At 46.1% G+C, this 116,519-nt stretch overlaps 1 protein-coding gene across 1 annotated transcript; it reads left to right on the forward strand.

The window, feature by feature from the left end:
• The first annotated feature begins 30,978 nt into the window (after window positions 1-30,978).
• Window positions 30,979-82,603, forward strand: CACUL1 (CDK2 associated cullin domain 1). The gene is given in 10 exon segments (XM_037497616.2): window positions 30,979-31,167; window positions 31,170-31,349; window positions 47,890-48,016; window positions 48,635-48,737; window positions 65,522-65,617; window positions 69,004-69,106; window positions 73,167-73,256; window positions 74,440-74,578; window positions 78,789-78,832; window positions 79,283-82,603. Coding segments are annotated over 10 exon segments (1,077 nt in total). The 5' UTR covers window positions 30,979-31,013; the 3' UTR covers window positions 79,324-82,603.
• The last annotated feature ends 33,916 nt before the right edge of the window (window positions 82,604-116,519 follow it).

The following is a 116,519-nucleotide window of genomic DNA, read 5'->3' on the forward strand; positions in this document are numbered from 1 at the left end:
TAAGGGCGGTGTCATGGGGAAGCCAGCAGAAGAATGAACGGAATTGCAAAGAAGCAGGACAATGAGAGAAGCAGAGAGAATGCGATAGAACACTGCAGCGCCCAGACAGAGTGAAGACTTGCTGGGTTTTGGAGGCCTGCCAGCCTCCTGGGCCCCCAGAACCCCTGCCTGCTGTATGCCTGGTAAATCCCAATAAAAGCCTGCAAGAGCCACTGAGGGCTCCAGAACCCTCTCCTCCTTTACCCCGTCTGCTCGGGTCATAGAGAACCTGCTCTGTGTCCTCCTGCCGCTGCACCCACGTAGCCCAAAATCCCAGTATGCCAACTACAGGCGCCCTTGGGTAGCTGTGGCAGACACTTTTCAGGACCCCCAGCTCCTCTCTTGGATTCCCTTCTACTGGGCCTCCATAGCCCAGGGCTCTGCATCCTGTTATTAAACCAACCGTGGATGCAGGTTGACTGCCTGGACCTATGCCTTGGAGAGAAAAAAATCCGGTACGAGTGGACCCACCCAGCCCAAACCCACGTTGTTCAGGGACCAACTGCAGTTTGCAAAGTCCTTTCGCTCCCTTTTCCCACTTGGAGCCCACTCGGCTCTGTGAGGAGGACCAGGCAGGGGGTCTCTGTGTCACAGAGAAGGCGGGGGAGTGGGCGGAGTTGAGGTCAAGGCTGGGATCTGCGCATTCTGGGGGAAGCCTGCTTTGCCTTTTGATCCACTTCTCCGCCCGCCAGCCCGCACTATCAGTCAGTAGGGAGGAGGGTAACTTGGCCAAGACGCAGGCTGGAGAGGTAGGGTGCGGTTGGGGCCCCAGCCACGGGGGGCCAGGGCTCGCACGCTTCTAGCAGTGGCTCCAGGTTTCCCAGGATGTGACCTACCCGCAGGCTGCTTGCTCAGCTGGCCTAGGCTGGGGCCCACGGAAGGGGTAGAAAGCCCAGTGCCTCAAGGCCTCAGGGATGCAGTGCGTGAGTGGGGGAGGGTGGCAGCCACAGGCAGGAAGCGAGGAATCCCACGCAGTCCCTCCGACAGGCAGATCCACGGATGAAAATGGGGCTGCTTTCTCTTTGGCCCCTCGGGGCTTCCCTGCCTTATACAAAACCCACTCAGCTCATTCGACTCCTCTCCTGGGTCTCTGGAGAAGGAGGGCTCCCGCAGGGGGGCTGTAGTTGGAGACAGCTCCAAGCCTCAGAGATGGAGGGGAGGGCAGCTTTCTGGCATCTTTCCAGGGTGCGCCCCTCCCCAACCCCAGGAGCATTTGCTCTGTGGGGTAAGAGGTAGGCACTTCAGGGGTTGCAGAGACCCCCTGGGACACAGCAGCACCCAGATACCCTCCCTCCCATTGCCCCCAGCGTGCAAGGTGGGGAGAAGCAGAACAGCAGCTGTTCTGCAAGGCTGTGATCTTTAATTCATACCCAGCTCCTTCCAGAAAGGACTGACGGCTGCCTGCTAGGAGTTTGGCTTTGATGAAGCTAAAGGGATTTCAGGTGGTCCCTGGGGCCAGGCGTGACTGCATAAAGACCATGTATGAGGCAGATTCCCACGTGCTGTCTTCATAGGGCTGCTGCAGTCAGAATAGCCATCTCCATGCGACGGATGGGGAAACCGAGGCTGAGAGGGTGAGGCTACTAGCCCAAGGTCCCACACCTGGGGAAGGCAGGATTTCAGTCCATTTGGGTAGCACCCAAAAGGGTTCCCTGGGAGGCAGAGGCTGATACCATCTGAACTCTGCCCGAAATCTCTTAGGCACCGCCCAGCTCTGCATATGACCCAGAGGGTTCCAGCCACCCACCAAACTCTGGCCCATAGTTGTCTGGGCACGTTTCCCCCAAACTTGGCTGTTCTTTCATGGACTTTTCGTTATGCAGAGGAAGGAGATGCGGAATGGAACTGGCCCTCTGTGTGCTTATACACACAGACCTGGCCACAGGCACCGCTCCCCACCTCCCCAGCCAAAGCAGGTGAAGAGGCCGGCAAGCACACGGCTCTGAAGTCCCATGACCAGCTTCCAGTGTCGGCATTGCCGCTAGGGATGTATCAGTCAGCTCGGGCTGCCGTAACAAAATATCACAGACTGGATGACTTAAACCTTGGAAATTTATTCTCACAGTTCTGAGGCGGGAAGTGCAAGGTCTCGATTGGTTTTCCCTGAGGTTTCTCTCCTCAGCTTGCAGGTGGCACCTCCTTGCTGTGCCCTTACATGGCCTTCCCCTCTGTGATGGATTCCTCTGTCTCTTCTGCTTATAAGGACACCCGTCCTATTGGATTAGGCTTCTACCCTTGGGACCTTCTCTAATTTTACTCTTTAGAAGTTCCATCTTCACACACACTCACATTGGAGGTTAGGAGTTCAACATAAGAATATGGGGGACACAGTTCAGTCTGAACAGGTGAACGTGGGCAGGAGTCCCCTCAAGCCTTGGTTTCCTTCTCTGCACAGGCTTTGAGGGAATTAAATGAGATAGTACATGTAGACCAAGGCCTGGAATGTGCACTCACCCCTCTGTCAGGCTAGAGGGTGACCAGAACAGTGTCCTGCTTATCAGGTGCCGCTCAAGCTCACAGTTCCAGAGATCAGAACTGTAAGGATTTTGACCTTTGACACCAAATGCTGCTTTTGCAAATGACGAAACAGACTGACCTAGTAACTCCTCAAGGGTTTGAACGTGGCAACCTGTTTCCATGGTCTTCAAGCCATTTCTGTGACAGGGAGGGGCCAGGAGCAGGCTCCCCTGCCTGAGGGGGCTGCCCATAAGGCATTGGGACAATTCAGTTCATCTTTCCCTATGGTTTTATGGATGGTTTCCCTCTTTTTTACCAGAGTGCCTGTTACAGGGAACAAATAAAAGCCATTCACTACCAAAGCCTACACCTGAGTCCTGGCCGCTCCTCCGTGAACAGGCGACCCAGCTTGTGGTGTGATGATCTCAAGCCCTCCCAAGGGCAGTCGAACGTTCCCTTGCCTTATCCCGCCTGGCATCTGTGTCTCCCTGGGCATTTGGGGGGAAGTGTGAGAACCACTAGGCTTCAGTCAGAAGGGCTGGTGACTCACTTGTTTTGACAGTGTAATATCCCCAGTTAAAAATAACACTGAAGCTGCACAACAAAATTCCCAACAAGGCTTGGCAGCTCAATGGCACAGCCACACTCCCAGCTTCCTTCCAACTGAACCCCAATTGTGCTCAGATATGGGGTGCTATGCAGTCGGGGACAGTCTGGACCCCAGCTCTCAGCCTTTTGCCAACAATGGCTTTAGGGCTGGGCAGGTGACCTTGTTCGACCAATGGGACTTGAGGGAAGTCTCCTGGGGACTTGATTTAGATATGAGAGGCCCCCTCCCCCACGGGCAAGTCTTGGGGACAGTGGTCTGGAGAGGAGATGTCTTACAGCAGGAAGTCAGGTGAAGCCAGTGAGTTCTCAGAGGCGGTGGCCGGAGTCCTGGTGTTGCGGTGCCATGAAACCACCAGGCCCTGCTACCTTCAGACTCCTTGCAAACCTCTACTGTTTAAGTCAAGTGTGCTCAGGTGCTACTTGTGCCAGGCCGTTCAGCTGGACGCCAGAGGGGCGACGAGGCCCTTGGCCAGGTGCAGCTAAGAGAAGATCTGCTTCCACGCGTGGAAGGACTTGCTGCTGAGGACACCTGGGGCGGCTCTCCGTCTTGCTGTTTCACCTCATGGCAGGCGATCAGATGCTGCTCCATCTTCCCTTAGCCTGACCCAGTGCTGGTCCCTCTCCCACTGCGTGCCGGGCTGGGCACGGCCCTGAGAACGAGATGGTGTCGATGGCTCCCAGCCTGACGGATGCTCGCTCTCACAGTTCCAGGTCAGCCCTGCTCCGCTGCCCACCCCCCACCCACCTCCACAGCTCGCCTGATTTCTGGACTGTAATTTTGCATGTGGCTCCAATAAGCAGCGACTGAAGACAGCACATGGGCCAGGTGGCAGGTGCCCTGTGCCGCCCCCTCCCCACGCCATCTTTGCATTTGGCTGATGGAAAGGTTGAGGGACTGGCTCCGGGGTCTGAGTCAGGCTGCCTGGCGTCACCCTCTGTGCTCTCTCTGCTGGTCCTTCCTTGTCAGATGGGGTGGGGTTGGTAGTGGAATGGTCAGGGAGGGTCCCGGCATGAGGCTAAGAGGATCAGGTGAGCCTGGGCTCGCGGCGCAGCCCTTCGAAGTGCATTTGACTGAGGGACTGAGGAGTTTGCCTGGAGGGGGCCCCTAAGGCAGAGTTGGGAAGAGAGTCCAGCCCAGTGTCCCCCTTGGCATGGGGGAAGGCGGAGCGAGACCAGCGTGGCTTGGGGCGTCAGCCATCTTGTGTGGGGGGAGCATTTCCAAGAAGATCTGTGAGTGCCGGCACATTGCCTATTGAGCTGTTATTGACCTGTAGCATGAGGTGGAGTCCTAAGTGGGGGGAGGTCCTGGCATGTTGCCAAGTGGTGCTGGGTAGTGTGACTCCCACATGGACAGGTCTAAGGACCCCGGGAAATGTCCTGGCAGAGCCAGGTATGCAGAGGGGCTGTGTGAGCTCTCCTAACTCAGGAGGGCTCCCTTGAGGGCTCTGCCCTGGAGGAGAGCTGTGGGTGAGCTGTCTGCTGCTCTGGCGAAGGTGGTAGTTGAGGGTGGTACGCCTGGCCCACGCCGGCACTTATGTGTTGGGCCACAGCTTTATGTTTCTAAATGGTCACCTTATGTGCAAGGTAGTCAGCATGCGTACAAGGGCCTGGCAATACCCTCTAGCTGCCTCTTGGACTGCAAAGCTCTCTGGGCTCATACAAAGTCTGCAGATCTGGTGTGGCCTGTTTCCTGAGTCCAGTCTTGGGGGCCGCTGGCTGCCAATGGAGAGACCTGGTTTGGGTGGGCGGTGTGTCAGGTTTCCTAGGCCTGAGCACAGAGTGCCCACATGCCCTCCAGATTTTCCCTGAGAAAACACAGAGAGGTCTGGGAGAGGGTGCCCTGCTGCAAGAGTAAGCCCTTCCCTCCAGTGTCCCCACCGAAGACTTCCAGGGCCGAGGGTGCTTCTGGCGGCCACTCCTGTTAGAGGCAGGTGTGTGCCTGCCAACCGAGCAGCATCTTGCTGATAAAACCTAATGAGCTGTGCTTTACAATAACACGGTCCTGCCATGTGGCTTCCTCCTGGGGCTGCCCATCTGTCGTCCCTGGGAGGCCGCTCTTGGTGCAGCTGGAACCCTCCCCCATCACTGAATCAGGAGAGAGCCGAGGTCCCCGGAGCCAGGCCCGCATGCAGGCCAGCAAATCTCCATGCTTACCCCGTGCCAGCTCCTGGCCACCCTCCAGGCTCTCAACGACACCGCCAGATGGTAGCTAACGGAGGGTGAAAGGCTCCTGGAAGGCCTGGCCATGGACTGGTGGGTATCTGGCCGGCCAGAAGGCACCCTGACCATGGCTGTGGGGAGGCCTTCAGGTGTGGCCTGCCTTTGCTTGGCCCACACAGCTCTTGTTCCTGACCCCTTGCCAGCCATCCTTCCTTTCCTCTGCTGTCACTGTCCCCAGGGACCTGCCAGCTGGACACTTTTCCATTGTAAAGGACAAGCAAAGACAGGGTGTTGTGGATGTGGACAGTCCACAGGCCTGGGCCAGGGCATTCTAGGGGGCAGGGGTGCTGCTGCATGGCCTCTTCCCTGTGGACATGCCAGGAGCCCCAGCCTTGCTCTTCCCGGGAGTCAAGGCTGGAGACATCCCACATGTGGCCCTGTGGTTTGTCCTGCCCCAGAGCCACGGGCGGGGCTGTTCAGGTAAAGCTGTCTGACCTCCCTTGTCAGGGCTGTGACTGATGGTCACTTTGTCCCCTGCTGGTTTGAAGCATCATCCTGGAGAGGCCAGTTCACCAGTCCAGTCCCCCCCAGTATCTTCTCCTCCCTCCAGACACCCCCCTCCTGCCCTATTTGGCTAGAGAAGAGGAGGTAGGCGAGGTCAGATGACGGAACAGGCCGGGTCAGGGCAGATCCAGTTCCCCATCATGCAAAAAAATATCGTGATAAAAAATGTGGCCAACTCTGGGACATCTGCCTTCCTCGGGGAGCACGTGATGAACTGTCCTCCTCAGGAGGAAGTGCACGTGTCTGGCTGCATGCAAGGAGCCCGTCAAGCCGTCGTGGGACCAGGCTGTGCTGGACTCACGGAGGGCGTCTGGGCTGCTTGGTGGTCGGTGCCGGGGAAGGCGGAGGTGCTCTGCACAACAAAGCTCGGGGGCCTTTTTGGAATTGTAGGGGTCTGGGAACAAAACAGCAGCGCTGCAGATGCTGGCACCCAGGCTGGTGCGGTGGCCGAGGCTCTTTTTGAGAGCTGTTCCAAGATTTCATTTTACATTTGTTTTATGGATCTATCTGCCTTCTCAAGGCCCATGGGTGGGAGGGACCCAGCTCCATGGTTGGGTGGAGGCCATGTGCACACAAAGAAGTAGCTACCCATCACAGAGCAGGAAGCGGGAACCAGCGGAGGCAGGATGAGTGTGTGGTAACCAAGGAATGTCTGTGGCTGGGACGTGGGATGGGTTTGGGGGCAATGAGGTCTAGCTTTTAAGGGGCAGACAGACCTCAGGTGACACCTGGATCATATCCCCTCTGGAAAGGCCCTTAAGCTCACAGTGTGGGTGATGACTTTGCTCTGCTGGATACAGACCTGTTACCTGGCGATATTTCTGGCCAGCCCTGCTGTCTCCACCTCCCTGGCTTGAAAGCAGAGATGAGTCTGAAGTCCAGGTCTGGGGATGCAGAGCTTAAAATGGGCACCAGCATCCCCGTGGACATAAGGATGCGGGGCATTTGAATGATTTTTTTTAAAAATTCTGCTTATTCTTATCTCAACCAATGGGGAGTATATGGCAGAAATGCAAATCAAATCCACAATGAGCGATCACCTCATGCCCGTGAGAATGGGCTATATCAAAAGGATAACAAACAAGGCTGGCAAGGGTGTGGAGGAAAGGAACACTTTGGCACTCTTGGTGGGAATAAAAATGGGTGCAGCCACTATGGAAAATAGTATGAAGGCACTTAAGAAAATTAAGAGTAGAACTACCACAGATCCAGCCATTACACTTCTAGGCATCTATCTGAAGAATGTGAAAACACTAATTGGATATATCTGCACCCCTATGTTCATTGCCAGCTATTCACAAGAGCCAAGATTTGGAAACAACCTAGGCGCCCATCAGCTGGTGAATAGATGAAAATGTGGCATATATACTCAATGGAATACTACTCAGCCATTAAAAATATGAAGTCTTGTCATTTGTGACAACACAGAGGGACCTTGAGGGGATTATGCTAAGTGAAACTAGTCAAAGGGAGAAAGACAAATACCTTATGCTTTCTTTCATGTGGGATATAAGGAAACAAAGCAAACCTTTAGATTCTGACATCAGAATGATGGTTATGAGATGGGGAGCAGCTGGGGGGAGAGGGGTAGGTGGAAAAGACTTGGTGGTGGAGGTGTGGCCCATACATTTGGAGGTGTGAAACAGCTTCCTGAAAACTGACCAAACTTATACAATGTTACAAACCTATGTTACCTAAAACAAAACAAAATAGTGAACCAACACACAAGAAAACAAGCCCCAATTTCAACTGTAGCTTAAAGACAATGGGGATGTAAGTCTGCCTCATGTGGGCTCCAGGCTATCCTAAGCTTGGGATCCCAGCTGAGGTGAAAGTGGGTCAGTCTAAGCCCTGCTCGGGTGGGGATGAGGTGGGGGTGGAGAAGGCTGGCCCAGGTTCTCAGCAACGATAGGCTTGGTGCTCTCTGCTGGGAGGTGGCTCTGCTCCACCAGGGATCAAGAACTAACAAGGTGGAACACTAAACCCAGCTGTGTCCTTTTCGTGTTGACCTGTGGGGAGCCCAGTCTGCAGCAGCTTTTGTTACCACCTCTGTCTGGGCCCCCAGGGAGGCCCGCTTAGCACAGAACCATGCTGCAGGGGCATGGAGCTGATGCTGTTTTCCAAATGCCATTTTAATTGTCACAACAGTTATTACAATTTTAATGGTTATAGCAGCCCTGTGAGGCAGACATAAAGCTGGATCTCTGTGGCACAAGTGCCTGGAAGCTGAGGGGCAGCCGTGCTTCCCACCATGCTGCCCAGCGTGTGCAGGTGGAGGCTGGTGCACGCTGCTCTGGAAAGTGGAGGCATGGCGGGACCTTTTCCCACCTGCTGCCTGTGGTCATCCCCTCCCTGGCGCCAGCCAGATTTGGCACGGGGGCATTGTCCCCCCCACCCCCAGCAGTCGGTGCAAGGGGCAGTGGCAACAGGTGGCAGCCCATCACCGCCAGTTTCAGCAGCCCAGCTGGGCTCAGGCTGCTGGCAATGGCCAGTGGCCCCAGGTCAGGGCTGCAGGGATGGGCATTGGGCCCCACCTGGCCAGCACCAGCACTGGCTTCTGCAGCTGCAGGTAGTAGAGGCCTATGGCACTGCAGACCAACATGGCAGGCTCCCAGCAGAGCCCATCCTGCAGCAGCTGGGACCCGTGTCCGAGGGCTGCTGCAGGGTCACCCCTCTCCCCATTGGTTGCATTATTACATACAGCCCCCTGAAGGAGCACTGTCTGCAGTATGCTGCTAGCCTCCGGCCTGAGGCCAATTCCAGCCCGCAAGCCTGCCCTGGCCTCAGGGCTGGGTCAGGTTTGTGCGGGCACCAAGTTTTCCCATATATAGTTGGCACCTGGATGGTAAAATGGACCAGTCAGGTATAAGTTCACAGCACAGTGTCAATGGACTTTGAGGATGAAGATGCTGGGCCTTTAACCCCAGTTCCAAGATGGGAGCGCCCGCCCTGGAGAAGGAGTGTGGAATTCTCAGTAGATACACCCTCTTCCCAGGGCTCCTCTCCCTGGGGTGTTCTTTGGGGCCATGCACCGGGTGCTGCTTCCTGGGCCTTCAGAGCTCCTGGGTGTGGGGAGGTATATTTTCTTTTTCTTTTCTTTCTTTTTTTTTTTTTTTAAAGATCTATTTATTTATGCACACAAGAGCTGGGGTATAGGCCAGAGGTGCGGGGAGGGGGGGGATGAGGGGGTGGGGGTGGGGTGGGGGTGGGTGGGTGAGAGGATTCACCAGAGACAGAGGGCTGGATGCCTGAGTGAGGAATTCTGCAAGTCCTGGGCAGAAGCATGCTGGCCTCAGTGAGGGCTGAGGGGAGGGGTAGCATTTTCTGGCTTCCTGACTTCTGCCAGGGGGCATGACAGGGAAACACCCTTTGTGGCAGCTGAGTTCCCGGGGAGGCTGGTCTGACTGGATTCTATGCTGTGTTTTCTTTCCTCTTTGCATCCGTGTCCCTTTACCAGGATCTCCTGGAGAAAGAAAATAGGGATTTTTATAAGAGCTGCCACTGATAAAGGGAATGGGGAACTTTGGGTTTCCCTCTCACCCCAGGATGGTTCTGTGAGTGCCTGCTCCCCAGAAATGAGGGGGAAAAGGACTGAAATGGCCCCAGGGAGCAGCTTCCCATCTGAGCAGGCTCAGACTCTGAAGTGCCTGTTGCCATGGCAAACAGTCATTTAGGAAGAGCCAAGTAGGTCCTTCTAGAACCCCGCCCCACAAGTCACGCTGTGACCCAGCACAGTGTAAATGGGCTTTGAAGATGAAGATGCTGGGCCTTTAACTCAAATCTAAGCATAATATTTGACCCCATCTTTGATGTGCACATGTGTAGAGGTTTTTGGAGGAAGAGTGTCCAGTGCTCACAAGCCCTGGGCCTTAGAACAGCAATTCTTCTCCACACTGATGAATCTGAATCTTTGCATTGAGCCAGAACTGAATGCCACTCCCAAGCTAGTTGGCTGGGGGTTTTCCTCCTGGACCTTGCCTGTCCCCACATCAAATACTCAGGAGCAATTCACTGGCCAGCGACTGAGGTTGGGTATTGTTTTGAGAGGTCAGCTAGTTATCTCCCTTTTTTCAGGCTGCTGGGTGGATAGAATAGCTCTAGCATAGAACCTGGCCCCAAGGAGGGGCAAAATGCATGTTTATTCCTATCCCTCAGCTTTATTAGCCCTGGGACACTCTGCCCTGCCATCCTCACCTTCCCCTAAATCTAGAAATTTGAGAGAAAGCCTAGAGGGCTTCCTGGAGGTGGTGCTTCTACACCCAAAGCAGAATGTACCTGTTTAAAATCATGATGATGCCATGCATAGTCTACATGCTGTCTCTGTTGCTGTAGATTTCCCTGTTCTGCACATTTCATATAAATGGAAGCACATGATAGTTGGGCCTTCAAGACTGGCTTCTTTGATCCTGCATAATGTTCTCAGGGCTCATCCTTGTTGTAGCATGTATTTGTACTTTGTTCCTTTTATTGTGGAATAATCTGTTGTATGGATAGACAACATTTTATTTTATTTATTCACCAGTTGATGGACATTTGGGCTGTATCTACTTGGGGCTGTTATGAACATTCATGTACAAGTTTTCTGTAGATATATGTTCTCAGAAAGTTATATATATCATTCAGTCCTCAACACCCTGCAAGGTGGGTCATAGTATCCCTAAGGTGCAGAGAGGTTGGTTCACTTGCCAAGGTTACACAGCTTGTACAGTGGTGGAGATGAGAGCTGAACCCAGGCAGTCTTGCCTTAGAGCCCTTGTGCACCAACACTCTGCTGGGTTACCTGGAAGAAACTCACACATTCTATAGTGTTTATGAAATGAGCGGCTGAATTAGACAAATTAGACCGTGGCCTGGCTCTCACGAGACCCATAATATGGTTGCTTTCTTGCAGACAGCTTCTCTCTAATTAAGCTCTGCAATACTCTCGGGGTTGGAAACTCGGAGAGAAGCTTGGCTGGAACCAGCTATTCTGAAGTTGTGGCCGACGCTGACAGCATAAAGGGACACACTCAGGCGGGGATAAGGCTGTGGGTTCCTAAGGGAGAGAAGAGCCAGCCATGGGGTCTGAAAGAATTGAGAAGTCACAGAAAAGTTCCTCTTCAGAGAGGCAAACAGGAAATCTGTTGTTTTTCTTGAAGTGGGAGACATTGACGCTCACGTGGGTGCCTGGAACATCTCTACAGTGGTTCCCAGCTGCTGTCCCCCGTCACCTCTCACAGGGTAGCCAGGAGGGTTAATTGGGTTGGGGGGAACTGTCCTGGGGTTAGCTGAGCTGAGTCATCTTGAACAGCTACAGGTAAGCAGTGCAGAAGTTCAAGATCAGGGATAGCCTCATCCAGGCGACAGGGAGCTTAGAGACACGGCGGGCTCCGAGCCCAGCAGTGCTGACCGCTGCATCTGCAAAATCGGCCACAGCCTGCGCTCCGTGATCTTCTTTGTCCTTTTTAGCAGCAACTACTCCATAAGCACCTCAATTTTGGGGGATGTGACTTTGACCTTTATAAACTAGTCATCAATGTGAGGCTCAAATATAGTTTTGACCCCACTGAAAAACTTGCAGTATTCACAGAATCCAGTGCAAACTCCTCCCCGGCTCTCAGCATCTCAGGCTCAGCTCCTGTCTCCACCCTCAGCACTAACCTCTTGGCTCTCCTGGCCTCCTCGTCCTCCCTCTCTCCCCCACAACTATCATTCTGGGTCCTGTACCCTCCTTTCTCCCTGCCCAAGCCTACTTGTTTTGGCTCTCCAGTTTTTGCTCAATCTCCTTCCAGTCTGGAATGGCTCTTCTGGACAGCCCCAGTCAATGTCTCCTCCTCGGGAAGCTTCTTCAGTCCTTCTGGCCATCGTCTCTCTCTCTTCCTCCACCTTCCTCCTGCCTTTCTCAGCATGGCCCCTTGCCTGCAGTTGGGAGAGGTATTTAAGTCTATTTAAGGCTTGTCCTGGGAGGCAGGACAACATTGCCTTTGTACCTGCTCTTCCCCTAGCCTGGCACAGGGTCTCCACATAGCAGTTCAGTCCATGGGCTGCCAGCAAGCCCTGAGCAGAGGGCTATAGTGAAAAGAATTTTCCAGAGTCCACAGAGATCCAGGTGTCCTGATGCCCTTTGAGCTGAATTCTGGTACAAAGACATACTCCCTGATGGAAAACCTCAGTCCAGTGACTGCCTCAGCAAATGAGCCACGAGCCGACTGCAAGGCGGGATCCCCAAGAGGGATTCCCTCTCCCATGGCGACATTTGGCTACTGGCAGCCAGACTTAGGGAAAATGCACCGGCTTTCTGTAATATAGAGGTGGGTGTCTTGTCTTTACTTCCTTTCCTTTTAAAATAAAGGCAAGACCTGGGAATGAGTAAATAAATGAAGACAGTACAGAAAGATCTAGAGGAAATATTGTCTCCTTCCTCTTGATCTCTAGTCCTTTCCATTTCCTATGCACTCCAATGAGAAAACTGTGTGCACATATGTGTGTAGAAGTGTGTGTGTGTACATACACATGAACTTTAAAACAATCACAGAAGGGGAGTGTACTATACACACACGATCCACATCTTACTTTTTCCACTGAACAATAAAGCACAACAAGTTAAATGGGAGGGGAGCAAGGATGACCTGGACAGGGACAAGGAATTTATGGTCACAAGGCTGGTCACTGACTTGGATTAACCAAGATTTGCATCCTTCCCTACATAAACACTTTCCCTGAGCATTTCTCTGAGCTGCAGGGAGGGAGAATTCCTGAAAAATCTAAGGCTCTATCAGCAGGAAAGAAAGGGTAATGCATTTGGGTAGGCAACCGATATGACTTTATTAATGATTATTTATTTATTCATGATGATGAAAAATAAGTTGAAATTCTGAAATCTCTTTTTTTTAATTAATTAATTTATTTATACAAGCACTGGGTACAGTCAGAAGAGCGGGAGGGTGAGAGAATTCACCAGAGCCAGAGCAGAGAGCAGAACAGGCAGACTGACGAAGTGCACTGCTCAGGGGAGCAGCGGGTGGCAGGAGAGGTCTACGTGCCATGTGGGACCCTTGCCAGTGGCCGGGGATTGAACCGGCTCTGCAGAGGCTGCAGGCAGCTTCACAGCCCAGCGTTCAACTGCTGGGCCACCAGGGGACGCCCCTGAAATCTCTTTTTTAAAGATTTGTTCTTATTTATTTATGCATACAAGAACTGGGGTGTAGGCCAGTGGTACAGGAAGTAAGAGGATTCACCAGAGACAGAGTGGGGAACGGAACAGGCTGATCTAGTGAAATACACTGCTGAGGGGAGCAGTGGGCGAGATAGGCGGAATCTGCTGCGCCATGCAGGTCAGCTCCCTGGCTGGGGGATCAAACTGATGCTGCAGTGCCTGGTGATAGCTCTATTATTATTATTATTATTATTATTATTTATTTTTTACATCATTGTTCATTTTTAAACAATATTTGCTTTGGTGATAGCTTGATAGTGCTGAGACTTAACCCCTTGCGCCACCAGGGAGGCCTGATTGTCAATTATTGATACAAAAGTTTTCAGAACAATTAGGCACCAAATTCCAGAGCATAGAAAAATCACCATTTATTTAATCCATGGGTCTGTGGGTCAGCTGCGGGTCAGGTGCGGGTCAGGTGCGGGTCAGCCTAAGTCTGGCTGGGGGTGGCTCAACTATCTTCATCCTCCTGTGACCAGTGACCAGCTAGAGTATGTTCTTCTCACAGAGATGGCGAGGGTGCAAGAGCCCAAGCCCTAGTGAGGAAGCCTGTTTCAATCTTCTACTTGTATCATGTCTGCTAATTTGCTAAAGCAGGTCAGGTGTGCACATTTACCATCATGGGGCTCGACCCGTCTAGTGGGGGAGGGGGGCGGGCTGCAGAGTCAAATGGCTGAGGGTGTGGGTACAGGAAAAGGCAACAAATTGGGGTCAGTGACACAATCTACCACAAGGGAAACAAAAAAGCAAGTTCAGGGTAGCTTGAACAAATACTCTTATTTTTAAACTGTGCTTTCAAATCAAAGCCCAAATTTGTTTAGACTATAGGAGAATTTAGGGATGTTCAGGTGAATTATAAGCATTAAAAATAAGTGGGTGGTTTGCCAAGGCTCTCAAAAAGCAGATTTTCCTGGTTCTGAATGTTACTAGTACCTGTGATAATATTAGCAACATGTATCGGGGATCAGTTTCCACAGAGCTAACTCTCCCTACTGCGCCTTCTCCTGCTCTTCCAAAAATGATGCGGAGTGTGTACTGAGGAAATAGATGAAGACTGAGGAAATAGATGAAGACCCATAGACCGGAACATACCAGCTATTCAGGGCAGAGACTCAGAGGCAGGATGGGGAGTGGGGAAGCTTTACAGTGACTAATGGGGCTGACTTTGGGTGTGTCCTGATTGAAGTCATTGGTGTGGGGACCCTGGAAGCCAGGAACTAGAAATGGGGCATTTTAACATGATTGGTGCTGATTTGGAAACCGGCAGGAATAGGGAAGCTGGCAGACACTGGTGGTGTCCTCGCTTTTCTGGCCACACTGTTGCAGAGGCTGCGGCTTTGAGGATGGGTTGCCCCAGAGGCGTGGTCAGAATTCTTCCCTTACCTCTGGCCTGGCCACTGTCTGTTTGAATATTCAGTCTCTCGAGACCCCCTGGAGAAAGCCCCAACACTCAGCGTAGCAGAAAGGGGCTTGCACTTTCCTCCCAACAGCCTTCCTGGCACAGACGCACAGCTGCCCACTCAGCAAGCGTGTGGCCTCCCCACAGCACGCCTTCCTGGGCGCTCTCCTGCGGTCGAATCCTTTCCATTGCTTCCCACTTGTCCATCGAGGTCAGGCTCAAGGTCCCCCCTTCTCTGCACATTTTCCCAAGCTCTTCCTCCACCTCCCCTGGCTCTACCCCACACAGAATTAATTGTTCCTTCCTCTGCGTTCCCCAAACAACCTGTGTGAACATTACTAGGAAAGGGCTGGATCACACTGCACAAAAGCCCTTTGTCAGCTGCGTGTGTCTTTCTTTGTGTTGTGGATACCTTGAAGGAAAGCATATGCTTTGTGTCTCATATAGAACCTTGCAGAAAGTGGGTTCATAACAAATGATTTTGGAGACAGAGGAGGAAGAGAGGAAGGAAGAGAGGAGGGGCTGTCATAGGTAGGGCTGACAGATCAGACGCAGGACACTCACTTAGGTTTGAATTCCAGATAAACAATGAATCTTTGCTAGTACATGCTCCAAAGATTGCATTACAGTCTTAAAAATATTGCTCAGGATATACTTACACTAATAATTGTCTATCTGAAACAAATTCAGCAGGGCATCCTGCATTCTTCGGAGCTCAGGTCAGCAACCCTAGCACAGAGCAAACACCGAGTTAAACTTCAAACCGCTTCGAATCTGAGGCCAAGAGGAAATCTCCCCCGACCACGCTTCTCTTCCCCACCAGGCCAGAACTCTGCCCCTGACCCTGGTGCTGTGCAGGGTGGCTGCCATTGTGCCAGCTGATAACACCCCCAAGTGGCTGGCTTCTTCCCTGGAGGTCAGAAACCAGGCTGCAGAGTCCAAAGGAGAGACATGGATGTGGGAGGGAAAAGACAGGAGCAGGGAGCCTCGTGGTCCTAAAAGAGTGGAAGTTGCTTTTCTAGTTTCCTTCACATCACAAAACAGGGAAACACAACCAAGCTCTTCTTTGCATGGGGAAGCAAAATTTCGAGAAGTCCTGTGCGGTCACGGGAGAGGAAAAGACAATCTGGGCTACCCTGGATCCTGCTTCCCATTGGGACCCCACTTCACCCCTTAAAATCCTGGGGAAGAGGGCCTCCCCGGTGGCGCAGCGGTTGAGCGCTGGGTTGCGAAGCTGCCCGCGGCCTCTGTGGCTCCGGTTCGATCCCTGGCTGCTCCCAGGCCACCGGAGGAGGGTCCCACATGGCGCGCAGACCTCTCCTGCCGCCCGCTGCTCCCCTCAGCAGTGTACTTCGGTCCTTCTGCCTGCTCTGCTCCCCGCTCTGGCTCTGGTGAATTCTCTCACCCTCCCGCGCTTCTGACTGTACCCAGTGCATGTATAAACAAAACAAACGAACAAACAAACAAATAAATAAATAAAAACATGCCTCTAAAAAAAAAAAAATAAAAATAAAAAAAAAAAGAAGTATAAAAAAAAAAAAAAGTCCTGGGGAAGAGGTATGCAGTGGGTTGAAGGTGACCCTCAAAACCAGCAGATGTGAACTTCCAGATGAGCTGACTTTCCCCAGTCCTTCCAGCTTAGTGGTCTTCCCGGGCCGGCAGCAGGCTCTGCTCCATCAGGCTCATGGGAACCGACTGCGTGGCTGGAGGTGGGTCGCGGCAAACACACACAGACCGGTTCCTGAATGTGTCTGCGCGGCTTGTTTTACTTCTGCCCCCCAAGTATGAGGTCGGCACAGTGGTTGCCGTGTCCATGTTAAGATGAGGCAACCAAGGTTTAGGGAGTTTAAGTGACTCAGGGAAACCACGGAGGAGGGATTCGTACCCACCACTTCTGGCCTTCTTGTGGCTGCCTCGCGCCCCACCCACGCCTCACTGTCTGTCCTCTTGACGCGGTGAAAGGATGAAGACTAAAAGGGAATTTTTAGAGTCCTTCAGGGCCCCAGCTGGTCCCTCCAGGCTCCCACTGTGGGTCAGGAGAAACTGGTTTCCCAGGACGGTGGCTGCTGCAGCCGGAGGGCCTGGCCAGACCAGGAAGAGGGCACCCATGGAGGACATTAGGAGGAGAAAGACACAGGGCCCAGGAGCGGGCTGCTTCCGTCACCACCGCCTGGGAGGGGAGCCAGGGGCGGCTCCAGCCGGAGGCGAGACCCAGTGGCTGCCAAGTGCTGTCCCTGGACCCAGGTGGTGCTCATTCTGCACAGGGACAAAGCTAGCGCCATGGCAGGTCTGTGCCAGGCAGGGTATGCAGCCAATAGTTTTTCCCCTGCTGGCGGTCAGTGGGAGCCCTTCTGTCTGTCCATCCTCCCTCAGACAGACAAAAAGCACAGATTGGATTACCCTGGAGCTGTGCACCAACTGCTGGGCCCACTTGCAGCTTCCAGCGCTAGTTGCTGGGGAGTGAGGAACCTTCAGTCCTCAGAGGGGCTCGTGTCCCAGTTCGCTAGGACCTGCAAGCTGTCGCTTTCCATTATAGTAGACTGTTTTCTGTGATTATTTTGTTTGCATATTTATATGCTTTCCTTCCCATCTCTCTCCATCACTGAACCTTAAGCCCCTACCAAGGCTGAGGCCTCGTCTATTTCTCCTCAGTAGCTCCAGCGCGACACCATGTTGCACAATACAAATTTGTTAGGGAAATTCTCTGAGACATTATTCTAATTTAACACAGCAGGAAAGCGGCGTTCAGAAATCTTGGGTGACTTGCTCAACTTATACAACTGGTGAATTTAGAAACCAAATTCTAGTGCAGGTCTGACTGACTTTGAAAGCTGTGAGGATTCTCTAAAGCATGAGGCAGACAGCACCACCTTGGAAGGAGAGATAGTTTGAGTGCACAAACACATTTAATACTATGGAGGCGTAATATAAGTCAATCCTGATGATTTCAAGAAGATAATGTTTCCAACAAAAGGGAAGATCTCAAGCTTAGAGCCAGACCATCAGCATGAGGTTTGGCTGTGAGACGCAGAAAGTTTGAAAAGATAGGTTGGATGAGAAAAGGTGTGTTTCCCTCTCCTGTCAATGAACCAGAACTAACCCTGGCAGATAACCCAGGGTTAGAAATGGGTGATTGTTTGGAATCTGTGATTGTCAGGAATCCAGATTCCTTCTACTCTGTTGCTCTGACTTTTACCGTGTAGAATCTACTTTACAGCCAAATATAGTTGCTACAGCTCCAACCATCACATCCACCTTCTAGTCATCAGGAAAAAGGGTAGATCAGCCCTTTTCTTTTAAAGGCACTTTCTGAAAGTCATACGCAGCAATTCAGTTCATGTTCCTTCAGCTGCTGGAGAATTAATTGAAGGAGGGGAGTGAGGAGCCAATAATTTTATCCCTGTTGCTGTAATTGGAGCCCAACATTTATAAGGTTTATGGGTTCATTGCACTTGGCAGAGCCTCTGAGCCTGGAAGTTTTGATTGAAAGATCAAGAAGTGCTTTGTTGTTGCACAAGCTATGAAGTGGGACTTGCCTTCTGCCTCAGGGCATAGGACCGATGAGGACCAGGAGTCACTCTGCACTGGGCTGCGTGAGGGACACCGGCGAGGGATGACTTCTTCCATCCCCAGTAAAGTCGTGCTGCTCCCCCCATTGTGCCACCAAGCCTAATGAAGGGGAAAGGTTGCAAAAACTGTCCCTGGAGGAACTGGGGTACATGTAGGGGCAGGAGCATGGCACACATCCCCATCAGATTACGCTCAGCTCCTAGATGTTCTGATCTCCATTTGCACCTCATGAGCAGGGAGAAGAGGCAGGGCTAGGCCAGCACTGTCTGCCCAAAGGGGGCCCTGGACATCTACTCGTGTGAGTTTCTTGGGCATTCCGGGGACACAGTGGGAGAAACCCACAGGTGTGTGTCAGTGGGTGCAGCTTAGGTGTATGTTGGACCCCAATTGCTCACTCAGTGTATTTCAGAACTTGAAACGGGGTGGTTATCTAATATTGTGAAAGTACTAAATGCCACTGAATGGCACACCTTAAAACAGTTTATTTTATGTTATGTAGATTTTACCAAAAATTTAAAATGTGCAAGGGGGCTGGGAAAATGTCATCCCTGGCAGGTCAACCACTGCTCCCTGGTGACAACCCAGCAGTCCAGAAGGGGGTCACGTATTGGTGAACAGCGAAATATCTGCGTGTATTTTTTTCTCCTTCCCCTCAGAAGATACTCATCTCCTCCCCAAGGGAGGCAATACACAGACCTCTCAGGTCAATGGATTCGTCCAACTTAGAGATGACAGTGTGCACGGATGTGGCTTCTCTTGCTTTGGTGACAGAGGTACATGATGGTCAGGCTTTTCTGCCCTCCCGTCATTGGGGTTGTTGATGGTCCTGTGGTCCTGAATGCATTCCTGATGGCGGACACCTGGAGTAGGGTGTGGGCATACCTGGGCTGAGACTGGGCTTATAAGGGCGGCATCACAGAGCGAACAGAGGGAAGGAAAACAAGAGAGAGACCGGAAGAGAACGAGCAGAGAAGCAGAGGCCACGAGAGAAGGCCGGAGAGCCCAGACAGTGAAGATTCGCTGGGGGCTTGGGAGGCCTGCCAGCCTCCCAGCCCCCCAGCACCCCTGCCTGCCATGTACCTGGTAAACTCAATAAAAGCCTGAAAAAGCCACTGAGGACTTCAGGACTCCTCCTTTACCCGTCTGCTCAGATCACAGAGATCCTGCTCTGTCCCATCCTGCCATTGCAGGGACTTACACACTGAAAAGGCAGGTTGCCTGCATCCTCCCGCCTGCTCGCCCGGTACACAGACCACACATCAAAAGTGTGTTCAGAAGGGAAGAAAGGCAGAGAGAGTGACCCCCCCCCGCCAGCCTCTGGCAATTGTGAGCCCCTGCTGGTCAGGCACCCAGGAGGTGGGACCATGGGTGACCTGCCTTCAATAGCCCCTATTCTGATTTCTGGGAGGGGGTCCCCAGTCCATTTTCTTTATGGCCCTGACTCAACCCTCTGAGAGATTTTTCCTAGATAATTATCTCCTGGGCCACATCTAAAGTGAATGTTGGGGAGTTTGCCCTACTTAGAGCCTGAACAGCTTGCACAAGCCAGCTTCCTGCCTGTGCAATCTTGGGGCCCCACGGGTTGGTCAATGCTTGAGCAGTCAAAATCTTTGCTAGTTTGGGCTCGTCATTTCTTTGGCAATAAAACATCTTAAAATTGTAGACTTTTCACTAGACACACAGACATGTTGTGTGTGATTTTACTTATGTGATGTTCAAGAAAAGGCAAAAATGAATCAGGACCCTTGGGGTCTATTGGAGACCTACAGACAAGGTTCAGAGGGGCTAAATGATCAGCCTAAAGTCACACAGCCAGTTTGCGCAGAGGCAGGATTAGGATCCAGGTCTTCACATTTACAGCCCAGGGAGCAGTCTCTCACACTTGGTTCTCAGAGAGTGAACAGACAAGGCTTCTCCTACTGCGTGTTTTTCTTTTTGTGCTTTTAATTAGCATATATGAAATACACTGCCAATCTAATTTAATTATAATTAGGTAACCAGAAGGCTGATTATGTTGTAAATTTAGATTAAAGAGCTGTTGTTTTCAATTAGGTTTGATTGTAAAGTGCTTTGACACTTTTTCCAGCCTCAAGGAAAGTTCATGATGTAACTTCCCATTTCATCGCTGGCATTTTGCTCCGAGGTCTGTTGAACTGGACTAAAGTTCCCAGGACACCTTGTGTCTGGTGCAGATATGGACGTCGTCTATATCCCATAAGTGGCGATGGCCACTGGATGCCCCTGGGCTGTTGCATCTGGGTGCCTTCAGCCGTATGCAATAGAGGGTCAACTTTAAAGGACTCAGCTCTCAAGGAGACTTAATGTCTCACGCTGTCAGCGCAAAGGTGAGTTCCGGTGTAGGGTAAGGTAAAAGTATCAGGCTTTTCTGCCCTCCCGCCATCAGGATAGATGACGGAACCCTGCGGTCCTGAATGCATGCCTCATGGCGGGCACCTGGAGTAGGGTGTGGGCATAGGTAGATGGGATTCACCTGGGCTGAGACTGGGCTTTTAAGGGCGGCGTCAAGGGGACACCAGCAGGAACAGAGAAGCTGAGAGAGAAGCAGAGCCCTGAGAAGAGCAGAGAGAACATGAGAGAAGGCCAGAGAGCCCAGAGTAAAGACTTGCTGGGTGCTGGGAGGCCTGCCAGCCTCCTGACCCCCAGCGCCCCTGCCTGTCATGTACCTGGTACACGGTACCAGGTAATTGCAATAAAAGCCTGCAAAATCCACTGAGGACTCTCCAGGACTCCTCCTTACCCAGTCTGCTTGGATCTTAGAAGAACCTGCTCCATGCCCATTCCTGTCCCTACATCTGGGTTGGTTAATTTGCTTTCTCAACATCCTGGAGTGCCCAGCCCAATTTCTTGCACTACCAACTTCAGCATGCTGGTTTCCATTCTCAGGCTTGTCTATAAGTAGTTGTGGGGTGCTTGCTGCAGTCCCAAGCTTTTCTGCAGTCCCAGAAGAGGACATTCCTTCTTTGCATTCCTCGAGCCTCTAGCAGATGTCGCATCTCCTGGCCAGGATTGTAGCCCAGACCCATTCTCAAGTCAGCCCCTGTGCCTACAGAATCACTGTGGTTGGCTTGGGCAAATCACGATTCATTCTTTAGCATCTTTCCTGGAGCCGGGAGTGGCCTGATACCCGTCAACACAATGGAGGCTACAGGAATGGGGAGTGGCTGTTGGCTAGGATACTGATGGTCTGTGCTTGGAACCAGTGTGGCCTCAACCTCGGCAGATCCGGTTGAAGCCAGGTCTGCAATGTTCAGAATCTGGTATTCTGGGCCAAGTGGAAAGCTGGATAATGCACTGGCTGTCCTGGCTCCCAGAGTCCTTTGGTTTTAGAGTAGTTCAGAGTCCAGAGGAAAGGTGGCCCCCACTGGATGGAAAAAAACCCTGGTATGCGTTTGGCACACAGTAGGAGTTGCCTTTCCTGCCTTAGAATGACAACCCCAGCTCAATGGCCTTCCTTTTGCTCTCTGTCGAGCCACCAGAGTTGGGATTACTGTGCTCCGGGAGAGACACTCACCTGGGGAGAGATACTGCACCCCGGGACAGACACTGCACCCCGGGAGAGACACTGCCTCCTGGGAGAGAGGTTTCCATCTTGCCTCTCTGGGGACACACAGGCAGCCCCGTATTCTTATGAAACGAGTTCCTTAGAATGTTGCTGGGACAACTGAGTGCCTGAAAGTTGAACAACGGATCCACACACTTTATGAGGGGCTGCTCCATTCTCAGAGAGCTAAAGATAGGATCTCCCCCCATCACAACTATCTTTTTTCAACAATCCTTGACAGTATTTTGTTACTTTGGACTTAATTTTGTTTTTTGATTTTGGAACTAGACCCACGAACACCTGGCAGCGCAGTGGCTAGAGATCAGTCTCTGTCGCCTTCTGGAATGGTTTCCACCTGGGTCTAAATGGGATTAATTTGACAACTTTTGAAAAAGCACTGGTGTCAGATTATCCAGTTTTCTATTTGCTACTCATTTTTACAAAATAAGAAGACAAAACAACAATAACAAAAACAACCAATGAGCCACGCCCTATTCACAAATGTGTGCTGCAGACCGATAATGGGAGCTGCCGAGGTGGCCCCGATGGCTGGCGGGGGGCCTCTCCATGCCCAGGCTGGAAATGTCTGGGTTCCGGATATGAGGGCAGTTTGGGGTGTAATGTAGAAAAGTGCTGACTGTGTGAAGCAAATGGCCCCATTTGTATCTGCCCCTTTTAAATGTGACAAGATACATACCAACTCCTACCACCTGGTCAGGGTGGCCTTTAAAAGGCCCTGGCCGCTACCCAGGCTAGTCCCTGGGAAGCTGGCCTCGAGATGGTGAAGCATCCCGCTCCTGTCGCCGGAAATGCCAACGAGAATTGCCTGGATTGACTGGCCGTGAAGAGCCAGGTGTTCTGTGTTCACTATTGCCAGCCGCTGTGCTGCCCTTGGCACCTGTCCGTGCTGGCTGATGGCAGAAGGCCAGTCCTGAATTTCACCCCCAGGAAGGTTCCCCCACCCCTTCCAGGCAGAGCTAAACTGTGTTAGGCCCAGGTGTTCCCTTCCCCAAATGTTCCACTGGAACTGGGTCCATTGGACCTCTCCATGTGGTGCCGTCACTTAATGTGCAAGAAATAACTTTAATTCTCATCGCCAAATTTCTCGGCAACCTCTCTCCTGCTGCATCCCTCACCCTCTCCTCCTGCACAGTCCCTGTCGCCACGCCTTTAGAACACTTCTTTCATGTATTTTTTCCTTCAAGTGTCCCCTCCAGGTCTTTGCCTTAAGCTCATGCTTAGCTATCCCCTGAGCACGGCTTCCATGGTGATCCCTCTTGGGGGACTCATTTCTCACATGCTATATTCCTCCAATAAGGAGGTGGGGGTATCTTCCTTTCTCCCCCAACGAGAGCTCCACTGAGCCTGTCGTTTTCCACCCTTCTGCCCCGTAGTGAGAATCTCCGGATCTTGTTCCTTTCATTTCCGGGCTTCCTTCTTCTTCACATCAGCTCCTGCTGTCATTCTCGTGAGGGAATGAGGGCTGGATGGGCCTTCCAATCCCATGGAGTCTTAATTCCCTGGCTTTCTCGCCAGACACAGTTCTAATATTTGCAGCAAGAGTATAAAGGGAGCTGGTCTGTATGTCCAAATATTTAAATGTTATCCATCCAGCCTTCATACTGTTAAATCACTCGTCCTGCCCCTTGCGTGTGATGACAAAATAAAAAGTATCTGTACAGTTGTAAGGTAGCAAAGATGATTGAATTTAACTATTTTGATGTATGTCTGAGTGCTCTTTCCATGAGCCTATTGTTTAGATACATAATAAAATATATACACATAATTCATAAATTATGTTTATTCCATAAACATTAATTTTCTTGCCTTCATTTAAGTAAATTACTAATTATGTTGTTATAATCAAGACTGTCTCATAATCTGTGTTCTATTGAGAGTAATAACTAATTCGACAACCTTCTGGGGACAGTATGGCTGTTAGGGTCTTTGGTTCTTTTTCATTAATTTCAAAATGGAAAAACTGTTCAGCTGAGGTTGGAGAAAGTGGGATTGTCAATTAGCAACACTTAGGTTGGAAATGAACCATGAGCTCAATGTATATATGCATATGTCCTTGATATATCATGAGTTTAATCGGTAACGTTTTGATGGGGTTAGGTTGTATGTGATCAGTTATTGTTGCAGGAAATAGTTCAAATACTTTAATTTCATTACATAAATTGCTGTCACCTATATCATGAGTTGAACTATATCTTAAAAGCAATATCAAGATTCGTACAGTAATTTAAAGTCTTTCCCTTTCAAACTTTTCAGCGTTGAGATATAATAAGAAAACTGACAACAGCAGCATTTTACTTGTTAAAATCTTTCTCCAGATTACATTTTGATCTTCAAGGGCCAAAAATAGTCTCTGCAGACATTAGCTTGGAGAAATTTTATACAAGTCTTCTTCATAATGATGCAAACATTTTGCTTCCTTTAAAATTTTCTTTAAAAATTGAGGTTTTACAAAGTGAAATATACTTCAATCTATACAGTTTTTTTAAAAAAAGATTTATTTATGCATACAGGAACTGAGGTACAGTCCAGAGGTGTGGGGTGTGAGAGGATTTACCAGAGACAGAGTGAGGAATAGAACAGGCAGATTGACTGAATTAACTGCTAAGGGGAGCAGAGGGCGAGACAGGAGAGGTCTGCTGCACCATGTAGGTTGCTCCCTGGCCGGAGGGGGGATCGAACTCCTGCTGCAGTGGCTGCGGACAGTTTCATAGGTTGCATCTTAACCCTTTGCACCACAGGGAGGCCCCCTACACAGTTTTCTTTTGTAAACAATAGTCCACACCAAATAACTGCGGGCAGTGCAAATACAAAAGTGATTTTATTTTCCAGTTAATAGTTTAATACTTTATTTAAATAAATTGACTCATATTTGAGGATCTTCTATTGTTTTACTTAATTTTTCAAGAGCATCTCTTCTGTCTTGTCTCAGTTAAATCATGATGCTTCAACACAGCCAGAAGTTCCAAGATTGGGAGTTAGAACACAAAAATGGCACTTAGTGTAACAGGGAAATGATACTTTGTTATGTAAGTAGAAGGGATTTCAGAAGTTAATTAATATGTCTTTTCTTTCAGTGAAGTGCTGCTGTTGCTCTGATCCTCCCTGCCCTCTGATATGTCACTGTCTCATATGTCAGTGGTAGACACCACCCAGAAAACTTCATTGCATCTTGAAGCAGCTGCTTCTGGTTTTGAGGGTGTAGGGTGTAGAGCTGCAACACTGAATTTCTAATTCAAGCATTCAACTTGTTGGTTATGACCTATCCTGCTTGTTTCTTGATTAAGAACAGACATTCTTGCAATAGCACTTCAACCTCATGGAGCCCTCCCATTCATAAACAACTCCACCTTCTTTCCAGCCAGCTGCTCCATCTGTCTTTATTTTCATAGTCAGCTTTGAGCCCATGACTGGTTCAGGATTTCCATTGCTCACCCAACTCTTCTTCCATTGTGTGCATCTGATAACAACCTTGCTTTGGATGAGGATGGCCAGCTACCCAGGTTTACAATAGCAGCTGCGTCCTCTTTCCCTCACCTTCAATATTTAATCCAATTCCTCTCCATTCTAACACCACTGTAAGTCTGCAGCCCCTTCTTTCTAAGCTCTCGAACTTCCTCCTAGTCCAAGCTACCGTCATCTTTTGCTTGAAGTATTGCCATGATTCTCTCCCAGAGTATGGAAATTGACAGCAGCAGCATGCTAATTGTTAAAATATTTCTCTAGATTATATCTTGGTCTCTAGGGGTCAAAAACAGCCCCTATAGAAATGGTGGTTTCTTCTCAATCCTTCCTTCCCTATAGACCACTCCCCTCAGGGCAGTTAGTTGCCTTGATTGAAGAAATCACATCTTTAGAGAACTTCCTCACCTCTTCTCCATCCAGACAGAAACACAGATTCCCCACCAGGACATGCATAACCTGGTGATTCCTACCCTTCGCCCATAAGCCATTTAAGCCCTTATCCGTTTCCCTCTCCTGCCCTTCGCTCAAGTCTCATTTCCTTTCTTTTAGTTCTAGGATGATGTCAACACCTTTTATATTCTGTGGTTTCTTCTGGAATTTTCTCTAATTTGTTTCTGATTAACTTCTACCTACCTTTTTGTTAAAGGAAGATTGCCTTATAACATTATGTAAGTTTCAGGTACACATCATTGAAAATCAACGTGTATATGTATTACATTAAGTATAATACCCACTGTCAGTCATAGCAGAAATAGACCTTTTCAGAGAGGTTCTCCGTGATTATACAAAGTAAAGTAATTTCCTTTGTTGTGCCCTCTCATAGCACCTGCTGTTTCCTTCCATAGTGTTTGTCATGTTTTGGTTCAAGAAAGTAACTGTTTAATACTTGGCATCCCAGTAGAATGGAAACTCCTGGGTGTCAGAAAACCTTTTTGTCTGTTTATTGATGTAGTCCCAACATAGTGCCCGAACACAAAAATATTTGTGAATGACTGAGTGAGAGGGCAAAGCCTGTCCCTGTCCCTGACATTGCCACCACTGTGCTTTAGGAAAAGTCTTTTTTCCTACAGTTCTTTCTACCTAAAGTCGTTTCCTTCAACTCCTAAATTCTTCAGGTTAGTGGAGTGATTCTGCTACATTATGTCTGTTCTCCTACTAGCATGGCATTTAAAATACAGATGCTGGGCCTCCACGTTGGCGCACTGGTTGAGCGCTGGGTTGCGAAGCCTGCAGCCTCTGCAGCACCGGTTCGATCCCCGGCCACCGGCGAGGGTCCCACATAGCGCGCAGACCTCTCCTGCTGCCCGCTGCTCTCCTCAGCAGTGTACTTCGGTCCTTCTGCCTGTTCTGCTCCCTGCTCTGGCTCTGGTGAATTCTCTCACCCTCCCGCGCTTCTGACTGTACCCAGTGCTTGTATAAATAAATAAATCTTTAAAAAAAAATAAAATACAGATGCTGACAATGTAAAAGAAAGGAACATTCAACATGGAAAGAAATCCCTAACAGAGAATACTGCCCCACGTGGCCACACCAGTTTAATATCAGCAGTAATGACAGTGCACTGAGGCTTGGGTTATTTGCACGTCCCTAATCTCTTACCTTTAGCCAAGATCATTCCAATAAACTTTGCCTTTAGACTTCCAAATGCATTACACATTCACAAGTCATTTCTTTGTCAAATGCTGTGTTGTTACCACTATAATACCCTAGGGATTAAAAAAGAATTCAGTCCTATGTTAAAACAGTTGATCAAAGTTCTTAAGTTTTCCATGCTAATACCTTCATGAAATCAACAGTAAATTTAAAAATGAAATAGCAATGAATAGAAATCATCTATCTTGCTGTATGTTGTCTGCCACAACCTTTTCTGATTCAATTAGTTTTTATGACTCACCAGCCACATGTATCTCTTTCCTCTTCTTGCTAAACTCTGAGCAATTTCACCCTTCACTAACAATGCAAGAAGGAGGTGTGTAGGATAGATAAAAAGATGTAAAAGCAGCAATCACAAACTTTGCTTTCTCTTAGGGAAAATGCATCTCATAGTGAAGGCTATGTTTTAAGTGTTTGCAACAGAAGAAAGGACTGTCGATATGAAGTAAGGTTTCAAGTGGATTTAAATCATGCATTTATCATTCAAAAATATTAAATTGCAATGATTATTCTGTGGTAAAGGTGACATGGAGGCCTTTAAAGCCACTCAAAGACTAATTGTTAATAAGAAAGTCTCTGTGTGTCCCCTTCCAAGTCTTAACTGTTTAGACAATTAGCCACATAATTATTTTGAATAGAATAAGAACATGTTCCATCTTTCTTGATTTTAATCAGTACCTATACAATTTCCCACAAATATATTTATTAATGAGGTATTTATGAAAGGGAGGGAGGAGGTGGGTTGGGATGATGTTATGCAATGGATAAACTCTGGGGGATTAGCTATTTGGGCTTATAATGGGCATTTTGCCTTCTTAGCAACCATTTAAACCTCCCAACTTGATTCCAATTTTTGTGTATGTATCCACCCTCCCTTCTTAGCCAATGTACTTAAGGAGCCAGTCCCACTGAGGTTTCAGAAGTGGGTCTTATTTTCCAGAAATATATCCGTATCCTTTCCAGGAAACAGGTCTGGAACAGAGGTCTGTGTGCCATGTAGATTGATTCAGGAATGGGCTAATGAAACATTGAGAGGGTCTTTTCTGAGGGCTTCTAGGAAAGAAGTTACTCATAATAGACAGCTTCCAGAAGTCATGGGCCCTCTTCATCTGGACATTGTGTGGATGAGGCATTAGTCTGTGATAGCCATTTTGCTGGCAGCCTGAGAATGAAGCCTTCAAAAAAGGACAAGACTGAGAAGCAGAACAGGAGCTAGATAGGACCACACCTCACCTTTGCCCTTTCTAGACCTTATCAGTCTTCTAGCCAATGAATAACATTGAGTTTTATGCAATTTTAACCTACACTTTCTGTTTCTACATGTCTAAGCAAACATTTTAATGTGTAGAATCCAGATTTATACTTAACATATATATTTTACATATATAGTGGGTAAATGGTTGCTAGTAATGTCATCCTCCATTGCTATATCCCAGGACAAATCATCAAAGATGATAAGTTTATAACTTTTTAAATATGTCTTTAAATGTAATGTAACAATGTCTTATAGTAGCCATGAAATCAGCAAGTTACCAGAATGTTCATGTTGTTTCCCTTCAGAAGGTAGTGTTTCTTCTTATTTATGGCAAGTTGCACCCTGTCAGTGACAACTTTGGTCCAACCATTACTAGATTTTTCCATAATGGTGTGCTTAACCAGTCACAGCAAAAAAAAAAAAAAAAAAAAAAAGTCTAACATTGATCATTTTGGCAGTACACATGTGAAGGGCTTAATGTTCCCCAGTGTGCTGGGTAAAACTCCTGGAGTAGGACCTTACTAGAATGGGTGTTATATGACTATGATAATACCAGTCCCTTCAGTTCTAAATATCTTCTAAGTTCCATCATGATTTTGTAACCCGTGAGTTGATTGGAAGAGGTGTGGTGGTTTACAAGATGTCTCTTGATTATTGATTTCTAATTTAATACATATTGGTCAGAGAATGTGGGTTGCTATGCTACCAATCATTAGATGTGTAGAGACACTCACTTTATGACCCAGTAGGTTAAATTTTTGTAAATGTTTTACATATTCTTGAAAGAAATGTCTTTTCTTCAGTCATCAAATGCAATGTTCCTTATGTATCCATCAATCAGACTTGGTAGTTGTGTTATTCAAATCTTCGGGTATTCTAAAGGGTTTGATTCCCTTTGATCTGTGTATTTAGTTTCTTGTGGCTGCTGTAACAAATTACCACATACAGGATGACTTAAAACAACAGAAAGTATTCTCTCACAGTTCTGGAAGCCCAAATCTGAAATCAAGAGAGCAATAGGGTTGCATTCTCACTGGAAGCTCTAGCGGAGATTCCATCCTTTGCCTCTTCCAGCTTTGAGAGACTGCATCACCCCAATTTCTGCCTGTATACCACCTCTTACTCTTCTCTGTCTATGCCTCTTCTGTCTTCTCTTTGCTCCATCTCCCCCTGCCTTTTTCTGAGGACAGTTGTTAGTAGGCTTATGTCCTACTTGGTTATGCATAACCCAAGGGGATTTCACTTTTAATAACTAAGTTATAAAATAACACAGTTTCCAGGGATTAATTAGTACAGGGACCCAGCTTTTTGGGGGTTACAATTCAACCCACTGCGATCTATAATATTTAGTGATGTATGTGGAAAAGCACTTACTCTGTTGGTAGATTTCTCTTTCTTTTTTGTGCCTTTATCAATTTTTGCTTTGCCTATTTTGTGACCATGTTATTACAGACACATTTATGTATCTTCCTTGTATATTTTTTATTATGTAGAAACTTTTCTTATTCACACAGACACACCCTACCTAGAAAGTTTATGGATGACAAACTATCAGTTGTCTGAAAGACTATGAAGTTTTCTTTCTTTCAGCCCTATTGTGCTGGGCATTCTGAGGTTAGTCTTTTACCCTGTAGCATTTCACTCAATTGTGTTTTAATTAAAAAAAATTTTTCCCTTTTTTTGTATTCCCCCCCAAAATTCCAGGACACGTTTCAGGTCCAGGTAGTAAAATAAATAAATAAAAAAAAGTATATACACCATTAATTTATATGAGAACTGTCTGAAATTAAATGATTCTAAATGATTGGTAACAACTTTTAGTACAGAATATATTAGGGAAACATAGGTAGACAAGCTGAAGCAAATGTGGACACTGAGATACATCAGAGACACAATTTCTCAGGGACTGAAGAGATTCTTCTCCCCACACTAATTACATATCTGGGGAAATATTTATTACCTACTAGCTTCAACGTAATAATCGATTTTCCAAGGCAACTTCCTTATCACCAGTATCTAGAATGAGCAATAAACAACACATATTCTCATATAATATGCTGCTACGGCTATAATTCGAGAACGCAGATCTCCTCTGAGGAAGGGAAGAAATTAGAGCTCATCCTCTTTCTTCCACCCCCAAGCCTCTCACGGGTGTTTGTAGTCACATTTGCAAAGCAGCGTACTTGGCATTTCTCGCTTTAAAATGTCTGGTCTCCGTGTGTGGCGGCGTTAAGGAACATATCTCAAATGCATTATTTTTTTCGCTAACCAGCGACGTTTCGCTTTCTATTCTCGTGTTTCTGGGTTTGCATCCAGCAGGCTGAGGCTCGCGGTCAGGCGCCTCAAGGGCCGCCCCGGGCGCTCCCACCCATTTAGAAAGCGCGACCCGGGCCCTCCGGCGGCCCCCGGGCTCCGTCCTCGAGCAAAGGCCGGGCTTCCAGCACCTGTGCGGCGCGAGGGCCCCGAATCCCGAGAAAAGCACCGACAGCGGCCCAGAGACCCCGCCGGGCCGGGGGGCTCACGGCCCGCACCTTCAGCGCCCGGCCCGCTCCCTGTTGTCCTGGTAACCAGAAACACGCAAGCGCAGACAAGCTCCCTTGTCACGTGAGGCCGAGCCGGGGGCGGGGCCGACGACGGTGCTCCGGGCCCGTCGCCCCACCCCTCCGGGCGCGGGGCCGTCGCAGGCCGCGGAACCTCTGCCCGCTCGCGTCCGGGCGCCTCCCGCCTCCCGCCCCTGGTCGCTGGGCCTTCGCGAGGCGCGCTCCCCGCACCACGTGCCCGCCTGGCCACGCCCCCGCCGCCCTTTCCAACTGCCTGTTGGGCGCTGCCGTAAAATGTCGTGAGCGGCGCCGCCGCTTTACGGCTGCCTCTCCCAGCCCCGCGCCCGGGAGCGCCGCCGCCGTCAGCGCGTCGCCAGGAGCCGGCCCCGCGGCGAGAGAGCGGCCCGGCGGCCGCTGCCCCTGCCCGCCGCCCGCCCCGGCGATGTGAGTCGAGGCGGCCGCCGTGCCCCTGCCCGGGGTAGAGCCGGGCGGCAGGTGCCTGCGCGGCGGCGGGCGCGGGCCTCAGGATGGAGGAGAGCATGGAGGAGGAGGAGTGGTGCAGCTACGAGGCGATGATGGACGACCAGAACCACAACAACTGGGAGGCCGCGGCGGACGGCTTCCGCCCGCCCCCGCCGGCGCCCGCCGCGCTCCCGGCCCCGGCGCGGGAGCCCCCGGGGGGCCGCTGCTGGCGGCGCCCGCGGGCGCCGTGGACAGGAAGGGCCCCAAGGAGGGGCCGCCGCCGGAGCCCAACGGGGTGATCATGATGCTCAAGAGCTGCGACGCGGCCGCCGCGGCCAAGGCGGCCCCCGCGCCCGCGCCCGGCGCCACCATCAACATCAACACCTCCACCTCCAAGTTCTGTGAGTGCCCGGCCCGCGCCCCGGCGCGCGGCGCCCGCTCCTTTGTTCCCGGCCGGGGCTGCGCCCCCCCCGCCGCCCGCCGCCCTCCCCGCGCCCGGCTGCGCGCCTGGCCGGCCTGGGGGCGCCGCGGGGTCCCCCCCCCCAGTCTCCGACGCGACCCCGGTCGCCCCCGGCCGCCTCGGCGTGGGGAGGCCCCTCCCCGCCCCGTGAAGTTCCACTCGCGGACGTGGAGGTTTGTGAAATGCGCTGCCCGAGGCCCGAGGGGCCTTTCAGTATTTTATTTTATTTTATTTTTGCATCCAGAGAGAAAAGAAATCTGGCAGCTCGCGCTTTCAGCTTGTCCGCGTTACACAAGTCAGGAATGAGAAAGTTGACCCATATACCTGCGCCTCGCTCCCGCCTCCTGCGGCGCACGCCGGGCGCCCGGGTAGGGGGTGTGGGGGGGGGCTTTGGAGACACGTCGATGCAGCGGGAGCTGCCACATCCCGTTGGAAGCTAATAATGTATAAAATTACTTTCCAGAGCCTGCCCTGGAGAGTCAGCTATTAAGCATGTTCACAAATCCAAGATTCTCTTGGATGTTGAACTTCAGGTTAGGGGTCCGCCGTGAGGCCCAGCTGCAGGCAGAAGGAGTCAAGACCAGAATCTGTTTTGCAATCTGAAGCTGACCCAGCCAGGATGTATGTCCGCTGCCCCAGCGAGGACAGGAATAAAGTGCTTTTGCTTTGGGTGGGTTGTTTTGGAGGTGGTGGTGGTAGTTATTGACCGTCACAGCCAGATTTTTCTCTATTAATAACTGCAAGTTTTGAATGGCATCTGGTAAAGCAACTGGCGATTTCATTCCTAGTTACTAATTTTATCCAGCGGTACCAGTAATTGTCCAATTAGTTGTGCAGAGAATGTTTGCCTTGATTCGGATGTATAGTCACAGCCTTACACATTTTCTTGTGTGTGGTTTGGTTGGCCTTCACCGTGCTGCTTCAGTCAGAGACATAGGTAGCGATGGTTGGTCAAATTTACACGCCACTTTTACCACACTCTGCATACATAAGAAACTGTTTATATTACATAGTTTGTGTATTGAAGTTTATGTGATGAAATCAGACTTTGGACGTCTGGCAGGGTGACTAAATGCTGAAGGAAGTTTACTTTAGTGTTAAAGCATAGTTCACTTGGGAAAATTCAAAAAACACCGTAAAACTAAGAGCAGATATGTGAAGTTAGTAATAAAAGAAAGACTTATCAAACCAGAAGATTGTTCTGTAAGGATTTGTAAGCTAGGCAGAACTCCGGTAACACTGATGAAGAAAAAAAAGCAAAGTCAATGAGTGAAAAAATGGGGAATGACTACAAATGAAATTTCTTAAAAGAATTTGATGAATTACTGTAGGTTAATTTGAAAGCCTAGGGGAAATGTATAAATTCTTAAAAATCTACAAAGCTGCTCTCAGAAGAAATGGATAACAAATTCATGAATTAAAAAATATTTAATAAGCTGACTTTTAAGGAGAAAACTTTGACACTTTAATTGGAACTGCAGAGGGCCTAATAATAAATGAAAAAGTTCCCTAGCTCTTGGTGTAAGGTGACTTAAAAGAATGTCAGTTTTCTCCAATTTATCCAGTCAGCCAAAATACTATCAAATTTCTAGTTTGACAAACTCAGTAACCTAAATCTAAGAGTTACATGGCAGGTGGGATAAAGTTTATGAATAGTTAAATTAATCTTAAAGATTTGTTTTGGTGGGGTTTTTCCTTATCAAAAAGATCCTGACCCAAGGTTGTAGTAAGAAGATTGTAGTATCAATGCGAGGCAGAAAAGCAGACTGGGAGAACAAATGAAGAGACTTACCTGTGTGTTCAGGAACGGAAGCTAAAGGCGGCCTCATAAATCACTGGACAGGTGAGTCATGTTTAGGGAGAGCGCCTTCTGTTTGTAAGAAAAACAAACCTACCGCCACAGACAGCATGGACTTTAGATAGGTTAAAGACCTAACCTAAATGTGTCAGGATAAACTGTGAAGTTAATGGAAGACCTCATTGAAGAAGTCCTTTGCCTAGGGACTTGGATGGACTTCTTAGAGCTTCAAAAACGGATAAAGGTGAAAAAGTAATAACTTTGGATATATACAAATTGAAGATTTTCATTCAGCAGAAGCTGAAAGAAGTCACTTGCAGTCACTAAAATTGGCAAGGATTATTATCGAGACAAGGAACTACACAGCAATAAAATGGACAAAAAATACTTCGCAGAAAAAAACAGGCTGAGGGTATTAACTAGTTTACAGAATTGGAAATCAAACAAGCATAGAAAGAGGTGTTTGAAATTATTAGAGAGGTGCAGATTAAAATAGCAATGCGATGTGTACCCCACCTGTCGGGTTGGCAAAAAGTAGAAATCTGTATGGTAACAAATGTGGGGACAGGGGAAAAGAGGATTTGCTAGTAGGACTAACAGCATAGCAGTGGGCGTGTGAGGTGTGAAGATGCTCCAACATTCTGTGGGCTAGTTAACGAATGACAGCTGCAGAGTCGGAGGCTGGGCTGTGACAGTGAAGGTGTGCTTCAGGACTGTCGGATGAAAAGAGCTTCTGGTGGTCTGTTTTTGGAAAAGACTGGAAAAGCATTTGTTAGTGTGATAGATGCACTCTAGGTCCCAGGGAATGTGTTGATCTGTCCTAGTACAGACCCTCCAGGAACAGCAGCTACGGTTGCAGTCTCCACTCGAACTTGATTTGCCAGTAATCCCATTATTCTCCAAGCCCTTTCCCCTCTTTGCTGGCCAGATAGGCTCGTGAAACTGAAACCAGGCTGTCCTGACAGTCACCATCTCTGTGTCGTAAGTCTCTGAAGTTGCTCTCTTCCTATGCAATTTCCAGAAGGGTCTGCTGTTGTCTTGGGTTTATTATTTTGGTAGGAAGGGGCGGACCTAGGGGATTTTAACCATTAGCCCTTATTTCATAGTTGATAGAGCCTTTAACTGTAAATTCAGGAAAAGCGGGTCGGAGAAATTACGGGCTGGGTCCCTGAATCCCCTGGGCCCGCCGTGAGCGGGATTGAGGCCAGCACACTGTTAATCACTGTGACACCACAACCGATCTCAATGGCTCAGCACAGTGACATTTGGTCCCCAAGGGTTAGCATTGGCTTAGAGCCAGTGTTGAGCAACCCCTGAAAAGCCCAAGCGATTCTTTCTCAAATGCGCAGCCTCCTTGACACGTAGCTGCGTGTTCTGTGGGAAAAGACGAGGAGGAGGATGTTTAAGTTTGCTCTCGGTGGGACTTTATTGAGTCCTTGGCGGACCCCATCCTTTCCTTTATTCCGGAGGCTCTGTGTGTGCCGGCAGGCTCCGTCTGGGCGTGGGCGGGGCGGGGGCGGGGGGGGGGGGGGGGATGTCGTAGCGCTCCATTGTGGCTGCTCAGTCAGACCCCTGCTTGATATGCCTCCTTCCCCCCTCTTCCCTCTCCGTTATACAGCTTGTCATACAGCTCGTGCAATTCCTGCCCGTCCCTTGTTCCTGAGGACGCCATGGTTAGCCGTCACCAAAGAGCAGGCCACTCAGAGACTTCGAGGATAGCCACACCCACTTCGTAGCCCAGGGTTAAGTGTCTCTGGGGTGTCAGACTGTGATTCTTACTATCCTGCTGAGAGTAGGGAGCCCCTTTTAATGGCAGTATCGCCCATCTTTAACCCAGAACAAAAAAGGGACAGCCAGGACAGCATTTTACAAGGATAGTTTTGCATTCTCCAGTGTACTTACTTCCTTGGTGAAGGGGCTCCTCAGAGACAGTTTAAAAGTGTGTGTGTGTGTGTGTGTGTGTGTGTGTGTGTGTGTGTCTATGTGTATGTCCATGCTGGACATGATAGACATCCTCTCCCTGTCTTTATGAGTCTGGATTCATTCCTCCATGCACTGAGGAATTTTTGATGTCCTGACTTCCTTCTTTTTTCTTCCTCATTTCCTTGCCCTTCCTCTTTTTCATTTCCTATTTTCTCCTACACCTTTTCTCCTTCCTCTTCCATTTCTATTCAGTAAAGTGTACCCATTTTAGATATGTAGATGAATGAGGTTTGCTTCATGTAACTGGTGTGGGCAGCCTAAAAGCCCCTTGCTGTCGTGACTGGATGCTGGCGGAAGCCCGGAGACTCCTGCACCAGACAGCAAGTCATCCATTCCTCGGTAGAGCTGACAGCATGGAAATCACCACGTTTGTGCAGTTCCCTTTACCGCCAAGAAACCCGGGGCGCCACACGGTATGGCGGCCATGGATGTGCCCTCAGTGGGCTTGTATTTCAACTGAATAATATTAAACTTGGGGCATTTACTCCTTTTATAGAAAGCAGCAAGGAAGCCAGGGGGAGACCTTACTTCATCTTTCAAGGTTGTCAGCTACAGAGAGGTCGAGGTGAAGAGCAGTTGGTCAGATCCTGGTGGTCTTTGCACAGTCAGCAAGCCATGTAGGAGTCCCAGGGGCCCCTGGAGGACTCTCTGCAAAGGCGACCGCTGCAACTGAGAGGACATTTCTACCAATGAGATGCTGCTTATGACGTTTTGCAGCCAGTACCCCTGTCCCTGGCCCCAGACACTGACTGATGTCCTTTCTGTTTTACTGGTTTTTGTGTAAATGGAATCATACATTCTATGTTTATCTTTGTTCTTTTTTGCATGCATCAGCAATACCTTTTTGTGACTGAGTTTTATTTTTGATATGCCACAAATTATTCATTAGTTGGCGATTACTTGGATTGTCTCCAGTTTTGACTGCGATGAATAAAGCTGCTATCAAAAATGCACACGGTTTTATGTTGATGTGGTTTTTCGCATAATACCACCGGCTTCATCGCCTATTACCTGTGTGTTTATGAGTGACTATCAAACTTTTCCAAAGTGGTTGGTTGTACGTAATCATCTCGACCAACAAAGTATGAGAATACCAGGTCGGTTGCGTCACATGTTTACTGGAAACTTCTAGCCTGTGGGCTTCACATTCTTGATACTGCTAGTCTTTCTGGAGGGTGAGTAGTGGTATCTCAGTGTAGTTTCATTTTGCATTTCCCTTTTACACTTGTAGTGGGCTTCATGTTATTGGCCTTCCAGGTGATTTTGTTCGAGTGTGCTTAGATCTTTGGCTTATTTATTGTGTTGTGTGTTTTACCGTGTGGTGAGAATTCATTATAAGTCTTGGCTACATGTTATGCCAGCTAATACGTCTTATCAGTGTTTTCTCTGTGGCTTGTCTTATTATGAAGAACAGAAAGTTTTAAATTTATACCTGCATACTTTTTTGTTGTTGAAATTATTCCTAAAACTTTTTAATAGTTTGTCGCTGGTGTTTACGGACTGTTCAGCTAATCAATATTTTTGTCTGCTTATGAAACCGTTCAGTCTTGTTTCTGTTTATTCTGTAGAGTCACTGCACATGATGCCACTCAGGCACTTGGAAAGAACTGGAATGATTGTTACTTGATACCTTCCTTTTTATTGGTGTCTTTTCATGTGTGGGGGGCGTGGGTGGGGTGTGTGTGTACAAGATACATGCTGGTAGCCTCTGAAATAGTGTGTATGGATAGAAAGTTTCAGGTCTTGCATATCATAAAATGCTGCTTTCACATTTTATTTTGTTTTATTTTTATTTATCTATTTATTTTTAAAGATTTATTTATTGATACAAGCACTGGGGTACAGGCCAGAGGCTCGGGAGGGTGAGAGAATTCACGAGAGACAGAGCAGGTAGAAGAAGAGGCAGAAGGACCGAAATACACTGCTGAGGGGAGCAGCAGGCGAGGCAGGAGAGGTGTGTGGCGCCATGTGGGAATCTCCCTGGCCCGCCGGGAATGGAACCGGCGCTGCAGAGGCTGTGGACAGTTTCACTGCGCTGTGCTCAACTCGCTTGCACCACCGGGGAGGTCCTGCTTTCACATTTTATTGACAGTTTGACTGGCTGTGAGATTATTAACTGAAAATAATTTTTCCTTGGAATTTTTAAAGTGCTGCCTCCTTCACTTTACGTTTGAAGTGTTACAAAGGAGAATTCAGTTGACTTTTGAGAAAATTTCTTCCATATTTTCTTATATTAATGTGTCGGTATTTTTCTTGCTCTGCTTTTTCTCTTTTCACTTTTCTCTGAAATTATTAGTCAGATGTGGAATTTTTTTTTAAATGAGTCTGTTAACTCTTTTTCTACATTCTTTTTCTCAGTGGTTTTGGAGCATTCCTTGATTTTTTTTTTCCTTATTGGATTTTTTTTTAAAGCTGTATTTTTAATTTTAAAGGCATTTGAATTTCTTCTTTCACATGATAGTGTTTTTCATTTTCTGAATATAGCAAGCTTCTTTTTTTGAACGTAAAAAATTTTCTTCTGTTCTCTGTTTCTACCTTTTCTTCTGTCTGAGACTTCCTGCAAATCCTGGTGATTCTTAGTTATTAATTCATATTTAAAAGTGAAAAAGGCTAATTGTTGTTCTTTGTTTATAATAAGGGCCTTGTCAGGTGTAAGTGTTGGGATTCACTTTAGGCTAATTGGATGCAGAGCTGCTGCTGTGCTGAGAAACTGTCAGATGTTAGTATATGAATGTCTTTTCCTTGGGACTGTCCAATTTCTTAAGGAAAGACTCTTCCTTTCTGGGAGAATGTTGGGGGTGGGTAGGTGGAGCAGAAAGTAAAAGTGTGTTTCTCCTGGTGGTTGGCATTCCAGAATTAAAGAGAAGCGGGGTGAGATATTTGAGCATCTACTACAAACACATACCTACCCAGCAACCCACGTAACTGTGTCTTGGCATCCCAAGCTGTTATCTTTGGTTTCCGCGCAGAATAACCCTTCTCTTTTCTTTCTACTGTTTAGTCTACAGACATCCAACCCCCACCTCCCTCCTTGCAGCACCCCCGCCATTGCATCCTTTCCTCAAGTCTTGAATTTCTCAGGGTCTTGCAAGGCAAGATTAGTTCCTCCTCAGTAGCACTTACTGCCTTATAGCTGCTACTTTAAGGTTAAACTTTACTGGTTTTGATGGCATGGAGAGATTGACTTGTTTAAATCTTACAGGAAATTACAGAATTTTAAAATTGGCAGACCTGCAATTAGCATGGTTTACACCTGTGTAATCGCAGTTGAGCAGATATTTTCTATTGGAATTTGAATATTACGGGATTTTGGATTAGCTGGAGTTGAAGCCATAGAGGATGTGTTGATAGCCCTTGATCTTTTCATGCACTATCTCTTATATTCATTTCAGGAGCTATGTCACTGACTGAAGTATGATATTGTAATTATAGAAGAATGTTGCAGTAACTATTCTAAGAAATGTAGATGTCCATCTGCTGGTAGGTTGTGCTGGTTTTTGGTAGGGTGATGAAGTCTACTATTCTAGCACATTTCCTCAAATTGAGAAGTCTGGATTTCGAGCCAGTAAAACAGTAATGGAATATATTTCCTATAACGTCTTATGGTATTTTGGGGGGGAAAAATGAGTTATTTGAAGCAATACAAAGCAGGTTATATAATTTTATATTTGTAGTCTTACAAGCCCTGTCTGGGCCAAAATGTTTTCCTTTTATTGGTGGGGGTGTAGGATGGGGTGGGGTGGAAAACATAGGAACCCTTTGAGAAAATCTTAATGAGGAGTAAAAGAAAAGGAAGACATTGGTGTTATCTAGTTAGTTTACATGAATGTAACTCGTGTTTACATAGATGTGAGAATGTTATGAAGAGTGATTTCTTAATGATCAAAGTAGACTTTTTTTGTTGTACATAGCTTTTAAATTGAATTATGCAAACTACAAGTTCTAAAACATAGAACTCCACATACATGCACACCTGAAGCTTGGCAACCTTTTATTGTTTTTTTTGTCCTCAATAAGAAAAAGATATTTAAAGTATTTGGTAACTTCTTTTTGTTATTAAAGTACTAGACATACAACATGTTGGTTTCAGGTGTATACTGAAATACTGTCTACTACAGTATTTCCCATCAATTCTCAGTAATTTTTCTAATTTCTAGTATATTACCATGCTATACACTACATCCCCATGACTCATTTATTTTATAACTGGAAATCTGTACTTCTTGATATGCCCTTCACCAATATCACCCCAATTCCTCTCCCCTCTAGTAACCATTAAACTCTTCTTTATATCCATAAGTTTTGTTTCATAGATTCCACATGTAAGTGAAATCATACAGTGTTTGTATTTCTCTGACTGATCAGCCCAATATTCCTCAAGATCTATTCATGTTATTGCAAATGGCAGGGTTTCCTTTTTAAAGGTTGCATGGTATTCCACCATAGGTATATACAACTATATAACACTTTTGTATTCCTCTATCGACGGGCACTTACATTATTTCCAAATCTTGGCTATTGTAAAGAACACTGCCGTGAACACAGGGCTGTTTATCTTTCTGAATTAGAGTTTTTGTTTCTTTCCGATTAATACCCAGAAGTGGAATTGCTGTTGGTAGTTCCATTTTTAATATTTTTTTTAAGATTTACTTATTTTTATACAAGAGCTGGCGTACAGGCCAGATGCGTGGGAGGGTGAGAGGATTCAACAGAGACAGAGCGGGGAGCAGAACAGACAAACAACTGAAATACACTGCTGAGCGGAGCAGCGGGTGTGACAGGAGAGGTCTGCAACATTATGTGGGAATATTCCTGGGAATATTCCGGGAATCGAACCGGCGCTGCAAAGGCTGCAGACAGCTTCACAGCACTGCACTCAACCCGCTGCGCCACCGGGGAGGCCCACCATTTTTAATATTTTGAGGAATTTCCATACTGTTTTTTCCATACTGTTTTTTATAGTGGCTGTGCCAATTTGGATTTTCACCAAGAGTACCTGGGGTTTCCCTTTTTTCTACATTCTCATCAATGTGTTCATTTATTCCTCCCTCCCTCCCTCCCTCCCTCCCTCCCTCCCTCTCTCAGTGCTTTTTGATGACAGCCAATCTGACAGATATGAGATGATATCTCATTGTGGTTTTGATTTGCATTTCCCTGGTGACTTGTGATCTTGAGCGTCTTTCATGTGCCTGTTGGCTATCTATATGTCTTCTTTGGAAAAATATCTATTCATATCCGCTGCCCATTTTTTAAATCAGGTGATTTTCTTGTTACTGAGTTATATGACTTTATATGTTTTGGATATTAACCCCTCATCAGACATATGATTCGCAAATATCTTCCATTCAGTCGGCTGCAATTTCATTTTGTTGATGATTTCCTTTGCTGTGCAGTAGCTTTCTTGTTTGCATTAGCCCCATTTGTTTATTTTTGCTTTTGTTTCCCTTTGGAGATAGAGCCAAAAAAATAAAAAATAAAAAAACAAAGCTGTGATTGATGTCAAGGAGCTTACGTCCTATATTTTTTCTGTTTTTGTGGTTTCAGCTTTTACATTCAAGTCTTTAATCCATTTTGAGTCACCTCTGCATGTGCTGTGTGATTGTGGTCCAGTTTCCTTCTTTTGCATGTGACTGTGCAGTCTTCCCAACGCTGTTTATGGAAGAGGACGTCCTTTCCCTGCTGTGTATTCTGGCTTCCTTTGTGATGAATTATTGACCCTAGGTACATGGGTTTATTTCTGGACTCTGTTCTTTTCCCCTGATCTTTGTCTCTCTTTCCTATTTTGATTACTGTAGTTCTGTAGTATAGTTTGAAATTAGGGAGATTGAGGCCTCTAGCTTTGTACTTGGTAACTTCTTTTATTTTTTTTTTTAAAACAGGGCCGTTCTCTTAGGAGCAACTAATATCTCCTTTGCCAGTATGAAATTCTTTTCTTTTCTTTTTTTTTAAAGATTTATTTATTTATTTATGCAAGCACTGGGTACAGGCAGAAGCGCAGGAGGGTGAGAGAATTCACCAGAGCCAGAGCGGGGAGCAGAACGGGCAGAAGGACCGAAGTACACTGCTGAGGGGAGCAGCGGGCGCGGCAGGAGAGGTCTGGGCGCCATGTGGGACCCTCGCCAGCAGCTGGGGATTGAACCGGTGCTGCAGAGGCTGCGGGCAGCTTTGCAGCCCAGCACTCAACCACTGCGCCACTGGGGAGGCCCAAGTTATTTTCCTTTTTGAGAAAAATACCTGAACTTTTAAAAAATAAAAATAAAGATTTAAGCCCCACTTATTTATTATAATATACTACCTTGCTTTGATTCTGATTTTTCTCTTCCCGCTTTCTTTTCTTTTATTCCCAAAGCAATCCATCCTCCCTCCTCCCCCATTATGCAGGCTTTCTTCTTGGTTTTCAGCTTCCCTCTATTCATTATTTGATAGTCTTCAGTTATCCTCTTGTGCTGGGGGAGCAGAACATTGTCCCAAGTGGTAATGTTTTGGCCAGCACAGATTTACTAGATTGCTTTTGGTAGACAAACACAGTGGGGTAGCCAGAGTCATTGTTTTGTTTTTTTTTAAGATGCTGTAGGGTAGGTAAAAGGTATCAGGCTTTTCTGCCCTCCCGCCAGTAGGATAGATGAGGGAACCCTGTGGTCCTGAATGCATGCCTGATGGCAGGCACCTGGAGTGGGTACACCTGGGCTGAGAGACTGGACTTTTAAGGGCAGCATCACGGGGACGCCAGCAGAAGCCGAGAGAGAAGCAAGAGAAGCAGAAGCCGAGAGAAGGCCGGAGAGCCCAGATAGAGTGAAGACTTGCTGGGGGCTGGGAGGCCTGCCAGCCTCCCGGCCCCTCAGCACCCCTGCCTGCTGTGTACCTGGTAAACCCCAATAAAAGCCTGCAAAAGCCACTGAGGACTCTGACTCCTCCTTTACCTGGTCTGCTGGATATTAGAAAACCTGCACTGTGGTCTTCCTGCCCTTACAGATGGCATATGCTAGCCAGAGTTAAATAGAAAACCCAGAGTGTCACCCCATTCTGTCATATTATCTATTGTTATTAAATATAGTTAATCTAAGAAGTCATTGTGTTTGAGGTATAATTTAGCCAATTAAATTTTACTTGCGTCATAATTACCATAACTGTATCTTTAAGGATTCCATTCTAAATGAAAGCAGCTCTTTTGGTGGGCAGAAGTATATGGAAAAGTAGTGAGTCTTTGATATGAAGACAGTCTTCATTTGACTTTCCATTTCAAGTTGTTCAGAATCAGAAATCATGTGCTAGCAATTGATGTGGTTCTCAAACTTTAGCAGCCATAAGAATCAGCCTGGAGGGCACACACATTTGTGTATCATGTCAGTCATTATGTCTGTCCCCCCCTCCCTTACTCATTCAGTGATTCTGAGTTGCACCTGGCAGTTTGCGTGTACAATGAATTTCTAGGGGATGCTCATGCTTTTCTGGGTATCTCAAGTGGTTGAGAACCACTTACATAGTGATCAGTGTTTGCAGCAGGCCAAGAATGAAATAATACTTGCTATACTTTCTGAATGTATCCTCCCCTTACAAACAACAACAAAAACAGCTCAAAAGGACTATCAAATAGGAATTACCTGGTTTGCTTTTACCTGTGTGAAATAAAATAGGCTTTAAGCTTTAATTCCAGAACTAGTAAATAGTATGCTTTGGACTGTTTTTATATTAAGCATTTATTTTGACTCTTATTGAATTAATTTACTTCACATCTGTAATTGAGTACCTGCCATGTGTGAGTCACTCTTTGGAGCTGGGGCTGTAGCAGTGAATTTCTCTTCTGGGGGCTTCTGACTAGTTTGAGGGAGATTGGTAATAAAATGTCAAGTTTTGGTAAGTTAGATATATTGAACATAAATATTCCTGCTAAATTGTATAGCTGTAGTATTTTCTTATTTATTGGCAGCCTGATAATATTTCCTGAACTTTAGATCCAGCTATTCCACAGGCTTTAGACCTTATTTTAGTAAAGGTCAATTAAACTATTTTCTCAGTAGTACTTATGCCACATGAACTTGATCTTCCAAATATGTGTTTCTAGGGTTAAGCTTTGCAGCATGATGTTTTGAGAATGCGAGGGTTTTAAAACGGTTTGAACTTGAATGTCTCTAGGGGCACTGCATTCTCCACTGTGTTGACTTGTTCACTTTTATCTTCAGAAGGCCTGCTTTACTAAATGCTTATGTTAATGGCCTGGGTCTTGTAAGCATTTGATTTTTTAATGCCTTTAAACAGTTTAAAAAGTAGTGCATTATTTTCAAACTAGAAAATCTAATATAAAATTTCATGCCATTTAGTGGTGATGTTAGTGTTCTTTAGGTTGCATGCTTTATATTTCTTTGGGTCACTGTGAACTTTGTGGGCAGAGTTGAAAGTGATTATATTTCTCTAAGGAGGATCTAGTTTTAAAATTCAAGATGACACACACACCCGCGCACACACACTTTGAGGTTGTATGTGTCAGATGTTAAATAAGCCAAACCAATTGTAAATTTTTTTTTTTTTAAATCAGAGTGGTTACTCTTCAGGTTGAGGTTACCAAGGAAAGGTTCCTGGTTGTCATTTTAAGTGTTAACTGTAGAATATGATGAAACACCTTCCTAATCTTTGGCTAAGAGTGTATACGGTTCATTCTGTTCATCAAGCTATAACCAATACCATAGATGTTTGTCTGTGTTCTGCAGTTCTTTTGCTATTGTAATGCAGATTGTCTGGTCTCCAGAGAAGAAAGCCTTAGACTGTTCAGGCTGCTGTAACAGATTGCTGTGGACTCAGTGGCATATTTATTTCTCACAGTTTGGATGCTGAGAAGTCTACGATCAAGGTGCTGGCAGATTTGAAGTCTGTTGAGAGCCTTTTTCCTGGTTCATAGAAGGCAGTCATCTTGCTGTGTCCTCACAAGGGGCCACTCTGGGGCTCTCTGGAGTTACTAATCCCATTTATGGGGGCTCCACCCTCATGGCCTAATTACCTCCCAAAGGACCCACGTCCTGATACCATCACACTGTAGGTTGGAATTTCAACATGAATTTTGAGGATACAGACAATCCCTAACAGCTGGCATGAAAGGCCAACTGAACTGACTTCCCGGTTATTTTTCAAGTAAAAAATATTTGTGGAAACAGATGTATATGGGTTTAATGTATATGTTTGAAAATAAAGCTTTTTTTGGAGGTGAAATAGGCTTTAAGATTTCCTATGGTGATCCATGCCTTTTTCACTTGGGTTTTAGTCTTTTCAAAGATATTTTAAAGCTTATGAAAGACACTTGAGAGGCATGGGCGATCACTGCTTCTGGAGTGGGGCTTTCACTTCGAACTTACAGCTGTAGAGCTCAATATTTTAGTTTTTTTTCCCTCCTTATCTTTGACTGGGTGATTTGCTAAAGTTGAAGTCTGTGTTTTAGAAGTAAAAGTCCCCCTAACTGTAGCCCTGGAGCTTCTTGAACTTAGTGGCCAGGCAGCCCACATGTCGGGTCTACGCAGTGCCAGCAAGCATCTGGCAGGTTCATTATGGATTTGGGCAGATGGGTCAGCAGAGTTTCGGAGCCTTCAGTGGGTTTTACAGGCCTTTAATGCTCTCTCAGGGAACTGGGTGCATAGGCACACCAGGCAGGGAGGCTGGCAGGTGTCCAGCAGTGGGTGTGTGTGTGTTGGGGGTGGTGGTGGCAGGCTGGCAGGCAGGCAGCCAAGCCACCCAGCCCCACAAGAATCTTTACTACAGTCTTCTCTGGGCGCTTTGGCGTTTTCTCTCAGGCGCGTGGCCTAGCTGCTCATCCTCTCATGGCCAGTTTCTGACAGCACTGTATCTCCCTGGCCTCTGGCTCAGGTGTGTACACGCATGAGTGTGCACCCATACCGCAGGTGTTCACAATGAGGTACATGTGCCCCAACCCCACACTCTCAAGTGCCTTCTGTATTAACATGATCAAGGCTGCAGGTGATCCAGGCTGCCAGAGGCTAGTGGCGTAAAAAGTCTGATGAACCCATTTACCCTACATTTGGTATTGAAATTTTCTTTCTGAGTGTCACTTCCCTGCTTAAATCTCAACTCTCAGTGTAGAGCAGGAAAGTGGCGTGGTTTAGGCGATACACTGGTAAGGGGATTTGGGGATTCAATAACCTAGACTCTCCTTTTTTCTTTTTTTTTTAACTGTTTTCTTTGAATCCTTCTGAAAGCAGAGTGGCAATACTTTGGAGCTGCTGTGTGACACTTCTCAGTATCTCCCCAGCTGGCTCCCCTGTTCACAGGACAGCAAGCTTCAGGCTTGGGAGGTTCGGCCGGCTTTGGCACCCTGGTGGAATTTAATAACACCGCATTTATTTCTGTATTGCCTTCTGTCTAATGACAAATGATATTGCTTTTTTATTTTTGATGGGTTTCTTTAAAAAAAAAAAAAACAAAACCAAAAAACTCCAGCATTTTTAAGCACAAAGGGGCGGTACTAGGAGGCGCCCACAGAGGGGTGGGCCAGCGAGACAGGGAAGGTCAGCAAGCTGGCGAGGAAGCCAGCGCTGTGGGTGAGTGGAGCATCAGCCCAGTGGGGAGTTCTCGGAGTCAATGTAGCACCTGGCCCTCAGCCTGCTCCCACCTGCCGGCCAGGGGCGATCCTGGGGTGTTTACACTGAATTCTCATCAGGCGTATTGCCACCAGGCACTTCCTGTGGGCAGAGCAGCCCTGGCAGCTGGAGAGAATGCCGAGGCAAATAATGGTAGGTGTTGACAGTGACCTTTGTGGACAGAGTAAATGGGTGGGGCACCAGCAGTTTCTGCTGCACCCCAAATATGCTAAGCTTCGCCTACATTCTCCTCTTCTTGGTAAACAGCAACCCCATCTTTTGATGCTCTGGCCAAAAACTTCAGAGTCACCCTTAACCCCGTCTCATATCTCACATCCAGACCACATCTTATCGGCTCTACTTCTAAAATGTATTCAAAATCTGACTTCTCTTCTGGCCCTCACTTCTACCACATGGTTCAACCCCCCTCCCCTCTGTCCCCCATCAACCCCACTGCCTTCCAACTTAGGGTGCTCCTAACATAGCACCTGGAACGAGCGGTAGAATTACACTGCACACATCAGATTGCGTCGCTGCTCAGCTCGAAACCTTCCAGATGCCTCCATCTTACTCTGAGTAAAAGCCAGGCGTCGTTGCAGTGGCCTGTAGCCCTCCGCTCGCCGCCTGCCGCCTGGTGCATGTCTGACGTGCGTGCGTGTAGGCCTGTGTCCTCTGTTCTTGGCCTTCCATGCAGTCTGGATGTTCCTTTCTTTCCCCTTCCCTTCCATGCAGGTTATGGGATTCGTTCGTAAACTAGGTTTATTTGTCACAATTTGCATTGTATCTTTACCACTACATCCTGGCTGATTTTTAAAATGAAATTTTCCTCAGTAAATCTTACTTTTATAGTGTGCAGTTCTCTTGGTTTTGACAACAGCGTGGAGTGGTGTATCCACTATCATGGTTCCATGTAGAGCATTTCATTTCCCTGAAAACGTTCCTGTTGCAGGGAAAACCCTACAAGGAAACTGCCCTTCTCCCCACTTTCCAGCCTTTATTTGGTGTCACATGAGATCTTAGCCTTTTCGGCCCGATTTTTCTCCTAGCAGAATGCATTTAAGGGTATTCATATTGTGCGATCTTACGAAGATTACTGTGTAAACCAGCAGTTCTTTACTCAAATGTCCTTTAGAATAAATTTATTAAAGCCAAAAATGAAAAAGTGAATTGATTTAAAGAAAATTGAACAAAAATGATAGGGGCGGTGTGGTACGTAGGAGAAACATCTTGAGTAAGATTTGGAGATCATCAGTGTGACACAGACACGCTAGGGGAAGGCTGATTTATCTGCTGTACCTCCACCCGTAATTAGCCATCTACTCTGGGGAAGGCAACCCTTTGTTCTTCAGTTTCTGGTAAAGTGATCAGTAAAATACCCGATCTGGCTGTCAGCGTAAGACACCAGCATCTGTGGGGCTTTGGGCAGCTCTGTAGCTTTAGCATTCTGTTGCGAAGCAGCTGGTCTCCAAAGTTGTTAGGATCAGCACTTAGGGATGCTTTCTTAACATGTAAGGTGCTTTCTTAACCTGTAGTGAGGAAATTAGAGCCAGCCGGCAGGAATGAGGTAAGCCTCCAGCTCAAGGCCCTAGTTCACGGAGGTCCTTCCTGCTGGACTTACCAAGCGTGAGATGGAGCGAGCCTGAGTGGGAGCTGCGGTAGTGCCTGGGGCTCCAGTGGTGCGTGATAACCTGCGAGCTCTGGCAGCCGCTTTTGTTACTGTGGCATCTGGACTTGAATGCCCATAGTTCTGTCCTTAGGTAGGTCTCAGTGAGAGAGAGTGATTCGGGGGGTTCGTAGCTTCCCAGAGTCTCACTGTGGTTCCTGGACGAGGCCGTCTTGTCACATCTTTGACAGTCTGTGCGTGTTTGAGACACCTACTGCTAATAGAAACTTACAGGAACCCTCAAGGAGACCACTGATGTTTACTGATTTGGTTTTCGTTTTTAAAGATGGACAGACTCATAGTAATTCCTTTTTAAATCACAATTAATGACTTCTTAAAATCTTTGATCAGGTTGCCCTTTTGTTTTTAAATTGGAAATTGAGTTGTCAATGTGAAATCAGTAATGTTTTATTTACATGTGACCCATAGTAATATTTATTTTACTTTTTACTTGTAGTAATGAATGTTATAACTATTGAAGATTATAAGAGCACATACTGGCCAAAATTGGATGGTGCCATAGATCAGCTTTTAACCCAGAGTCCTGGTGACTATATCCCCATATCCTATGAACAGATATACAGGTAAGTCAGAGTTAATTTGTCTGGGTTTGAGAGGGTATGTTGGGTTCTTAGCCGCTTGAAATAGGACAGTATGTATGCAGAAAACATACAATACGTAAGATGAAGCTCTCAGCTATTTACAAATGGAGGTTTGGTTAAAACTGTTTGCTCAAAATTGGTTTTCAAATCAAGATTTGAATTAACCCCACTCAGACTTCTTCCCACTTCAGCCTGCCACCCGTTATAGAAAATAAAAAACTTTGGAGGAGAGTGAAAAAAGGCAAGAATGACAGTGAAATAGGTATTTTTAGCTTCCAAGGAGTCTCTAGCTTAGTCTGTTGATGTTTATCGACACAGTTCTAGTTTTGGTTATTTGTTCCCAGCTCCTGGTAAATGAAAGCAGCACAATAGGGAGGAATTGGTGTGTGTGGGGTGTGTGTGTGTGTGTGTGTGTGTGTGTGTGTGTAATATCAACTTAGTGATGAGGAAGAAGTGACAACTGTTACAGCTGTGATTGGTCACTTAGTTTAAGCCTGAAATTATTTGACCTGTGCTGTATATGGAAAGTGTGCTTTTACCTTGGGTGGAATTAAGCACTTTAACGCTAACTTAGTTTTTCTGTTGTTTTTCTCCCTGTAGTTGTGTGTATAAATGTGTATGCCAGCAGCACTCAGAACAGATGTATAGTGATCTGATTAAGAAGATAACTAATCACTTACAGAGAGTTTCAAAGGAGCTGCAGGTAAAGAACTGATTGTGTGGGTTTTGCTTCCTTGGGATCTTCGACTGTTTGGAATTTGCTTATGTAATATATATATCTAGATGCTATTTAATTTGATTATGATGTAAAATTATAAATATTTTCTAGGTGAATAGTGATCAAACTGTCTAATCTTTGGAGTAGATTGTTAATATGAAAATTTGATGAAATCATGAAAATTTTTAGATTGAATTTATTTCAGACTTTAACTGATTCTATTTATTACCGTGATAATGTTTCTTTTATTTTTTCTGTTAAGTTCAGGATTTGTTGACTTTTATACTATAAATGTGTATGTTAATTTTTTTCTAGAACCTTTTTTAAAAATTTGAAGAGTGGATTACCAACTAGTTTCTAATATTTGCTAATATAAAAACTGAAGCCAACATCTTGTTGATAAACCCTCTAAAGATGACCGTTATCCCAGCTGTAAAATCTGGGGCAAATTATGGAAAATATTCTGTTTAAGGAAGTACTGGGCCTCTTGATCCCCACTCCACCCCTCCCCACCTCAGAAAAGTTTCCAGTGCTTGAAGGTCAGGTACTATCTTTATGCCAGGACCAGATCACATTTTAGTGCTGGAGTAGAAATGACAGATGTGTAGAAGTCACCCAGTGATAGATAAGCAGGGCCCACACCTGGCAGTCCCACAGCAGGAAAGGGTGCTAGCAGTCTGAAATCATCGCTTCTAGCAAGTGCTGGGCATGATTTGGGCTTGGATGTTGTTCATCTATCTTGTAAACTGATGTGTCTTAGTGTTAACCCCAAATGATTACTGTACCAACTACCTTTTTTTTTTTTTTAAATTATAGCCAATGCTGTGTTTTACCGTAGCCAAGTAAATGCTTTCTTCACATTTTTGTCTCTAAGTACAAACATATTTAGTGCCTAGGCATTGCGGATAACTTTAGCTGTAACTCAAGATTGGTGCATTTTAACTTTAAATGATGTGCTTACCAATTCTTCACCCCACTTTCTCTCTGAATTCCCACATTTGTATAATTTATTGTCAGATCCTGTTTGCTTCCTATTTCTATCTTGGTTTTTGTTCTCTACCGTCCATTTGGTATTATCCAGTTCAGGCCACCATCACTTCATATATTTTACTGAAATGCTCATCATAGCTGGTTGCTCTGACTTATTCTTGGATTTCAGTCAGAGTGACTGTTTGCCTCTCTGCTCCTGCATGCTGAACTTACTTCAGGTCGGTAGACATTTCATGGGCTCTCTCACCTTTTGGCCTTTGCCATGTTAACTTGACTGCTTGGCACATTCTTTTTTCCCCTCTGCCTTTATTATTTGGTGAGCATGAACTCAGTCTTTAGGCTACACCTTAGACATTATTTGTTTTGGGAAACATCTTGTTCCCTCAAGTCTGGGTTTGGGGTCCCTCCTACACCCACTACGTTTTTATAGTTCATCATGTATTATAATTTCTTGTTTACCTGTTTTCTTTATCCTCACACTCTACCTCCTATCCCTCCTTACTCTGTTCTGAGAGGGCAGAATTTTTCTGTCTTTATTAGTGTGTTGTCATTACCTAGTCCAGTCCTTGATACTTACGAGGCATTGAATACTTAGTGAATAAAATGTATATTGAATGTCTACAAATAAATATTTACCATTTGTTGGATAGTGAAAGGTGTTCTTGTAGGACTCTGAGTGTGAGCGTGCCTTTAACTTGAAGCTGGGAGGTCTTTCAGGTGCAGGCAGTACCAGAGCTTTTATTTCCGTAGGCCAGCAAAGACTCAGTGACCTCAAAAAGGACTGTTTTAACACTGTTTTGCTATTATTGAAATGTCAAGGATTCTTCTAGAGCAGAAAGCAAGCCATTTCTGTTCAAAATTATAAGGATTAAAAATGTTACTTGTCTTGCTTATAAAAGTTGTCTGTGAAATGTGAATTGGAGCCACGTAATGTGCATCAGACCTGTGCTGTGCCTTCCCTGTGGGTCATTCGTTTGACTGAGAGCAGGGTGATGTGCTGAATTTGTCATGTTGCGCTTTCTGCTTGAGTAGATTTTTCTTATATTCAGTTTTGTAACACTGAAAGACCTCTTTTCATTCTTATGGTTAGAAGATTATTGTGAAAATCTTTTAAAAATTGGGGGGCTATAGCATTGTATTATCAGGCTCAAACTAATTATGGTTTGGGAAGACAGGGGCTACATTTTTTGGCATGAGTTTTCGAAACCAGTTATCAATAAGTTGAAGGTAAACTGTTGGCCACACAGGATCTCTGAAATTCAGAGTGTTTCTGAGCTTTTGGAGGGGGTGGATTCCCGTCAGTATGTGAGAGCTCAGTTACTAATAGTACTGCAGTGAGTAATCAATCTTGTGAGTAATTTATGAGGGCCACATGGGGGTCTCCAAGACTTGTACCTGCGTGTACTTCTGCCAGTTATGTATGTATCAGAGTGCTTGTTTCCCCGACCCTTACCAAGGCAGTGGACTGTGAAATTAAATAACCTTCGTTTTATCTTAATGCAGGAATAATTCTTATTAAAAATTAAAACATAGCTAGAGAGTGATAGCTCGACATATGTTTATTGGTAAATGTAAAAGCAAGGTAAAATATAAAACCAGGAAATTTAATTTTCAGAGTCACTGCATGTCTCAGAATTTAGCAGTATGGCTTGTGAAAAAAATCTTACTTCACATGAACCTTTTTGTCAGATTATAGAGTCTAGCTATTATTAGGTAACAGTGGAGTAGACAAAAACACGGGGCACTGGGCTTTTTGTCTTAAGTCTGCTGCCCAGCAGCTTCTTGTGATTAAAATGCTAATATCACCTCCTGTAAATTTTCTCAACACCAGATGAAGTGGCTTTATAAGTTTTAAGATATTTTTCTTCTACTTCCTGCTTGGCAAAGGCCACTTCATTCTTTTTTCCAGGCATGCACCCATTTGTGTTGTCTTCCTGGAGCCTTTGCACTGCCCTCAAAACAAAACAGAACAGGCAGTTGGAACTTCTGCTTCTGTGTACTCAGCATCTTGGCAGTAATAGCTCTGTTAACTCTATAACACAGCCGATTGTGCTACGTTGTTTCTAAAACTTCCATGTCTCCCCATTGTACAGGTGATCCTTTGAGGCTAGGGACTCTGTTTTGTCTTTTAATCTTTAGTACCTGACCCAGTTACACCTCAGCAACCGCTTATTGAAGGTTGGGCAACCGAAATTTGACCTATCCTGGTGGAAAGGGTGGCGTAATTAGCCTTGTATGACCACTAATCTTTTTGTTTTCTCAATGCTTACTCATTTTCTTACTTTATTGTTCAGTTAATTCAGTTCATTAATTGATTGTAACAAGTATGTGGTACAATCCCGGGGAAATCTCTGCTTTGTAGAGGCTTTCAGGTAGTTTCACTAGGATGAAACAATAATACAGGCCAGGCCTGGGGCCCAGAGCAGTGTTTCTGGGTGGAGCCTTTTGTTGGCAGCTCTGAGTTTCGAAATGAAGTACTGTTACTGTGAGCTGAAACCAGAATGTGGCGATGAATTGCCTTTGGCAGATAGTCAGAAATTTAGCGTTGGGGTTGTTAAATCAATGATTTGGACCTTCAGGACGGCAGCCTCTGTCTTTCAAGGGCATCTTAAAATAGCTGCTGGTTTGTCTAGTTTATATTTCAGTGTGACTTCTCTCTCACAAGGTGTATGTTCTTGGAGAGGCTGAAGAGTTTATGATATAATCTTCCCTATTCCCCAGTTATTCACTTAAAAACTAGAGAATACTGTTTTTGATATTTTAAAAGATTATTTTAATTTGTTCAACCTAAAGGTTTGCATAAACAGCATAATCTAATTGCTGCCTCTTTAAAAAGAATGTGGCTTTCATTTTGGAAAGAATAACTTTGCCATCACTTCAGTAACTTTGAAAAGTTTTTATTGTTTTTAAATTAATAAAAACATGTAACTAAACTATATGTAACCCCACTCAGTTTTCTGCTTACTGTTATTTTTTGTACTTGTACATCCATACTTTTTTACTTACTGTTTTACTCACTATGGGATTGTTTGAACTGTGACAGTATATTTTGCCTTAGTTTTTAAAAAAATCTACTTCCCTCTATATTTAAGTGTGATAATGAAATTCTCTATTTTATTTTCCCTTTTTATGTCTCAAAACCCTCCAAATGTCAGTTTCCAATTTTTTTTTTTTTTGATATAACAATGAACAATAGAAATAGAACATGATAGAGGGAAAATTGGCTAGTTTAGTGAATGATATTCTGGTTAGTTTTGGAGACTTTTAGCAGTCACTGTTCTTTGGGTAGGGGTCAGACTAGGGTGTCCAAATGCCTTGGGTTTCTTCTTAGGGTACCTCATATTCACGTCTGACTTTACTTCTTTATTCAAGTCAGTTTCATTCTCAGACTTGAGGTTTCACATTCATCTTTGACCCCTTTTTTCTCCCTCACTTTTCTCTAGGTGAGAGTCAAAGTTGATAGAAATCTTTAATTTTATTGGGTTCTGCCCCCTTTTGTTCCCATTGTTGTCATCCTTTGTGTGTCACTTATTACCTCATGCTTGCACTAGTGTCATGTTCGCCTAAGTGGTTTGTCTTTTAGTCTTTTGGTTGAGTAGTCTTCTAAAACTGTTAATTTGATGGGCATACACTCTTGTTCAAAAACCTTAAAAACTCCCTGTTGCCTTTCTCAGTTAATCGAAGTGGATTGCTTGGTCACTATAAAATACGGAGCTGGTTGATTGGTTGTAGGGGTTTGCTGCGGGAAACCTGATGACACAGATAACACTTTCCTGTCCACATATGCCAGGTACTCTTTTAGGTACCACTGTAGATAGATCTTGATAAGACTGAATGATTTAGACCAACCCTTCAACTGAAAACAATTTTAAATAATGGATCCGGGATCTAATAAAAAAGTAGAGTTAATAGGACCAAGATCTGGAGAAGAAGGAAACTCAGGGGGACTACCTCTGAGCTATTTCTGTACTGGGCAATCTTTTATTCAGAGACAGAGGCTATTAGGTTGAGAAGTTTAATAGAGCTTTAAGGGACTGAGAAGGATAGAGACAGGGTACCTTAGGGAGTGTAGGCCCAGGAAACCGAAGGCTCATACCCAAGAACGGTCAGAATAACAAGTTAGAGGTGAACTTGTAGCTGGTGCCTGATTCCTAACTGGAGTCAGATGGTGTGGGTTTTCTAGTGCCTCTAGATGCTTGCTGGAAGCTAAGGTAAATTATCTCCGCAAAAAAAATAACATCCTAGGCATCAGTTTGTTTCCACCATTTTTCATGAACAGTGCTTGACACAATCAGAAATAACTAGTAGTATTAACAGTAGGTGATCATAAAACCAAGAGAAATCGTGACACATCTTTAGACAAGATTGAGAGAATTCATTGCCTATAATCTTTCACTTTGAAGAAACAGGGAAGAATTGTCCTTCAGATACAAGGAAAATGTCCCTAGATAAAGACTTGCAGAATCAGGTGAGAATGAAGAAAACAGAAATTAAATAAGTGATCGTAGCATGAAAAATGATGTATAAAATGTATAAAATTTAAAAAATATGGAAAAAATAATGTCAAAATACATGACAGTTGCATATAAGTTGGAAGAGAGTAAATGGATTTGAAAATGTTGTATAAGAAGAAGTAAGAGTACGCATTTCTTTTAGGCTATGGTAAAACAAGAATGCAGTCTGTAATCTTAGGGTAACTACTAAGAGGACAGCAAATGAAAATATAATTAACAAGATAAAAGGGAAAATGGAATAATTTAAAATAAGCAAAGAAATCAGGAAAGGCTAGAGAAAGATATCCAGAAAACAGATGGGCCAGTGGAAATCAGTTAAGATAGATTTAGACCAGTTTATCAATTCTTATATAAGGGTTAAAGACTGTTGCATTTCAAAAAGTAAACAGTTATAGGACTGAATGTAGTACTGCACCCTTAATAAAATTTGCTAACATGAGGCATAAGGAGACAGAAAGATTGTAAGTAAATGATGGAAAAAGGTATACCAGTAAGTATTAGCCAGAAGAAAGATGATGCAGCTGCACTGATACAACAAGCAGTAGATTCAGAGCAAAGGTGTTAACTGGCTATAGAGAGAACCTTTTAGTATGACAAGGTTCAGTTACTAGGAAGATGATGATTCCAAATTTGTATATATCCAATAATATAGCCACAAAAAGAGCAGAACCCAAAGGAGTAGCAAATCTACAATCCTAGTAAGACATCAGCTCAGAGTTCAGCGTGAATGTGAGGCTCCATAAGAAGAAACCCACGGTGATATGCCCGTTGGGTATTTGGACACCTTCGTCTGACTCTCCCCAGAACTGTGACTGCTGCAACGGACTTCTCCCAAACTGGTCAAGAATATGATTCACTGAACTAGTAAACCAGTTTTCTCTTTCTTGTTATCCTACTCATTAGTATATCAGAACATCAGAATTGGAAATTCACATTTTGAGAATTGGAATTCACACATTCACACGGAAAAGGAAGAGTAAATGTTGGAAGTCGGGAGACTGATAGTTGTGGTTTGTGGGAAGGGTGTACTGATCATTTTAATACCCTGGAAGGTGATGAGTAATAGGCGAGAGAGAGGAAATGAGGCCCAAACCTTGCTAATATTTCCCCTGTACAACTTGCCCTGCCGTCTCCCTAATATAGGGCCTTTTTGGTAGTTGCCTGAAAAATAGAAAAAGATTGCTCGTTTGCTTATAGGCCCGGCACTTTCCCTCTGTCCATTTGGTTTATTTTTTAGATTTACCATGTCATCCATTTTCTTAACCTGCCGACTGTCCATTTACCCAAAAATTTGCAGAAGCCCATTTGCCTCCACAAGGGTTTCCAGGCTCTACGCACTCTAAACCCAGCAAGGCGGTCTAACCATATTTTGCTTTATCTTTGTCTCTTTATATATATATATCTCTCTTTGTGTCTTTCTAATATCTTTAATTTCAAATATCTTTGTGCATTTTCCATGGTTTCTCATGGTTTCTTCTTTCCTCCTCTTTCTTTCTCCAAAGGGGACAATCTCCTTGTCTGTGAGGGTCCACTATTCCTCATAGGCTTAATCTCTTCCTTTTCATTGCTTCTCTGTCACTTTATTTGTGTTGTTGCTGTAGTCTTTAGCACTTTGGCATATACTTAGTTACTAAGGAGGATGTCACAACTTTGTGACACTGAGCTTCTGGAGGGGGTAAGAATGCTGACTTAGTGTGGTTTCCTGAGCCCATTGTCTTCTGAAACTAAGTTGAGTAAGCGCTCGTGCTGGTCATAACGCTGTTGACCAAGTGTCTCTAATGCTCTTCCGTCTGAATACGTGGTAAGATTGTGCTTTTCTAGTCCATGGAAGTTGAATTGGCTCAGTGACTGGCTTTGGCCTGTGAACGGTGAGAGTGCACCCAGAGCCGAGCCTGCGAGGTTCACTGCAATTCCCCATGTTCCCCTTTCCGTGCCAGCGTTCCGGGGTGGAGGCTCCTGAATGTGGGCCCCTGAGTAAAGCTAAGAGGGAACAGACTTTCCAGATGGGCTTGGAATATATGTGTGAAAGATAACTTTTCTGTATTTGTTTTCCTGATTTTTAAAATTTTTTTTGAGACGCAAATCACATATCCCAACATTATCTTGTAAGAGTGTGTATCTCAGTGTGTTTTAGTGTAATCACAGAATTGTGCCACCATCACCATTAATTTCAAAACGTTTTAGTTACCCCAGGAAGAACCCCCAAATTCATTAGCAGTCACTCAGTTTCCTCCCTCCCTCAGCTGCTAGCAATCACCAGTCTCCTCTGTCTCTGGCTTTGCCTGTTCTGGACATTTCACAGAAATGGAATCAGACAATATGTGGCCTTTTGTGTCTGACTTAGTTTAGCTTAGTATTTTTCAAGGTACATCATGTTTACAGCATGATTAATACTTCATTCCTTTTTGTGACTGAATTCTAGTCCATTGTGTGGTTATGCTGTGTTTTGCTTATCCACACTTCATTATCTTAAGTCCCTGAGAATTTGGGGGTCGTTTTTGTTGACTGATACATCAGTCAAAGAATTTGAATTCAAGTTTAGAATTTGAATTTGACAATATTTAGAATACACTGTTTTGCCCCACTACATAAGGATAATTGAACTTAATGGACATAAGCTCCTTTACTCATAAAACTGTCTTAAATGACACTCCCATATTTTGATTAGTTTTGTGTAGATCTGAATTGAAGCTGTGTGGACATTTTCGCTGCATGTAGTATTGATAAATTTATTGTATGTTTTAATGTGCTTTATCAAATTGAGAGTATATATTCACTTTCACCAAATAAAAATATTCTCATTTTGACCCAGTAATACTAGCCAGTAATCCACCAGCAAATGTGTTTCTTCCAGCAGGTTCTTTGTCCATGATTTGTAACTTACATTGTACATTTCCCCAGTAAATAAAGTGTTTAATCAGAGACTTAGTTCCCAGGCCAGGTAAATAACGATTGTAGGGAATAGCATCGACAGTGCACCCTGCATTCAGTGTCCTGAGGAGAAACCACAGAAACAGATGAAAGAAAATGGTAGAGCAGTTTCTTCCTCAAGGCTGAATTTAGAAGAGTTTAAATGAACATTTATCAGGTATTTTGATTAAAATGAATTAAAATTTAAGCCATTTATTAAAATAAGATTAGTTTTGATTTTCTTAAGCTAAATATATCTTGGTTGAGTTATAGTTTGATTCTCAAACCAATTAATAATGGAAATTAATAGAAATTAAACCACAATCAGCCAACATTACTTAACTTTGAGTCACTTCACAGACACCAGATTACAAATAAAAATGTTACTGCCGAGCTACGATTGAGCCAGATTCTGTTGCTGTTTGAAATCGGAGAAAGGGTTGTGTTGCTATTTGTGTTTTGTCCAGCGGGTGGCAGCATAACTCAACTAGTGTCTTGTACATGTCATTTTGAAATTTTATTTTAAATGACTGCTTTCTGTATCTGTTGAAACACAAGTGTCTGGGTTTTTTTTTTTTTTTTTTTTTAAAGATTTTTCACTGCATGAAAAGTATGCTTTTTGACCCCTTGCTAGAGTGAAGGAGATCTTTAATTAGGGAGATTGCTGATTGCCTTTCTATATATATTTTAAGTAAAATGAGTATCATTGCCAACTGGTAAGTTGTGGATGTTCTACTGAAATTTTTTCTGAATAAGCTATTTGGAGATCTATTTTTTAAAATCCAAACTAGAACTAACACAGTTGTTATGGCAAAGCTGTTCCTGTCTCACCTTGCCAGTCCTGCCTCATTTTCCCTTGTGTGTATATGGGGCTGGGAGTGGGCAAGTTGCCTGCACTTTACTGAGCTGCAGTATACTTTCCTTTTGAATAGTGCAGAAACTGGAAGGGGGGTTTTCTACCCCTACCACAGTGGTAGCAGACCTTTGCCTAATGTAGGAGGCCTCCCCATCCTGCCTGCTCTCCGGTGGTAGGTAGGTTTTTCCTCAGGTCACCAGACACCAGGGTGCAGGTGCAACTCTGGCTCTTCCCTTTGGCAAATGGCTTTTGCTTTGTATCTGAGCAGGTCCAGGCCATGGTGTGGCCGCTAATCACTATCTTTTTGCTCGTGGAGGGCCTGGAGTGTGCGTGGACTTCATTTTCTCCTGCTCCATCCTCAGACTTTGACAGACCTAGCACATCTGTACCAGGTGAAGATCTCTCTCACTGCCCTTAACCTTCTCTCAAAGACCCAGTGGAAACCCAAGGAAAAGGGCTGAGGAGTTTGTGTTTGTCCCCCTTGTATGGAGGCTCCCAGGAATTCTACGCTGTCAGTCCACAGTTGGCCTCTAATGACTCAGTACAATTTCTGTTGTTTTCTTACCATTACTGCTGCCATCCAACGGAGACGCAGTTCACATGTCCCTTCTTTCCTTAGAGGAGCTTGTCCATCTGGAATTCATTTCACCTGTTTGGACATTGCAGATGTAAAATACAGAGACCTCAGAAAGTGGATCACATAAGTTAACAGCTTTCTCTTATCATGAGGATAGGACTCGTGTTCTCTCAGCTCTTTGCTTCCTAAGTGGAGGTGGCACTTCATCTCCACCTTTACAGTCACTGAACTTGGTAACAGTCAAGAAGCTAAAGTCAAGAGGTCAAAGAAAATTTGCCAGTAGTCTTAACTTAGTGTTAAAGTGTTAGTGGATTGTTACTCATTAGTCATATTGTTAGTCATATTGTTACTCATTTCAGTGTAGTCTGCAGCTGCATTGTCACTGGTGTCCAGCGGTGCCTGCCCAGTGTTGTGTGATAGTTATTCCTCAGCCTGCTCTTGAATCCTCCAGCCTTCCTTCAGAGCTGCTCTCATTCTTTTGAAGTGGGCTAAGGCGGTGGTTTCTAAATGCCAGACAGCTGCTGGACCAGCTTTTTTTTAGAATCCCCTGAAGTTCTCATTAAAAATACACTGCTAGAAACTTTCGGAGTCAGGTCTTTGGAAAGTAGCAAAGGAATCTGCATCACTAGTAAGGCCTTCAGTGACTGGGAGACCAGCATCCCTCGGGATCCACTGGCTTGTGGGGTGTTAGTCATTATTAGGAGGGAGTCATCTTTTGGTTAAATAAGATCATGTTGTTGCTGAAGCCACTCAGCACATTTGCACCGCAGAAGTGCTAGTCTGGATTGGAAGTGTCCCTGCAAAGTTGGACAGAATAAACACAAAGCACAGTCTAAGGAGCTAATGAAGAGGAGCTGATGCTGTAGACAATGGTGTATCCACACAGTCATTCAAATTATATTGTAGAACTGTATTAGGCCTGGGGTAGTCATGTTGTCATAAAATTAACATATATCTAATAAGTGTAATTGACCAATCCTCCTTATCTGGCTTTCAAAATTAAAGATAACAAGCTTTCTTCCTGTGAAGTTTTGGTTTATATATGGGATCTGATCAGTGTGCTTCCAAAGCAATGTATATGTGTGTGTGCACCTGCGTATAAATATATAGATAGTTAGCAGGTTGACTCTTTAAAACTAGGTGCCAAAAATTACTTTGTTCTTATGTAGTAATATTGTCATCGAGTTTTGCCTTTTTTAGGTTTCAATTTTTTCTTTAAAATACTGTCTACAAGAGGGCCTCCTCAGTGGCATAGTGGATTGAGCGCCGCGCTGTGAAGCTGCCCGCAGCCTCTGCAGCGCCGGTTCGATTCCTGACTGGCCAGGGAGAAACCCACATGGCGAGGCAGACCTCTCCTGCCTTGCCTGCTGCTACCTTCAGCAGCGTCTTCAGTCCTTCTGTTTGTTCTGCTGCCTGCTCTGTCTCGCATGAATTCTCTCACCCTCCCGCACCTCTGGTCTGTACCCCAGTTCTTGTATAAGTAAATAAATCTTAAAAAAAAAATACTGTCTGCAAGAGAATACCTATGAAGTTACTCATTGTAGCATTGCGCTAACAAAAGATTAGCAACGAGTTATTGATATGGGGCCAGTTTAAATTGATTGTACGTTCAAACATTGTACTGATATCACTAGGTTTCTTAAAGTTTGCTTCAGAGATCTCTGAGGGTTCCCGAAATCCTTTCAGGGAATCTGCAAAATCAAAACCATTTTTCTGGTGCTAGTAATACTAGTTGTCCTCTTCACTATTGACTTTTGCTCTGATGGTGCAAAATCAATGGTGGGGAAAATGATTGGTGCTTTAGCATGAATCTTCCTACACACTCAAACTAGAAAATAAAACAAAAACAAACCATTTAGAATGTCCTAGATGAAGCATTGAAATTAGTTTTGCTAAATTGTGACTTGAGTATACTTAAAAAAATATCCTGTATCAAGAACTGGAAGCTGCATGCCAAAGTACAGTAATTGTTTTGAGGAAAAAACACTTGAATAGTTGTACAAGTTTTTTGTTTTTCTTTTTAAAGACTTATTTATTTATTTATACAAGCACTGGGTACAGTCAGAAGCGTGGGAGGGTGAGAGATACACTGGTGAGGGAAGCAGTGGGTTCAGCAGGAGAGGCTTGCGCGCCATGTGGGACCCTCGCCGGCGGCTGGGATCGAACCAGCACTGTAGAGGCTGCGGGCAGCTTCGCAGCCCAGCGCTCAACTGCTGCGCCACCTGGGGAGGCTCTAAAATAGTGGTACAAGTTTAGAGCTAAACCAGTTGCGTTTTTCTCCTGTATAACATTCTTTATTTGAAAAAATGCTTTCTCAAAAATGATGATGTTTGTTACTTCAAGGAGAGCAACTGACAGTAGTTGTTGCCAGGGATAAAATTTGAGCTTTGAAATGAAAATTAGAATTTTGGAAACCCATATCTACTGCAATGACCTCAATAGCTGTCCAGTACTTATAAAGACCCTTCTGGGGAGACTGGTAGTGATATTAGCAAAATTAATTTTTTTGATGTTGAAGAGTAAAATGTGTCATCATTTGGATAACTCAGTGAGTCAGTATTTTCCAAATGTCCAATTTGTGATGTTATAAAATGTATGTGTGAAAGATCATTCAAAGTAGGAGACCCATGGGGCTCAGTGTGACAGAGTACAGAGGGCTCATTGATAGTTTCAGATCTCATGTTGCAACTCACCTTTAAACAACCACCACACATCAAATTTCACAGTATCCACAATTATCTGAAATACGCCTTTTCCGGGGCCTCCCTGGTGGTGCAAAAGGGGTTAAGACGCAGCACTATGAAGCTATCCACAGCCACTGCAGCACGAGTTTGATCCCTGACCAGGGAGCTACCCATATGGCGCAGCAGACCTCTCCTGACTTGCCTGCTGCTCCCCTCAGCAGTGTATTTCAGTCTGCCTGTTCTGTTCCCCACCCTGTCTCTGGTGAATCCTCTCACCCCCACACCTCTGGCCTATTACCCCTGCCCTTTGTATGCATAAATAAATTTAAAAAACAAACGCCTTTCCCCCCTCTGTATCCATCTGAAGCTAGATTTTCTTTATTTTAACCAGAACAACACATCACAACATATCACAACGGGTTCAGTGCAGAGGTGGTGTGAAAATACATGTCTTCTGTTCAGCCAGATTAGAGAGACCTGAAAAAATATAACAATAATACCTCTCTTTTTAACAGTTCTTTTTGTGTTTTGAAATATGTAGTTTTTTATATATAACTGTAGTTTATAGTATATGTAACTATTTTAACATTAAGCTGTTAAAATGCAATGAACTTGTCATTTTAGAATGCATGAATACATATTTTTAAAACCCAGTTTTAATTTCTGATACCGTAAATATTCATAGGCATAGCCCACATTATAAAAAATAACCTTTTAGAAGGAATCTTCAATTATTTTTAAGAGTTAAAGGGTTCCTGAAACCAAAATGTTTGAGAACTACTAGTATAAAACAGTCTCCAAGATATATTGTTAGGAAAAGTACAGATCTTTGTACTTGTATGACTTTCTTATATATATATAAAATTCTTCTGGAAGAATATAAAGAAATGAAATGTGGTTGGTCCCAGAAAGGAATGAAAGGTAAATTCCTTAATATAAACCTATTTGAACTCATTTGAATTTTAAGCCAGATGAGTGCATTAGTCATTAAAAGAAAAAAAAAGAAAACATTCTTACCAACTTTATTACAAATTTCAGGGAATGGAGGTCTGTTGTGAAAAGTTGGAGCAAGTTTGGAGTAATGGTTATTTTTCTGGCAGTTTGATTTTCCTTGTTTTGTTTGAGAAGAAAATTAAGCTTGCTTATTTTAAGGGTAAAAATATTTAATTTACTGGGAAGCTGGGGAAAATTTTTTTCATTTATTGTCCAAGGCAAATACATTAATATTGAAATAATGTAAATCAAATAGGTAGCAGTTTCCCCAGTGGCCCAAAGTATACTGCCCTTAAGTTTTAAGGAGGGACAATATGATTAGTTTTTTAATAGCAGTTATTCCTAGTAAATGGTTGGATTTATTTTAGTAGACTGTTATAACTTACAGGCCTGTAGCTTAAAATTTTTGGAATAAGAGCTGCATGAAATGTGGAAGTAAAAAAATTAAAGTTCTGACATTTGATTCAATATAAAAAGTACTTTTTAATACTCGTAACCTTTGAGGCTTTGGGAATTATTGGAAAAGAATAACTAAGGGACTCAATTTTATTTCTTCTGTCTCCTGTTAAGTGTGCCTTTTGATCAATACTCATGCTTTTAACTTTTGGAAAGTATCCTTTTAAGAACAGGGGAAATTATTTTAATGCAAAAGCCCTTCAAATTTTTCTGTTTTTCATATAACACTTCTGAAACTTGTTTCTTTGAATAATGAAATATCATTTCCAGAATTCTTTGAAACCATTTACAGAAAGGTATTACTTGTGATTCTGTTCATAAGTTATAGTTAAAAGTTCACCCATAATATGAAAGCATTTCACCCAGTTTCTTTAATAAAGAATTTGTTAACGTAACCAAAAATGCCTTTAATAATTGTAATGGTTTTTCCAGATCCAAATATAGTTTGGTTCCAATAGGAAATGTCTATATAGTGTTGATGGGTAGTCAATTCAGAAAGCTTACTTACTTTTACTAGTTACTTATGCATGTATATTGTTGGACATTTTTCAGAGCACTTACACATTTTTTTCTTTGGTTCTTAGCACTTGGATATAGCACAATTAGCATTTTTTACTATTTTAGGTATGGAGATTGAAGTGAATTGCCTAATGTCATAAAGCCGCGTTAACAGTAGACTTAAGCAGGCTAGATTAGATCTCGATTTTAAACAAGACTGTTCTGTTGTGCTCCAGGCTCTGTTGTCTGTGCTGGGGTTATAAAAACTCAGACCTCCAGGGACTTGGGGTTTCATGGTGACACCACCCAGGGGGAGAGGTGATAAGTGCAGTGGTGCTGGCGAAGGACCAATATCTCAGTGAGTTTTGAGACAGTGACACACATTTGCAGCATGAATAGGAGAAGTTAGCCAGGTCGAGTCAGTCAGAAAGCGGGCCTTTCAGGCAGTGAGCGTGTGGAGGAGGCCACAGCCCACCCACTGGTGCTGTTTGGGAACCACTGGCCTCTCTCTGGGGCTACTGTGCTGGGCTGCGGGTGTGGGTGAGCGGGATGTGATAACAGCGAGGCAAGTGGAGCACCTTGAATTGGAAGTTTGAACTTTTTCCTAACGGTTTCAGGGTTTTAAAAAGAGTGTAAATGGATGGAAGGACTCAGATTGGCCTGGGTTTGAGCCTCAGTTCTTGCGCTTACTGTCTGTGGGGACTATTTCTGAGCCCCAGTTGCCTCATGTGAAATAGAAATAAAGTTCAACTTGCAGTCAGTTAGGAAGCCTAAGACAATTAAATGTAAAGGAAGCATCTAGCATGCAGCAAGCCTGCAAGGAAGTATCAGTAGTGGAAGGTGAATTAGGAACAAGGACGGTCTCTTCACGTGTTGTGAGCTGTTGAGTAGGACTGAAAACATTGTGAGTGAAATCTTATTTCAAAATAGTATTGGAACATGTGGGCATTTCTAGAATAGTTTAGCTGAAATGGTTTTGCAGTTTCGTATATATAAATTTAATATTTAGGAATCCTTTAATGTGGCTTTTCCTTACATTCTTATTTGAAAGCAAGTCTTTTATATAAGATTATCCTGTCAGGTTGAGGTTGCAATGAGTTAATACATAATTGTGCAGAATCAGTTCTGTTTGCATGTTTTGGTTTATTATTTCCTGATACTCTAATTTTAGACAAATTACTTGCCTATTTGTATGTTTCTTCAGTATTAAAATGATAATTAATTTGGCTTTATGAGAATAAATTTTTTTTGAGAAGAAATACTCCCTGGAATTTTTTTTTTTTTTTTTTTAAATAAAACACCTTGTCTTACTCTACTTGGGTTGCCACAAACTGGGTGGTTTAAACAACAGAAACTTACTTCCCATAGTTCTGGAGGCTGGGAAGTCTAAGAGGCGCCAACTGATTGGTTCCTGGTGAGAGCTCTTCCTGGCTCTGTTGGCACATGGCCTTTCCTCTGATCGTGTGTGGGAGAAGTTCTCTGTTGTCTCTTACTGTAAGAACACTAATCCTATAGGATGAGGGCCTCACTCTTACTACCTTGTTTAACCCTATTTCCTTACTCCAAATACAGCTGCACCGGGGTTAGAGCTTCAACATAAACATTTGGGAGGGTCATATAGGTTTAGTCCCTTACATGCAATAACATTGCAAGTGTTTTCTTTTGATGGTTTTGTGACTTGGCATTTGGTAACAATGAGCTAAGTGCCAGGCATGTATTAGGTGTATTTTACTGCTCTCCAGAACTGCAGCTATATATGGATCATTTTAGTCCTGACTTTCTAGCAAATAAATAATGTTTATAATTGGTTGTAGAAGTGGCTTACAACCGAGTTAGTATAGAACTCAGAATATTATTGTGCTTAAGATCGTTCTAAAAATTGAATAGCCATTTTAATAGTATATTAAGCCTGTACCACTTCGTTTAATTTTTTTCTCTTTATCCGGGTCCAAATATAGTTTGATTCCCATAGGAAATGTATGTGTAATTCAGTGATGATTTTGAAAATTTTATCATTTATCTTAATTCACCCTCTTACTCCTTCAGAGAGCAGCCCTTTTAATGGTATGGTTTTCAAAAATAGCTGAATCAAACCTCAGATTGGTATAGCAGATTTGGGAACAAAGTAGACATCCTAACTAACCTTAAGGATGTAAACCTCCTCATTTTCTCTGTGAGTTTCAGTATAAATTATGGATTCCTTATAATAAGACCATTTGCATTTTAGGTTGTGACAGAAGATCTTTGTATCTGGTTTCCCAGAATGATCACATTTATGTTTTTCCTCACAGGCCAGCCCTCCAGATCTCTATATTGAAAGATTTAATATAGCTCTTGGACAATATATGGGAGCATTGCAGAGCATTGTGCCTCTTTTCATATATATGGTAAGTTAGAACTGTTTCCAGCTTCCAGATACCCAAGAGTACTGGGCTAAGCACAGATGGATGCAGAGAATTAAGTGTATTTTTCTCGTGCTGTGTATTATGTTAGAAGTGGAAGTCTATTTCAGTAATGTTTCATAGTGTTGACATAGAAGAACTATTTACCCTTTTTCTGTTTGAAAATTCCACCAGTAACATTGCTGACTAGATAATTATTAGATAGTAACAATCAGCAGTCCCCCAGTGAACATTTATGTAATTTCTGCCATCTGTGCTTGGTCCTGTGCTTGGGAAAGAAAAGGTATGTTAAGAATGGTTTCTGGTCCTCAGAAAGTAGAACATTGAGACTTGTATCTAAAAATATGATGTATGACAGATGCCAGGTAAATCATTCCATAAAAATAAAGTATAAAACATGCTTTCATTCTAATGATTGATTTCATTTGGAGGCTTGTGCCCTGAGTATAGTTTGTGGACTTGATTTCATTGGAAGCCCCTCCCTTCACCCTTTTTAAATAGTATAAAGTCACAGAATCTAGGTTTCATTTGAATGGCGGGCCCTAGAAACCACTGTGCCATGTCTTTGTTTATTAGTTTAGGGAATGGGATATTTAGACTGATCCTGCTTCCTGTAGTAAACATATGTAATACCGGTTTTCAAAATGACTTATTCCCCACAAGATACACTTTATTAAAAAAAATTGTCTTTTAAAAATTAGATTGAAGAAGACAGGAAACTGATTCATACTTTCCTGTAGAGCCTTTGTTAAATTTTATGGTAAGATCCTAAGGTTTAAAAATTTGCTTTCATTTAAAAATAAACTTCAGACTTATTTTTCCAGCAAAATTAAAGTAGGGCATCTTAGTTTGTAAAATGAAACTTAACTACATCTTCCAAAGATTTAAGAGCTTGAATCTCATTTCTAGTTATTTGTGAAAATTTGTTAAGTAAATTGTTCTCATTGTTCAGAAAATAGAAATGTCTTGAACTTTGACACTATTTTGTTGGAAAAGTTTATTTCTTAAAGAAATAGTTTGGAATGTTAACCTTATACTCAGCAAACTGTCCTTTGTAGTCACAGTAATAGAAGAATTTTTTCCCCCAAAAAGTAGCTGGGGAAAAATTGTAGTAAATTTGCAAAACACGACAAAGGTATGTTCTCCTTGGTAATTTGAAAAGATTAACAACCCTAATTTTGTTGAAAAGGTGGACAAAAAGTGTAGGTCACAGAAAAAATACAAATGGCTTATAAACATGAAAATACATCCAACATCTTAAAGACCTACAAAATGGTTAACTTTTTTAACCTCTTTTGGTTGGTGAAATTGAAAGTTGATAAAATCACCAATTCTGGTGGCTCTAGAGAAACAAGCTCCTCACACTCTGTAGGGATCTGTAAGGAAATATAAGGGGGTGCCAATTGGTAAAACCTCTTTGGAAGACTTTCTGGCATTGTTCATTGTTAAAAATGTACAGACTTTTTGACTCAGAAATTCTACCTCTAGGAAGTTATGCAGATAAGCTCATAAATATATGTAAATATATGTGTATCAGAATTATGCCGCATTGTTTTTAATAGTAGACTATTGGGGAAAATCTGTATTATTAGCAAGGGACTAATTTAAATAATTTATGGAAGATACAGTAGGAAAATATGCAGTTAAAAATAATGACAGCTATATGCTATTAGAGAAAGAAGTCTTCTCTTCAAGATACAATATTGGGTAAAAAAGTAAGATGCAATACAATGTTATATTTCTTCATTAGCAAGTATTTTCTTCTTTATTGGAAAAAAAGCCTATCCACAGGTATTCAAGTCACATTTTAGAAGGAGCGCACAAATGTTCCCCAGCGTGAACGGGGCCATGGGGCATGGGACTCCAGGTCTGCTGCGGGAGACTTGTGTGTGCATGGTTTTATTTTGTCATCTTGTGCATGTTATTTTTACGATTTTTTTTTTAAAGGAAAAAAAAGGTATGTTAAAAATTGAGAGAATCAGCAACTTGTTAACCTCCCTCTGTGTTTTCCACTGGTACACATTGAGTTAACATCTAAACGTGAACAAATTCAGTCTTCTGACTTGGCAGTCATTCTAATCAAGATGCTCTTGCCTGCAAGAAACAGAAAATTTGATTTAAAGAGATTTAATAAAAAAGAAAAGTATTATCTCTTGTAATAAAACTCCAGGAATAAGGCAGGCTCCAGGATTGGGTGACTGTGGCTCCACAGTGTTACCAGGAACTCAGGTGCTTTTTTCCTTCTTTCTTTACTGTTCACAACATCTGTTCATCTTCATTATATATAAAGTGACTATAAAATGACTCAATCCTAGATTTTTTTCTGTCTGATTGGGCCACCTTGGATCACGTGTGTACCTTTGCACCTAAAGGTGGCCCCTAGGGAATGCCATCAGCTGAACGACTTCAACTAAGCATTCACGTGAGGGACTGTGTGCTGGGAACGAGCAGTGCCTGTCTGCTGCCTGCTTCCAGCCAGGACTTTGACAGATGGGGGTGCCTTCTGTAACTACTTCCTGTAAATGTGGTAGTGGTTTTTTTTTTTTTTATATTTAAATTTTATTTTTATATTCCCCATACAATTACAACCCCCTTATTTTGACCCTAAGCCCTCCTTTCTCTGCCCCCCACCCCCCAAAGAGTGTCTCTGGTTCATAGTTGTTTGTTGATTTTGATATTTTCTTTCTTATAGTTATTCTTTTTCCTGGTCCCTTATTTGAGTTTTTGTGGTAGTGTTTTTTTATTTAAAGATTTATTTTCTTTATTTATGCATACAAGAACTGGGGTGTAGGCTAGAGGGGGGGAATGGGATGGGAGGATTCACCAGAGACAGAGTGGGGAGCAGAACAGGCAGATCTGCTGAAATACACTGCTGAGGGGAGCAGCGGGGAGACAGGAGAGGCCTGCCGCACCATGAGGGTAGCTCCCTGGCCGGGGATGGAACTCATGTCACAGTGGCTGGTGATAGCTTGATTAGTGCTGAGACTTTAACCCCTGCACCACCAGGGAGGCCCGATTCAGTAGTGTTTTTAAAGAGAGTATTAAGTGCCTGTAGACAGTGCAGCTCCTGTATTTGTACATCCCTGTATGGTTAATTCAATTCAAAATGATTTAATAAACAAAGCTGTTATCCCCTGTAGCAAATGAGGTGTCTTTCTGTGTTCTTCTGGAGGGGCATGGTTCGTGGCATCTTATCTTTATGTGCTTTTTAATCCCATGCCAGAAGACCGACAGGGGCAGCATTTTCATTATTTGATGTGTAGGTTCTAATCGATGCCTTAATGTTTTCTTAAAATAATTTTTAGTGCTTCAGTTGATTAGACTTAATTTCCCCCAATTGATTCACTGAAAAACAATTTATTTTCTTTCAGAATAAGTTTTACATCGAAACCAAGCTTAATAGAGACTTAAAAGATGACCTTATAAAGCTGTTTACGGAACATGTTGCAGAAAAGCACATTTGCAGCCTGATGCGTAAGTGATCAGCCTCTTTCAGGGGTGAGAGGACACGAGGACACTAGCAGTGATTTTTTTTTTTTTCTTTTTTGGGGGTGGTCATGGCATATTCGCACATAAACCCCAATGTTGACATCTCTTGATTCATACAGCAAGAAGAGTTGAGCCCAATTCTACAGAGACACTGAAGAATTGAAATGGGACTTGAAGGTTCCCCAGTGAACCGGGAGCAGCTTAGCTCCAGGGCATTGGACGCTGCATCCATACCTGGCCTGATGCTGGCCACCTTTTTTTTTTCTGAACATGGGGAAGATATTAGGAGTTCCTAGTATTAGTGGTTCCTCTCTTTGGATCCTAACTTTGCTACTGATATCTCTAGGATCTCAGGGTTCCCTATATGGAACTGTAATGTAGAATTCTCTCTAGTTTTCACTCTTTAGTGAAAAGACCCTTGTCTAGTCTGGCTCTGTCATTTACTGACTATCTTAGGTAAGCTTCTCAGCCCTGGCCTGCTGGCCCTGGACTTTGTGAAATGTTTACCATGCCAGTGTAGATTATTAAGTATGCAGAATAAAGTGTCAAGTTCAGTGTTTCCTCTTCTCTTCCTGGACTTCCTGCCTCCTCACAGTAGGTAGCATCTTAATTTTCCAAAATCCAATTAGTAATTTCCTTCTTGACTTCAGATCTCTTTGGAATGTTAGTGTTTCATTTATTATTGCTGTGTAACAAATCCCACCAAAGCATGGTGACTTAGAACAGCTGTTTATTTTATTTATTTGACCTCAGAAATGCAAGTTTGAAATCAGTTTTTACTATGCATTAAATATGCAGGGTTCAAGGGGTTCCTCTACTTTACTAGCTTTGTGACTCGACTGGGATATGGGGGACTTTCACGATGGCTCATTCAAGTGGCTGGCAAGTTGCACTGACTGTGGTTCCTCTCTTGTGTTTCCTCCAATAGTGAGTGTCCCAAGATACAGCAAATGGAAACTGCTAGCCCAGAAGTTGGCACAGTGTTATTTTTGCTGTATCCTGTTGGGCAGACAGCCACAGAGACCAGATTCCAAGGGAGTAGACATGGGGGACACACTTCTCAGTGGGAGGTGTGTCAAAAGGTTCTTGAGGACGATGGGTTAAAACCAATACAGCAGGACAAAGTAGACACCCTCTCTGCTAATAACTAATTAGTGCTCAAAGGCCCCTTCTCACCAGTTGTTTCATGAATGAGGACAGTGACTTCTCACAGCAGATGAAATTAATTTTCTATTCTCTCCTTGATATACTTGTTTTCATACATTTATGATTTTACAATAAAGTAGATTCTACTTCTGGCTGTTAGTAAAGTTGTTTACTTTTGAAATCAGTATTTGCTATGCATTAAACTTTGAAAAACAGCGGAAGTACTAGAATCTGCATTTATCAAAGTATATGTAATACTGTATTGAGGATTCTGCACAAATATGACAAAATAGGTCAGTTAATGGTAGACATTTCCTGAGAAAATGTAACATGTCAGCTTGCTTGGAGGGTTTTCATGAGTCCCTTTCAGTTTTTAGCCTCAGGAGTTATCTTCTGCTTTTTACTTTATTTATTTTTAAAGATTTATTTATTTATTTATACAAGCACTGGGTACAGTCAGAAGCGCGGGAGGGCGAGAGAATTCACCAGAGCCAGAGTGGGGAGCAGAACAGACAGAAGGACTGAAGTACACTGCTGAGGGGAGCAGCGGGTGAGGCAGGAGAGGTCTGCGTGCCATGTGGGACACTCGCCTGGCAGCCAGGGATCTAACCGGCATTGCAGAGGCTGCGGGCAGCTTCTCAGCCCAGCGCTCAACCACTGCATCACCAGGGGAGACCCCGATTTTTACTTTAGACCTTAATTTGAAATTTTTTTTCTTTTTCTTTTTTTTTTATTTTAACATTAATCATTTTTTACAATTTGAATTTTTTTTTTTTTAGTTGAGAGTTAATTTTAATATCAGTTTTGATTTTAAGAATCACTTTTTACATTAATAAAAGAGAGAAGGCCTGGATGTACCTGAGGAGTAGTTGAAAGAGCAGAGGAGCTTAGTTCTGGGCCTAGTCCCGCTATTAAAAAGCCAAGTGACTTTCAGCAAGGCACTGAACATCTCTAAACTTTCATTCATAATATGTAGAGAAAAAGGTGTACACTAGAGTTCTCTAAGGTAAACGGCCTAGTTTTAAAACTACTGACTTATAATTAAGAGTGAGTGGAATTGTTGGAGGATCCTTGTTTCTTTATAGTTTTTGGAAGAGAACAAAATTACTGTTTTTGGAAGAAAACGGTTACTAAGGATAATGCTTTGTATCTGTTCACATGTAACATCAGCATTTTAGTGGTGGCTGGTGGACTAAAAAGAATACAGAATTTTGAGTGAAACACAAGTCCTTTGATCCCTTCTATACCTGCTGGGTCTGTGTTTTTGTTTTGTTTTGAGTTTCAGTTTCCTTACGTGAAAAACAGAAAGGTAAATAATAATCTGCGAGAAAGTATATCTTAAGTAAAGCTTACGAGATGTAAACATATATATCTAGCCTAACACCTGTTAAATACTGAGTACATATTTTCTTTTTTCTCTCAAGCTCCATACCCCCAAATTCCCATTTCTTCTTCCTTAAAATAGGCGATCAATAAGAATCTCTTCAACATTGTTTTCCTAAAAAGGGTGGAGAAGATTTTAGTGAAATGTTACACCTTCTCAACTCTAGTAATCTTTTGCTATTGAGTGTAATTATTTTCAGCTAATTCATCCCAAACTAATATATATTTTTTGAATAATTCAATTTCTAAATTTAACTTAGGGGTTGTTTACAAATGTAAATACTTGATCACATAAAGATTTAGTGGAACAGATGTTCTGAAAAACAAATGAATGGCCAAAAAGCAGGAGGAGGGATTAGTGGAGAGAGCCTGGGTTTGGGGCATATGTTGAAATTAGAGAGAACCTTGAGAGAGACTCTCAGAAACTAACATTTAGAATTTCAATTTTTAAACACTGCATTTTAAAACATTATGATTATCTGAAATGCTTAACACTGATTGTTCTTAAAATTTTTGCCACTCAAAATGATAACCATCTGCCAGTGATAAAATCCAAAGCAAAAACTTGAACGGTCCCCTCTGGCCTTTGAGGTATAAACTTAGGTGTAATTCACGTTGTATGTGTGAAAGTATAAAATCATTGTTGGTTACATGAGATGGTGTTCCTGTTGTTAAAGACATTCACAGAAGAAAATCAGTTTATTCAGTTTAAAAAGCCTGACTTAGAGTTAAAATTATGCAGATTTTTGGTTCATAAAGTGCATACCTTAGAGAAATTAAAAATGGTTTTGTATCTGTTGTTATCTAGAATATGCTACCTACAAGAATTATTTGTACCCACTTAAAATATTTTATTAAATTTGTCGTGTGGCAGTCGATAACCTAAAAGAAACTGTTGTCGCTTTCAGTCAGTCACGTGGTCACCAGAGTGCTGGAGTGAGCCAGGTGAGCCCGCGTGATTGCTGGCATTTACCTTTAGTGAGAAGAAAAAGTATATGTATCTGTGGCATTTGGAAAAGTGCGTTTCTGACTGATCACAGTTACTAAAATTACTAATAATGATGTCTTTCAGAAAAATCTGCCAGCATCAACTATGGTGTTTTAAGGGAAAGAGGGATGATTGAGGGAGTTTATTTCAAATTCTAGAGAACACTTCATTCCCCAAATGAATTTCTTTTGAATCATAAACTTAATGGGAAGCATATTTTGGCTCACTGACTAAGTCCATGAATACCATTGCTTTTAGGCAGCTTTACTTATTTTCAGATCCTCTGAAATGAATCGTATCATTCCAGTAGTTTCAGCAGAACTGCACAGTTGCTTGTTTGATGGAGCTACTGCATTGAATTAAGGAAAAAAACCAACTTTTTATAGAGTATAAACTCTTAGTTTGTCCTCTTGGGCTGTTCTTTTCTTACACTTGCTTATCCGTCAGCCTTTGGGAGAAATAAAAATAGAGAACCTTGACAATAAATGTTAGATCATGTTTATAACCCATTTTCTCTTCATATTTCAGCTTTACTTTTAGAAGCCCAGTCAACACCATTTCAGGTCACACCTTCAACTATGGCAAATATTGTGAAAGGCCTGTACACTCTCAGACCAGGTAAACATTCTTCCTTTCTTTGGGGGTTAGACTTGTTTCTTTATGCGGTTCCAGCCTTATCCAAGAGGACAGTGTTTCCCTCTGTGTTTTCTGATGTGTAGTGGTATTTGGATTTGCTATAGCCATAAAATTGAGTAGATATTCATCATTGTGAAATGTAAACTCAGGACTGCCTGCTTTTCTACTAGTGTAAACCAAGTCGTTTGGGAAATAGAAGAAATAATTTGTAGGGGCACTTTAGATAAAATTCAGGGTCATGTCTAACCCTTATCTCTCTTTATTCTGGAGTTTCTCCTTCACTTCTGCCCCACACTGCACCTGTTCCCTGGCGGACACATTTATAGCTTGATTTTTTAGGTTTGTGATGTAACTTGCATAGAATCTGGTCTTACTAATTTGACAAAAATACTTTGGAATAAAGACAATCCATCTTTGTCATGTCTGATACAGATCTTTTTTTTCGACTTCACTTAATGATAAATGAATGTTATTTTTTTTTTATAGATTACTCTTTGGATCTCTTCTCTTTTTCTTAAGAATTTGATAACCATTCATTTATTTTTGTTGTTATACATTCTTAGTTTGCTGTACTTTAGCATGAGTGAAAATAGATTATTATTTCAAAAGTCCTTGCCAGTTAATCTCTGGTCCTTATATTAAACGTTTATTTCTTTTTCCCCCCTGCCCCCAGGTTTTTGTGGTATTTCTTTTCTTTTTTTTCAGTTAAGTCTACTGGTAACTTGCTGTTCCGTTCTCTACTTTGATCATTAGATTGTTTTAATTAGTGCTTAGTAGGGCTGTATTTCCACAGATTCCCTTCCCTCCCACTCAGAGATCCTTGCTTATCTTGTTCGTGTCTTCCTCTATATTTACATTGTTCAATAAATAAATAAATCTTTTTAAAAAAAGATCTATTCAAAAATTCCCTAAGGACTTTAATTAAATTTTGTTAAACCACTAAAATGTAAAATATCTGCTTTCTTTACACTCTACATTCTTTTCAGAAAAGAAATTTAGCTTTGTTGTCCTCTATCAGAATGGGATTGCACTCATTTTTCCCCCACTTATTTTCATTTGATGTATATTTTTGTTCTTTGGACAATAGAAAGCTTTCGCTTTCCCTTTCCATTTAATTTAGTTAGTCTGTATGACTTCCTTAATGAATCTTTTCCTTCCCTTACAGAGTGGGTTCAGATGGCTCCAACTCTATTTTCTAAATTTATTCCAAACATTCTCCCTCCGGCAGTGGAATCTGAACTTTCTGAATATGCTGCTCAAGATCAGAAACTTCAAAGAGAACTTATACAGAATGGGTTTACGAGGCAAGTGTTCTTCTTCCTCTGGCGACAGAATCTGTCCGTTTCCTCTGCCCATTTGGCTCTGGGAGGGTGCAGGGGGCTTAGTGACTGTCTCAGAGTAAGGGTACGCTGCCGGGAGTGGCCTTGGCATCCTTCTGTGGAAGCTGTGTTTAGATTTTATGGGAGTTGCTCTTCACAAGTAGATATTAAAGAAGGGTTTCTTACTGAGGCATTTAGGCTGACCAGCCTCCAAGAGCTTTTCCAACTTTGATCCTCTCATATTAGCTCTGAACATTTGGGAAAACATAATGTACCACTTCTATGGTCAATTATAATGTGCTTTTATGACTACACTAGTAAATAACTAATTTTATGACTAAGCTAGTAAAGAGAATTAAGATTCTGTTTTTCATATTTTCACTTTTGCCTTAAATTCTAGTTTCCTCCTCTTCTTTTTTTTTTTAAAGATTTATTTATTTATTTATGCGAGCACTGGGTACAGTCAGAAGCACAGGAGGGTGAGAGAATTCACCAGAGCCAGAGCAGGGAGCAGAACAGGCAGATGGATGAAGTACACTGCTGAGGGGAGAAGCAGGTGGCAGGAGAGGTCTGTGCGCCATGTGGGATCCTCGCCAGTGGCTGGGGATCGAACCAGTGCTGCAGAGGCTGTGGGCAGCTTCGCAACCCAGTGCCCAACCGCTGCACCACTGGGGAGGCCCTAGTTTCCTCTTCTTAAAAAAGGAGGATAGCTCTATCCAGATAAATTTTCTGTCCTTGGCTAATTTTTCTAAAACTTGCAATATAGTATGATGTCCATATCCCGGAGAATCTTGCGAAGTACATATTTTGTGAAGTATATATTTTCAGCTGATATAAATGATACAAAAATTTTGTGATTCCCAATGGGAATTAAATTAGCGACTTAAGCATTTACTATGAGAATTAAGTCTACTTCAAAAATTACTTTGATGGGCGCTTCGCACAGCGTGGGCCTCCTAAGGTGACTTTCTCATATTCCTTGGTCCACTGCTCAGCTGGTCCAGATTGATCAGAAGGGGGCACTCACCGTAGTCTCAGCAGCAGAGAGAGCGTCTGCCTGTGCTGACTCCCGTGCATGGACTCTCGTCCAGCCTCTGGGCTGGATTGTTTTGGAAAAAACGTCCACCAATCCAGACAGAATTGAGAATGTAGTCCAGACTGTCTGACAGAGACTCTGTGACTGGCTGTGCTGCTGTGAGGAGTTCGTTTTATGGTTTGTACCTAATCAGTCATAGGATTGCTATTCAGACTCACAAACTATTGTTTCATTTAAGGTTATGTTCTGTGTTCGTGCTGTAGGGAGCCCTGAATAGGCAACAGACAGCTTTAATGTGGATGCACAGAGTGAGTCTTTGACTGAAATGATGTGTGAATAATGTGAAATACCTGGTCTTGTACAGTTAATAGATTCTTGTTTGAGCTGAAGTTCATGTGAAACATCTTTAGGTGCATGGAAATATTCATATAATGTGGGCTTGTTTCAAAGCTAGAATTAATATGTAAACTAAGAGCAACATTTTCTTATCTGTTCCCCTGCATGATTAAATGGACTATTGGGGCTGGGGGGTGGGGAGCGGTCAGCAGATTGGCTTCTGTTGCTGTCTAAGATCCCCTTCCTGAAGGTAAGCTTATTTGGGAACATCTAACATGTTTGCCCTCGAACCATCCCCATTCAGACCAGCTGGGGGTCCTCTTCAGGGTGTGCCAAATCATTTTCAAATGTGTTTTTCTGAATAGTAGCTACCTAGGTTTCTGGAACAAAATAGAATCATGTAGGGGTATTGTTGCTCTTTTAGCTGAGAGGGGTCACTCTAGGATTGGTGCTTTTTGGTTTAGTACAAGGGTTTTGAGGTCAGTTTATAGTTTTTTAGACATGTGGCTTTAGCTGATTCCTGTAGCAACCTTACATATACATCACTTACTTTTTTTCTTCTTCCGTCCTGCTCTTTTCACATGTATGTTCTGTTCTTTTTGCACATTCAGTTTTTATTTAACCTTTGGGGGATAGGAATGAAGGTTGTCTATACAAGTTGAGGCCCCAGATATAAAATTCTGTATTTTCCCTTTTGATCTGCATTAACTGGTTTCTGAATGTTTGGTGAATGTCAATTCATGAGGATACTAGTATAAACAATAATATGAGTCATTCAGCTGGCTTTGCAGTTCAGTGAGAAAAAATAAAAGCGGCCTCAGGGCTGTTCCTTTTCCAGCACCTTAAGATGCCTGAGGCTGGTTGGTTCCTGGTAAATACACAGGTTTTTCTGTGAGTGCTCAGCCTAGAGAAACCCCTGAGAGGCCATTCAGTGAGTGTTCTTTCTGCCAGTCACTGAGACTTCTCGCCTCGCCCAGCAAGAGGTCTCTGTCCTTGTCATGAACATAACCAGAGAGGGAAAATGAGAAACTTTGGTAGTCTGAAAGATTATTCAGAAGTAGGAAGTAATTACTTGGGCTAGCATTTTAATAATCCAAATGTAGAGGCTGTTAGTCACTCACTTGTTAATGTAGCTAGTAATTACTGCCTACTGTGTACAAGACATAGTAGTAAGATGGGTAAAATTCCTGGTTTTTTAGGGAGTTTATGCTCCAGTGTCAGGAGATAAATGATAAACATATGGACATATAATTTCAAACAATACTGAGTGTTATGAGGAGAACAGCAGTCTGGAACAGAGAGTACCCAGGGCACGTGTTTGGGGATGCTCCCCGTGACCTGGTGATGGGATGCCTTCTGAGGCAGAGTCACTCCAGCACGGGTGTGGGTGCTGAGGAGATGTCCGTGTGGCTCTCTAAGGGGAAGGGTGCTGCAGGCAGAGAAGGTCGTAAGTGCAACAGTGATGACATGTCCGAGGGACAGACGGAAAACCAGAACAACTGATGTTCAGTGAACAAAAGTAGAAAATAAGGGTGGAGAAGTAGGCAGGAGGCATATCTCACAGACCTGGGAATAGAAATTTTAATTGATTTTTAACTGTAAAGAAAGCCACGAAAAACTTTAATCAGAGGCATGAAATAATCCTGTTTTTACGTAAGATCACCCAGGCTCTTGTCTGAACTAATCGTAGTAAAACTCATAGTTGTGGAGGGAGAGAGGAGAGTGACTTGGATCGAGACGGTAGGTATGGAGCTGATTATATTTGGGGACAGAATGCCCCAGAGTGAGGGAACAAGCGAAAATCAAAGATGAGCTAGGGGTTAACCTGGAGTTGTTGGGTGGGCAGTAGCGCCATTTATGTAGGAAGACTGGGGAGAGTGGAGTGGAGTGGAGTCAGCGTTGTACTGGCCTTGGTGCATTTGCAGTACATTTAAATCATCCCTTGCGGTGGGGATGGGCAGCTGGCCCTACAGGTCAGAAGTGTGGGGGGAAAGCAGAGCTGGAAGTGGAAATCTGGGAGCCTCAGACACATGGACGATGTTTCAGGTAGCACACCTTGTGTGATCTGTGTCCTCGACTAAGGAGAATAATACACCTGGATAAGACAGGGTAGCTGAAGACAGAGTGTTGAGCAAAACCAGAAGTGTTTCAGGAAGGAAGAGATCAACCACGTAAATACTGGTAAGAGAACCAGGAAGAAAAAGATAGTGAGTTAGCATTTTAGTCACTTACCTGCATTATTCTCCGAGAAACTGAATAGACAATAGTAGATTTTTCAGGTAGCCTAGGACCTGGTCAGACCTTGCTTGTCTCTAGAACCAGAACTTCTTTCTATGGCGTTGGAAGATGAGCTGGGTAGTATATGTAAAGGTTCATGTTCTTCTTCCTGCAAGACAGGTATTCATCTACGGCAAGAATCTGTGGTTTCTCAAAGACTTTATATAATTTCAGTCTCATATTAGGGCTTTAAGAGGAACATTTTGAATTTTCCTATTTGAATTTGCCCTGGTATGTGCAGGTTACCAGGTATGTTGGTAACAAAACCAGGTTTATCTATAAAGACATGTTAGTCTGAACCTATTTCTCCAAACCATATTTGTAGATAATCTCTCCTTCATTTAGTAACTTTCTCTATTAAAGAGACAGCATTCATTAGCATATTCAGGTTGTAACAGCACAGCCTATATTTACATTTGATGGATATTTTAAAATAGATTGTTAGAATTGAAATACCTGCTATTATCTGCTATTATCTTCTGATTCGGTGTGTGAAGATGTGAAGATGTCAGTCAGTTTTGTTGACTCTTTTTTTCTTATTCCTAGAGGTGACCAGTCCCGGAAGAGAGCAGGGGAAGAGTTGGCTTACAGTAAGTAATGTTGTTCCTTGACATTTTTGGGTAGTTTTGTGACGTAAGCAATTACTGGTGGTGACTGTGCAAATGAGTGTGCTGGTGTCCCACTCTTCGCCGTGGTGTGCATCCCCGGTGTTCACTGCTGTCGTGAAGCACTGTGTGTGAGGCGTGTCAGACAGCACTACGTGATGTGGCAGCTCTGATGTGGTGCTCAGGTTGTTGTCCAGAGGCTACTGGATTTTTTAGTCTCTACCAGAGTGGGATAGTAACCCAGTCTCAGTTCCTGATTTACCCCCTTTCATTTCACTTAAAATCACATGGTTTTGAGGATTTGCCCTTTTTTTTTTTGGTATCTTTTGGGGGAGGAGGAGAGGGGTGAGAAATACGCGTTAAGTAAACAGATTCCTACCATTATCAGCTGCTGTCTGCTATTCATACTTTTTCTTGTTGCAATGTTTTTTTCAGACAGCTCATCAGCATGTGCAAGTTCCAGAGGGTACAGATAGTGAATGTGTTGAATGTACTTTCCTTCCTGAAGAGAGGACACACTGGAGCTGCAGAGACTGGGCAGAGCGCAGTGGGGTCCTACAGACGCTCAGGAGCTCTGCCACACGCTTTTCTTGGAAGAGGATGTTGGACTTCATACTTTGGTTTGTAATTTTAAAAAACAAAAAAACTAACAAAAAAAAAAAAAAACTGTTGCTGCTAGACTTGGGGATGATTTTGAAATGGGACACTCTTTTAATGAGTTTATCTACAGATTCTGTGAGGAACAGACGTCTTGAAAAGTGACCGTGGCTAAGTGAGACCTGGCAGCCAAACTCAGCAGCTTCCTCCAAAAATATAACAGCAGAAGAATCTTTTTTTTTTAAGCACTTGTTTTGTTCATTTGTGGACGTGGCACTTCGGCATATGGGTTCCACACATCAAGATACCTTTTGCTTTAAAATCAAGCCGATTGTTACAATACAGTATTTTTCACCCATAACCAAAACAAACCCATTTAAAAGAGTTGGTCTTTGTTTAGCATTAGCAAGTCTTGTTAAAAGAAAATGCTAGCTCTGCTTTCGCTCTAACCTTTCCCCCATCTGTTCACAACTTTTTTCTACTCTGTGCCTTGAGCTTTGTGCACTTTGCAACTCTGTGACCATGTTGTCAAACTCAAAGGCTTCCTGAGAAAGCTGATGGCATCACAGACTAGCCCGCCGCTGTGCCGGGTGTCTAGCAGCATGCCACATGGGAAAATGGAAACGTGTTGCATGTTGGTCAGATCCCTGCTTCACCGAGCCCTGTCCATGTTCACGTGGGGACCGTCGAGTCACAGGATGTGACTTCACCAGCCGCTGCCATAGCGCTGGTGTCAGGGGAGGTGGGGCCTGAGCGGTAGAGCTCCCTTTTAACCCTGTTGAGCACGGCCCAACAGCGAAGACTGGTTCCTGTGATGCTCCAGGAAGCAGATACGGTTATTAAATCCAAATATAATCAAGGGTGTGGGATTCCAGATCCATTTCATTTTAAATGGGTGAGATAAGTACTTAAAAAGAAAAGTCTGCAGTCCGCATCTTTTAAACATCTTATTTGAGATAATAGAAAAATAGCACTGCTGTTTTAAGTCTCCCTTCCAGCTGTGGCAAAGCTATATTTTCTGTTTTTCTACACCCACAGTGCTACTTGTTTTGTTCCTTATAAAAGACTGAATTTTATTCTAGTTGTTTTGAAAGGCAAAGAAAAATAGGAAGATGTGACAAGAGGAAAATATTTTTCTTCTCAATTTTGCTTGAATCTAAATTGGGCGTATGCTTGACTCTCTTTGGTAACGTCAGATTTTACTTACCTCTTCAGAGAACTCGGGGCTAAGAAGATAGACCAGGAGAACTGTGTCCCGCTTCTGCTTTGCTGTTCAGTTTGTCCTGTGGGGAGACTGGGGGTGGAGTGGGAGAGTTGGAAGTATGATATCGGGAGCAAGTAAGGCATCTAAGAACAGAATCCTCTATTTGTGAAATTATTATTCAGAGAAGTAAATGTAGAGGGTGTCAGATTTATTTTTTTAAGTACTTAACTAGAGTTGGTAGATTTTTGGAGGACTTTGAATTGTACTTCTTTAACTCAGCATCTTGGATTGTATTGATAAACACTTAATTACTGTAATAATCTATACAGGCTCTCACCTGCCCTGTATGTTTTGATTTGCTGCACCAGTAGCATTCTAGTAACCAGGAAGAATTCCATTTTATCATGAAATCCAAATTTTACTTTTCTCAATGGAACGCTTGCTGCAGGCTTATAAATAGTATCTGCAACTGAAGTCTCTCCTTTGTGGTTTTAATATTTCCAAGAGGAATAAAATTGAAACATTTCTTTAAATATGGATGGATTTTTCAGTATCGTAATAATATATCCAAATGCTTTTTCTGGAAGAGAGTATTTTTTGGGCCAACACCAGAACTTTCCTTATAAAAGCACTGTATTATGTGAATTGGCATTAAAATTTTTGGATGCTTTTGCATTATTAACTTAATGGAGAAATATTTTACTTTTGTCTTATTATGTATGTGTTAACAAAAAGCAAGCAGAGTTAAGACTGCAAAATGGAGTTTCTCTAAATTTTTGCACAGTGACTGTAGCCAGCATTAGGCCCGGGGTTGGTACTGTGAGGCTGTGGCTGGGAAGAACACGCATGCTCGCCCAGCACGTGTGCCCTGGTTGTCACTCATCCTGGCCCGGGAGGCACCTGGCGGTGTGGTGAAGATCTTTTTTTCAAGTTGAAGTTGACCGTGCCTATTTAATTAGAATGCACCAAAATTCTTAGTTTGCAGCATAAGAGAAGTAAGATTTGTCCTCCACTTCGTGTTGACTAAGTACTACTTGCCAGGAAGTATTTTTCTTCTCATGTTTGTTTGTATTCTACTTGCCAATACCTTGTATAGTTTCTCCACCCCAGTTAAATGTTGGCTTTTGAGGGGTCCAAATCATCCAAGACAGAGAATCGTACACACTGCAGGTTGTGTGTCTCCTTAGTCACGAGGAGGTGATTGGGCCGACCCGACCGGAGTGGATGTGCAGCCTGTAACAAGCGCCTCCAAAGAAAGCCAGCCTGGGCATTTGAAAGAGTGACTTGAGAACGTGGCTGGGTGATTGTCTAGAGCGACGGTACTTCTTTTACAGTTTAGCCTTAAGCTTCAGTCACAGTGTCATTTCATGTCCTGTTGTCACAGCTGTGCCCTTACCTGACAGAACAGCGTCTTTGTTTTCTGTGGGGCAGAAAGCCAAACCTGGGGTAGCAGCTAGCTAACCTGATAGCTCCTAGGTGGAGTTAGGAGCTCAAACCTGGATGAGTGAGTTGTGCATTATTAAATTTTGTGGGAAAGTTACTTTTTTCTCCTCCCTTTTACAAGTTTGAGGCAGACCCCTCCCCTTCCTTCAGGGTTACCCATGAAAACTGATGTCTGAGTGAGATTGCAGAACGGGTGCCCTTGGTGAGCCCCGCCTGTGTGGAGCTGCCTCCCCCCTCTGCTGCAGGCCATGCTTTCTGTTGGATTGCAAATTTGCACACATAAAGAATTCCTCAGGAAGAGTTTGCACGTGCATCACCTCCAATATTCTGGACTGACCGAACAAGAGATTTGAAAGATTCTTAGCACAAGGAGAATGCCGCAACGGTGGTCTGAGCACAGGCTGGAGACTGGTCACTGTGGCCTGTGGCCAGCAGGCCCCGCTGGCTTCTACGGTCCCGACTGTGCGGGCGCACGGCTGTCCCAGTGGTTGGCGCACCTGACCCCCCCCCCCCCCCCAGCAAGCCTTTCGGAATCGGTCATCTCAGTGAGGCTGGCTGTGTTTTCTTCTGTGTTTTTTGTTTTATTGCAGTTAATTGTTTCCATGATTATTATGCAAGCGGCATTGCCCTTGAGCTAAATCCAATTGTTTAATAAGCAGCTGTTATTAAAATAAGCGAACTTTGTTTTTTAAATATACACTAATCTGAGGTAATAAAAAACTTCACAACTATAAAGCAAAACTAAAAACCTATATTAGCTAACCAGTCATTGTTTGAATGTTTTGATTTTTTTTAAAATGATGTCGTGTTGAGCTTCTTAAGCTCAGGGTATTATGTTTACTTTAATCCAGGTCTAGGCTTCTTAAGGGAACGTTAAAATTTAAGATCAGAATGTGACTGACACCTGTAGGAGGTTTAGAGGACCTTTTTGTTGTGATTACTGTTGTTAGTAAGATTGTGTAACGGGAAGTTCACATTTATCAGAAGTTAAAATAGAGTTCATGGGGAACGACTCTGCCGTCACTTTCATTACCTTAGTGATTTGCCCGGTTTCTGGCCGCCAGAACATCAGACCCCTGTTCTCTCCCGACGGAAATGATTCCTCCTCTGTCCCCACTGTTTGTTAACGAAGTCACTGACGTTTTCCCTCCTCCACTGTCCACAGCCCTCATTTGAGCCTCTTTGAGCGCAGAGGGGCAGAGTGCACAGGCTGTTCCTGCTTGTTGGCGGGGTGACTGGAGAGCAGTGAAGGGTGCGCTGCCCCGAGGTCCGCTCTCCGGGGCCTCTGGCGTACACTGCCCCCTGCTGGTCGGAAGGTGTCTTCATTTTTGGTTGGACGGCATTGTTGAGAAAAATGTTCATGGCTTACACTTTTGGGACATTCATAGTGTGGCTCTGGGCTGAATTCTGTGGTTTGAAAAAAATAAATATTTTGTATTGATTCTCACATGTCATTTCAATGTTGTGATATGTACTACATGCAATACGACTGGATGTTCTCTTAGAGGGTAGGTTTTGTTGAGACAGGTGGTAATTTCATTGCTCATTAGTCCTGTTTGTCAGCAGAACAGCCATGCTATTCAGGAGAAATACTCAAATGTGAAGTCACGGGAAGTGATGGCTAGAAGCAGGAATGTTCACGAAAATGGGAGTCCAGAGAGGCTTGCCACCCACCAGCACAGCCAGGCTAAGGATGCAGCAACGAAGTCTAGCCCTGGTGTGCTTGTTCACTGGACAGCACGGTGGCGCTTAGAACAGGGTGTTCTATGTGTCAGCGCTTTTATTAGCCCAAGAAAACAAAGTGGTGGATGAGACTCTTACTGGCCTGGGATTCAAAAACCACTGACTTTATCTCTGACCTTGAACTCCTGATGGATTTTGAATCACTCCTTCTGTATTGGGGTATATACCATCACTTTAAAACGTTGTGGTTAATGAAATAAATCTTGTACAGATGTCCTTGGCCTTGTTATGTTCATACCTGATTCACTGGAATTTTGCTGTAATACAGAACATAGGCTTCTGTTCCCAGTACATTCACAGCACTCCCTGAAGGACAGCCGCTCTCAGCACAGCCTCGTCTGCTGAGGTTAACTAGCCCTCGGTGCGTGTACGTCTCCACCCCTGTCCCAGCGACTAAAAAGCAGACATGTTCCATATACATAGATGTACATTTCTACGTACACAGTTTCTTTTATATACCCTGGTGCGTTGTGGGCCTTTACTCAAAACTTCCGTAGTTTTTTTCTTTTTCTTATTTTTCCTCAGTTGACCCTGCTTTAAAAAAATAGCCCTTCATGTTTCCTTGCTATGAAATTAGTAAAGGCCCCTAGGTGTTTTGTAATCTTACTCGATAATTTTAGTTTCTCTAGCTGTGTCTTTATAAGTGTCCTCTCCGACAGTGTTCTCAGAATGCCGTTTCTTTTTTCGTTGCCTAAGTTGTCTTGTAGCGATGTCTACTCTTTCATTACCGCACACAGCAGGACTCGGCAGCTTTATCTTTTCTTTTTCTCTGCATTTAAACCACCTGACCGTTTCCTTCAACTTTGAATTTTTTTTAAGCCAAGTAGGAGCTATTTAAGCTCTCTCCCTTCTCTTAGCAAAATTATTTTACTGAGTACAAAACTTTTCTACTAGAGCCAGTTCTTTTTTGTGTACTCTTCTGTGTGTGTTTCTTCTATTAGCTTGTTTCTCGACCCGAAATTCCAAAACATTACGATTTTTTAAAAACATGTAGTAGAAAGAATATCACATGTAAAATCAGAGAGCAAAAGTGTGACTCTTGGCTTAATTAGTGTGCTCCTGGGTAGGTTATTTTTCTGAAGCTCTGAGTCCCTGTATGAATATGGAGCCCACCCTCTCCTCCCTTTCCCCCAACTACTAGTGATGGAGGACCTCTACATAGGACAAGAGGCTTAGTTTACCAAAAGAATATAACAATTCTAAACTTCTTATATTCTTAGTCACGCGCCAAAGTGACTGATACACCTCAAAAATAAAAGGCCACAACTACAAGGGGAAATAGTCTACCAGGGTGATGGACAATTTCAACACACCTTCATTAATAGGTCATGCAGAAGACAAAATCATTATTAGAGGCATGGAAGATTTAAATAGAAGAACTAATAAATTTGATCTCATGGAGAAATATATCACATTAGCATATATAAGGTATGCTGTCATACACAGAGATAACATTGCACCCTTCAATAAGAAAATAAGCATCTTCTTGCAAGCCAAATCTAACAAAGTATAAAAATGATGACCAAATTGGATTTATCCAGGAATGCAAATTGGCCAGTAGTAGAAAATCAGTTGTTTTTGATGGATTCCTATGTTTATGGGTTAATGTATGATCAGATTGTCTACAAAAATCCAGAGAATCTTCAAGTTACAAGACTTAAGAGTTTATAAAGTTAGGGCCTCCCCGGTGGCGCAGCGGATTGAGCACAGCTCTGTGAAGCTGCCCGCAGCCTCTGCAGTACCGGTTCGATTCCTGGCCAGCCAGGGAGATTCCCACATGGCACGGCAGACCTCTCCTGTCTCGTCCGCTGCTCCCCTCAGCAGTGCCTTTGGTCCGTCTGCCTGTTCTGCTCCCTGCTCTGTCTCTGGTGAATCCTCTCACCCTCCTGTGCCTCTGACCTGTACCCCAGTTCTTGTATAAAATAAATAAATCTTAAAAAAAAAGTTTATAAAGTTTGCTGGAACAAATCAGCGTGTAAATACCAATTACATTTTTATGCACCAGTTACAAGCAGTAATAGCTTAAAAATTTTTTAAATGTAATTAAGAAATACAATTTACTGTAGAAATGAAATAAAGTACCTAAGAATAATTCTTACTAAAAGATGTATGAACCTTTTAATGAGAAAGTTTTAATTAAAAAAATTTATTGACCTAAATAAATGGAGAGACTATGATGGACAAGAAGACTCACTGTTACCTAGGTCTCAGCTCTTTCTCTGAATTGGTTAAAGGGTTGATACAGTTCCAACACAAAATCCTGTGGTTACTTGACCAATTAAGCCTATGTGAATGGAAGAACAAAGGGCCAAGGATTCCAGCACATTCCTAAAGAATGAAGTGTGAGACTAGCACATCCAGATTATAAAGCTCACTATAAAGTATAGTGATTAAAACAATGTGGAATTGGTACAGAGATGACAATTGGATAAATAAAAAGGACTCAAGAACTTGGGACTGACCAATTCATGTACAGAAAGTTGATTTTTAAAAGGGCAGTCATTGCAGATCAGTGGGGAAGAGAATGAATTATTTAATAAATGGGGTTTCTGTAATTGACAAAAGGGGAAAAAAAATGAATTGAACTTCTACCTTGCACCAGACACAAAAGCCAATTAAAGTTACATAGGAAAATTAACATTTTAAAAACTCTTAAGACTGTGTCAAAGAATATGTTTGTGACTGGGCAAGGGAAGACTTCTGTGAACAAAATAGGCAGTGCGAGACATTCACTTAGAGATGACCTGACTACTCAGTAAGCACTATTTCTTACCATAAGGTGTAATAATGACAATATGTATGTTAATTGAATACAAATCAATAATAAGAACAACTCAGGAGAGAAACGGACAGAAAACGAGCAGGCAAGTCACAGAGGAAGAAACCGGAATGGCCCATGACCATGGGAAGAGGTCTGCCCTTACCAGGAGATGCACAGTGGAAAGAAACACTATTTAGTCTTCATCATTTCACAGCCACCAAAATGGCAGCAGCCAAAGAGAAAACAGCAACAATTGGAGAGATCATGACAAGAATGTCTTCTGCTACTGTTCGGCGCTACCACTTTGGAAAACAGTATTGTTTAGTGACGTTGAACACAGCTATGTCTCTTAGGCGGGATTTATGCTTTTCGAGAAACATGTGCTGGATGGTGACACCCAGGAGGCGAGCATAGGAGTGGTCACATGGCATTATTTATTCCAGCTTTCTGTTGTTTTTTTTTTAATCTTTTAAATTTATATGTATTTTAAATCATTGTTCATTTTTGTACAACATTGGCTTTCTCTTCACAATGGCGTTATTTATAACAACCAGACAGGAGGCAAGGAGAGAGTCATCTACGGGGTGAGGGACACAAAGGCCACGGGGCGTGGGGCTCTGTAGCCCAGTTAGTGGCGTGTGGAGCTTTGCACATCACAGATCCTGTTGAGTGAGAAGCAAGTCAGGAGAATAATAGCCTCTTGGGTACCTTTATAGAAAGTTCAAACACAAAAACTCAGGATGTTCGTCAGTAGTAAAGCTGTGAAGCTGCTAGAGAATGAACACTCCGAATCCTGGCCTCCTGGAGGGTGGGGGCTGAGGGCCGGGGAGTGGATCGGGAGCACTTGGTAACAGGAACATTTTGCCCATTGTAGCCAGGTCGGTTCTTGAGTTCATATGTAAATTCACTGCAAAGCCAATTCAAATGCCAAAGCGTATTTTTAAATATAAATGAAAAATTCATATGGAGGCAAAAACGTGAAAATAAGAAAAATCTTCATTGAAAGGAGAAAAAGGAACTTGCTGTACCAACGAACAAGTAGCATTTTTTTTAAGTGCAATAAATTATATTTTCACATTGGTGTAAAAATAGACACGTTGATGGAAAATAGTTTAGAAAACAACTGAAATACTTTCAAGAATTGAGAATATGATAAAGATGACTTAAAAGTCATTCTGGCCTTGATGGGTTATTCAGGAGGCGGGCGCTGGTGTAACTGGAGAAAATGATAATGGATCCTGTCTACCGTGCACCAAAAGTCACTCTAGATGGACTCACAATTTACAGGGAAGTTTCAAAAGCTGGAGCTGGACGTCAACATCATTCATGTGTTCTTGGGGGTGGAGAAATGTCTTCTACAGGCAGGGCAATAGCCTGATGGTTTTTTCCTCCTTTGCATTTTCTTCCTGGAAAGGGAGACTTCTCCCTCGATCCCAACCCCCAGGCCCCAGGATACCACGCCCCGGGGTCCCTAAGCCTCCATGCCCTGGGGCCTCCATGCCCCCCCCCCCCAGCAGCCCTGCCCATTGCGTGCCCGCAGACACCCCTCCCGGAGCCCGGGTCAACACCGTGTAATGAACTGCAAAACACTTGCGTGCGTTTCTCCTCCAGCTGACCATTTGTAAATTGCTTTTGCCTGGTGCCTGACAGAGTGAAAAATGCATTTCCCATCTCCAGGGAGCAGGTGTACTTCGGTCACGGCTGGCAGGGTGAGAGCCAGGCTGCCTGGGTGGCCGTGGCAGCGATGGCCCCGCGCGGGGCCCTGTGCGCACGCGGCGGCTCTAGGCTGGGGTGCACAGGGATGAGGGTGACCCTCACCGGCTGCGCGGATCTGGAAGGGGCCCGCCCCCGCCCCCCCCCCCCCCCTGTCCTGAGCAGGACCTGAGTCGCGGGTGTCATTTCTGTTCTCTACTTAGGCATGACAGGCTCTAGCTAGCCCTGGTGACAAGCGCTGTGTCACCTCTTCCCAGCCCTGGGGGGTCGCCCACCCACTCACTCTGCTTTCTAGGCGAGGACCCCACCGGGGCTGTCGGCCTCCAGAGGGGCTTCTGAGACACTGGGAGGGGGCAGCAGGCCACACGTCCAGCACTCCCAGGGCTCCCTGGGACTTTGCCCCCTGTCCCTGCACCTGGGATGGTGGCACCATGGGGTCTCCTTGGGGCTTCACCCTCTAAATCCCCTTCCTTTCTCCACACCTCCCCCCACTGGCACAGGGAAATGTGAGGCCGGTGCTGTGTCTGGGGGTGCAGGGATCTCTCTGACCTTGAGCATGGGAGCTGGTTAGGGCGGTTCTTGGGGGCAAGCAGGTCTCAGTGTGCCATTGACAGCAGCGTGACGCCCCAGCCGCCTCCCCACCCAGACGCTGGCACCTGCAACGTGATGACTGAAGTGAGTTCAAATGCCTTTTTTTTTTCTTTAAAGGTAAGCAGCGCTAATCACGTCGTAAAGGCTGCAGAATGGCAGCCCTGTCAGCCCATCTTCTAGCCCAAGTCCCTTATTCAAGTTGCCTTTTAACTTTCTCATCTTTGGGCTAAAATTAGATTCCTGTTTTCTCTAAATGCAATAAACAGCCCCTGAGCAGCCTCCACGGCGGAGATCAGCCCATCTCCATGGTAATCAGAAGTGTCTGCGTCTCTGTCTCCGGAGAGCCCTGCCTCGCCCGGACGGAACCCCTGGGAGCAGCCGGTGGCCTCAGTGCCCGCTGTCAGCTGTGTGCTGGCTCTTCCTAGACGCATCCCACAAGGGAGCTGCGAACGTTTTCAGTCCCATTTTACAGATGGTTAAGAGGGGCGCAGAGAAACTCAGTGTCTTGTCTAAAGTCCCTGAGCTGCCAGGGGATGGAGCTGAGTGCACCCCGGGTCTGTCCCCAAAGGCTGGGAGCTGAGGCCTGGGCAACGCTGCGGACCCGGGAGTGGCACCAGGAAAGGCGATGCCACGTCCCTGACATCTCAGGACACTATCCAGGCGCCAATCGTCTACCCCCCAAATGCTGCTCAGACAGGCTCCCTGGCAGCTTCCCCTGATTCCAGCCGAAAAGCTGCTGCCTCTTCCTGGCAACCCTGGAAGTCTTGTTCTGGCCGATGGCTCTGGCAGGCGGGCAAAGATGTGATTTATAACACAGAGGATGAGTTAGCACTTCACTGGGAAGTGTGGGCAGCAGCCTCTTCTCAGCAGGAGGCCAGTGGGGTGGGCAGGCAGGGAGGGAAGTTCTCTGAGAGGAGGCTTGGGATGCTCGGTCTTTCAGGGAACGCAGGGCCTGTTTTCTGGACTCACGGAGCTCTCAGGCTCCCGAGACAGGGATCTGGCATCTTGGTGGCTGCTCAACCCTGGGGAACCTATTGTCTGCTGACCCCAGTTAACTGGGGATGGGGTTGGAGCCCCCAGCCCTCTGCAGTCAGGGCTAATCAATATAGGTTAATGGGTATAGACAGGGATTCTTGATTTCCTCAAATATGGAATATGAGTGGTTGCTCTGGCAACCAAGTCTGGCTCCATTCAGCATCCAGGGGGCGGGGACCGGGCGCGAGAGGAACTTGGTATTATAGGCCGAGTTTGGGGACTAGGAGCGCAGACACCAGGCCACGCCTGTGTGGGCTCAGGGCCTGAACTCCCGGCCAGCGGGTGGGATGGGAGAATGGGCTCATACAGGGGACTTGGAGGTGGAAAGCTGGGGTTGTCATTCGAGGGTGGCGTGGGGACTGCCTGTGGAGCCCAGGATGTGTCCTGCTGAGAGTTGAGGGACCTCCTGGCGTGGGAGGGGGGCACTGACTAGAGTCGGGAGGCAATGGGCAGAGTCTCCCTTTTGCTCCCTCCACCCTTTGTACTCGTGGGGCACAGGAGAGGTGTGTCTAGCAAGCCCTCTCTGTAGATGTTAGGGGGGGACCCCAGAGCATGGGGACAGGAGCCTCTGGCAGGTGGAGCGAGTAGGCACCAAGGCATATCACCAGCTGCTGGAATCTCTGCAGACACAGTGCTGACTCCGCATGGACAGTGAGACGCCACCGATGCCAAAGGCCTAGTCTTCCAGAGCCAGGGGAGCCCTCCTGCTCCTGATAGCAACCCCCCATTTCTGGAGCACGATGTTTCGCTCTTTCTGTGTAGGTGCCATTCTGTTTCTCCCCCTCCCCAGGTAGCTCGACGTGGCTCAGGCGAAGCACGGGTCCAGGCTGGCACGGCTAGCAAGCGTGCCAAGTCCACGCGGCCTGGCTCCAGAACCCGCACCCTCGGCCAGTTCTTTGTTGAGCATCTATTTTGTGCCACGCGCTGTTCTTGGAACCAGTGTGGGTGCTACAGCTTCAGGCCTGGGGCTCTAAGGTCGGCTCACCCCACCCCTCCAACCCCCTCTCTGGGGAGGTGGACAGGTCCTTGTCGGCCCCCTCCCCCAGCACAGAGGAGTAAGTGCCGCCACTTGGGCTTGTGGAAAAGTACAGATGATCAGCCTTCAAAAGCCTCCTGTCAGGCTGAGACAGAATAATTGCAGGGACGAGCACGACACTCCCAGTGCCCACCCCCCCCACCCCTCCCCTGCACCAAGCTTGCCAGGCGGCCAGGAGAAGCAGCGGCCCAGGTCTGGCCCGCAGAGGGGTGGGTGGGCTCTGGCCCACGCCAGTGGAGATGCTGAGTCTCCCCAGGGGGGCGCTGGGCTCTGGCAGTGAGGCTGTGGGGGATGGTGTGGTCTTGACTGACCTTAACCCTCCCCGGAGCCACCTCCGAGCCCACAAGGAGGTAAGAAATGCCTGTCCCACGTGTGTGTGTGTATGTGTGTGTGTGCGTGCGTGCGCGTGTGCGTGTGTATGTAAGTAACAGGCTTCCCCCCCCCACCCCGCTCCTCCCTCCCGTCCCCATTCTTTATTAAGTACAGCCGCCATCGCGCAGAGGCAGCTTCCCTTCTAAGCCCACCTGAGCCCTGTGGGCGTCCTCGCTCTGCAACCTGCAGGTGAAGCTTCTCCCCGTCCAGCCCTACAGAGCCTGGTGTGGACGGGGCTGCTGGTTTGCGGCTGTCAGCCTCCCATGATGGAAATCAGTCCCAAGTGACAGCATCTGTCTCAGCTTGGAGCTCCCGGGTCCCCCAGAGAAGGAAAAGGGAGAAGAAGATGGAGAGATGGAAGCCCCAGGCAGGCCAGAGAGCCGCAGGGCATGCTGGGCCCTGCCCAGTCGCCATTGCCCGGGAGCCGCACGCAGAGAGCTCACCCCAGGCCCGAAACCAAGCTCCTTAAGAGCTCCTGGGGGGATTCGTTCTCCCTCCAGTTATAGAAATGTAACTGGCATGGGCCCTGGTCAGTGGTGCTCCCCTGCGCCTACGCGCCTCCTGTCACAGCCACCGTTGTTCTGGCTGCGAGGGCGTGACGACATGTAGGACCTGCTCTCCCGGCGAGTTTCCAGTGCACGGCCCAGTGATGTCAATGTGGTCACCACGCTGGACACCAGGTCCCCAGAAGCCAGGCGTCTTCTCACTGGACGCGTCTGCCCTTTGACGGACACATGCTCCTGGGCCCACCCCTGGGGCCCTGGCACCCGTCATCCTATAGTCTGCTCCACGAGCTTGCAGGTTTTAGATTCCACATGCGGCATGTAAGGGACGTCGTACGGTTTGTCTTTCTCTGACTTATTTCACTTAGGATAATTCCCTCAAGTCTATGCATGTTGTTCCCCAAAACGGGATTTCCTGCTCTCTGTGTGTGTGTGTGTGTGTGTGTGTGTGTGTGAGTGTGAGTGTCTACCCTATATAGACATTACACATGTCACGTTGTTTGTCCATTCCGCTACTCAGGTCGTCCCCACCGCTGGGCTGCAGTGAAGATGCACAGTGAACACAAAGGAGCAGGTGCCACTTCAAGACAGCGATTTCGTGGCTTGAACCTGTGCCCCAGGGCGGAAGCCGTGGCTCTGCACTAGCACGTCTCCAACAAAGAGCAGTAGGAAGACCCTGGGGACCTCATTTACGGTGCAGATCCCGATTCGGTGAGTTTGGGGTGGAACTCAAGAATCTGAACTCTACGAAAGTTCACCAGCCAATTTGCCAAGGGACCACTTTATCTACAGAATCAGATTTCCTGTCTGCTTGGGGGGAGGCGACGTTTCATAGTTCATTAAGGGAACCTTCACGTTGGCTTCAGATGTTTCATCAACAGAAACTCAATTATCAGCTTTTCCTTTCAGAAGTTTAGCATTTAGGTTCATGTGAGACATTTTCAATTCCTTTAGATAATTTGCTGTTTGGCAAAATGATTCTCGGTGAGCGGGCTGCTGGGCTGCTCTCGGCGTTCCTGCGGGGGGTCTCTTGGCTGGGCTGGGGCAGAGGAGCCACACAGATGGTCTTGGGTGAGCCCCCTAACTGGCCCAGAGTCCCCCAAACTTACCAAGCTCTGCCTTTACTTCTTTTACATGTGGGACATCTACTGCTAACTGTTTAAAACTGAATATTTTTACCTAAATGCTGCATCGGACAGTTGAGAAACATGACGCGCAGAGAAGTTAAGCTACTTATGCAAGGTTGCACAGTCAGGCCCTCAGACTAGACAGACATTGCAGGTCTTACAGTGTCAACTCCCGGGCAGAGCCCAGTCCCTGGCCGAGCCACCCCGATGCTCCCGGTTCACCTGACCCGCTGCCCGGGACTACGGCGTCCCCTGGCGAGCTGGTCCAGAGCCCACGCCACCGCTGCTTAGCTGCCAATTCCTTCTGCACCTTGTGCCCGCCTTCCTCGCCTGGGGAGAATAGCATCAGGACTGGCCAGAGATACACCCAACATTAATTGGGGTGGTTGTGGGGGCTGGGGAGCGGTGGGGGTGCCTGGCACACAGTGGCTGCTTGGTGCGCTGTTCTTTGCGCTTTCTGGGAACGGGCAAGAAGGGTAGCTGGTAGAGGCAGCCCCTGCGCAGCAAGAAGGGGCCACAGCCCAGGACATCACAGAACGGAAGGACTAAGCTGGAGTGGTGGTGCCGGCAAGTGGCAGGGGCCAGTACCGTTTTCCAGGCTGGCCCTGCCCTCCTGTCTTGGGCATGCCCGGGGTGGGGGCTGCAGGGCCCCGTTTCAAAGCCCCATGACTTTGAAGGCACCAGGGCAGGGAGCTCAAGCTGCCTCGCACCCCCAGCCTTGTCAGTGGCTGCAGTGCATGGGGCTGGGCTGCTCGAGCCCCTGAGTGGACATGGGCTTTTCTATTTCTGAGATGCCTGTGCCAGGGAGGAGGCAACGAGGGCCACTTTCCTCACCATGATTTGAAAAATCAGCTGGAAAACAGTCAGAGCTCCCGGCTGACTCAGCGCCATTATCCCTAATCATATTGAAAAGCACTAACCTGGGCCAGTTTCCCATGGCAGTGCCCGAGAGAATGGGCCGCCTGGAGGGAGGGGGCACAGTGGGCTCCCTGCACGCCTGCTGGCCCCCAGCCCTGGACAGGGAGGCTCCTGGCCCGGTGGGATGCGTGGGACAGGCGGGTGGGGTGGGGAGCAGGGTCTGCCTGCATTCCTCAGGGTGTGGACTCGGCACTCAGGCTGCTCCCGGCCACTCCCCGGGCCTCACCTCAGCCAGGCTGGGATTTGATTCTCAGGGCGTCCCTGCTCCAAGATGTGAGAGGCCCCTTTGCACATCAGCAAGTCAACTTCAGAACCATTTAGAATGCGCTAGCCGTAGGCGTGGCAAGTGATGAGGGAGCCCCAGAGACGTTCTCTACACTTGACTGAAAAAAGCAGGCTGTGGCCTCCCTGGTGGCACAAGGAGTTAGTCTCAGCACTGTGAAGCTGTCTGCAGCCTCTGCAGCACAAGTTCGATCCCCGGCCAGGGAGCTACCCACATGGCGCAGCAGACCTCTCCTGTCTCCCCGCTGCTCCCCTCAGCAGTGTTTCTGTCAATTTTCCTGTTCTGTTCCCCACTCTGTCTCTGGTGAATCTTCTCACCCCCCACACCTCTGGCCTGCACCCCAGTTCTTGTATACATAAATAAGTAAAAATGTATCTTTAAAAAAAAAGCAGGTTGTGAAACAGTGTGCAGAGTGTGTCGTAGCCGGGCGGCTGTGACACCCCCACACGCGGGGCGTAGACAACAGGTGGTTATTGTCTCAGTTCTGGGGACTGGAAGCCACAGGTCGAGGTGCTGGGCCGGTCCTGGCTGCAGCTGGTCACCACTCCGTGTCCTCACATGTCCTCTCTCTGCAAGCTCCTGGGGTGAGGGCCGGGAGTGGTGTCTCTTCGTGCAATGACATAGTGACACCAGTGCTACCAGCCCTGCCATGACCTCATTCACCCCGACTACTTCCTCAGGGGCTCTGTCTCAAGTACATCCACCCTGGGGCTGGGGCTGGGGCCAATCCACCGTGGGGGACACGGACATTTGGTCGATGGCACAGAGCGAACCCTGGACCAGCTGCCCAGTGCTCTGTTAACCTGTTGGGTCACTTGGGTGAAGAGAGGGGCCTTCCTCGAGTTCCTGTTTCCCTTCCTGTATTCTGGGGCGATCATACTTCTGCCGCCCACCTTCTGGGCCCATTATGAAGATGAAGAGAGCGCGCGAGAACCTGGTAAACGGTGAGGGGCCCCAAAATGAGAGGCCCCGCTGTGAGAAGGGATGGCTGGGAAGGTCGGGGACCGCGGGCAGTCCCTCCCTGTCAGGCTCACCTCAGGGTGGGGGCGGTTACGGAGACCCCTGCAGGCCAGCCTGCTCCTTCAGGACAGTCAGTGTTCCCGGCTTTCTGACCAGCCGGCCTCTTCCACCGAGAAACCAGCAAGATCATTTCATTTATGCTGAAGACTTCCCAGTTGGTACCAGCGCCCCAGGCCCATCCGGACGGGGCGCCGCCTCACGCGGAGTGGGAGGCCACAAAGGCCGTGCTCAGAGCCCCTGGCAGCTTCCGCGGCCCCTTCGCCACGAGCCAGCGCGCCTGGAGTGTGCCTGCCATTGCTAGTTGGTTTGTCTCTCCAAGGGCTTCTTAATTTCTCCTTCCCAGGCACGTTCTCGGCCAGACGGTTTGAGAAATGACGTCTCTGGGCCTGCCATAGAAGACAATTATTCCAGCAGTGGCCCACAGCACAGCGCTGAGTCCCGAGCTTGGTCACGGCCTTAATTTCCATCTGGGCTGAGAATGCCCAGAAACTGAGAGAAGCCACGGCTTCCAGATGACGGAGGAGAGACTCGGGCAGGGCCTGCCTCTGGGGTGATGTTTGTTCCCTTGGCCGCCATTGTGGTCTCTGGGGTCCTGGGAACAGAGGGTGAAGCACATGGGCCTCAGCGTCCAAAGCTCAAGTGCAGTCCCAGGGGTGGGCTGGGTGACCCTGGGGAGGAGAGTTAGACTCTCCGGGACTCAGCTTCCCCATCTGCAAACCGGGCGAGGTTATAACTGACCTTTAGGACACTGGCTGTTCATTGGCTGCTCAACACCGCTTTTCCCTCCTTTGGAAACAGTCCCTTGATTTCCTTTTGGGGAATTACCTCTCCGCCAGGCACAATCTCAGAGGCACATAGATCAAGGTACCCCACCCTCCCTTGGCCAGGTGGTCACATGACCAAACCAGGCCAGAGTGACTTCAGGTGGGGACACCATGTTGCTCAGTCTGGCAGCCCAGCCCTGAGGCTCCTGAGACCCCAAATGGACCCGGTTTCCTCTTGCGATCCCCTTTTTCCAGCCTCTCGCCATTTTCACAAGCTGACCACCAGCCTTCCGGTGACCACCAGCCTTCTGGTGACCAACAGCCTTCCAGGGGACTCCTTTTTGCTTACATTCTCCAGGATTAGTTTCTCCTGTTGCTGCCAAAGGCCCTCAGTCACCCGCAGGCTGGGGGTTTGGAGGGAGCGAAGCTCTGGTATCACCAGGAGCGCGCCTCCGAGCCTGGCACACAGGGCCGCCCTCCCTGTCTCTGTCCAGGAGAGCGGAGTTTGTGGACATGGGCAGACAGCCCGAGATGGCAGGGGCGCACCCAGGGGGCTGAGGCTCTGTGCCGGGAGACTCTCCATTTTCAGAGAGAACCATGACCTTTCTCTCGCCCTCCTGCTGTGCAGACAGAGGCAGGCTGGGGTGCTCCTCCATCTCCCCCTAGGCAGCTGAGTCTGCCCAGCTGCACCCCCTCTTGCCCCTGGAGGGGACAGATGTAGGAGCAGGAGCAGAACCGTGATGATTTTAAATTGCATCTCCATATGCGGGGACAGATGAGCTGCCTGAAGCCTCGTCAATTTGCCTAACCCTCAGGAGAGGCAGGATTTGCTGGGCCCCCCCCACCCCCCTGGACGGGATCATTCCATCCAGACGTGTCAGCGAGAAACAAATGCTCATTGGGCTTCCTCGATGTGCCAAACCACTTCGGTTCCCCAGCTTATTTTCTTTAAAAAATCTATTTCATGAGAAATTAAATTGCACAGAGAAGTACGAAAAGAATGTCCCTACACCCAGACTGTCGCCACTTAAATTAACAGCTGTTAACATCGATTCCTGTTCTCTCCCACACTTGAGAAATAGTAAACATTGGGAGTGGGGCTAGGGTTGGTTAGCTTGCCCCCTCCAGCGTGCTCCCCATGCTCATCTGAAAGGAGCACACACGGCAGAGTCCCTAAGAGGATTCGTGCATCTTCTTGTGCGCGTTTTTAGAAAAATGTTGTGAATGGTCTTCTCTGTAAACATCGACCGGCTGTGTTGCTTTTCGCATCCAGCACTCCTTTTGAAACCAGTGTGGACAAGTGTCACAGAGACAACACACACTGCACTGAAACTTCTCGGAGGTCATCACTGCGTGAGTAGCCACTCGTGCTGTGCCTCCGACGGGTGAAATCCCCCCGAATTCTATGTGGCTGTATGTATACCTGTTTCCCCGTGTGTGTGTGTGTGTGTGTGTGTGTGTGTGTGTGTGTGTGTTTCCCTCAGCAGGGCTTGGGGTGTGCATTTCCAGCTTTGCTAGATCCTGCTGAATGACCACTGCTGTTTACCACTTCTTTTAATTTTGTGTAGAACTGAGGTGTAGGCCAGAGATGTGGGGGGTGAGAGGACTCACCAGAGACAGAGTGGGGAACAGAACAGGCAGATCTACTGAAATCCACTGCTGAGGGGAGCAGCGGGAGACAGGAGAGGTCTGCTGTGCCGTGTGGGTAGCTCCCTGTCTGGGGATGTAACTCAGGCTGTAGTAGTAATAGAACTGAGACTTAACCCCTTGGCCACCAGGGAAGCCCCACCCCTTCTGGATTCTCTCCCAGCTTCGCCCTTCTTGAAACTCATAGGGGGCTCTTACAGAGACCACGTCCTGCCATGCCCACCTTCTTGCTTTCATGCTGGCTTTTCCTTTACTGACTTCTTCTCTCCCCTCACTCATCTCTCCCGTCTCCCCAAGGCTCTGCCAGTCTCTCCATTATGCGTTGGTGCCACTTGTCTCAGCTTGCCCAGCAAGGCAGGTGTGGCTGAGATGCCCGTGTCTGGCTAGCACAATGTTCTTGGAGCGTTTTTAATCTGAACCCCACCTCCCAGGCACCCCACTGTCTTACACCAACCACACTGCAGGTACCCACTCAGTGCCCGTGGGAGATGGTAGGCAGCTCACTCAGCTTCTCTTCAGCCTTCTAGGACAATGTCCTCCCCGGAAAGCTAACATCTGCATTTCCCACAATCTGCGCAGGGACGGTTCCAGATGTGACTCAGATCCACCAGTCTAATGCACTTTCTTGGGACTTGAATTCAGAATCAGGTACAGTGGGGGAGCATTGCAGGGTCTGTTTTGCTGCCCGGGAGCCCGCAGCTTTAGGGGCCGCTCTCTGCCCTGACCACCAGAGCTCTAGACCTGATCAGCAGGGCTTCCTGACTCTGGCAGGAGCAGCAATGCCCTTCCCGCTCATCCGATTCTGTGGGTCTTTCTGGAATTCATCTCAGCTTGGAAATTGTTGCATCCCTGCTAGTGACTCTGTCAGTGCCTGATTCCCACAATTAAATTCATCCCTGCTTGACCTGTCTGGGGGGGTTCTGATTTCCACAATTGAACCCTGACTCATAGGCTCAAAGAAAAGGAGTTTCTGACCCTGATTTGCTTTCTCTGAGAGCACATTCTGGTTTCAGTCTTATTCATTTATTTATTAAATCATCTAAAAGCATGCATTAAGTACCCACTAGGTGTTTATCACTATGCCGAGTGTGGGGGATTCAATAGTGGAGACGCCACTCTCCCTGTCTTCTAAGCCAGAAACCACACACACGCCTTTGATTATTTTTTTTAAGGTTAATTCATATATGCATACAAGAGCTGGGGTACAAGCCAGAGGTGTGGGGGTGAGAGAATTCACCAGAGACAGAGTGGGGAACAGAACAGGAAGATTGACCGAAGCACGCTGCTGAGGGGAGCAGCAGGCGAGGCAGGAGAGGTCTGCTGCGCCATGTGGGTCAGTTCCCTGGCCGGCCGGGGATCGAACTTGTGACGTAGAGTTTGCAGATTGCTTCATAGTGCGGTGCTCAACCCCTTGCGCCACCAGGGAGGCCTGCCTTTGATTCTTCTCTTTCCACCCCTCGCATACCTACATGGCCCTTTCTGGAGTCATGGGGGCTATCCTGGGGTCATAGTGAGCTTCCATAAATCATTGATTTGATTCTGCATGTTCAGGAAGCCCGAGATCCTACCCTATCCAAGCTAGTTCCTGCAAGATGAAATAGACAGACATCACGAGGCAGAAGACTGTTACCTGAGAAGGTCATCTGTGTTCCTGAGGCTTCCAAAGGGCAGCATTATCATCTGTCCCAGCAAGCTCTTGATCTTAGTCTAAGAAGGCTGGTAAATTGCCCCTTTTCTGAAGACAAAGGACCTTATCAGCCCAGCTGACAGAAACAGCTGCTTTCCCTGCAGCCACACTGGAATCACATCTGGGAAGGTTTAAACCAAACAAAGCATTTCTTTTTCTATTAGGGGGATACTTTAAATGTTGAGATCAGTTGTGCTCCAAGAAAGGAAGTGAGAAAACACAGAATATTTTTGCCTTTAAATGAGTCATGGCTGCTGCAGGCACAGCGATATTTTCTTATTTTTTTTCTTTTTTAGAATCTGATGGAAACTTATGAATTACTTAACTTAGCACTCAAGAATATTGCCAGAGATAAGGAGAGACCTTTGATCATGATGAAAAAGTCTGGCCCATCAGCAGATATAACAATCCCCAATGTATATGCACCCAATAACAGAGCTACAAAACACAAGAAGCAAGCCTGACAGAACTAAAGTGAGAAGCAGACAAACCTGCTATCATCATAATGGGATATTTTATAAGCCTCTCAGTAATTGGCAGAGCAGGTAGGCAAAGGATATAGAAGATCTGAGCAAAACTATCTACAGATTTGGCCCAGTTGACACTTAAGTCCCCTACCTAACAACAGCGGAACACAAGTTCTTTTCCCTTCAAATGGCAGAGAAAGATAAACCATATGCTGAGCCACAAACCTAGTCTCAGTAAACTTCAAAAGGTTAAAATCATGGAAAGAATGCTCCTAACCAAAATGGAATTACACTTGAAATTTAAAAAACAAGATGTCTAGAAAATCGCCAAATTGCTTAATCCATCGGGCAAAGAAGAAGTCACAAGGAAAATTTTTGTTTCTGTTGCCTGTTCTTTTGGTGACAAATCCAAAAAGTTATATGTTTTCTTCTAGAAGTTTTATGGTTTCAGGTAGATGTTAACGTCTGGAACCCATTTTGTGTTAATTTTTGTATATGATATAAGGGTCCAATTCATTCTTTTGCTTGTGGATACTCAATCTTCCCAATGCCGTTTATTGAAGAGACTCTCCTTCCCCCATCGTGTGTTCTGGAACCCTAGTTGAAGCTCAGCTGGCCATCATCTGTACTGATTTCTAGATTCCCAGTTCTGTTCCATTTATCTGTTTTTACACCAGTATCAAACTGTTATGATAGGACTTCCCTCTTTCACAGAAGTGTTTTTGGTGGTATAAGGAAAGGATTTGGCTCCATCCTAAGCCCTGCTGCTTATTAACTGTGTAACCTGGGGTGGGTTGCTTTACCTCTCAGTCCTCAGTTTTATCATCTTCCAAATAGGGGCTGATTCCTACTTTTCAAGGAGTTTATGAGAAGTGAATGAAATGCTCTGACACAGAGGTGCTTAGTAGACAGTGTCTGTGGGTATCACATCGGCTATTAGAAATGGACTTTTCTTGCTCAGTGACAAAGCAGGAAGAGCCCTGGAGATGGGTCATTTAGTCCAAACCCATTTAGTGTCATCATTAGCATCACCATAAAAATAGCTGATACTCAGGGGGGTTGCCATGGCCCTCTCACTGTGCTAACTGCCTTATGTGCTCTTGGGAGGAAAGCCAGTCCCGGAGAAGGGCAGCCCTCCCTAGCTGCCCTCTCCTGCCTCCCCTGCTGTGCGGCTATGTGTTCGGGAATGGCTGTGAGTTTGGGAATGGCTGGCCTGGCAGCTGTTTCTGCCTCGTTCTGCCATAGCCTGGGAGGCCCAGGGAACGAGAGGGGCCCCATAGGTCATGGGATTTGCTGTCACCAGCAGGAAACTCTTCTCTGTTCCCTGGTTCAGTGCAGCTGGTATGAGCCAGCTCAGTGCCAGCTACTCTGAGCGGTGGGCCTGCCACTCAGTTTCCTTCCTGCTACTATGAGGGCAGCAGGCACCGGCCCACGGCCTCCGGCAGGCCCTCTTGTAACTGCTTCCTCCCATCTGAGATTCCACCAGGTCTCCCTGCAGCTGACTTGGCCCAAACCCATCGCTGGCTCTGGAAGGCAATTATGTTCGAGTCCTTACTGCACGGATGGGGGTGCAGGTGTGGGGACATGGGTGAGCCCAGGTCGACCTGGCAGAGGAGGTGGCTCTGGTTTTCTGGTTTTCCACTTGGACTGTCTCACTGAAAGGCCAGCAGTGTTCGATGCAGGGCTCGTGAAAATATGGCAGTTCCCCCCACCCGCACCCCCATCCCTGCAGTAAGGACTCGGACATAATTGTCTTCCAGACCCAGCACTGAGTTTGGGCCAAGTCAGCTGCAGGGAGACCTGGTGGAATCTCAGATGGGAGGAAGCAGTTACAAGAGGGCCTGCCGGAGGCCATGGGCCTGTGCCTGCTGCCCTCAGAGTAGGGCAGTTGCTTCGCTGGATGGCAAAGCGCCTCTTCAGCTTGTGGACCTGGCGGGGCCCTGAGGCTCAGGTGCGTCAGCAGGTCCCCGCTGCAGAAGCCCCGTTGACAGCTTGCTTGGCAGAGGGCCCACGCCCACTGCTGTGTCTTCCACCCACCGGGGAAGCTCCTAATTCCAAAGGGCATCTCCTCCTGGCTGCATGACAACACCCCAAAACCAGCTCCAGAGGGAGCCACACTAGGGAATCATTAACCCCCCACCGGGGTCTTGGGACCTTTGATTCGCAGCCAGCTGCTCAGAAGGTGATGATCTGGGTTGGTGGTGGGTGTCTTGGGTGGGGGTGTCCGCCTTGCGGGCGGGGGTGCAGCACCAGACTTGGGGTAGATTGTAGTCACCCTGCTGGTGTCAGGGAATCGCTCGTTGTGGGGGAAACCCCACCCAGACGTGCGAGTGGGTGGAAGCTGAGCCTGAGAGTAAGAGAGAGACAGAATCTTTCCCATTCAAGACCAGATTTTCACATGGAGTTCAAGCGGGGAAAATGAGAGGAGGATTTTATTTATTTTTTATAGCAGAGCAGAATTTTCAACAACCTCAAGGGCCTGTGATTTCCTTTCTTCTCTCTCTCACTTCCGCTTTTATCCTTTGTCAAATGCATGGGAGATATTTCTTTCTTTTTTTTTAATTTTTTATTTTTTTATAGAGGCATGTTTTATTTATTTGTTTATTTGTTTGTTTGTTTTGTTTATACAAGCACTGGGTACAGTCAGAAGCGTGGGAGGGTGAGAGAATTCACCAGAGCCAGAGCGGGGAGCAGAGCAGGCAGAAGGACCGAAGTACACTGCTGAGGGGAGCAGCGGGCGGCAGGAGAGGTCTGCGCGCCATGTGGGACCCTCCTCCGGTGGCCGGGGAGCAGCCAGGGATCGAACCAGCGCTGCAGAGGCTGCGGGCAGCTTCACAACCCAGCGCTCAACCGCTGCGCCAACGGGGAGGCCTGGGAGATATTTCTTAATGACACTGGGCAGCTTGCTGGGACCGTAAGGCCTGGGAGATCTCACTGGGTCGGAGGACATTGGAGTTTTCTTCTTAGCACTTCATCTTCCCCAGTAACCCCTCAATAAAATGGTTTGCGCCCCCAGCCCCCCAAATGACCCCAGGGACTTCTGGGGTTTTCCTGGGAGAGGTTACGCTGGATAGCGGGTTCTCAGGTGATGCTCTACGGCAGGTAATGTAGAGACGTCTGCGCTCGGAAGTGATTGCAGAAATCTCAGCCCAGAGTTGGAAACAGGGGGAAACGGAACTTTGTTAGCCCCGGGCTGCAGAGTCAGCACCTCAAAAGCCCGTTTGTTTAGCCAGGAGATGAAGGGACAGTCCTAGCCGGCACGCGGACCCTGGTCAATGGCGAGACCACGCAGGACGTGTGAAAGGCGGACGGTCGCTGAGCAGCAAGCCTGGCTGTGCGCTTGTTGGCGGCCGGTGCGGGGGACCCCTGAGGCTGATCAAGTGGTAGGATGTCAGCAGCTCCTATGGGTGCCCCCCAAAAGTCAGGGGTGTTAGGGGAGCCAGGAGCCAGAAGTGGGTGTGGGCTGGGTCCCGCTCAGCTCTGAGCAGGACTGTGGGCGAGCAGGGTGTGTCCCAAGTCCTTGCTGAGGAAGAGGAAGGTGGTTTTGATTCTCGATCAGGCCTGAGCGGGGGTCCCTGGAGACTGAGCTCGGATCCCTTCCTAGGACGCGGCTGGCGTGTCTGCAAGAAGCTGCCTGGGAGCCACTGGGGCCCTGGCTCTGCTGTCCCGCACCTGCACCTCCTCTGGGGCAGCACTGGAGGGGCCCCGTAGACACTCAGGTAGGGGACAGTTCCGTGGAATGTTCCCACAGCAGGTTGTCCCTGTTCCACCCAGGAGCAGGTGCCTTTCAGGATTTCAAAGCCTCAGAAGGCCCCGCCGAGCTGCGGCAAAAGGGGAATTTGCCTCCTGGAGGAAACAGCTTCCTTTTAAGACAGCCGCAGAGTGTTTACAGACTGCGAGGAATAGCCAGAGCCACACGGAACAAAGGGGCCAAGAAGCAAGTGAATCCTCACGCTCAGATGATAAAAAAAAGCAGTGGGCCTGGGTGGGCGGTGCCCCCTGCAAAGGGCTGCCCAGGCGACTCTACCAAGTAATGAAGGAAGTTATGCAAATGGGGCCGGTGTGATTATTTTATGGATATTATGTCTTGGTGCAGAGCAATTAGGGGGAAATGAAATGGAAAGGGCAGACGGGAGAAGTAACCACATCCGAGCTTTATTAGACAGATGGAAAGTTTCGGTGCAGGGACACGTGGGTCAGAGGGGCCTCGCTGACTGAGGAGGAGCAATGAGGTTCTGCCTGTGGACAGAGGAGCTGAATTTGCAAACTAGGGACGAAAGTGCTGGCGCACCAGGCCTTGAGGACAGGAAGAGAGGGGACTTGGAGGGAGAGCGTGGGAGGGGTTGGGGACGGCAGTGGTGTGCACGATGCCGGCGGCTGAGGACGTGGTAGAAGTCAGATGGCGGCAGCCTTCTTGGCCCAGTCCAGCCTGCCCTGGACACAGGGCCTTTGCCCTGGAGCAGGACTTCATTGTCTCATCTGGCATCAAAGCAAGGGTCTGGGAAATATGTGGGAAGTCATCTGCAGTTGGGGCCAGCATCCCATGGGGGGTGGCTCCACTTTGAGGGGACTGCCAGGGCGCAGGAGTTTGGGATGGTTTGTGCTGTAGATAAAGAGTGAGTCATAAAGGGGTGTCACAGGTTACGAGCCATGTGTGCAGAAGACAGCGAACACAGCTCCCCTTCTGCCCTCCTCTGGCAGGGACCCTGGGGTAATATCCCGGCCACCTGGCCATACCTACTACCTTGTGGTGCTTGGAAGGAAACCTAGCATTTGAGGAACCCAGGACTCAGGGCAGGCAAAGGCGGCGTGTCTCTCTCTCTCTCTCTCTCTCTGTGTGTGTGTGTGTGTGTGTGTGTGTGTGTGTGCCTCTGCTGCTGCTAAGGTAGTCTGGACAGCTCATGGAACAATCCAGAAGGCTGCTGTTTTTGTGCATTTCCCTTCCCTTGATTCCCCCTCTCCCCAGGGGGAGGACCTGAGGGTAGGGGAGAGGCGCTCCAGGCTTCTCCCTGCCATCCCCACACCCCTCACCTTTTGGCACCTCCTAGTGGAGCCCCAGCTCCGGCCCTTCCCCTCCAGCCCTCCCTCCAAATTCCCACCAGAATGAGCTTCATTCCCCTAAGGAAGTGTCGTCAGTGGGTCCCCGTTCTTGGAGAATAAAGCTCCAGCTCCTTACTGGTTCCTTCTAGGTCTGACCCTGCCCCAGCTGCCTTCCGAGTGCCGAACTCCCCAGGCGACCTGCCCTGCGGCATTTTGGGGCTGGGCTGCTCTTCCAGGGCGGGACTTTGTGTTTCCTTTTCCAGCTCACTGTCTCCAAGGCTCCTTCCAGGTGTGTCCCGCCCCTCCCTTCAGGTTGGAAGGAGCTACTGTGCTGGGGGGTGAGGATGGGGTTCCGGAGAGTGGGGTCCTGGTGTCTGGATGCTGTCAGCACCCCCTCTGCTCCATGGTCATTGCTACCCTCTGCCTGTCGCGCCATCCGTCCCTGTAGCTGGGGTTTATTTCCTTGGTGGGAAGTTGCTGTGGTTTTCCCTGTCTCACTCCTCAGGGATGCGGTCTTAGGGAGGCTCATTTTTTTTATTTCGAGAAAAAGCTGATCGGCTGCGCTTGGGTCAACCGGCCATGATCAGCCATATTCCTGTGGAAGAGACGTTGCTATTAATTAAGTTGTCTAAGTATATGCTAGCATCTTATTAAGCTAATTGTAGGAATTTATCTCGAACTACCTCGCTAGCAGCTAACACAGAGATGGTACTGGAGCTGCGCCCGACTGGCTTCACGCCCTCCCGCCTCTTCCACGAAACCTGCCACCAGCTTAATTCACAGACGTTCAACTTGCCGAGTGCCCACGGTCAATTCACCACATTGACAAATTTAAAAAAAAAATGGGTAGTTTTAATTTTCTGATTTTCCCTTTGTCTTCCTAGAAGGATTTGGAAAGATGTTCAATTTTGTCTGTCTTCCCTCTGTCTCTGAGCCAGAGGCTGAAGAACAGAGATAGATGATGAGAGGCCGAGAGAGCATCCCCGGGGAAAGGGAGAAAGCCGAGCCGACATGAATATATTTATAACAGCATCCGTAAGACTATTGCCTTAAGATGATCTAGTCATTGGATAGAACTAATTCATCTGGAAATAAATCCAAGAAAATATATGCATCAAGAATATTCTTGAATATAAAGAATCCTGCTCACTCTGTTGTTATAAATAATAATGTGAAAGAAGAGGATATTTGTAGAAAGCCCCCTAGTCAAGATAATCTTATTAATATCCCTTCTGGGTCCCCTCAATCCCCCCTTTTTTTGCCCAAAAGTCTTGTTTATTACTGTTCTTGTGTTTTTTAACCTAGACAGCCTGGGTGCTTTCAACTTTTCCTCCTGGATGTGGCTTTGAGGACTTATCAGTTGGGATGTCTTCTTGTTCCATATACATGAATTTTCCTGATCTCTTTCAGGCTGACAGCAGGTCAGCATGAGGCTCACTTGAATAGGTGAGATGATGGGACGATCATCTCCTTAAATTCACATCTTTTACTAATTGTCTTCTCCATCATCATCATCATCATCGTCGTCGTCATCATCAGGGCGTTCTGACTATGTGTTCATTTTTTTAATAGCCACCCTCATGGCGAGTGCAGCCAGGGAAACCCCCTCACACCTTTGCCCCCAGCCTGGGGAAAATATTCTCATGCTAGATCTGGAACCTGTGAAAAATAAAAATAAAATAACATAAAAAATAACATAAAATAACATAAAAAACAAAATCCATCTTTGTATTCCAGATCCTTACATTCCTTTACCCCCCGGTTTTATTGAGAAATTAATAATCAACAGACCTTACCATGTAAGTTTCAGGTGTACAACAGGATGGTTGGATTTATGGATGCTGTGACGTGGGGCCCACAGCAGGTCCAGCCGAGGTCCATCTTTTCATGCAGGTACAGTCGGACGAAAAGAAGAGGAAAGGGAGAAATTCTCTGTGATAAGAATGGTTAGGATTTGCTCTCTCTCTTTTTAAAGATTTATTTATTTTTGCTGGGGTGTAGGCCAGAGGTGCATGGGGTGGGTGGGGGAGGGTGAGAGGATTCACCAGAGACAGAGTGGGGAGCAGAACAGGCAGATTGACTGAAATACACTGCTGAGGGGAGCAGCGGGCGAGACAGGAGAGGTCTGCCGTGCCATGTGGGTTGCTCCCTGGCTAGAATCTAATTCATGCTGTAGTCAGTGGCTGCTGATAGCTTCGTAGTGCTGAGACTTAACCCCTTGTGCCTCCAGGGAGGTCCCAGGATTTGCTCTCTCAACAACTTTTCTCCATGTCAACTTTTCCTATATACCTCTGAGTTGGAAGGAAGCCCTGACATCATCGGAAAGCGTTTGTACTACCCATATTTAAAAAGGTTTTGGAGAGTGTGGTACTTTGACCCAGTCGGACAGCAGTTCTGATGGGTGTAGACTGGCTGCTCCCAGATTTATGTTAACCCTGGCTTGAGTCCTTGTGCACTCCCCAACCCAGTGCATTTCTCTGTTTCTTAAATCACACCAAGAGGGCCTCCCCAGTGGCGCAGCGGTTGAGCGCTGGGCTGCGAGGCTGCCCGCAGCCTCTGCAGCGCTGGTTCAATCCCCGGCCACTGGCGAGGGTCCCATATGGTGCAGCAGACCTCTCCTGCCGTCCGCTGCTCCCCTCAGCAGTGTACTTTGTCAGTCTGCCTGTTCTGTTCCCTGCTCTGTCTCTAGTGAATCCTCTCACCCTCCTGCGCTTCTGACTGTACCCAGTGCTTGTATAAAAAAAAAAAAAAATCTTAAATCACACCAAAATCTTATTGGGGTCCTATGGAATGTCTGTGACCTCATTAGATTTGTGTTTAGCTGTGGCAAGGGAAAGCATATTATTTTTCTGGCCAGCGTTTTCACCTGGACCTTCTAGAGGCAGAATGTGGTTTCACCAACCCCCCAACTTGCCTGTTCCTTTCTGACTTTTCTTGCTCAAGACAACATCAAAATGAGCCTTTAAATAGTGACTTGATGTCTGTCATAATCACATCACTCTTCATCCCTGAGGCTTTCATGCTTCATTGTCTGCTAAAAAGTGACAAAGTTGCAGGAAATAAAAAATACATCCATTTAATTTTTTTTTTTTAAGAATTGTCTTTCATTTTTTTTTATACAAGAACTGGGGTACAGGCCAGAGGTGTGGGGGTGAGAGGATTCACCAGGGACAGAGCAGGGAACAGAACAGGCAGACAGACCAAAGTACACTGTTGAGGGGAGCAGCGGGCGAGACAGGAGAGATCTGCCCTGCCATGAGGGAATCTCTCTGGACGGCCGGGAATTGAACCAGCGCTGCAGAGGTTGCAGACAGCTTCACAGCACTGTGCTCAACCCACTGCACCACCGGGGAGGCCCCATTTAATATTTTAAAAAGCATGCCGTGTTGGTGGAATCCTTATTCCTGGATTGAATTAAAGCTGGCGGCTGACTCAGGACTGAGATGCCCCCACCCCGAAGATCTGGTCTCCGACTTGTGGGCCTGACTCTTCTGGGAGGATGGGAAGCATCTAGAAACCCAGGGGCCTGAGCCTCTTCCTTCAAGCACTCAGGTTCTTCCTTTGTAAAATGTGCAGAATAACCTCAGCACTGTCTTCTGAGCGCCCCCTCTGTGCCAGCTGCTGTTCCAAGTCCTTCGTTCCTGTGTCCATCCTAGAAGTAGGAAAACTGCGACCCCCGGCCTGGAGGGTGGGTAGTGGCCGCAGCCATATATCTAGCTGGTGATGCAGCCTGCATTTGGCCCCGGCCACCTGGCTCCATCACCCACACTGAACCCGAGGCACAGAGCTCGGATGTTTAGAGTTTGTGATCTTGAGGCGCTGAGCTTGGGGAGGGCTGCTGGGGATGTTGGGCTACTTGGGCACATGGGGTGATTAACCAGGGCAGGCCCAAGGTTTACTTGGCAGAAAACAAGGGTCACACTCGGGGAGTTAACTCAGGGAGCCCGATGTTTGAATCACACCAGCCCACACCTCAAGACTCCCGGGTTGGTGGGAGGGAGGGGTGGTGGGTGAGGGGTCAGGGCGTGAGGAGGGGCCTGAACACAGCAGCAATGACCTGTCACGCACACGCCCACTTCTGGCTCTTGAGGACGGTCTACTTTCTAGTGTCCGGGAGCCCGAAGCCCACTCGCTCTCTTCAGCAAGCCGGGCAGAACCCCAGGGGCATCTGCTTGGCTCAAAGGCCATTTTGAGCGAAAAGAAGCAGATGAATTGACATCGTACAAATCAATTCCTTCTCCTGTAAAATCAATGCTCTGCCTTCAAGGAACCTCAGGGAAAAGAGCAAAGTCTGAATTTCCACAGCAGACACGAGCCAGGCTCGCTCTCCAGGGACAACTTTTTTCTTGTCTCCTCCCAACTGGCTGGAAAGAACATCGCGTCTTGTGGGGATGCGCTTGCTCATGTCTGTTTCGATGAAATCTGGAAGTTGTCAAATCTCCTTCCTCTAGATTTAATTTAAGCAGAATCGCAGAATGCTGTGGGGAACAGGAGGAAGACAAATCAACATTTAAGATGAGTCTCCTGGGGGGCAATTAGTCACACGCAGGAAACTCAGGGGGAGAAAGCACCCGAAGAAAGTGAGAGGTTCCTGAAGCAAGCAGGGGGCAGCGTTGAGGGGTTGGGGCTCAGGGAGAGCGCTCAAAGGGGAGAGGGCTTCATTTTTTCTTGCTTTTCTAAGATAAATGGGGTTTGAAGGAAGACCCAGGGGGCTGGGGGGGCCAGACTCAGTGCTCCTTGAATTCAGCCCTCACTCCCGCCACATCCAAGCCATGTGTCCTGGCGAGAGGCCCCAGTTATACCAAAGTGTGGCAGGAGATGGGGGGCGGATGGCTCATACAGTGCGGCCTCCAAGTCCCTCTAGATGTTTGTTCTCCCCAAGACTACCTTGTCCCCCTCCCCTGTAACCCTCCTGTTCCCCGTTTGGGGTGATTTTTCCTCCTCTCTCTAACTTTCCCCTCCTGCGTCTCTTTCTCTCAATTTCTCTTTCTTGGTTCTTCTCTCTCCCCCTTTTTTCTCCCTCCCCACTGAGCAAACCAGGGATTCTCTTGGGGAGCCTCTCTCCTTGGGATGCACAGGGATTCTAAACAACAATTGTTCCCCCTTCATAGATGTTAATAAACACACCAGAGACACAGCACGAGACCAGGGTGCCTCTTGCACAAGGCGTGAGCCACGCGGCCCTGGCACGCACCTGGGTGGGGCCTTGGCGTCCTGGGCGCTGAGCGGGGCGTGTAGCAGCTGTGGGGTGCACAGCCCACCAACAACTTGGGGGAGAAGGAGGAAGCAGTGTCATGGGCTGTCAGCTGTCCCAGGGCCCTCCTCCAGGGAAGAGAATTCCAGCGGGTGGGGGCTACAAGTCTGGGCTCCCTTGCCTGGAGTGAGGACAGTGTGACTTGCAGGCAGAAATGTTTGTCTTCCTGCTGAGTCAGCACAGAAAGAGCGGGCATGTGCTGCTCTGGCCATGAGAGCTGTGTGTTGGATGGACCAAGTGTGGAATGGCAGAGCCCCTGCCAGGCCTGGGCAGCTACCTTGGCCTGTTTCTTGAAGCTTCTTTGTTGAAATTGGAATATCTCAGAGCTTCTCAGAAAAGCAGGGTCCAGACATGACAACTGCTCCACACCTGAAGCGGAGGGGGCTCTCTAGCTGATCCATCCTTTCCACACTGAAGAGTCACCATCAGCCAGGCAATGCTGTCTTCCCTGGAAAGCAAAGCATGAGGTGGAAGCAATGAACTAGAAATGCAGATTGCAAAGTGGGTGGACTTGAAAAGCATTGTACTGAATAAAAAAGTGATTACCCCCACAAGATTTATTGCACAATAACAGTTATGTAAATAAGCCTTCCTCCGAGTCCACGGTCCTTTATTTCAGGGTGTGCATGCATATTCAAGGACATATCCGATGGCATTAGTGTGAGTGACTAAAAGGGGAGAGGGGAAATAAGCATTTACAAGAGAGGGGCCTTGTGCAGACAGATGATGATTAACATGGATGAGGAGGACGGCTAAGTGCCCACTGAAATTCTCTCTGTCTCTCTCTGAGACACACACACACATACACACACACACACACACACACAGAGGCATGCAAGCCTGTCCTGTGGAGATCAGAAATAAGGGGGATTTGGGTGGACAAAATATCTGGGATATGTGGGGTGGAGGTGAGGTATTTGCTTTAGAGAGACCAGGATGGGGTTGGGATACACTTGTCGTAGAAATAAATTCTAGCCTTTTACCCAGGCAGAGGAAGAATAAGCGGTGCTTCAGGAATGGTGAGGTCAGGAGAAGATTCATTACTCATGCATGAGGTCCCAGACCTGGGGAGCCCTGGAAGGTCTGAGCACCAGTTTAAAGACCAAGGGTTCCTTTTATACACAACTGTGTCCATATCTGTTACATGGATAACATTGTTTTTCAGCAGGCACTACCATTGCTGCAAAGTCCCCAGACAAGGGGGGCAACGCAAGGGGGGAAAGATGCAGGCATTTGGGAATGGACTTGGAAAGAGAGACCAGCTTGGCCGGCTGCCCGACCTTGTAGATAAGAGTGCTGAGGCCCTGGCCATGAATCTTGAAAGGGAAGGCGCTGTAAGTAAGCAAACTTGTTGATGATGCCTGCGTTGGAGTGTTCATTGCACCTGGCTGGAAGTTCTGCTGGAATCTTTACTATATTCATTTGCTCAATAATATATTTTTGCTTCACACTCTAAACATTTTTCAAGTCTTTTCAGGGGCTGACTTTTAAGGGGTTTGCTTAAACGATCCTGGTGTGTTTTTTCTGATGCAAGTGAGGGCTGAGCTCCTGGGGCAGGATGAGACGCTTCCAGGACAGCACTTCCAGGACTGGGATGCAACACACAGACGCCTGGGGCCTAGTCAAAATGTAGATTCTGACTCTGGAGGTCTAGGGTCAGGCCTGAGGTTCTAATTTCTAACAAACTCCCCATAGGTGCTGCTGATCCACGGGACATATTTTGAGTTGTAAGCCCCTCAAGTATTGGAACCTGATTTTGGTAGGTCAGTAAATAGAATTGAAAAAATAAAGAAACGAAGGCAAGGCAGTCTCACCCTGATGGTTCCCTGCATGGCCAGCTGCTTAAACTGGGGATCTGTGACCACACAGTTCTAGAGAAGCACCTTCCTGTCCTGGGTCCTGTGGGTGGGTTCCTTTGTAGTGGTGGTTATTGATGTTAATGAAGATATTTGCATAAGAAACAGCTCAGGGCTCTCTCACTAAGTTTAATTGTGTGGGTTTGATGGAAGGAAAAAAATCCCTTTGCATCTTTTAATTGTGTTATTGAAATTTGTGATGTGAAAGGAAGTGCAGACAGACTGTTATGTTTTCAAAACATTGATCGCAAGCAATAGCATTGCCACAACCCGCAGAGCCTTCCCGTGGCTGGGACACGTCTTAAGCGTGTGAGTGAGTAATTGCTTGACTGGGTCTCATGAGTCACAGGCATGGAAGGAAACAGGACTTGCAGAACTCCGAAGACTGCCAGCAGGTGCACGCAGCCTGGTCTTGGTGCTTAAGGCTAGAGCTGTCCTGGGGTGAGGAGCACCCCTGAGCGATTTCTAACAAGTTTAGAAATCCTGTGGGGATTATTTCCTCAATGAGCTGTGAATCCAAGGACCCAAGGTTATTTCCTTGACATGGAGCAGGGGCAGACCTTCAGAGAAAAACAAACAAACCGAGAGTGAGACCATAAAGTACTAAAGCATGTCTAGGGGCACTGGTAGGAGGTGGAGTGCAGCCAGCCGCCCTCCCCCAGGTGTGCCGACAGTTGTCATGACTGTCTCGGGCCATGGTCTGGGACACCTGGACTGTTAGAGGTGGTGGAAACCTTCTGCCCAGTTCTTCCTCCCCCCACAACACCCCAACCTGCTTTACCGACGAGGACGTGGAGCCATGGAGCTCCCGAGTTGGGTGGGTCTTTCTGGGGTGATTGGGGGAATTCGTGTCAGGGTGGGAATTCACATCCAGCATCCAGACTCACAGACCTGGATGTTAATGTTTCTCCTCAGAGCCCTTCAAGCTGTCCTCTCCTGCTCGTCCCAGCTCCCTGTGAGAGCCTGGTTGGTGATGGTGCCAGCCGATGCTCACCCAGGGATCCAGTGGCTTAGATTTTGCCCTCAGATATTTTATTAACCCTGGGGTTATTTAAGTGAAATTTCCCACGGACGTAACTGTAAGGACAGAGTAACCCAGGGGCCGGAGCCAGGCGGAGAGCAGTGCTCGTGGGGACACGCGGACTTCACACGGGCCCTGCGGCGCAGTGTCCCTCCCAGGAGAATTCATCCTTGCCAGCCGCCACCCGAAGGCCCCAGATGTCCGTGGATCACGTAAGGACAAGGGCAGATTGCTGCACCTGGGGGAGCTCTGGACACGCGTGGGCGCTCAGCAGGAAGAAGGACAACGGCAGGGAAGGCCCCGTGGGGGGACGGGCAGCTCGTGCCCAATGTCCCAGGAGGGTGCTGCTTGCTTCATGGCAGCCTCTTTCCCACACTCCCCGGCCGCTGTCAGAGCTCACGCCGTGTGCAACGAGCCCCCAGGATTCATTAAGCGAGAGCGACTGCCCTGCTCTCCCGTGAGAGTCAACTGGACTTGTTTTGTGGCTTGTAAATCTGTAAGAGGCTTATAGGAATATAGTTTTCTTTTCTTTTATTTACTCTGAGTTTCAATCTTGAATTTTTATAAATCAAATCATGAATACAGGGCAGTATAAGAATATTTTAGTAGCTAGAAAACATCGTCATGGATAATATGATTTGCTCTCAATCCAAATATCAATATCTGGAATTTTCCCAGCTTTCTTGAGACATAATTGACATAGAAGATGTGGACGTTAAAGGGGGACAGTGGGGCGGCCAGACATACATATTGCAAAATGACCAGCACCGCAGGGCTAACACCTCCGCCACGTCACATATTTACCATTCTTTTTTTGTTGTGAGAACCCTTAACACTTACTCGCTTGCAAATTTGAAGTGTACGATACAGTTCTATTCACTAGAATCACCATGCTGTGCATTGGAGTCCCAGAATTTGTTCATTTTAGAGCTAGAAGTTTATATTCCTTGACCAACATCTAGAGCCTCTTGATTTATATCAAGGTTTATAATAGCAAAATGTTGCAAACGACCTCACTACGACTTCATATCTATGGGTTCAACTATAGGTATGTAAATGCACAGGGAAAGGTCTAGAAGGACAAGTATAAGCTCTGAAGGAGGGGCCGGGATTTAGGGCCCAGGTCAAAGGGGAGTGTAAGTCATCTGCTTCCTTTCTACAAAACAGGGAACTGTTCATGCGAACTCGACATTAGGGAGTGCGTAGGAAGAGCTGGCACACCACGACTGTCTTGTGGTGTCTGTCACGTGAGGAGAGAGGGAGGCTGCAGTCCAGGGCCGGGCTTCCTGGTAGGAGGCCAGCTGGGCTAGGTGGCCTTTTGGGCCTCCTGGCTGGCACAAAGGGTCAGGGGGAGCCGGGACCTCCCTCCACCATGGCGGCCACTGGGACACGTCCTCACACGTGAGTGCACTGGAGTAACCCGTGATGCCCATGACGCAGGCCCTTTCCAGGTCTCATCATGTCTGGTTTGGAGGTAACGGGTCTGCCTGCGGCCGGCCGTCTGCACTTCTAATAAGCACCAGAATTGATTCCCACAAAGACATCTCTGGGCCCCACCCGGAGAAGCACACACTCCCCTCATTCACCTTTTGCAGAGACACCGCCTCGTGGTTTCACAAGGATGAAAGTCAGGCTGTTGCCCTGGTGACCAAGACCTGCTTGCTCAGATCAACCAGGGCGGACCTGCCACCCAGGGCGTCCGAGCCGCCCGCGGTCCCCGTGAACACTGTGCGTGTGTGTGTGCACGGCTGAGTGCTGCGCTTGAGAACACCGAGTGCCGTTTCAGGCCTACATTTTGTCTAAAAAATATATATATAGGAAAAAAAGGGCCCCTCACATTAGACAGTAAGACCAGCATGAACTTTGATGTGTCTAGATAATAACTCGGGGTGGGCATGATGAGATGTGTGTTGCCAGGAGACACATATTGATGGAAACCCAAATGAGGGGCTACGCAAGGTTAAGGCTCCTCTGGAAATGTGGCCACAAGAGCCCTTCTCCACTAAATGCCACGATGCAGATGCGGTGTAATTTTTACCATCCATAAAAGCCATTTCCAGCTGATAATGAAGCTGGGTTGGAATTAAAGTGAAAGCAGATTGCCTTGTCCCTGCCTTTGGGAAAGAATGTAGTAGAAATGCTTTCAAGGGCTTTGTTTTGGTTTGTTTATTATTATTTGTGCATATTTTCTACTCTTAAGGGCCGGAGATACACCATCCCTGCTGCTAGTGTCTGAGTATTGACACAAATCTGATCCAAAGTTAAAAATTAAAGCGTGCCGAGCCCCTGAATTGGGCAGGCTGGACAGGCTTTGTGTCTTTTGGGGGGTCTTTGTAGGGAGTGTCACCCGAGAAGGTGACCTGGTTGGATTTTCAGGGGCGGTTACAGTGATACACCTGTGACACCCCCAGCAACCCAGCAGGCCTGAGTGCCCCAGCCCTGGACAAGTGCATCGCCAGCATCACCCTTGGGCCTCTTGGAACTTCTGAAAGACGCATTGCAAAGTGAAACGAAATGGTCAGAGGGGAGGAAGAGTAGGGGGCTGTGCGAGGCTGCAGTCTCATCCAGTTCCTTCACCCCCGAGCCTGACCTGAATCGCTGGGAGGCCTCCTCGGCCAGGAAAAACATGAGCAGTGGCTGGGAAAGAGGCGAATGGATTCCTGATACAAAGCATCAGCCAGCAGGTAATTTAGATGATTAGAGTAACATAATGACCACCCACGTCTCCATTCCTGCCAGCTGGGCATTTAACTTGGGGAGATTCATGGTGGAGCCCTAAATTGCGGTGTGTGTTTTATAACCTGGGAAGGGGACTTATTAAACAACATGGGCAGTGTTGATAGGGCTGAGTCAGACATGCTAGAGATACTTTAAAGACGATTACATTAAAATAAACATGATTTATAAGGATGGACACAATTCTAATTGTGAAAGCAACTAGCGAATTTCCCACAAAGATTATTGATGTCTCCCTTGCATGGCATTTATCATGGTAGTAGCATTTATCATGGTCGTTCATCACAGCAATTTTTGTAGATTCTTCTCTTACTCACTAGACTGCAAATATAATATTTGAGAATAATGTCCTTCTCTCTCTTTTATTTCATTTATTTTGGTCTCTGATTCTTCTTACAATATCCGGTCCTGGGATTTACATGTCTCATAAAAGATGATGAAATGAAGGAAAGGTATTAGACTCCCCACAAAGACCATGTCCTGGGGTAACATTCCAGTGGAAGAGTTGGGACATGCACCCCAGAACCCTATCGACAAGAGGCAATGACTTTCAGTGGGACCACGGTCATCGGGGTAGCCACCCTGCTGGCTACCAGCCACGTGCCAGTCCCTTCCCCTGTCACTGGGGCTGCTCAGTCTCCTCAGGGTGGGCATTATTGTGACTGCCTCTAATTTCGCAAACTGCGCTCTTCTAGAAGAAGGAATTTGCCCAACAGCACATTCAGCAGCGCTAGAGCTCTTACTCGACCCGAGAACTGGGTGCTGCTCCTTATTTGGTCTTTGGAACCAGCTCTTCTCCCTTTGGGGCTAAACTTTGGCTTATTGTGGGGTTTCTTTTCTTCTTAAACATCATG

This window comes from Talpa occidentalis, unplaced genomic scaffold, assembly GCF_014898055.3.
Source record: "Talpa occidentalis isolate TD23 unplaced genomic scaffold, MPIMG_talOcc4v2.1 talOcc4.8, whole genome shotgun sequence".
In the NCBI taxonomy this organism is placed as follows: Eukaryota; Metazoa; Chordata; class Mammalia; order Eulipotyphla; family Talpidae; genus Talpa; species Talpa occidentalis.